This window comes from Rosa rugosa, chromosome 2 (genome assembly GCF_958449725.1).
Source record: "Rosa rugosa chromosome 2, drRosRugo1.1, whole genome shotgun sequence".
Lineage (NCBI taxonomy): Eukaryota > Viridiplantae > Streptophyta > Magnoliopsida > Rosales > Rosaceae > Rosa > Rosa rugosa.
This window is the reverse complement of record NC_084821.1, coordinates 11,749,403-11,887,704: the sequence shown is the minus strand read 5'-3', so window position 1 is coordinate 11,887,704 and position 138,302 is coordinate 11,749,403. Positions and strand designations below refer to the sequence as shown.

Here is a 138,302-nt window from a genome sequence, read left to right as displayed (position 1 = left end):
AGGAGGAACAAACCATCTCCTTACATCCCCATCAATTGCCAACACATCAATCCAACCACGCAAACCATTTCAAGTGTAAAAACAGATAATTTCCAAAACATGCAAGAGGCCTCATATAAAACATAATATAAGCAAGAAAAGCATAGATAGAGTTAAAGGCATCCCTTACCTGGAACTCAGCTTTCTCTTGCAGCACTTGGCCTCAATGCAACCTTGTAGCAACCACCACTTCACAAGATCCTACCAAGATATCGAGCCTAGATCAAATAAGCGACATAAACAACGATAAACAAGGCTAGCAATTCATTCTCAATACTCTCCGAAGAAAACCCCTCCTTTAATCTAATTTACTAACTAATAACCAGACCATTTGGGTTCCAAGAAGGAGTTGGTTTTTCAGGAAAAAGTGGTAAGAACACCTTTAAAAGACAAGTTGTTGAAAGCAGAAAACAGAGTTTTAAAGGAGTTGTCAAGGGTCACGGAAAATTGTTCAAAATACTAAAGGTAAATTCTTGAGAAAAAATTTGAAAGAAGGATGGCTTGACAACCAACTCAGTAATATTGAAATGGTTATTGAATTTCAAGTGAAGCCATTCGAAGAGTAAAGATTTTAAAGGCTAAAGTAAAACAATGTGCAGATTCTTTCCAGAAATATCAGCTTCTGTATACATATTTCAAAATTCCATAACTAATTCTAGAGAAATGATTTTGAAGTGATTCAAATTCTGAAACGTTCATTTTTGTGTCTACTATCTTTCTCTAGGAGGAGCTAGTCTCAAATTCTCAGCGGTTTAGCTCCAGTTTTGAAATAAATGCAACTGGGTCAGATTGTACTGAAAACTGAAAAACTGCAGAAAGTTGTTCTCTTGTTCAAAGCTCTTTTGGTACCCAATAAGGCTAGTTAAGTAGACTCTAAGACACCTACAGAATGTATCTAAAGCTTCTAAAGACCTAAAATTTCAGTCATCCTCTAATACTATAAGGGGAGGTCTTGTAGCTCAATAATATGATGTTTGGACAACCGTAAAACGAATAAACCCTTGGACCAAGCACGATTTTAATGTTCAAGGTATAACCATGGTCTAGCGTAATTCCAACACATCAGAATGAATGAGAAAATCAAAGTTAAAGCAACAAGGTACCAACAACAATAGTGACAAGTTGTAATCTGCAAGGATTCGTAACAACAACCAAATCAAACATAGTGTTAAGGAAAGCATGATACTCACCAAAGACCAACCAAAAAAGGTGAGTTTTCTTGAGGGCTTCAACTGGAAAGAGAGCTGAGGGAGTTTGATTTGATCGAGGCCAGTTGTAGGCCAAGAAGTTTACTCGATCTCGGACATGCAGAGTGAAACAGAAAGTTCTCAATATGTAGAAAAGTTGTTTGAACGTATTGAGCCTAAAAATTGAGGAAAAATATAGGAACTTGATAGTTCAATGATCTTACCAACTATTGGTATCAGTCTCAAACAAGATGTGGGGGATTCGGGTAGAGAAAGAGAAGGAATTCAAGCAGAAATCCGGAGCAGGTTCGCTTCTGAATAGCTCACACTTCGATTGGTTTATAGGTATCAAAACGACTCCAATAGAGCTGAAATTTGGAAACTAGATAGAAGAGACAGAGGCGAACAACTTTGATGAAGAAAGCATTTTGATCGGAGGTCCCGAGCTAGGCGTTTCGGGGCGCGCAATCAGACTAATATGCACAGGAACTAGAGGAAGGGTGAGAAGAGAAGGGTGAATGACAATCTCTGGCTTGGATACTCCCTTTTGAAGGCCTGGGATAATTTTCTAGGAGAGGTTGCCCTTTGCATGGTGGCAACGTGGAAGGGAGGAGCTGAACGAGGTTCTCCTTTTTCTCTGCCTAATTTTGACGTGAACAAGAAAAGAAGAAGGCTGGGCTTTGTGTGTGAGGTAGAAGGCTCAACTTGGGGCAATAAAAGGGTTTGAATCAGCCAAGTCATGTGATAGGAAAAATAGGTTTTAAACTTAAAATAATAGGGAGATAAAAGTAGAATTGATAAATACAAGAAAACTCAAAATTAAAATGTTGACAAGACTAAATAAGAATTTGGCTTTACCAAACTTGTATTTAGATAGAAAAATGGTAAGGTAAGTTTTGTCGGAATTTTGCTCAAGTTTGAAAAATATATTGAGTAAATAAATAGTATTTTTGAAACACGGATGGATGATTGATGAGTAAGCGTAGGGTAAGGAGAACAGAAATTCCACCAATTTTTAAAAAACAAGATAGAATGAGAAAATCGTAAATGCACGCGCAAGTAGATTTCAAAATTATGCAAGGATGCTATCATGAGCTACAAGAACCTTATTGGATTAAGGGAGATGTTCAGGTCAAAGGTCAACTAACTTATTGGGCTAGGTTCACTAGCATACCCGTTTGTTGGGTGTCCAAAGTAAATTATGGACCCTAACCTTAAGCTATTTTTGGGCCTAAGGCCCAAGCCCAAACTATTTCGAAAAGTCTTTAGCCAAACAAAGGTCGTGAAAAATTATCCCGTCCAAAAGTGACGTTCGGAATTTCACGGGGTCTACAAAAATTGGGCAGAAGGCCTAGAAGGGAAGAAAAAAGAAAACAAAAATGTTTTATTGTCTCCTAATAAAACATTTATTGGGGGGCAACAAAACATTTTTCAACATTTATTGCCCCCAATAAAAGTTTTGAATTGATGTAATCTCCTTATCTTTTTCTTTAATTACAATTTTATTTGTCTAATTTTAGGGAGATTAGTTCCATTTCCCGCAGTTGATAGGTTTATTGGGGGGCAATAAATCTCTCTGGCGACCTATGAAATCTCCGACGACCTCCAGCGAGATTCATAAACTTTAATTACCCTCAATAATGTCTATTTGGGGGCATTAAAGGTCTATTGGGTGGCAATAAACCTCTTCGGCGACCTATGAGATCTCCAACGACCTCTTTGGGGACCTCCGGCTAGGTTTTCAGAGAAGTCCGATGGCCGGCCGTCGGTGACCGAATTCCCGTGACCGGTGACGGGAGTCCGGCGAGGTGACCGGAGTCAAGCGACCAGTGACCGGAGTCTAGCGACCGGTGACGGGACACCGGCGAAGTCTCCTATGGCTTCTCTCTCTTCCATTTTCTCTCTCCATCTCTCTATGTAACAAAGGGGTGAGGGCAAAATAGTCTTATAAAAAAAATTAATTAATTGGGTATTAGGCAAGACCTTATTAGAGTCTTTATGGGTAAGTAGAAAAAAAAAATAAGTGGGTGGTGTAAAGAGAAAAAAAATCTCTAATTAGGGTAAATGGTTAAAAACCTTTTTAATTATTACTTGTCATCAATTTACAAGCAAGTAATTAAGCATATAAACATTATCCAAGCAGAAAAGCTTTATGATTAGTGAATAATTAAGCCAACATAGCGTCCCTCTCCTTCCAATTTGCCTATAGCGGAATAACAAATAACTTCATTTCATCCACAGTCAACACATCCAAAGCAAATTCAAGTAAAGAAGAAAATGAATTAAACATAAGATCAAAAGTGATGTAAAATTTAATATGGAAGCGATTAAGGAAGGTGATGCAATTCACATGTACGCAAGTGCAACTCTAACGGTGAATGGAACATATTAACAGTATGTAGCCAATTAGTTGTTTCCTTTCTAAGGTTCGAGAATCCCAAACCCCGGTATTGCAAGGAACAGAGACTAGAAACCCAGTTTAAATCTGAAACCGTACCCATGGGTTCATATACAAAGATGTTGTAAGATCAAGATGGCATATACCCAGGGAAACGATTAGCATCCTTGTTATTCTATTCTTCTTCTTCTTCTTTTCTTTTCATCGTGTACAGTTGATTTTGATTTTTCAAATTTTGATTTTTCAAATTTTGATTTTCCAAATTTTGATTTTGTTTTTACGTTTAATAAAGAAAAGTTTAATCTAATTATAATTTTAGATTTGAAATATGTAATGTCATGTCATTTCCACATCACTTGGTGTTGTGTTTGTTAGGAATTCGACCTAGAATTCCTCTTGCGGAAGCAGACAAGTGCAAAACAATATAGATAAACGATCGAGAAAACAAACACGAACTTGTTAACGAGGTTCAGCAAAGAACTTTGCCTACGTCCCCGGGCTGCTTGGGTTTCACTATAGAAGAAGAATACACGAACAAGAATACAAGAATCTCTCACAAGAAGTTCTCACCAACTCTCAAGACCTCACTTGCTCTCTCTATTTAATGCTTCAAAGACTTAATCTTCTACTACAACATATGCCCCTATTTATGGATATCTAACCAAACCCTATAAGACATTGGAAACCTATTCCCAATAGACATAGAAACCATTACCAAGTAGGATTATGTAAGCAGGTAGGAAACAATCAAAACTCCTCTTTGATCAAGGATTAACAAATCCTTATCCTATGTGGAATTGGATCCACACACCCAACAGTGTTGACATCATTTAAACAACAAATCTGAACCATTAAATATTTTAAAATCTAATGGCTTACAAGATGTGTAAAGATTTGTGTAAAATATAGTGTCTCATGATCAGAACTCATATAAGGGGGGTTCTAGTTGGACCTCTAAATTTGCTATTTGGACCTCTCCTACTTATTGGACCTCTAATTCACTTTTTTAAATACTTAAATAGCTAAGTGCACCTCCTTAATTTTACCAAAATATCCTTGAACAATTAAATTTATTCTTTAACAATCTTTTGTTTGTTTAAGGAAAACTGAATTGGGAGATAATTGAATCGTACTTTCATTGATAATAGGGGCCTCTTCATATAGAGGATTACAAGCATAGAGATAGAGTTGTACATGGAAACATAATCGTACATTGATTGGATATCTCCTAAGATTCTCCAAGAATATCTCTAATATAAACCCTATTTCAACTAGAGCAAGTAACCTCGAGTTTGGGCCAGACACATATTCTGGATTTACTTGAACACTCCCCCTTGTGTCGCCCAAACGTGGTGCTCCTCTCGTTGCCTCATTAAAAACTTTGCCGAGTAACAAAAACCCTGTGGGACAAAAATAACATCGGTCGAAGGGGAAAAAGAGCACAACACACCCTTCACATTTCGAGACCATACATGTAGACATCTCCCCCTGATGACTACGGTCATGGGAGTTCGGATAACTTCCACAAACGATGCTACCAACATGTTTCTCGAAAGTAGAATTTAGGCAATGACTTAGTGAACAAGTCTGCCACATTGTCCTCATATCAAACCTTCACTTTGATCTTGAGGAGAGTCTGTTGTTGCTGATTATGCTTGGTGTTGTCGTTTTTGATGTAGCCTTTGCTTCATTTGTTCAAAGCAAGCAGCATTATCCTAAATGCTCGTAGTCTCATCTGTGGTAGACTTCAAACCACAATTGTTTCGAACATGCGTAATTATGGATCCAACCCATATACATTCCCGAACCACTTCGTGAAGAGCAATAATCTCTGCATTGTTCGAAAATATAGCGACTAGGGTCTGTTCTGTAGACCGCCAAGATATCACGGTCTTTACCCATGGTGAACACTTAACCAATTTGGGAATGACCTTTGTGTGGGTCAGAGAGATACCCAACATCAGCAAAACGTTCCAAAACACATGTCGTTTTGGGATGGGGATAGTGGACGCAGGCCAGTGTTGGCGGCGTTCCTGGTGTGTGATGGGTCTGAATTCATCGTCTCTCTGTAGGGATAGAACAAGCTCATATCAATCGTACATCTCAAGTACTGAAAGATATCTTTTACACCAATCTAATGACGTCGCGTTGGCACAAAGCTATATCTAGCCAACAAGTTCACAACACATGAGATGTCCGGTCTTGTGCATTGAGATAAGTACAATAATGCGCCTATTGTACTTAAGTAAGGCACTTCTGCCTCTAGCACATCTTTGTCATCATCCTTTGGATGAAGAGGATCCTTTTCAGGATCAAGACTACGGACGATCATGGGGGTGCTTGAAGGCTTTGATCCTGTCAAAATGCCTAAGCATCTATCGACACGATGCTCAAGTTCCAAACCGAGACATAATCGTGTTCTCCCAAAATCCTTCATCTCAAACTCAGATTTCAAGTGTTCAACGGTTTCCCTTAACTCTTTAAGGGCTTTTAATGAAGATCATGTCCAACATGAACCGCGATAGAATCTGAAACTTGTTATGAAAACGCGCGGGCATATCTCTTCCCAATCAAGTAGTCACTTTAGTGAGCGCTTCAATCTCTTTGTAAAACGCGCTCCGTGGTCTAAAGCTACTTGACTTGGGTAAATGAAGTTCACCATGAACCTTCATGTATATTCCGTATCTAGATCCCCATAGAGATACGTAGTGACCACATTCGTAAGCTGCATAATCAGTTATTAAAAACTACCAAACTGACAGGGTAGTGGAGTGCACTGACATCGATTACGAGAGAATATGTCTCATTGTAGTCGATTCCAGGGCGTTTTGTGAGAAGCCTTGCGCCATAAGGCGAGATTGCCATCTCTTTTTCTCATCACACTTTCTAACGAATACCTATTAGTCAACAGGTTTTATGTTAGGAGGTGTTGACATCATTGGCTCAGAAACCTTCCTCTTCGTTAGAGAATCCAACTTAACCTGGATCGCATCTTTCCATTTAGGCCAAATTTCTCTACGTTGGCATTCATTCATCAATGGAGCGTGGTTCGATATCATCGGACTCAACAAACTCATGTACAACGAAATGCGCAACTACATCATCAATTATGATAGAGTTTCTATCCCACGTCTCATGTACACTAGTGTAATTTTCAAAGAGCTCTATATTCTCAAGTTTAGATTCTGACGTTGAGGAGTCCCCCAACGATAACCATAACCCGGAAGATACTCATGAGACGGATTTTGAGTCTTAATGATCAAAGGATTGGAATGTGCCAAAGTATCATTCGAACCCACGGGCCTCCCAAGCATCCTAGCTAGGGCCATGGCCTATAAGGTGGCGTTACGTCCTCTCGTAGGGACGTCCTTCCTTGCAGGCATATATGCAGCAAATGTGTGTGATCTAGTCACTTTAATAGGGATCGAGATGAGACATAGTGGGGACAGGCCACGACAATTCCTGTCGTTCCTGCTGAATATTCGTGTTCTTATCTCCCCCTAATGATGAGAAGATTGTCTCATCAAAGTGACATCAGTAAATCTAGCTGTAAGGAGATGGCCTAGCAAGGGCATTAAGTGGCGGACGATTGTTGAAGTCTCAAATCCAACGTAGTTGCCCATTCGTCTGTAAGGACCCATCATAGAGCATTGTGGCGGCACAATTGGCACATAAATGGCACACTCAAAGATGAGTAAGTACGATACTTATACTTAGTCACTAGTTGTAACGCAGAGGTAGATTGAGTGGCGGTGGGTCGTAGACGAATTAGCATACTTACATGCGATATTGCATCACCCCAAGCGGATATAAGGAGATTGGTACGCATTACCAATGTCCGGACTACCATCGTAGACATTTTCGCGAGACCATTTGGGTGTGTTCATGGGAATGTGATGTCCAACATCAGCCCCAATGTAATAACCATCGAAAGTCTTCGATGTAAACTCTCTAGCATCGTCAAGTCCAATTGACAGAATAGGATGATCCGAGGAGTGAGCCAGTTGTCATATGATATTTGCTAGGAGTGTAGCATAAGCAGCATTACAAGTGGACAATGGCACAACACGTGACCAGCGTGTTTGCGTGTCAACCAACATCATGAGATATTTAAACGTCCGCAAGTTGGTTGAACTAGTCCACAGAATCCCCACGGATTCTATGTAAGAACATAATGAGTATTTTCATATCCTTTGCATAGGACGGTCTCAGTCCTAACTTCCCTAAGGAACGGGCTTTGTAAAACGAGCGAGAGGCCTTAGAATGAACAAATGAGGATTTTGGTTGGGGTTAAGCGTCTGAAACGTTATTTGAAGCAAAGTTAGTGATTGTAACATCACCTGGGGCGTCATCACCATGATGTACGCTATCCATGGCGTCATGGATAAGGAATATGCTAGCCCTAGGCTGGTGGTGGACGGCGGCAGCTCAGAAGACAGCGGCGGCGGTCACACTTAGTCCGGGAATCAACTTTTGATGCATGTTTCGTTTCGCTCGAAAGAAAGGATGTCCATGTAAAGTCTTTAGTAGACGGATTATCATATCAGGACTAGGATGACCTATCCTGTCGTGACATAGCCAATATGTGTCTAAATCCAAGTGATCTTCTCTAATAACTTTTATTGGATTAATAGCTCGAAAAGTGACTAGAGTCCACTAGAGAGACACATAAACTTCTCTAAGATGCGCCTTTGCTCGCAATCATTAGAGGCATTGCAAAGGAACTTATTTTCGTTCTCTACATGCTTTTTCGCATGGAATCTGTTGGCTATTCATTGGTGCGATTTGCCTTAGGAGCGTAGAGAGTTTCTGTGACAGTAATCAAGGTGCCATTTGGCAAGGGAGAACTTGGGCTATTCCATGTCCTTGAATCAATACTGATGGCCCAGCCATCGTAGTCACAAAGTCATATGCTCATGAAAAATGGAGTCATAATGAAAAGAACTCAAAATTTTATTCATAAGCCAACGGAGTTACATCATTGTCTCTTTGACCAAAGAAAATCTAATCCAAAATGCTAGCTAATGCAAAACAATGGTAGTCGTCTAACTTCTTTCGGTAATTCCAAAATAAATGTGACCAGGTGAGTAGAGAGATGTCGGTGGAGCAAGGCTCGCTTAAGTACCACTAATCTCAGAACCTTCCTAGACATCACACTTACTTTGGATGAGCCTACTTTGAAGAAAGACTAAACCATTGGCATTTACTATAAAGTATATGGCAATTGCCTATTACATCTCTTGGAAAAATAAAGACTTAAACAGAATTGGCGATCTATTGATCCCAGCCAGATTTGTAGTCTTCAACCCTTCACTCTAGATCATCTTCATGATCTTCTTGTTCCACATAGTGAGCTTCTCTTGCTTCACAATATGCTTTGTAGGCGGTGGCAATTTCTTGACGAGCTCTACAAATGTGTGCCCAATGACCGGATTCTCCACATCTAGAACATACATCTCTTTGCTCAGACTCCATTGATTGAGGTGCTTTGAAAGCGTCATTTAGATGGCTCTTAGTGTTGGTAGCGCCACCAACATGGTCAGAGGCGTTACCTCCCTCTCTCTTTCCACGTTGACCTCTTCGGTTCCGTGTTCGCCTATTTTGGCAGTTACCTTCCCAAGTAGAGCGATTATCTGGACCAGAACGTCCAGAAGTATCCCTAAGATTAGGGTTTCGCTCTTGGCACCCTCTCTTAGGGGCGCGACTATAATTGGATTCCGGAATATGCTCTGTTTCCACAGATCTCGAATTATAATTCTTCACAAAGACGTTGTCATGCTTTTCAGCGACATTCATAGCTCCAATGAGCTCATGAAACCTTGTGATCCGTCCTGCAGTAACATCGATTCGATAGTTCTTAGCAACCATCAATGTAGAGACGGGGAAGGTAGAGAGAGTCTTCTCAATCAACATCGCATTTATGATCTCTTTACCACAGAATTCCATTAAAGATTTAATGTGAAGTGCTTCCGAGTTGTAGTTAAGAACTGACTTGAAATCACAGAAGTGGAGGCTATGCCATCTCACTTCTAGGTCAGGAAGTAGGGAGTCACGAACGTTGCCAAATCTTTCTTCGAGTGAGACCCACAGCCTTCTAGGGTCTTCTTCATTCATACACTCGTACTAGAACGAATCATCCATATGATGAATCATTAGGATGATGGCTTTCGCCTTATTTGCCTCTAAGGCTGCTCTATTTGCTTCCAAAGCTTGAGCTTGCTGAACAGTTAGCACGTCCTGGCTAGGCTCAAGAATCGTATCCAGGATTCCATAGGCCTTGAGATGCAGGCGGACATCACGAACCCACCTGTGATATCCAGAGCCAGTTGTTCCCAATGGAGCAAAGTCCAATTTGTTCAGGTTACTCATCCTGAAAGAGAACAAGAAATTAGGGTTAGTTTGGAAGCGAAAAAGGATACCACGAAAACAATAAAAATTTCTGAGCGTAATCGCTTCCAAGAAATTAGGAATTTCTGAGCGTAATCGCTTCCAAAAAATTCAATTCCAAGAGGTATTGGATTAGATCAAAACAATGACGTAACTGGTCTATCCATAAATTCTCTACAAACTCTAAGCTTGGAGATCTCAACAAGCTCCAAGCTTGGAGTGAGCACGAACCCCATAGTTCGGCTTAATTAGGTCTCCCTTATGATGAAGAAAGGGCGGTAGAAGAAGGGAGTTTGCAAGTCCCCGAGAAAAAGAAGAGAAATTGAATTAAAAAACTCTAAAAAAAAGGGAACTTTTAGAAGAAAAAAATACCTCGAAATAGGTCGCCCGAAAATTTGACCTGAAAAAAGTGCCCGGAAAAGTCGCCGGAAAGTTGACCGAAAATGGTCAGCCGGCGTTGACCTATGCTGACGTGGCGCTGGGATCCGGTTGCTGACGTGGCAGTGGGTCCTTGTGCTGACGTGGCAGCGGCGGTGGGTCAGTGGGCCGAGTTGACTCTGGGCTTCTGGCCTTGTTCCTTTCTCCTTCTGGGCTAGGCCTTCCTTTCTTCTTCTGGGCTGGGCCTTCCTTTCTTCTCTCTGGGCTGGGCCTTCCTTTCTTCTCTCTTTCTTCTTCTTTTCTGTCGGTTCAAAGTGCAGCCTGAACTTTTGGCCAGTTCGGAGATTAAATGGCCGGTTCCAGGAAAAGTTTTTCCGGTTCCCGGATTATGGGATTGAGACGCTGCTTTTGGAAAAATTTGGTAGTAATTGGAGGTCTGGAAGGTGGTGAACCGGTGGAATATTTGCTGCGGGTGGTTGGGAACTTCCAATGGCCGGTTCAATAGGTTTCCGGTCGGTTCTTGGGGTGGCGCCACCGGTTCTGGACTCCTGGTATTGAGGGCTTCAATATATGCTGCGGTGGTTGCTAGGATTTGAAGGCTACGATTTTAGGGTTTCAGGGTTAGTGTTTCGTGCTAATAACGTGTTTAAGGAAAACTGAATTGGGAGAGAATTGAATAGTACTTTCATTGATAATAAGGGCCTCTTTATATAGAGGATTACAAGCATAGAGATAGAGTTGTACATGGAAACATAATCGTACATTAAACATACTTTGAAAGTAAAAAGGAAAACGTCGTTAGTTTGTCGTGGGAGGTAAGAAGAGTTTTTTTTTTTCTTTTCTCTTTCTCTCTGTATCCTTATATATCTTTTTATATGAGTTGACAAAGTCCAATAACTATTGAAAAATGATGGAGGTCCATATACCAAATTTGGAGGTCCAACTAGAACCACCCCTCATATAATTGCATAGAGTAGAGTTAGCTAACTTAAGTAAAACTACTCAACAACTAAGATCATGATACAGTTTATTTCAACTGATGCATAAATTAAGCTTAGTCTAGTCAGAATTACTTAATTGAAAGAAAACAGATTATTTGATTGAAATCAAATAATAGTCCCCCTTATTTTCTTACACAAAAATATATTAAATAAAAAAAATTACATGTCTCGAAGAACTACGAGAGTCTACTCCTTTTATTTTTCTTTTCCAAGTTGTGAAAAAAAAAAATATTAAAACTCAAGCCATACGAGCTTGCGATGGGAAGTGGATTTGCTATCCTCAAAAATTATGTCCCGTGAATGATATACCGCCACATGTTTTCCCACTAAAAGAGACTTCACACCGTTAAAAACTATTTTTTTCCTTACAAGAAAAATTACAAAATGGTAAACCCTGCATGTTGCAGTAGGGCTGGGCACGGGCCGGGTCTGACTTAATTTTTAGTGGGCCCGGACTCGGCCCGTTTTTCCACAATCAGGGACCGGCCAGTTTCATTTCAGGCCGGGCTTCCGGGCTTTCGGGCCCAAATACCTGTATTTTACCTTTGCTTATGCCTATATATATCCATATCTACTTTGCTATATATCCAGATTTCATTCATATCAACCTGTTGAAGATTTGAATCAAAACACAATATCACGATCCAAAGTTCAAGCTGCAAATTCGAATATCCAGAACACATAATATCCAAATTCAAATATTCATCAAGAACAATTGAAGCTACAATTCAAATACGAAGTGTCCAAATTCAAATACAAATATCAAATTAAATAGATAGTCCTAATTCAGATACAACAATTTAGCAGCCATTTTTCCAGTCTTCTATCCAGCAGCAATGCAGCCATCCATCAATTGGCTTCCACAGTTTTCCCTACAATAGCCATCATAAATAGATTTAGATAACAAAGAACTATTCAAGCTGCAACTTTACTCAACTAGCACTACACACAGAACCTACTTCAATAACAAAGAACCATTCAAGAGCCAAAAGTTTACTCAACTAGGAGTACACACAGAACCTACTTCAATACCAATATTCAAGATTATCAACAACTCAATATACAAAAATACCAGAAACTGCAGATCTCTTAATATAGGAACAAATACTAGAAAGCAATGAACTGAACAAAAACCCAAATCCCAGTTTAGCTACAAACCAAATAAGCACAAATAGAGATCAAATTTATCAATAAACTGAGGAACCCATGAAGCTAAAACGAGATGGCAGACCTGAAGAACAACGGGCTCCTATTTTGGTGTCTCAGCCTCACAGCTATGGCGGAGGAGAGGGAGAAACTGAGAGACGGAGGCGGCCTCTGGTGCGATATGAACTCTCTCCGGTGAAGACGAAGACGAAGAGTCGAAGACAGTGCGAACTCAGACGAAGATTGGAAGATGAACTCGGTCGACAACGGAAGAGAGATAGCAGTCTCGGGCTCTCGGGCTTGTAGCTCTGCAGGTGAAATGGAGAGAGAGAGAGAGCTGCCCTGGGCGTCTCAGCGGCGGGGGTCTCGGCGTCTCAGCGGAGGAGAAGAAGGCGGCCTCTCGTTGCTATTAGGTTCAGATCGGGCTACACGAAGAAAATTAGAAATGAAGGCTGAGGAATGAGGATTAGGATTAGGTATTTGAGTGAAGAGTGCAATCCTATGTGTATGATCCTATGATAAAGATTTTGAGGCTTATATGAGGACCAATACTACATGAACATCTATCCTCTTTACTCTATGCCGGGCCTCTATGCCGGGCCTGACGGGCTTTGACAGCTTTGAGAGACAAGGCCCGGCCCGAACCGTTTGTTTGAAGGTCAAGGCCCGGGCCAAAACCGTTTGGTTAAAAAAAAATTAGGCCTGGCCCATTCGGGTCGGGCTTTGACTGGCCGGTCCGGATTTGCGGGTTTTCGGGCTTAAATGCCCAGCCCTATGTTGCAGCAACTCCTACTTTAGTACTCCTCCCAAAGAAAAAGGCCTTGAGGCTTCAGAATGTAAACAAAGTTTCTGCGGGCCTGGGCCTGGGCCTGGGCCTTATCATGTCAGGTAATAAAAGCCGTTTTAAGTAGAAAAATGTGGTTATGTATCAACTTGGACCGCCTTATCATGTCGGGTAATAAAAGCCGTTTTAAGTAGAAAAATGTGGTTATGTATCAACTTGGACCGCAGAAGACATAGTAACTCTAGGCACCCCAGTTATCTCTCTCCCACGTCATCCCACCACTCCCTCCCCAACCGTCAATAACGACCTTCGCTTCCCAACCCAACCGCTTCTTCCACTGATAGACCAATGCACCACCATCAATCAGCTCAAGCAAGTCCATTCCCAAATGCTCAAAACAGCCCTATTCTTCGACCCCTTATTCCGCTAGTAAGCTCATCACAGCTGCTGCTCTCTCTTCCTTCTCGAGCCTCGAGTATGCACGCCAAGTGAATGTACCAGCCCCGACCCGATTGAAAGCATTCTCGTATTTCTGCAGATGCTTTACGAGTGTGATGAGTGCCCCAATAAGTTTACTTTCCCTTTTTGTTGCTCAAGGCGCCTCGGAGCTCCGGGTTTCCAAGGTTGGGAGAGGTTTTCATGCCATGGTGATAAAAGCTGAGCTGGGTTCGGATGTTTACATTGTTAATTCGCTCATTCACTTTTATGGGTCGTGCGGGGATTTGGATTTGGCGCGTTTGGTGTTTTTGAAGACTTATAAGAAGGATGTTGTTACTTGGAATTCTGTTATCACGGCTTTTGCTCAGGGAATGGCCCTGAGGTGGCGTTGGAGTTGTTTAAGGAAATGGAGACGGAGAATATGAAGCCGAATGATGTGACCATGGTCTTGTCAACTTGCGCAAAGAAGGCGGATTTGGAGTTTGGGAGGTGGGTTTGTTTGAATGTTGAAAGGCATGGAGTTGAAGAGAACTTGACTTTGAATAATGCTATGCTGGATATGTATGTGAAATGCGGGAGTGTTGAAGATGCGGAGAGATTGTTTGGAAGGATGCCGGAGAAGGACGTTGTGTCGTGGACTACTATGCTTGATGGGTATGCTCGGATGGGGAAATATGATGAGGCTAGGCATGTTTTTGCTGCCATGCCTAGTCAGGATATTGCTGCGTGGAATGTGCTCATTTCGTCTTATGAACAGAATGGTAGGCCGAAAGAGGCTTTAGCTATCTTCCATGAGTTGCAGAAGAACAAGGGTCCCAAGCCTGATGAGGTTACTCTAGTTAGTACTCTGGCAGCGTGTGCTCAATTGGGAGCGATTGATCTTGGCGGCTGGATACATGTTTACGTAAAGAAGCAGGGAATGAAGTTGAATTGTCACCTCACAACCTCGCTTATCGACATGTATGCAAAATGCGGAAATCTAGAGAAGGCTCTTGAGGTTTTTAATTCAGTGGAGATAAGAGGCGTATTTGTCTGGAGCGCCATTATTGCTGCTTTGGCAATGCACGGTCAGGGGAGGGATGCATTGCACTTTTTCTCAAAAATGCTTGAGCCTAAGGTCACTACAACAAAACTGGTCTTTTACGACACACAATGTGTGCTGTAAAAGACAACTTTACGGCACAAAGAAGCGTGTCTAATAGTTCATTAATCTACCTTTACTCAAACAAAAGTTTAATGCATAGCCCACAGGGCACGTCCCCGAATACAAAACATTCTCTACCACACAGTTTCTATTTATAAATTCTAATTACAAAGAATCACTTGAAACTAACAAGCCAGACCTAACTCATCACTCTTGACTCTAAACAAAAACAAAGAAAAACCATCATACTTGAATAACGTCACCTAAAAACGATCCATCTACGCATCTAGGCATCCAATTTTTCAGACTAAACTAGGACCAAAGCTATGAAACAACATCCCTTAATAAATTCATATACATATTCGCAACCATCCCTGCAAGTGCATAATCACACAAGTGATATACAATGAAACATACCAAAGGCAGTAGGAATCTGGACGTCGAGCTCAGACATGAAAATTGGTTGATTCAGGCTTGCTTACCAGAATGCTCAGACCTAGAAAACTGAGAAGCAAATCGAATCCACAACTGACAATCAAGAAACACTAAAACTGAAATCGAATCCATATGAACAGATAATCCAAAACGAAAAAACGAATTGCTGAGATTGAAATTTAATTGAAATCGAAACCTTTAATAAAGGAGGTCGAGCTATGCACGAATCGCTGCGAGCGAGCTATGCATTTGAGGAAGGAAATGCTTGAATCGGACGCCGATCTTTCGGGGACGGAGAGAGGTTTCAGAGAGAGGTCGCTGGAAAAACAGAGAGGCAGTGAGGGAGATAATCCATGGACTCTGAGATGAAATCAATTTGATCTTGGAAGAAGGAAGATCGAATGCGTGGGCAGGTCCTGAGCTCAAGAACTTCATCTAGAGAGAGAGAGGGCTTTGCTTCGATATTCATCAGGAAAATACTAAAGAGGAGTAATATTTTCATTAAAAAAAAAAATTTAATATTTTATAACTCATTTACGGCATGCTAAAAAAGTAAGTCGTAAAATACTAGTAAAATAACCGATTTACGGCACACATATTGTGCACGCCGTTAATAGATAACTAAATTTACGGCACACATAAGATACACGCTGTGAATGACCCGAATAAAGACATTTCGATGACACACATAAAATGTGCGTCGTAAATGACAGTCTTTTACGGCGCACGTCAAATGTGCGCCGTAAAATGTGCGCCGTAAAAGACCAATTTTGTTGTAGTGGGTGAAGCCAAATGCTGTGACATTTACTAACATATTATGCGCGTGTAGCCACGCTGGATTGGTGGATGAGGGAAGAACATTTTTCTATCAAATGGAGCGAGTTTATGGAGTTGTGCGTGGAATAAAGCACTATGCCTGCATGGTTGACATTCTTGGTCGTTCAGGTAATATTTTGGAGGAAGCTGCAGAACCGATAGAGAAAATGCCAATTTCTCCCACTCCTTCTGTATGGGGGGCTCTGCTTGGGGCATGTACGCGCCATGGGAATGTTGCACACTTGCACTTGCTGAAAGGCTTATTGTAGCCATTTGCTCGACTTAGATCCCAGAAATCATGGAGCCTATGTACTCTTATCAAATATATATGCCAAAACAGGGAAATGGGAAGCAGTTTCTGGGTTAAGGAAGCTCATGCGAGATTCTGGAATAAAGAAAGAACCTGGGTGTAGCTCAATCGAAATCAACGGTAGTGTTCATGAGTTTCTAGTTGGTGATAATACCTATAATGCACTGACACGGGTACGGGGTGCGGGGTGCGATACGATACGATACGCGGATACGTTTTTTTTCAAAAAAACAGGGTACGATACGTTTTTTAAAATAATATATATATATATATATATATATATATTAATAAATATATTTAACAATAACCAATTTATGTAATGTTTTAGAGAAAGAGAATTGGACATATAAAGGATAATTGCTGGCAACCCGTAATTGATTCCAACCCCAACCCCACTCACTATAATTGATATGGATTCGGCTGTCATGCAGATCTGCATAATATGCAGATAGATTGTAGGCCGTTGATTTTCTCTCTCTTCTCATCGTGTGGCTCTCCTTACACCACCATATAATATATTTAATTCACCCAGCTAATCACTGACTGACACACAGATCTGCATGGTATGCAGATCTGTATGATAGAATTTTCCAATTGATATAAGATGATTTTTTCAATCTGGACATAATAGATTAATAGCCCAGAACAACCTTCAAGGCTTCAAGCATTCAACAAATCAACCCGGCCACACGGCCACACCGCTTCAACCTTCAAGCTTTCCAATCAGATCATATCCATCCCCGTCGTGAAGAAGCAACGCACAGAGAAAGACGCCGCGAAGAAGCAACGTACAGAGTCAGAGACGCGAAGAGAGAACTGAATCAACTGATCGAAGAGAGAACTGATCAACCTTCAAGGTTTCAATCTGAACATACCCACTAGCTGCGAAGTCGCGAATAAGCAACGAACAGAGAGTCAGAGACGCGAAGAGAGAACTGATCGAAGAGGAGTTGTGCGTATCCAAAATCAGGTCAAACCGTATTCAAGACGTATCAACAAAGTCAACCGATGCTACATAGTCAATGATACGTTTTGAGGGTCTTAGATACGCACCCAGTGCGTATCGTATCCGTATCCGTATCCGATACGGATACGATACACCATAGTCAGAATTTTGCCGTATCCATGCTTCATAGGATAATACTCATCCTTATATCCAAAGATATCTACTCAAAGTTGGATGAGATAGCAGGGAGATTGAAGTCAATCGGATATGTGCCAAACACCTACTGCAATTTGTTGAGGAAGAGGACATGAAGGAACAGGCTCTAATTCTTCATAGTGAAAAACTAGCGATTGCCTTTGGACTTATTAGCTCCAAGCCATCTCAACCAATTCGCGTTGTGAAGAATCTTCGTGTTTGTGGAGACTGCCACTCAGTTGCTAAGCTTATATCTAAGCTTTATAATTATAATAGGGAGATTTTTCTGAGAGATCGATATCGGTTTCATCATTTTAGAGAGGGGCATTGCTCGATCATGTTATGATTACTGGTGAAAATGGAAAGCTTCTGCTGCTCCCTAAATCTCGCTCCTACAAAAACATTAGATAAGTGTTCATCTTTTGTATATACATGTTCTGTTATGATGTGGAATCTGTTGAGTCGAACTTGTCGAGAATGGAAGATAACTAGGTCACCTTCGTTTATTTTCTCAATGAATGTGTATTTGGAATATTGCTGAAATTTTTACCTTCTATTATTATCTGTTTTTCTCTCTCTTTTTCCATGTTCCCTATGGTTCAAAGGATTTCTTTCTTGGGTTGAAATGGGTTGAAATGGGCATCCTCATAAAGCGGTTCGACTCAAAAGTTGTAAGAAATTCTTTTTCCTATTATTGTATCAGATCCAATCAAACAGTAGTAAAACCAAAACTGAAAATTCGCACTAAAACAGGGCTCAGATTTCTCATTTCAGTTGAGGGCACGAGAGCTTTTACCATGTTGCGTGCATGGTATAAATATAAAATAGTCCAACCTGATTCTGCCATGTGTTGAGTTTCCACCTGATGTCAGATCCGTACCCTTCTCATTTCTCATGCCTATATGCCTGTTATACATATAGCTTTGTTCATTTTATATCATTAGGACTCTCTCTCTTTCTGATACAACAGAGCCAAATGGAAGCCTTTGCAAGATCTTCCACGACGTTGTTTGCAAAGGCTAATACTAACAAGCGTCCATCGCCTGTAAAAGCTCTTCTGAGTCAATCTAGCATTTGCTTTGTAAGGGTTTGGAATTCAAATGCAAATGTTCATCATCATACTTCTTTGCCTAGGCACAAAGCTATTCGATCGGTTGCCTCATCTGAAACAAGGGTACTAAAATCCTCGAATTCTTTCATGCCATTCTCATTAGTTTGTTTCTTTGGCATTCTTGACTCGATGAACCAGGCTATTACGGGCGGTAGAAACACAAAATCACTCAAAACAGTTCCCCCGTGCAGTATTTCAGTATTTCAATCTTTTCAATCCAATGCTGCTTTCTTGATTTCTTTTACATAACATGTTAAAGTCCAATATGTTGTCAGGTATAAGACTCCACATATCTGTAAGTTTGTTTCAACCAGCTAAAACTTCAAACTAGTCATGGTGAAGGATAGAGAATTTAGCTAAACTGACTTGTATGTTCGATCATCTAATTTCTCTTCCCCAACTTGATCATCTGATTTAACTCTCTAAAACTCATGAGTAGGTGTTAAGGAACCCAGACTCAGCAGGAATTGGGATCGAACCAGCAGGTAAGTTTACTATATTACTTTGATCTTGTTAAGCTTTCAACAATCAGTTTCGATCTGCTTCTCAATATAAAGTCACTGTTACTTTCTGCTTCACAGCGCCATCAAAAACCGTTCATGTCCAATTCCAATTACACAAGAAGTGCCGCTTCGGTGATAATTTTCTCTTAGTAGGGAATGAACCTATCATTGGACAGTGGAACCCTTCAAGTGCTATACCCCTTAACTGGTCAGATGGAAACATTTGGACAGTTGACCTGGTAAGAACTTCAAAAGCATAGTATTAATAATTTGGAAGTTGTAAATTTGGTCAAAACAGACGTTAATCCTGTGAAGTCATAATGTCGTTTTCGAATTTGGATGGTTTCAAATAGGACATACCAATTGACAGAGCAATCCAGTTCAAGTTTATACTAAAGAAAAGCACAGGAGATCTGTTGTGGCAACCTGGTCCAGACCGAATTCTTCACACCTGGGATACCAACAGCACTATAACCATAGCCGAAGACTGGAAAAATGCGAAACTTCAGAAATTAACTGAAAAGAAAATCGTCAGTCAAAATGAGACGCTACTTACAAACCAGGCTGTGACTTTTTCAGACAAATTTGCCTCTGCAAATAGCATACCAACTTATAGCAACAAGAATGAGTTTGCTTTCAAAGAGAGGGCGTTTGGTTCTGAAATGGGAACTCTGCTTCAGGAAAGCCAAGCAGTTTGCATTGCAGATGATGGTGTTTGCATCATGACAAGACCAACATCCTTAGGAAGCATGGATGAAGATGAATACTGTGAAGTTGAATACTATGACGATGAATATTACGATGATGACTGTGAATATGAAGATAGATATGAAGACGAAGACATCATGTTTACTTATGAAGGAGGCCGTGTTCTCGTGCCTGGTTTAGTACAAGGGGTAACTGGAAAAACCATTGATATCAGTGCTGATGGCTCGATTGTGATTGATGCGAGAGGGGAACACAATTCCTAATCAATATGGTCACTCTTATTCTATATACTGCTTTTTCTTAGAAGAAACCCGCACAATTTTGTTTGTCACCACTCATTTGGAGACCGGAGAGCCTACTACTAGGTAAATGTAAACGGCTTTGAGTATTTGGCGTACAGCCTCTTTTTTATATGTAATCGCTCACCTCGAGCAAAATTTTGTTCTTTTTGCCTTTTAACTATATATACAGCAATTAATCAACTGCTAAACTTTAAAAGATTTGGTTGCATTGGAGTTTGTTTCTATTTTATGAGTGTGAATCTTGAAATTATAAGCGCGCGGATTGAAGCAAATCAGTTGCTAAAACAGTAAAATGGTATTGTTCTCTACAAGGTTGACTAACATTCAAATTCCCTAGGCCTTTCACTAATGTTCGTCTGACTAAGCTTTGTCAGAGCTGGAGAATCGTTTAGTACTCGATGCTTGTCCATCATCTTAGGCTCCTAGCCAATGCTTCTTACAGTTGGTTCAAACCAAGCTTGGAAAACCATGGTTTCTCCTGTAAATTTAACTTCACAGTTCTTTCTGAGAAAAAAATAGCACTGATATTCCATCACCATTATCAACAGATAGTGTAACGCCCCAAAACTTGTTGACGTCACAGCGCCGCGTATCTTACGAAGCTTAAGTATTGACAAAGTAATACTCGAACTTCCTAAGACGCGCAAGGCTAAAGATAACGAAACTAAGTTTTTGGGCAGCTGCAAACTTGATAATTGGGATCAACGTGTCTCAACCTTTGGTGAAAGAAAAGAAACAACATAAACTCAAGTGAAGTCTGATGTTAAATAAACTCGAGGTAGCTAAACTAAATAGACTTCAAAGAGGTTTGAAATCTGAGGCTTCACACTACAATTTGTGGAAAAATTTCAAGCAATGACAACAGCAAATAGGATTTATCCAACTGAAATAACAAGCTTAGCAAGAGTAGTTAGAAACTTGAAAATAGGAGATAGAAGGATGCAAATCTGGTTCGCATATTAGGGCTAAGAGACATGGCCTTTAATATATACATAGCTCAAAATAGATCACTGAGAGTGATTCAAAAGAAGACTAGCCTAGACATTTACATGAGGCAAAAGTGAGCCTTTCAACAAATTTACAACAAGCTGAGTTCATCTTTCCACAACAATAGTTTCAGCAAAATAAAGGCTCAAAACACCAAAGAACATCAGGGTTTCAAAATAGGATAAAAGACCTCAAAAGGCAGGAGTTGACAAGCAGCAAAATGCCAAAAGCCACCACTTCAGTTCTGCTCCCTTTCAACTTCGTGCACAGTACCTGAAATGAGTAGGGGTGAGCATCACTTACGTTCATATGCTCAGTAGGAAGTAACGCTAGCTAGGTTTGAAAACTAATTGAAAGTTGGTACCAATAAAATTTTAAGCAACAGTAGCAGGAAACTAAAGTTTGTATGAGAGTTTCCAGTGAAAAGTATGCATGAAGGGGTACCCACTTTTCTACAAACCGATGACCGGTCTTAATGCCAACTACTTACTTGCTAAAATAAATGTACAACCAACCAGCAAGAAGTAGCGAGAGTGGCCGTTTACGCCATACCACCTAGGAGTAACGCCACACCTCAAAGGATGTTAGACGTCCTCTAGTCCGTATAGCCCCTCCGGAGGTTTAGGGGATCGAAACCCAAGGTAGTCGCTTTGCTCCCTTCACTCTCAGGTCACCACATAAAAACAATACAATGTGTATGCACAAAAACATCGAAATCTTTTCAAGAAAAGCTCTAACTAGTGAAGACCCCCTACCTGGAATCCTTGATGTGTAACTCCCAGCAAGTACCACAGAACCACTCTTCAATTCACTTGAGTCCTTGATCCTATTATGAACATGTAAACCACCATCAGTCCTAATAACATTTCTCCCTTAGACTAAATCACTCAATTAGAGACTGAGCAATAGCTAGAGCTTCACCATGTGTGGGCTTATTCCAAAAAGAGAACATTGATCAGAATGTTCTGATCAAAATGCATAGAAAACACTGGTTTGTAGTTACTTTTGAACAAAGACAACCTTTTCTAAGCCTTTCGAACTGGAGTTAAGTTTCAAGGCATGCATTGCATGTCTAATCTAGCTTACTAAAGATCGAGGACAGAAAAATAAGTGTAAAGGTTCTCAAATCAATTGTTTGTAACAATAAGCTGCAAGTTTGAGAAAGTTTCAGAAAACTGGTAACGAGCAAGAAAATTTCACCAACAATTAGTCTTTCAGTGATTTCAAGCAAAACTTTCCAGATTTGAAGTAGACATGCAAAGCTACTATTTTGCAAAGTTTCATGCTAATCGAAGTTCAAATGAAGGGTCAAACAAGAATCTAAAATTGACAGAAACGCTGATTCTGCAGAAATCCTGAAATAGTGCAGTAACTTCAAAATAGCACAAGTATCTCATTTTTACTCCGTTTTTCTTGAAACCAAGCTCAAAATGATCATTGAAGAGTCTACTTTAAGCTGTCAAAAACTGAGAGTAAAACAAGGAGTATAGGTTTTTCGAAAATCACGGAATAGCCCACTGGTTCAGCTTGGGTGCTGTCTTTGAGGCATAACATCAAACACTTGGAGTGCAGTAATTGAACTTTGGTCTTTTCCAGTCCTATCCAACCTCATGGGTTTACCAAAACGTAATAATCAAAAGTGCATTCCATTACAACCTTGAATAGCTTTAAGAACTGGAATTTAACAGAAAGTAGAAGTTCTTACCAAAAGGAAAGAAAATTTCTGGTATTGAAGCAAAATAGAGAAGCTCAGTGGTTTGAAATCTCAAAGTCTTCCATTTGTTCTGTCATAGTGAAATACGTGAATTAGAGGAGGTATACATGACATGCAAGGCAATAGAAGACTTGGAGCTGCGAAATTGGAAAAGTGCAGAAGAAGGTTTGATCAACCCTTAGCTTCATACCTCCTAGCATGACGAGAAGCAAGACTTGGAGATAAAGTAGCTACTGATTTTCGACCTTAGATGAAAGTGAAGTAAGCAGATTCAAGTGTTTCAGAGCTTAAGAGAAGAGTGAGAGTGGAATGGAAAGAGAACAGAAGTAGCTTGGTTTTTGTTAACTGAGTGTTTGGCTGTAAAAGAGTCTAAGCAATGAATATATAGGTGACATTTTAAAAAAAAAACTAAATAAACATAGGCTAAAGGACTTTTGTTAATGAAATACGCTGAAAAGGTAAGAAATAAATTAAAAGCGGGAATTATTTGATTCCTAGTCGAAGTAAAAGAAATGGAAGAGCAGGACTATGACTCATTTATAAATTGGGATAGGTATTCATCAAGGCTAAGGAATGCTCACTCACTTTTGACTTAAGAGGTAACTCCCTAAGCTAGCTCCTAGAATTGAAGGCTCTCACAGATAGCACTGATGATTGAAATTTTTCACACAAATCCAACAGAAAAGCTATCAATCCTAGATACGCCCTCAACAATACACAGTTGGTAGACATCTGTTAAAATGTCCACGACAACCATGACAAATTAAGAATGAAGAACAGATATTATGCAGAGTTGCTTACTTGCATAAGCATTGCCTTTATCGCATGCATCATCACCCCGACTTCCTCGTCCTTTCGGGTAGGAATGACCAAAAAGTAGCAAGATAAGATATTCCACAAGCATTGATTGGCTTGGCCTTGGCATATCAAATGCAATATACAAACGAGAGAACAGATTAAAATGAAAAAGGACCATATCAGCAACAAATAAGGATACACCTCACACAATCTACCGGAAACAACTCTTTAACATTGCATAACAGGAAGCATTACAAACAAGACATGTGAAAATTGTTAAGGGCTTGAGTATATGTTTTACACCATTACTCCCTCATTTTGACCAATGTTAGAATCCCACCCATGAGTCACACGATATGTCTACCCTGTCACATGAATATTCTTCCATGTATCCGGTCCAGCTTTCAGTGATAATTGATTACTTCCTAATCTCCCTTTTGGCGAACTTCTCAGGACTTTGGAGGCACTTCATCATCATGATGCCTTCTCAATCTCTCTCCTTCCCTCCTATCCCGACTTGCTCGTGGCTGTGGCTCTAATTCGTCATGATTGGGTCGCCTTGATCTCTTTTCTTCCATCCTATCACGATCTTCCCTTATGTCATGAGCTTCCAAATCATCATCACGTCTTTTTGGTCTCCTATCTTCTCTTCTATCATATTCACTCCTGACATGATCTTCTCTAGACTTGGGCTCATATGCAGCATCATCACCACGCCTTCTGAGTCTCTTATCTTCTACAGACTTTAGCTTTGGTTCAAATTCATCGTCGCCTTGCCTTCTGGGTCTCCTATCTTCCCTTCTATCATGATGTTCTCTTGCCTTCGGCTGAAATTCATAATCATCATGTCTTCTTGGTCTCTTTTCTTCCCTCCTATCATAATCTTCTCTTGATCTTGGCTCCAACTCATCATCCTCACCACGTCTTCTTGATGTCCTCTTTTCTTCCTCCAAGGCCCTCCTGTCCGGTACTGTCTTGAACTTATCTTTAGTGCTGAAATCTTCTCGCACTCTAGGCTCTGGAACACGATTTGAGGGGATGGTGCCAGGTCTTTTGTCACTCTTTCTCGGACCATCATAGTTATCGTGTCCCCATTTCTTGTCCTCAGCACCCCACCCTGTGTTTGCAGCTCTCTGAATACATACAAAACAAAATCATCCATAAGCATCTAGATATGCAGAGAGAGATCAATTTATAGCAAAAAAGAAACATAACTCCTCATCAATCTTCATAAACTCTGATCTTGCATTCGCTCCAACCATGTAGAACATATATAATTAGTAACATACAGGAATCAAGCTCACTATCCCCCAATTGAGGGAAGCTAAAGACAGATAATTCAAAACTAAAATAAGCAGAAATCAATACTGACTTTAAATTCCATCAATCCTCAAAACACAAACATCAATAGACATTGCAAAAATAGTCATGCCCGAAAACTGAAAACAAAATCATGGCAATGGCAGCCTTACCTGTTCATTGTGAGAAAATCTACATCCAGCTCCACGAGTACATTCACCTCTCTGGAAAGCACGGCAAACACCTCGCTCCTCCCTCTTCCTCTGCTCCTCCTCTTCATCTTCCTCTTCTTTCTTCTTGTACTTATCCACATGATCAACCCTAATAGTCCGACCCACCACTTGGGCTCCGTTCAAATTATCCACAGCGAGATTGGTACTCCTCTGGTCCTCATACGCAACAAAGGCGAACCCTTTGGATTTCCCGGTCCCTTTATCGCGAACGAGGTTGACATCGACGACCTCTCCGTACCTGAAACCGAATCAAGATTAAAAATTGAAGACGAAGTTGCAATGAATTGGAATTAGGGTTAGGGTTAGGGGTTTACTGTGCGAAGATGGCGAGGAGATCGCCTTCGGTGAGATCAAAGGGAATGCCGCCGGCGTAAACGTAAGCGGAGTCTTTGTACTTGGCGTGCCATGAAGCGTCCTCTGAAATCCCTAATTGAGCTTCTCTCGCATTGATGTTCTGAATCCGCTTCACTAGGGTTAGTGGGTTCATCGCTTCGTCGCCAGAATTTTCAGCCCTCTCTCTCTCTCTCTCTCTCTCTCCGAGTTAAACCCTAATTTCTGCCAGCAAGAAAGAAAGAAAGACTTTGATGGGCCGGACCGGACCGGACCTGACCTTTTATTGGACGGTTCTTTTATAGCGGGTATTTTTGTAATAAACACACAAAGATTTTATTTTATTTTTTTCTTTTTTTTTTAATACGTAAGAGATCTTTAAGGAAAGGATTTGGATATTTCTACTACAAATGTTCACCGAGGGAAACAGCGATGTACTCGCTTGGTGTAAGGAGAAGAAGCTTGTACATCCATTCACTACTCCTTATAATAATTTTGCATTGGAGCATGATCGTCTTTCAATGATCGGAATTTGTAACAAGTTGGTATGCCTTGCTGATTTTCAGGTGTAGTTCTTGAGAGAGTATAATAGTATTAGAAAGTATGTGGTTTGCCTAGTGTTTTTCCGGACATTGTTGTTATTTTGCCTTTGACTTTGATTCATGTAACAATGACCATAAGGTGTGGTCCTTAACTAGAGGCTGACGGAAGAGTGGGTTTTTTTTTTTTTTTTTGGTCAATGATTGTATTAGAATATCCAAATGATTAAGCAAAATACAAGAGATATATAAGACTCCAACAAAAGAGGCACATAGGCCTAGATAATGAGGCACAAAGGCCCATAAGACATAAGATAAAGCCCACAATGAGCCTAACCCAGATACAAGACATGTGAACAAAGAAAAACTTGGAACCCTAAAAACCAAAATGAGATCCATTGCCACGAAATACTATTTGTCATTGGTTGAAAGGAAGCCACAACTGTAAAACCACATCGTGTCATCTCATCTACTTGTTGGAACACACGCGGGCTCAAGAACACCCAAGAGAAACAAAGTAACCATAAAGCAGGGTGTGATTGCCGAGGCAATCTTAACGTCCTCTTTAAAATGGACAAAAATCAACCAAAATGGGCAAAAGCTTGCATAGATGTGGTGGAGAAGTAAGTAGCTTGTCACGCCCCGATTTTCAAGCACAGTTAATAAACAAATAATCAAACCTAAATACTCCGGGAGTGATGGTTCAAACATCAATACAAAACACTAGAAAATTTTTCTTTAAATAACAGCAAATAAAGATGTCCAGAACCCACAATGTCAATACAGACTCATTTTTTAGAGTCATATATTACATTGCACTAAGTTTACAAATTAAACTGAATCAACAATCCAGTAAGTAAACGCACCACACTCACTACACAGCAGAAGACTAACATGTGCATACAACAGACATGTTTCTAACTCACGACTGCAATGACAAGGGACAACAGTTCCATCACGTTCACCCTAACTGTTAGCCAAATAGCTACCCTCAAGTATAAGGAGTACAAGTAATAGTATAGGGATTTAAGAAAGGTTGTCGAACCCACGAGGATTGGATTCCTCTCACTAGCTAGGGTGTGAACCTAAGGAGAGCTAGAATATACAAATGTACAATCACAAACCTAAATTTACAAGGAAATCTAGGCTTATGGTGAGTATGTGCATTGTGGTGATAGTGAAATTATTTGTTGGATAGAGTGGTGAACCAAATTAAAATAAATGATCAAATATAAACTAAACTAGTAAAATAATGGATGAAGTTAGGGGTTGGATTGTCTACCACTAACCTCCCTTGCAAGTATTGAAGTTCAAATACAAGTGATGTTATTCTAATTTTCCAATTACCCTCTTTGCATCCGGATAAGACTACAAAGGCTTAAATGATAGGAGCATTTTAATGCGACGTTTTAACTATTATTTCCCTATATTTTCTGCGTTATTTCCTTAATAAAACTCTGTTTAGGAAAGTTTCCATTCTTCGAGTGGGAAAGTTCCTTATTGTAGAAAGGTTCCATTTTTGTAGTTTCTATTTTCCATTTCTAGCAAGTTTCCATTTTAGTGAGGAAAGTTTCCATTTCTTGTTTTCAGAAAGTTTCTACTTGTATTAATAGTTCCTATTTTCAGGTTCTTGAAAATAAATGAGCTGAAATAAGCTCATAAATGGAAAGAAGGAGATGGCGTGAAAAATTAAAGAGGAAATCAAGCAGGAGGGAATCAAGGAAGAGTTTTTTAAAAAGGAAAATATATTTTCCTTGGGGATTAAATTTGCCGTGTAATACTTAAGGAGAAAAACAAGGTGACAACATGGGAATTAAAGATGATTGATTGAGGATTTCAAGGAGAGATTTTCTTGGGAGACTTTTATGGAAGGAAATATTGTTGGAGGAATAATTTGGTGTGATTGCCAACGTGAAAATTAGAAATAATCAAGGAGATGACGCCAAGAGAGATTCAAGGGAGAAATAAAAGGAAAGAGAAAAAGGTGGAGACCAAGAAAAGCTGAAAACGTGTCTAGGTGCATCCCTAAATTCCCTAAAGGAATATTAGCCGAAATTCATGAAGAAAATCAGAATAATTCCAAGGAAATTCGGCAATTAAATATTAGGGAGGTATTTTAGAGAATTTTGATTGGTTGGAACACATCACACGGATTACTTGGCATTCTATGATTGGGTGGACTACATCACAAAGCTTACTTGGCGAATTCTCATTGGTGGAAGCTATGTGGAAATTTCTGATTGCTTTGTGAACCCTAGCCGTGCTCCTATATATACCCACCTCTTTGACGTTGAAAAGGGTTCCACATCCCTTAGAAAAATTCAGAAAAATTATATTGTTGCCGTGAGCTTCTCTCATTTTCTCTCCATCCTCTAAAGCAAGCCACGGAGTTCAAGCAAGGCCGAAGGGAGAAGAAGGAGCCGTGACTATTCCTCCACCATCCACCATTGAAGACTTGCTTTCAAGCTTCAAGGATCACAACGAAAATCATCCATCCTCATCTTCCATCCACGGTGTAATTCGACCTCTACTTTGTAACCTTTGTTTGAATTTCGTTGGTTTGCTTTAGTTGACATTCATGATTGAACAAAGTTATTATTTCTGGAATTTTTATGATTAAATGAGAATTTTCAGATTCTATTATTGTAATTCGAGAGTTGCTTATGTGGGTTTGTTTAATTAAATTTGCGTTATAGATAACTTTTGTATTTTAATCTTATGTGGTTCGAAACACTTAGGGTTTTGATATGAATGGTGCTAGGTTTAAGAACATGAAATCGACTTTTCGTTTTGTGTAAACTTGAATCAAAGTAGTAAAGGTTTTGGACAAAGATCGAATTTAATTAACGAGGATTGCAATTAGGTGGACTTTTCCATACTAAGTTGTACACTTGAGTTGATAGCCTTTCTCTATGTGTAATGCGTTGAACATGACATGATTGACTAGCTTTCTAGGGTTTGATTGCATGTTTGATAGGATTAATCTAGGTGCTTTCGCTTAGATTAATTAGCATTGAAAAGTAAAAAATGGGAATTCGTTTGCTTTCGAATGGTTCACATGATCAACTCCTTTCTCATGACTTAGATGAACAATATTAGGGTTTGAATCGATTTTAATCATAAGCTTCAGTTTTAATCTTTGTTCTCTCATTCCATCTTTATGTTTATGTTTTTGCATTTTATTTGTTTTGTTAACTTAGTTTTATTTTCGAAAAAAACCAAAATCAAAAATCCCCCTTTTTGTGTAAAATGTTTATAGTTGTGAATATCTTTGTGAATATTATACTTTGTTTTAATTTTAATTCTTTATTTGTTTGACAATGACAGGTGTACCCTCAATCCCCGGAATAGAACGATCCCTATTTGCTTATACTACTAACGATATTTCAGGGTTAAATTATGCGCTTGCTTTAAGCGTGTCATTAAACTCCTTTAATGTTATTAATTCCAACCGGATAAGTCTAGAATTAACTACCTAAGAACAATTCATATTACCGGTTAAGTCTCAATTCATTGTTCCTAGATGCATAAAGCTTTGAGTTTAGATAATTATGCAAGCAAAACAATCCTAGATCTAGGTGATTTTAACTCACAACCTTCACATGCACATAGAGGATGCTATCATGCTATCAATGCTCAAGGTTAACTACTCCCTAAACATTTTTTCATGAGATGACAAACACAACACATTCAAATTAGTTAAGTTTGAATAAATGCGTTCACTTCTTGAATTAGCATATGAAGATGAAAATCACAAATAATATCAAATGTAAATTAAAACAACAATTCATACAAGTTTGGCTAGGGCTTTCAACCCTAGCCCCAACAAAGTAACTACTCACTCATAGTCATACAAATTGGCATCAAATCTATAAAGTAAATCAAGGTAAATTAAAGAGTTAAGGAAAGAATGAACTAGTTGAAGCTTGACAAATCAATGGCTAACTCCTTCTTGTTTTCCTCCTTCAATGCTCCTTGAATCCTCCTTGATGGTGGAATGGATGGATGATATGCTTCTTGATGGTGATGATAAATGGAATGGTGATGAAGATATGATGCACCTTTGGCCAATTTTGAGTGGTAGTGATGGAGTAATGGTGGTGGTGGTGGTAGTTGTGGGATATGGATATTATGGGTTTGGATTTTGGGAAGTGGAGATGGAGGTTTTATGAAGGAGATGAACAGAGAAAGAAGATGTAATGGGATGGAATGGGGTGATGTTGAGAGTGAGAAGAGAAGGTGTTTATATAGGGAAGAAAAAGAATAGTGAAATAAAAATAATGAAAGTGGTTTGTAAAATATGGAAAAGATGGAGTAATGATGAAATGAAAGCAAGGCATGAAGGTGCCGAAATATGGAAGTGATGATGATATATTAAAGATGATGGAGTAGAAAAATATATCCAAGGAAAAAGAGAAAAGCATCTAGCTTTCTTCATGTGGGTAGGAATATGTTGAACTGTTTTTTTAGGTCACTTTCTGCCTCTTTATTCCTTCAATTATTTCTCCACCAAGACTTCAGAATGGGCCTCCGATTTCTTCATATCAAATGTTCCTCTATGAGTGTAGATCATTGTGTCAAATTTTCAGAATTTATTTCCATGCCATTGGGCTGAAATCGCTGCTGGACTCCCTACAGGTCCAGTTTTCCAGTTTTGCTTCTGCATAAAATTGGGCTGACTGTTTGAAGGCCTTCCACTTCTATTTGGCTCTTGCACTCTTCATAAGAAATGTTTCTTAGGATGTCTAGAATGGATCTGGAAGGTTTCAGCTCATTTGAAGTTCATTTGGTCAGGTGGTCGCTCCTTCTTCCTTGCTTGGCTTGGTTTCTCCTAGCCGAAGTAGGAAAATGTGTAAAGTTGACATTTTTAGTGCATTTCCATTTTTCTCCATCATTTTCTAGCATGATAAGGAAAACATAATAAATATATATAAATAAACACAAAGGTTAAGCAAAAGTACAAGATTAGGGAAGTCAACATTAAATTTGGACTTTAGAACAAGTAATTTCCATGTTTTAGGGGACAAATATGTATATGAATTATGATCCAACACTAACCTGCAGGATAACCCCTATACCTTGGAATAGTGCACCGGGTTGAAACAACAAACCCGGTAAGCTTATGAAAGCTCGTGTGAGTAAACTCAAAACAACAAAGAAGAAGCACATGCTTAAATCATTTCAATCTAACAAAATCGTTATACAATTATCACAACAAAAACATCAAGTACATGCCCTACAATATCATGCTCACACACGTTAACTCAAAACTAAAACCCACATGCTCTAACTCTCAACTTAATGCACTTAATTTCACAAGGGTCCAACTAACGATCAAACTCAAGTAACATTTTAAAACGTTTAAAACTCCAATAATCCAAAATCATCCTCCATTTATCTCAACCGAATAATTGTCACCTCAGTGACCTTTCAAAACATCGAAATCTCAACAACCACTTCTTGAAAAATGTAAAGCACTTATAATTCAAAATCAAGTAAAAAGTAACCCCTGCATGTGAATTAGTTCAGGAGATCACATCAAAAGTACATCAAGCAAATCATAGTAATCCTTGCATATCGTTTAGTTCAGGAGATTACGTTAAAACCAATCAATTCAGAAAACAATAATCCCTACATATAATTTAATTCAGGAGATTACGAAAGAAAACAAGCAAGTCAATAATAGCAATAAACTAAAAATCAATACCATTCATCTACTAATAACACCAAACACCACATCAACAATCTCAAACATCAATCACTCAACAATAATCCATATCCTTTTCATAACAATCACCACATCAATTATCACTGTTTGGACCCAAAATGAACATTTTGGCCTGACAAGGCGTGTCTTGGAGAAATTGAGCCAATGTCAGTGGCTCAAGCTATATATTGTCGACAAGCTCGAAATATATATTTAGAGGCTAAATAAAGCCTACTATGGAAGTATGACAAGTCAACTTTAGCATATTTTCCTACTTCGGCTAGGAAAAACCGAGCTAGACAAGGAAGGAGGGGTGGCAGACTAACCAAATGAAATCAAAATGTGCTGAAACTTTCCAGATCCATTCTAGACAGCCCAAGGATCATTTCTTATGAAGAGTGCAAGAGCTTTTTTTGAGTGGAAGGCCTTCAAACAATCAGCCCAATTTTCTACAGAAGCAAAACTGGAAAACTGGACCTGTAAGAGGTCCAGCAGCATTTTCGGCCCAACCACATGGAAGAAAGCTCTGAAATTTGGTCAGCATGATCTAGATTCATAGTGGAACATTTTTTATGAAGACATCATAGCCAGAATCTGAATTTCTGATGGAGATATACATGAAGGAATAAAGGAGCCGAAAGTGCTTCCTTATCTCCCAAATTCATCATTCCTATTAGTGCTCCACCTCCATCTCCACCTCCCTTATCTCCCAAATTCATCATTCCTATTAGTGCTCCACCTACACCTCCACCTCCCTTATCTCCAATTAGTGCTCCACTTTCATTTGTTTAATGCCAAAGTAGTTGGCATGGTACCCTATAAATAGAGGTTACATTGAAACACAACACACACATTCACAACACAACAACAACATCTCTAAGATGATCTAAGTTCTCTCTAGAGCAAACCTCTCTAAGAGCAACTCCTCTCCTTCTCTTTCTTTTAGCGGTGATCACACTCCTAGTCCTAGTCTTCTCAGAAGCCGACTTTCAGTGCCACCAAACCCTCTGTCAACGTGCTTCGGTCCTAGTCTCCTCGGGAGCCGACGGTAGTGCCGCGACCACAACGGTTACAGAACCAGCCAAGCAAGGGTAACGCCCTAGCAACCCAGCCAAGCTAAAGTCACGCTTTAGCAAGATCTCAACATTTCCCGGTGATGTCGCTCTGCTCGATCTATAACATTGAGTATCGATTGTGTTAACAAGAAGAAACTTCAGCAAAGTCCTCACCACGAGGCAGAAAGAATCCCACGATGAGGTTGGTGCTCTCCTCGTCCACAATTGCTTGAAAGAAGTCAGGTCAAGGGACACCCCCGACGACCGCACCCGAACGGTGCTGGCACGCCCGCGCAGAAAAGAGACTGTTGACCAGCTGCAACAAAATTGGAGCCAAACATTTTGGCACGCCCGGTGGGACTACATCAGAGTCTTTTCTCTTGAAGACATTCAACCACCAGGCTTCAAAACAAACATTTTGGCACGCCCAGTGGGACAACTGTAGAAGTTTTTCTCTTGAAGACATTCAACCACCGGGCTTCAAAACAAACATTTTGGCACGCCCAGTGGGACAAGGTTAGAATTTTTTTTTCGTCATCATTGAGATGCCAGGGGAAAATCTTTACCAAAAGAAATTCCTAAAGTGAATTGATGGACAATGTTGCCACCATTGGCGATACCGCCATTAATGATGAGTTTATGCCTATTCCCATCCCAGAGGGGGCAAGCATTGATGAACAGCTCGCGATCATCATGGCCAACATCGAGAGGAATAAAGAAAAGCAAGCCAGGGACATGGCCATTTTGATCGAAAAAACAAAGCAGAGGTTTCGCGATTGGGACCTAGAAATTGAGCAGAACGCTCGAGAAGAGGTCATTTATGAGGCTGATTTGCCTATAGGTGGCAATCAACCTAATGGCCTCACTGGTGAATCACAGCCTTACATAGAGGCTACTTATGGAGAACGTCATCAACAAGATTGTTCTTCAGACAAGAAAATTGTCTCTGAACAAATATCTGATGTCTCCACTGATCAAGCTTTATATGTGGCTACTGATCAGATGCATGGGGGGCAAGATATGACCCATGATCATCCCTTTGATCAAGAGAAGTTGGCGACAGTTGGCGACAAAGCCGATCTTGGGACACCGTCATCTTCCAAATTACAATTGGAGATCATGTCTCGTCAACCAACAAAGATACTTGGGGGGCAAGAATACCCCTCTCACGAGCCAAATTCCTCCAAATTCTTCAACGAGAAGTATCTTTGTTCTTTTTCTACAAGCTCTCACAGGAGGGATTTTTACCTTACAAATTTTGATACATCGGAGCTTGGAATGAAGCATAGATGGCCTCCCCCGTGGTCTTCTAGAGGTTAGCCAAACATAGTGTTGCTAGCTTCTTTCTTTCTTTGCTTTTAATTTTTTGTTAATTTTTCATTTCTATTTTTCTTTTCATTAAAAAAAAAAAAAAAAAAAAAGAAGTTGAATTTGGTAAAGGGGTTGTGAATCATAACGGAATAGGTGAAGTCTCTTTTGTTAATATTGGCCTAAACTCCTTATTGGTGCCTAGTTCAGGTCCCTTAAGGTTAAGGGCGGCTTTTATTAACACTTGTTGAACTGTCTTCAGACTTATGACCTTTCTCATCTTAGTAAGTATAGCCTATGTGAAATGGTGTCTAGAAAGGGGACAACGTTCATGACAGGTTCTTGAATCCAGAAGTGCGTGCAAATGGACCTAAACCACTATGTGGGAGTAGCTCATGCCAAAATGGATTCTGCCTCTCTTGTTCGCCCTCCCCCACCTGGCCATTTCAGTAAGGTTGCCCAAAGGATTTGAAAGAAAATTTGTGTCTAGGCGACTATACTTGGGCCGCATGTCTAAACCTTGATTCACATTGTCTTATTGAATTCAACTACTTATAAAAAAAATAATAAAAAATAAATAAATAAATAAATAAATAAATAAATAAATTAGTGCAATCCATAATTACTGAGGAGTCAAAACACTGAGGGATTAATTTATTAGCCAGTGTCTTCGCTTATGCCTTTGTGGGAAATTCTAGTGTTCCTACACTCGCGAAGCCCATTCATGAAGGCCTGTTTTTGAGGCCCATAATCATTTCTTCGTTATGCCTAGCAACACTAGGGGGCAACACTATACAATACTATGCCCATTTAGCCTAACAAAAAAAAAAAATCATTAATACAACTCTTAAGGGGCAATTCTAAGGGTTCCTACACTTGCAAAGCTACTAAGCCGAGTCAGCGGCTCCAGAAACTTTTTCCAGCTTTGCCCTCGCAGGAAAGGCTGAGCTCAAGGGAAATGTGAGAGCCACCACCGTGACCGCCACCTCCATCGGAAGTAGTCTTCATGTTGCCAAAGATGTCCTCACCATGCATGGGAAACAGAGGAAGGGTTTCAATCTCCATGTTCATAGATCCATAATCGCCATAGTTCCCCATCTGCCCGTTAAAAGCAATCATCACACCAGCGGAAGAAGAAGCAGGTGCAGAAGATCCAAAGTTAATATATTGATCCTCATGTTTCCAATTGGTAACTTTGTCATCACCAACAAGCCCTGATCTTTGCATGGGCACATGAACATCCGAAGTGGACCTTTTCTTCTGCTTCTCTCGAGACCTTTGGTTCACGAACCAATAATAGACGTTCTTGAACTCGATCTTGCCGTACCATTTCAGCTGGAGACAGATCCTCTGAACCTGCTCTATAGTTGGGGACCTAACTCCCTTGTTGTAGAAAAGCTCATTGAGGATTCTTATATGATCTGTAGTGGGAGTCCACCTGCTCCGCCTACAAAGCATGTTAGCACTACTCCCGGCTGCTTTGTTGCTTCCTCCATCCTCGGTTGGTTGCTGGGTTTGTGGTTCCATTGGTGATGGATTGAGAGAATGCGAGAATTGAAGAATGGTGGTGACAAGTAATTAAGAAAGATTGCTGTTAGAAATATTGGAGTTGATAAAATGGTTTTGGGATTGGAGATTGTGGAGGAAGATATAGGCATGCAAATATCCACCCTTGGATGGACGGTTGAAAAGAAGAGTCAAACTAAGTGTCAGTAAAGCGTGATTAAAGTTGCCTTAAATCTCGGAAAAGAGGATTAATAGCATGTGGGGAAACCGAACGGTTTTTCGAGGAGGTAACTGTTCTATTCACAAGATTATTTTTTTCACGACCGTTGTTTTTCAACGAGTGATTAATGCCTTAAATCTCGGAAAAGAAGGGATTATTGACGTGTAAGGAGACCGAACAGTTTTCGAGGGGGCCTACAGAGATTGGCCCATGAAGCTCAATTTCAAGCAAAGTTCCTCCACGCGGAGATTCGCCGCAATAGCACTAGCTTCGGCCTGAGTGGCCCGTTCTCTGAGATGAGCCAGGTTGCGGCCCATTTCTTCAGAAGCAGCCAGAGGTTCATCGAGTTGGGCTTCTTCTGTAGCAATCGCGTTTTCAACAAAGGCTAAACCTGTATGGAGGTCCTCGATCCGAAGTTTGAAGTCGGACCTTTGGATTTGTAGTTCCCGCAGGCGGTTGGTTCGCTCATTTAAAATACCGCGAGAGATGTCCATTTCTCGAGAGAGGCTATTCAAAGCCTCTCGAGTGTCGTGAGCCTGGGCGTTCGCGGCCGGTTGACGTTGGCGGGCCTCACCAAATTCATTCAGCAGATCGTCAATGGCACTAAATTGCTGCAGGGTCAATGCCTTCTCCTGGCAAAGATACCTTAGGGCTTCCAAGACTCGCGAGAGGATGTCAGTCTCCAATACCTGAGGACCCAGATGTTCGTGAAGCACCATCTTAGCCTCATCCACAGCAGAAGGAGGAGTTACCTCTAACACCCACATCAATCTCTCGAATCTGGTAGGAGGCGGCGGAGGCGCCACAGGATCACGAACCACCAATGCAAAAGGGTGGACAACTTCCTCAGTTTCTTCATCTTCAATAGGTTGGTCTGTCCCTTCAGCTGCGGGAGAATCTGGAAACTCAACTCGCGGCTCACCATGGGCAAGTGGAGCAGATTCAAGCACAGGGCCCTCGGCTTCGACGGTTGTCTCATTTATTCGCAAGACTTGGGGGGCACCACCACCGTCAGTATCATTTTTCATCTCTTGGGCGACTGTCCGACCGATAGGACCCTCAGCGTTTGTAGCCACCTCCTCTGTACAAACAGAATCCTGGTTAGATTCAGAAATGTCAGAGAGTGGGGTTGGATCAAAAGGGAAATGGAAAGCATTGGCCAACAGTGGCTTACCTCTCGAGTTGTCGGGTCAATATCTGGTACGTGGTCACCAAGAGGAAGAGGCCTCACTTCATTCACCTCTTGGACCTTTAGTGCCGCGAGAATCTCTGTCGTCATCAGTTCCTCATAAGCGGCAGAATCCTCAGAGTGGCTTTCCACACTTTCATGCTCCGAGGAGTCGTCATCGGAGATCGTTATTAGAATGGTAGGACCTTGCAGATGCTCTGTAGATGTGGGAGACGGAAGAGGCGCCACGGGGTTAGTTGATGCTTGAACTAGCGAGAGAGTTGGTTTTTCTGCAGTGGCTGAGGGTCCAGCCTCGCTCAGGCGAGAGGGATTAGTGGTCCTTTGACGGACCTGTCAAAAGATACATAGTGAAGATCCTGCCCAGATTCTAAAATTTAAAAAGGATAAGACGGGGTCGGAGTTTACCAATCGCATTCCAAGAGGTTCGTCATCTTCAAAACTCTCTTCGACGAATTGAGCTCGATCGCGTTTGCAAGCAAAGACAGCAGTGGCCTGTACGAGAAAAGAGTCATAACTCAAAAAGGGGGGAAGTACCAAATATACAAGTTTGGGATCATTCTTAACTAAATTACCTCAGCAGGATCTTCATCATGCGAAGACTCTCCCTCAGAAGTCTCCTCTGCTATTGCCTTTTGTTTCCCCGCCTGAACAGAGGCTATCCTGCTCCAGGTAGTTTGCTGCAAAACACACTCAGGAATAAGAGCGGGAAAATCAACACAAGGAAAAAGAATGGTGAAGAAAGACAAAAACTTACTGTTGCCCTAGGCTCGTGGATTTGTATCCCTGGACGCAATGAGCGAGAAGGTAGAATAGGTCGCAGGGGTTGTGCTGCAAGGTTGGAGAAGCGCTCAAGAATCTTGCGGTCCTCCGGACCAGGACTACTCATGCCACGAAAGATCAGGACGAAGAGTTCGTCATGTGGCAGGTCCCAACAGTTCACGGACACTTCTTTCCACCAATCAGCATAATCATCGTAGACATCGTTGAGGGGGTACAGCGCTCTGACCCAAGGGGGAATCACTATCAAAGTAAACTGACTCTGAAAGGGGGCAGACCCAGGTGGGGCTAATCTCCGCCAAGAGGTGTAGTAATTGGCAGAATCAACCAGAGGCCAGGGTACCAACTGGGCCAACCCAAATTGGCGAGCAAAATGGTTAGGGGCATAGAGCTCATAACTTACGCGTTCAGTGGCAAGACGAATATCCAAGCAGGAGATGGCGCGACGAAAGGCCAGGAAGGCTCTTTCGCTATGATCCCGTCCACTGGGCAGAAAGCCATCATCAAGGGGAGGAGGGAATCGCCTAGAAAGGACTATTTTTGGGTCCGGCATCTCTCCCAGCAAGTACAAGTAAATAAAACACTCGGAGTAGGGTGGAGCTCGATACCTTACGTTGCGGCAAAGCCAGTTCCCCAAAAGGGAATCAACTGGAGGTTCCTTTGGAATATCACCGCGACGGAAGAGAGGGAAATAAATCTGCAGCCAAAAGGCAAGGATCCAGAAGGGGCCACTAATTTTGGTATCAAATGGGCGCATTACGGCTCTATAAAGGGAGCGATATAACGCACCCAATACAGGTTGCCCAAGGCCAACGCAAATACCATTGTAGAGAGCAGTGGCCAGAGAATTCCAAGGTCCAGTAGGTTTGTTAGAAGAAGTGCAAAAGATAAATTTGCAAAGCCAGAATTCCAGGAATGCGATACCTCCTGTATGGTCACGCCGGGTGCAGTAATATTCGCGCCAGGATGGGTAGGATCTGCTGTGATGCCCTCGACCAGCCATATCCATTCTCAAAGAAAATTGAGTGCCATCAAACTGACCATGCACATAGGGGTCAAAGTCAATGGGCAACCCCGTGATGGTAAGAACATCCAGCAGAGTTATGCTCATCTGCCCAAACCGGAAATCGAATGTATTGCTGGAGGTGTTCCAGAAGCAAAGAGCGGCAGCTAGCGGTGCAGGGCTAGTATTATTAGGAAGACAGAAGCATAGATCGATGGTTTGGGTGATACCCACCGCATCCCATCGGGCCAAATCTCTCGCTCGGTTCTCCTGATACCAAATATTTTCCTCGGGAGCGACGGTAGGCCAGTAGCCCACTTTCCTCCTTGGTCCCCAACTGCTAAAATCACCAGGCACCTGCCGAAGAGCCGCTATGGGACGGCGGATGGGAAGCCCATAATAGGCCATAGCATCATCTGGCAAACGATCGCGAGGTGTGGGACCCAGACTCACTTGACTATCACCGCCACCAAAGCCCATCAGTCGACTTCTCTCCTCTCCGTTCTGACTTCTACATCGAACACTCATGTTAGTTCGCCAGACGAATGCGGCTTTCTCAGTGATTTCATCTGCCTGATCGATAACGAATGGTTTCTTGGATGCCATTTCTAGGTCGCAAGGAATACTTCTCCAATACGCTTTGATTTATAGCTCAAATATGTTTGGAGATTAATTTATTAGCTGGGCCAGTGAGTGGCCCTAGTTGATAATTAATGAGTCATTATTCCATCTTGAGAATCGCATCTAAGGCGACAGTGAAGATACTTCTCCAATACGCTTTGATTTATAGCTCAAATATGTTTGGAGATTAATTTATTAGCTGGGCCAGTGAATGACCCTAGTTGATAATTAATGAGTCATTATTCCATCTTGAGAATCGCATCTAAGGCGACAGTGAAGATATTCCACCTTTTCCTATCACCGCAGGGCCAGCATAGTGGCCTGATGTTTTTTAAAACATGATTAAAACCGATGCGGTTTTAGATGCTAAAGTTGCAGCAAAATATGGTGGTTTCAATTGGTCACACGTCATGATGACGATAGCCATGATCCAATCATCCTCTTTGGCATAAGACTCGTGAAGGATTAAATGAAAGCAAACAGTTTGCTATTTTGCATCTTATTTCGCCAAGTACTATAGGCCTTGATCTAGCCAGGAAAGCGGCTCCAACACCTACATTTGAAAAAATCAACAGAGAGCCAGCAAACAAGGCAGATACTTGTTGCTATACACATGGCGAAGCTACCACCAAGGAAGAGAAGGATCCTCATTTGCGATCAAAAGCAGTCTCCTTCGCATGGGGGGCACGCTAAAGTTTTGATTGCCTACAACCTGCCCAAGTTTTGCCAGATCTATGGGGGGCAATAAAGTTGGCAAAGGAAGCGTCAGTTCATGACAAAGGCAATTCAATAGTGGCATTCAAGCTTTATGGCCTATTTAGAGGCCTATATGGAAACAGTCAAGCCAATACAAGTGGCTTTGGAGCAACATTATAAGAGGAGTGCTGATTCAAGACCTCTTTAGTCAAGACGAGGACCTTTGACTTCGAGGTCTGGGGGGCAATGTTTGGACCCAAAATGAACATTTTGGCCTGACAAGGCGTGTCTTGGAGAAATTGAGCCAATGTCAGTGGCTCAAGCTATATATTGTCGACAAGCTCGAAATATATATTTAGAGGCTAAATAAAGCCTACTATGGAAGTATGACAAGTCAACTTTAGCATATTTTCCTACTTCGGCTAGGAAAAACCGAGCTAGACAAGGAAGGAGGGGTGACAGACTAACCAAATGAAATCAAAATGTGCTGAAACTTTCCAGATCCATTCTAGACAGCCCAAGGATCATTTCTTATGAAGAGTGCAAGAGCTTTTTTTGAGTGGAAGGCCTTCAAACAATCAGCCCAATTTTCTACAGAAGCAAAACTGGAAAACTGGACCTGTAAGAGGTCCAGCAGCATTTTCGGCCCAACCACATGGAAGAAAGCTCTGAAATTTGGTCAGCATGATCTAGATTCATAGTGGAACATTTTTTATGAAGACATCATGGCCAGAATCTGAATTTCTGATGGAGATATACATGAAGGAATAAAGGAGCCGAAAGTGCTTCCTTATCTCCCAAATTCATCATTCCTATTAGTGCTCCACCTCCATCTCCACCTCCCTTATCTCCCAAATTCATCATTCCTATTAGTGCTCCACCTACACCTCCACCTCCCTTATCTCCAATTAGTGCTCCACTTTCATTTGTTTAATGCCAAAGTAGTTGGCATGGTACCCTATAAATAGAGGTTACATTGAAACACAACACACACATTCACAACACAACAACAACATCTCTAAGATGATCTAAGTTCTCTCTAGAGCAAACCTCTCTAAGAGCAACTCCTCTCCCTCTCTTTCTCTTTTTCTTAGCGGTGATCACACTCTTAGTCCTAGTCTTCTCAGAAGCCGACTTTCAGTGCCACCAAACCCTCTGTCAACGTGCTTCGGTCCTAGTCTCCTCGGGAGCCGACGGTAGTGCCGCGACCACAACGGTTACAGAACCAGCCAAGCAAGGGTAACGCCCTAGCAACCCAGCCAAGCTAAAGTCACGCTTTAGCAAGATCTCAACATTTCCCGGTGATGTCGCTCTGCTCGATCTACAATATTGAGTATCGATTGTGTTAACAAGAAGAAACTTCAGCAAAGTCCTCACCACGAGGCAGAAAGAATCCCACGACGAGGTTGGTGCTCTCCTCGTCTACAATCGCTTGATAGAAGTCAGGTCAAGGGACACCCCCGACGACCGCACCCGAACGGTGCTGGCACGCCCGCGCAAGAAAAGAGACTGTTGACCAGCTGCAACAAAATTGGAGCCAAACAATCACCACCTTGGTACTATTGTATAGATTATCACCACCTTGGTTATCGCCACTTTGGTACTACTGTATAGATTATCACCACATTGGTCACCACCTTAGCTATCATCACATGATATATAAATTCACCACTCTCAAAACAATATCGAAAACCTTTTCAAAATATTGTTTTCACATTTCAACATTTTCGCAAATCGTACATATTCATTTCAAAACTTAAATCTAACAACACCGTCATTTCCCTTTTTAAAATTCATTTATTTTCTTCAAAATCACCTCTCAACCCAATAGTGATAAAATCAAGCAAAACAATGTTTTTCACTTCACCAAACAATTCCAACTATATTTCACAATCTACTCAAACCGAAATCATTTGTAACAAATCCTTGTTTTTACTTACCCATGAACCGTTGATGATCTAGTTCGTATAATTTAAAACAAATATTTATTTTGCGACAGATCTGATTTTACAGCTAATAATTTATTCTACTAAATATCACTCAACTAATTTATCACCCAAAATATGTGAGATTTACTCGCCTCCATATTATGCTGCGTCTTCACACAAAAACCAAGATAAGCACAAAATCATCCAAACTCCGCTCACACAATTCCGACAATCACCTAATCACATCAAGATCACACTCAATACAACACAAAACACACAATCATTTTAAAGTTCGAAACATGTGAACTATAAACCGAAGAATACGTCAATTGAGACGAAACCCCATCGGAGACTACCTAAGGCCTCCAAAACACTTTCAGGATCAAACCGCACAAACAAGAGGACGATCCACGAGTCGGATCCTCACGGATCGAAAACCGAACGAACCGAAACTGTAATTAACCCAACTCAACCAAAACTCAAGCAAACACAAAAGTAAACATACCCACACGTTTGTATTGACAAATGGAGGCAAACGGAGCAAGGAACTGCCCTTGGAATGGCCAGACGTTCCTCCACATGCCTCCACAGGCGGCTGCATGTAAAGCCCACGTGCAACTGGGCCGACTTCAAAACCACGAAGATCAACACCACCCAACTTAGAGATCACAACACGAGGAATAACTTTCATAACTAGCATCGAGGCCGATTTAGACTAGATCGAGCCCGAAAAATCCTAACCGTTGAACTTCAAACCGTGATTTCTCACTCCACACTTCGAATTGATCTTCAAGACTTGTATGGTTGTGATCAGGAGGAGGAGAGCGTCACAAAATAACCGGTTTCAGCCGCCGCCGGTGCCGGAGGAGGAAGCTAGGTTCTGGTCAACGCCGCCTCTACTGCCGCCGTTCGATCCGCCATCTCCGGTGCATCTGGGTGCAAGCCACGGGCTGGGGGATGCAAAGAAGAAAGGTCTGAGTTGGTTAGAGGTGGTTTCACCGCCGGAGGACATCGGACGGCTGAGAAAAGGCTGGGTCGAGTCACCGGTTTCGCTGCCGGGTCGAGCTTTTTAGAGAGAAAAATCCGGAAGATTTCAAAAAATGGAAATCATGAAAATAAAATCCTAAAATTCTATTTATACTAAAATTTCCAAAAATGGAAATTACTTCTGCTGACCATAACTTCTTCATACGATCTCCGATTTTCGCGTAACTCGTATCGACGTGCTCTACGACTTTCGTGAAGGAAATTTTGGGAGAAACCTAACGAATAAAAGTCAACTCTTGGCCCCTCGAAAATAAAGCGTTTCGAGTAAATATTCATCCCAAATTCTTCTACTTCACCCTCGAACCAACTAATTGCACAACAATCAACAAAATAAATTCTGAAAGACACTCGAAAATTAATAACTAATTTCCGGGGTATTACATAGCTCTACTTGACAAAATGGTGCTTTGTATTAGGCTTAACTTCGTACGAGAAGAAACATTCTTTTATTGCAAGGTCTGATATGGATAGTGAACTATTTTGTGAGATAGTGATGCCCAAAACTTTAAGAAAAAAAAAATGGAGATTATTGTTTAAGTTTGAATGTTTAAGGTCTGATCAGGATAGTTCTAATTTTCACATGTGAGTCATGAAAGAATATGGTATAGCATAATCGCAGACCAAGTTTTTTAATATATATATAGCAGGTATTCCTTTATGCCATAAGCCATTTGGTTTTAAAAGGAATGGATAAGCAAAACGTATTCGGTCCACCGACGGTGAATGTTAAATGTTAACTAGTAGGTCAACAATGTCATGCCCTGATTTTCAAGCAAAATAATAAACAAGTTAAACAATCACAATTACTCCTAGCCTGATGGTTCAGACATCAACACAAAATACCTGAAAAAAAAAAAAAAAAAAATTAATGCAAGCAACCAACGATGTCATGAACCCACAATGTTACTACAGACTCATTCTTCAGAATTACATATTACATTACACTAAGTTTATAAGTTAAGTTCAAATGACAATTTAAGAAGTAAACACTCTCTACACTCACTACACAGCGGAAGGCTAACAAGTGCAAAACAACGCGATCGGATTTCCAACCTTACTGGGACAACAACAAGGAAGCCTCATCTATCAACCATGTACCCCGACCTGCAAGATAAACCCCTACACAATCGAATAGTGCACAGGGTTGCAACAAACAAACCCGCTAAGCTTATGAAACTCGTGTGAGTAAACTCAAAACAAACATACCAAAAAACACATGCTTAAGTCATCTCAATCTAAACAATTTGATAAGCATATATCACGACAACATCATCAAATTCACATCCTTCAATAACAGGTTTAAGTAAGCCAACTCGTGACTAACACCCACATGCTCTGACTCTCAACTCAACATTCGGTTAACAAAACTGTAACCAAAACAATTCCACCTCAAGTAATGTTAAAGGTAAACTCCATAATCAACACCACATATGATAGGACCTGCCCCATATTTCACCCTGAAACCCGAGGTGGCCCTGCGGGGCCCACCTTAGAATAACTCTACCTAAAATTTTGCAGCGTCACCCCTAAAAATGGACTACTCAAAACTTGTAGAAAAGACAATTACACTTCTAAACAATCCATCCTTATTTTCCTGGAGCCACCCTGCTCCTCAAATCACAACATCTCCCATTTCACAAGTACAAGTCTCAACATAATAACATCAATCCCACAGGTTATCAGAGCAATTTTAATACACAAGGTAAACAAGGAAAACAGAGATAAGATGAATATGTGGAAGCTGTGCTGTTGACTATACCTCGACTCCATGTATACCCGACCTCAACTAATCTGATATGCCAACCTAAGGGCTCAGGGGAAAGTATTGAAAAACACGTTAGTGTGAGTGGACAAAAATAAATAATCAAGATAATTTAAATAAGGTAACTTTAATACTTTCCCACATATTTAAACTTATAAAACCTCGATGCATGTAAGGTTTATAAAACATATTTCTTTGAACTCGAAATCTAGTGAAAACATACCAGCCCCGCTGGTTAAGAGTAAACATAAAGTATGGGGAAGATGGATATCACCATACAACAAAGGAGCCTCCCAGGCTAGGGTCGGAGCCTCCCAGGCTCTGTGCTCGACTGCAACTCACAAATACAAAGTAAGTGAGGAGGACGTCTATACAAAATACTCAACTGCAACCTACATGAGGAGGAGCCTAAATAAAGCAACCCAAGTATGGTGAAGAAAAACCTTTGAAAACTAGTAAATCCATAAAATCCATAAAGCAATGCGTATTTTCGTAGACAATACGTCTGGGGAAACATGTCAAAGATTTTGGAATTGGAGGGTATGAATTTGAAATTGATAAATAATTGTCTGGGGATTCTTTTGTAGACAATCTTGTTTTACTCGGTCAAGCAATGCGTATTCTAAGACAAGAAGAAAAATTAAAGAAACAATAAGTTGATTCTTTCTCATTCAGCATTATTATTTATCTTTGTGTGTTCCCCCTTAAGACTAATTTTGGTTGATCATTAGCTTTCTGAAAGACTATCTTGTTAATGACATTCCTACTAACAATAATGAAAGCATGCAGTTAGTGCATCACACCCAAACATTTTCCCTTTACCATCACGCAAGTAAATAATGCACAAACACAATTATAGATTTTTAATTACCATTTTCAAATGCAAAATCGAAACCTGATTGACAATTATATATGTCAATTACAAAAGAAGTTTCATTCGACGCAAATTGTAGCAAATAAGTAAGCATAACTTTTCAATATGAGGAATGATTTTAGTACTCTTTGACTAGATTAATTCCAGCACAATTTCTCAGATTCACATATGTTGGGCGGCTGGCCGGCTGCCACCATCCAGAGCACAGTTTCTATAAAAGAAAAAATGTCTTTTTCTTTTTTTGAATAATTAAAAACATTACAAAGAAGATCCTCTAGGGATTTTAGGCTACATAGTAACAGAATTGTTTCAACTTACTAACAGCCAATATATCAATTTCAAGCTGTGATCTTCAACAGTGGCCACCCTAACAAGTAACAACTATGAAGTTGAACTGTACCAAGAGCGGGAAACGCCGTCCAGACCACGCCCTCCTTTTTCAATCATCTTTTGTTTGTCTAACTTTGAAGCAATGGGCCCATGACATTAGCTGGCTACTAAAGCCAAGCACCGCATTTCTTTTTTCCTCTTTCCCTTTTATGAACAGAATGATGGCTTTACCAAACTCCTATGGACTAGTTAGTAGTAGTACACTTTCTTTATTCATTTTCCAACTTCTTTATTACATCGTCATTCTTAAAGGGTCAAAAGGATTAGGAATATACCACTACTGGGGTCTTCTGGGTTATGCTTCTTATCTGCAGATAGAATCAAACAGAACCCCATTTCTCTGATTCCTCCATAACTGCACAAAAAGGACTTAAGGTATGTGAGCTTTACTCACTCAATCTGCTTGACTGCTTTTCTTTACTTTTTATTTCCAGAAATTGATCAGATTTCATTGAATTGTTATAAAGGAGAATTCTTGTGGACTGTGAAGTACATGAAACACAATGTCTATCTATGCTAAAGATACAGATCCAGCATTCCAGGCTGCAGGAGCAAAGCTGTATCCTTTCAATGATTTTATTTCAGTGTCGCAATATAATCAACATCTCAACAAATTTCAATTTTTTTTTTCTTTTGTGTCAATGAAAAACTTAGATTGCAACTTATAACTAGATGGGGCAAGCTAGTGCCTCTGGAAAGATTTGCTCAACTTGTGAAAAGTTGGGAGCTTTTCTGATACTCAATATGAACCGTTTGTCATCATTCAGCAAAAGATAACTGGGAAATTTGAGATTCATTTTTTGGTCTACAATTGTTTTTGAATACTATTCATCAGTGTTCTATCTTTCTTGATGTCTCGTACATCCGGTGTTCAAATTCATTGCTGTTTCCTTATCCTTTATATGGTAGTGGCTTGGAAATTTGGTGTGTTGAGAACCAAAAATTGGTTTCTGTCCCGACACCTTCACATGGGAGATTCTATTCTGGGAGTGCATATCTAGTCCTGAGTGTAAGTTTATGGAAAAATCTACTGATTTCATTGCAATATCGTTGTTGTTTTTGTAGTAATACAGTGCGAACAAGTTTGACTAACTATTACCTGACAGTAATTATGTCTTCTGATATATACGATACTTCAAAAATTGAAATTTGGTAATATGTAATTTCATGACAGACATTTCTGCCAAAAAGTGGCCTTCCTCAGCATGACATACACTATTGGACTGGAAAGAATGCAAATAAGGTGTTCACTTTTCACCCTATCTTCTATTTTAGTTTGTAGCTAATTGTCATGCAAAATATTTTGTTACACATGACTTCTAGCAGCACAAACAATCTGGTGCAAGATCATTAGTAGAGCTAAAGCCTCTGAATCTCTAGGCAATTGTAAATTTAATCTCTTTTAGCATCAAAACTCAAGAGGGAATACCATATTGACAGGTGGACTCAGCATTGGCATCAGATAAAGCACTCGAACTAGATGCAGCCCTTGGGTCCTGCACTGTGCAGTATATGGAAATTCAAGGCCGGGAAACTCAAAAGTTTTTGTCATATTTCAAACCCTGTATTATACCCATTGAAGGAGTATATGCATCACAGCAAGACCACATAAAAAGAGAAACATATAAAGTCACCTTGTTAGCTTGCAAAGGAGACCATGTTGTTCATGTTAAAGAAGTAAGCCAGGCTTGAAATGAGTTGCTCACGTATTTATGTTCTGGATCCTATTATTAGTCTAATATGATATATAAACTTAACACAACTTTTATTTCAATTTCTACAAAAGCTATCAACTGTTGAGTTTCCAATACATTGAGATCATTGTATTTGTTGCTATTTTCTTACTAAATGCCTGTTACTAATTCTATTACTATCCCTGGCTAACTATTTGATCTGTATGGTCTGCATGTTCATCAGGTGCCTTTTTCTCGTTCATCGTTGAACCACAATGATGTATTCATACTTGATACTGCCTCAAAAATTTTCCTCTTTAGTGGGTGCAACTCTAGCATACAAGAAAGAGCAAAAGCTTTGGAGGTTGTCCAGTACATCAACGAGAATAAACATTGTGGAAACTGTGAGGTGGCAACTGTAGGTTCGAAATCTTCTAACCTCTCTCTCTTTCATTTAAGGAAACCTTACAGCAATTACTAATTGTTAAAGTGCTGCAGAGGATGGAAAATTGGTTGGCGATCCTGATGTGGGTGAATTCTGGAGCTTATTTGGTGGTTATGCTCCCATTCCCCAGGATTCACCTTCTCCTGTTCAGAAACAATCTGAAGCACCCTTTGTGAAACTTTCATGGTGAGCATGACTAATTTTGGAAACACCTTTAAGTTCTTCAGCTTTTCTCTTTCTCAGCACGCTTGTTCAAGTGAATGAGATTGAGGATGATAATGACTCATAATTTCTTTTCCCTCCTTTTTTTTTTTTTTTTTTTTTTTGATGTTCTTCTATTTACAGGATAATGACTCAGGGTAAATTAGGTCCATGCCAAACTGATTCATTAAGTAAAGAAATGCTTGAGACGAACAAATGCTATATGCTGGACTGTGATTCAGAAATTTTTGTTTGGATGGGAAGGCATACCTCAGTTACAGAAAGGAAAACATCAATCTCAGCCACAGAAGTAAGAATCACTTTTCTCCCACTGAGTGACTAGTAAAGAAAATATTCTGCTAAAAACTTCAGTGGTATGATTACTTAGGAATACATTACTTACATAAATGGAAAGCTTATAACTGAATCTCATGACATAGCCATGGGCATTGTTTTTTAAGCAACGATTGCATTACCCTTTTACAGGGATTCCTCAGAAACCAAGGCAGGTCAGCTGGTACTCATGTGACTTCCATAACTGAAGGGTTAGAAACTGCCAAGTTTAGGTCATATTTTGATAATTGGCCTCAAACAGTGGAGCTCAAGCTGTATGAAGAAGGTCGAGATAAAGTAGCAGGTTTAATTCCTTGACCAAATCCCAACTTTGTAACATGACATAGCAGTATAAGCACTAATGCTGTAGTCATAGCATTACATGTGTCAATATAATTTTATAACATGTACTTCCTTCCAGCAATGTTCAAGCACCAAGGTTATGAAGTGAAAGAGCTTCCTGATGAAGAAGATATCCAGCCATTTATAGATTGCAGAGGCACATTGAAAGTAGCTCCTTATCTGAAAATGTTATACTCATTTAAACTGTGTGTTAAGCTTGTGTTCCTTTATGCTAATGCAATCTATAACATTTCAGGTTTGGTGGGTAGATGGTGATAGACTGTCCCTTGTTCCAGCCTCAGAACAAAGAAAGCTTTTCAGTGGGGATTGCTACATTCTGCAATATACATATCTTGGCAATGAAAGGGATGAGAATCTATTTTATGCATGGCTTGGTGGTGGGAGTGTAATGGTGAGTTGGTAACCATGACTGTTATGACTGGTATAGGTTGTTGTAGCTTTGTGAGATTTATTCATAGTTCTATTCATGACTTCCTGGAGGGAAAAGAAGAAAATGAAAGACCATATAAATCACTACTTTACCTGGGAAAAGTTGTTTAAGTTCCGAGTTACTATGTATCTGAAGCAACTATCCAGCTTTTGGTAGCCTTTAGTGAACTTCAATTTTCTTCTTTAATTGTTATTTGTTTTGCATGCAGGAGGATAGAAGAGATACTATCTGTCATATGAATGCCATAGTTGAGTCAAGCAGGGGGAATCCTGTTGTGGTAAGTTCTGTTAAGATAGCTTGTTTAATACACAGTTTCCATGTTCATATAGTTGATTGAATTCTTCATTTAACTGCATCACTCATGCCAATTAGATTTCCCTGACTTATGTTTTCAGGCTCAGATTAAGGAGAACAAGGAACCATCTCAATTTTTTTCAATTTTACAGACATTAATTGTTTTTAAGGTTTACACCTCTCTATTTTTTTATTTTATTTTTCTTTTCCTAATCCAATATTGGTTTTGTTTCAAATTAATCTAATGTTGATAGTCTCTCATCTTCTGATATTGTTTGCTTTTCTTTTAGGGAGGTAGGAGTCAAAGATACAAGAAGTTTGTGGCAGAAAAGGGTATTGCAGATGAAACTTATGATGAAAGCAAGACAGCTCTTTTTCGTATTCAAGGGACGAGTCCTAACAACATGCAGGCCATCCAAGTTGATACAGTAAGCCTTTAATCTCTCTTGAGAGTTTATCTTATAATGAAAATTTCTGTAATTCCATTTTGTTTTAGCTTTTTACTAATGTACAATAGCTTCTAGTCAATGAAATTGTGTCTCTTGACTTCTGATCCTCCAGTATCTGAATTACATATGCCTGTATGATTTGAGTATAAAGTGGTACTGTTTCAGGTTTCGGGCTCTTTGAACTCTTCCTATTGTTACATCCTGCAAACTGGTACATCTGTTATCACTTGGATTGGGAATCTCTCGTCGAGCAGAGATCATGATCTTCTTGACAGAATGCTGGAGCTAATAAATGTGACTATTTCTTGAACTTTTACTCTATACCATAATCTCTTTCTATTGAAAATACTAAATATGGCATTTGCAGAAAATCAGTCTAAAAAAACAAAAATGAGAGGAATTAGTATTGCATGAAATATCTCAGTACTGCTCTCTTACTTAGACTTCACTCATAATCATAATGAAGTATTTATTTTCGCTTGGTGCCGATTAGCCAACATTGCAAGCCATATCAGTCAGGGAAGGGAGTGAATCTGATGTTTTCTGGAGTACACTTGGTGAAAAGGCAGAGTATGCAAGAGGAAAAGAAATAAAAGGATACATAGATGATCCACATTTGTTTATGTTGAGCGGAACTGAAGGTAACAAAAATTTCTAGTCTTCAAAATTTTTCTCTCGGAAGATAATGCAGCTTTTCCAAGTCATCATGCATGGTTTTACATGGCTGTATAATTCTGTCTACTGATGGGTTTGCTTCTTTTGCATCTTGATTGGAATTTCCCATTCAGGTGATTTCAAGGTACAGTTTTACCTACATTTGTGTAAGCATGCAGCTCAGTTGTTTTGCAAAATGACTAGTATATTTGCTGTACCTTGTTGTCGATATTTCCATCTAATGGTTTCGGCTATGCATTTGTTCATTAATATAATATATCAAATTCTATGGATGATTTGTCTTGTTTAGACTTGTTTGAACTTTACTTGATCTGAATCAATTTGAATATCTCAGGTGCAAGAGATATACAATTTCACACAGGATGATTTAAATACTGAAGACGTGTTAGTCCTCAACTGCCACATAGAGATATATGTCTGGATTGGAAGCCACTCAAATATTAAGTCAAAGCAACAAGCCCTTACTCTTGGCCTGGTAAGTACATTACACCTGAACTTCTCACTTCTTTGATTGACTGTTTCACAGATACTATAAGGATAACAATCTGTCACGTTTGTGATTCCAGTGACCTAAAGGCTTATAATCTATTACTGCATATTAATTTATCATTCAATCTCTGTGGTCTCATATTCACAATTATATTGTCGCTTTGCTGCACCTAGAAAAATTAATATCTGATCTTTCCAAAGAAACAGTACTGCCGTAATTCGATGCTAGTTCTGTAAATATATAAGTGCCATTCATACTTGATCGTGTTAAACTTTATATGTATTCTTATTTTCCTATAACTGTACGTCTGGCAGAAATTTCTTGAGACCGATGTACTTGTGGAAGGGCTATCTTTGGAAACTCCTATATATGTTGTTAGTGAAGGGCATGAACCACCATTTTTCACTCGTTTCTTTGAATGGGATCCCTCAAAATCAAATGTAAGATCACACCCCTACAAGGACATTTCATTATATATGTTAAAGATTCTCCATAGCATTGAAATTTCGTTGTTATTGATTAAATGAAGATAAAAATCAGGAACTTATGAGTTAAACATTTCTATTTCATCTGATCCACTAAACTTCTGTCTTTGTAGATGCATGGCAACTCATTTGAGCGGAAACTTGCGATTCTGAAAGGAAAACCACAACAGTTAGAAGTAAGTGACTTCACAATGTTCCTACAAATCTTTTGTATGACTTCGTTTGACTTTCATTTGTGTTATAATCTCTCTGCCAGTGTATTTTGTTTCTTACCCATTCCTAAATCATCTCTCATACAATATCTTCTGCACGTTATTGTACACAATACTCATGGGTCTTTGGTTGAATTACTCAGGCACCAATAAGAAACTCATGGAAAGCTTTATCCAGGGAGACGACCCCGGATAGTTTGAGAAGCAAGTCCATGAGTTCCAATGGCCGGAGAAGAAGTTTTTCTCCTGCACCTGGTGTTCCATTTCCAATCATAAAGTCCAGCTCAACTCCAATTGCTGGTGTTTCATTTCCAATCATAAAGTCCAGCTCAACTCCAATTGTCCGGAAACTCTTTAGAGGATCCTCTCTGAATGGTAGTCCTGGTAATAAAGCATCCCACAGTACCTATACCTATACTATTATTTGCAGTCAAACTTTTTTTTCATTTGTGTTGCAAAATTATGGGCGGAACATCTTTAATCATTGAACCTTTTTTCAGAAGTAACACTAAATGTCTTGAAACTTTCATTTCTTGTTTTTCAAGTACCTACCTCATTATTACATCTTCAATTTCTTTTGGCAGATGGGTCATTCGCATCTGCAGGTTCCCCAGAATCGGAGGAAAAGTTATCTAAAAATGCGGGTAACATTCAGGCTGATGGAACTGAGGATGACATAAATCTGTTAGTATATCCATACGAACGACTAACTGTCAATTCTAAAGACCCGGAAACCAGCATAGACATAACCAAAAGAGAGGTAACCGTTTCCAGATTCCATACACTTAAGGCATTCTATCTCAATTTAGTAAGCAATCACTAATCAGCTTCTCCTGGTGGATTTAGGCATATCTATCTGAAGAAGAGTTCAAAGTGAAATTTGGCATGACTAAACGAGACTTCTACAAGCTTCCCAAGTGGAAACAAAACAAGCAGAAGATGGCGCTTCATCTTTTCTAAGAGAAGCTAGCTCCATACCTCAACCAGATGCAATTTTATTTACTGAGATCCTCTGTGATAGAACCACAGGGAACATTACAAGCCAAATGTGTGTGATAATTGTTGAATCTTGTACACGCTATCCAATCCATGTCTAAATTTGTTGTCTTCGTAACCAAGTCATCATTGTGTCAAAACAACTAGGTATGCTTGATGTACTGATCCTCTATTTTGGGGCTTTCCCGTGGATCTTAGAATCAAGTGACTTCCAAAAAAGGAACAGAAGAAGTCAGAAGTTGGTATCTTTGTTCACCAAGGATGCAAGTGATGAGTTCATACTCCATTAATTTGTATAATTCAGGCGGATAGTAGCAAAATATTTATACATGATTTTTGGTTTTGGTGCAAGGTGACTTGATATGATTTCGGTAAGGGTGACACAAGATTATCATCATCATCGAAAATTTTGGACTTGGCTCGAGGATTACGTATCAAACAGGAGAATTAGACTTTAAAGGTACTTGTAGTAAAAGCTCATCCAATCACTTTTTTAAGCCAACGATTATAATCTACCTATCACCTTCAACCTTAAAGAACAAACTTTTAACTAGTGCAGGCTTGATGACTCAACTGAAAACAACAAACCTTTCCTCCCCTGGATACAAATGAAACGTCCTTCCAGTTACTTACTGAATTGTTTTTAATAGGAACTGAGTATGACAGCATAATATAATGAAAAAGTAAAATTCTACTGGAACATTAACATATCTGTCCATTAATAATAATTAAAACTGGTCTATCAATCAATACTTAAAATCAATTTTACAAAGACACCATTTTGAAGAGTCTTTTATTTTATGTTAAGTCTACTCCAATGACCTTTAGTAGTGTTCATCCAGCCAAAAACCTATGGATCCATTAATGCCACGTATGAATTTTGGGAGTAGTTCATTCTCCACTTTACGGCTTTGCGTGCTTTTCCAATCTTTATTAATAAAGAACCAAAAAAAAAAAAAAAGAGTAAAGAAAAACCTTTGAAACCTCTCTCCATCAATCTTGAATTCGGCCCTCCTCAAAAAAAAAAAAAAAAAAAAAAAAATCTTGAATTCGGCCGTTGAAAGAAGAAACCAAATCGCTACTCAACAAACGAAGCCTCCATCTCAGAAAGGCGTTATCTTTGATTCTCCCAAAGCATATACTCCTATACCATTTCCAACCTCTACAACTCTTTGTTCCTCATCTTCACCACCACTCAAAGCTTTTGGCTTTTTCTCTCTCTCTCTCTGGGTCACCGGACATGGCTTTCCGGCGACCTTCTTTCACCTCGGCTCTCTTCCTCTGCGTCCTGCTACTGTCCACCCATTCTTCTATTGCGCGCAAAACCCACAAAATCCGAGGACCCATCAAAACCGTCGTCGTTTTGGTCATGGAAAACCGCTCCTTTGACCATATCCTCGGCTGGCTCAAGTCGACCCGACCCGAAATCGACGGTTTAACCGGCAAAGAATCGAACCGGCTCTCCGTTTCCAACCCGAATTCCCCGAAAGTCCACGTCTCCAGCGACGCCGGCTTCATCGACTCCGATCCCGGCCACTCGTTCCAGGCGATCCGGGAACAGATATTCGGATCCCACCGGAGCTCCGGCAACCCGGCCCTGATGAACGGGTTCGCCCAGCAGGCCGAGTCCATGTCCCCGGGCATGGCCGCCACCGTCATGAGCGGCTTCAAACCGGAGGTCCTCCCCGCCTACACCGAGTTAGCCAACGAGTTCGCCGTCTTCGACCGGTGGTTCGCTTCCGTCCCGGCGTCGACCCAGCCGAACCGGTTCTACGTCCACTCCGCCACGTCACACGGCGCCACCAGCAACGTCCGGAAGGACCTAATCCACGGGTTCCCTCAGCGAACCATCTTCGACTCCCTGGACGAAAATGACCTCAGCTTCGGGATTTATTACCAGAACATCCCCGCCTCCCTGTTCTTCAAGAGCCTCAGGAAGCTGAAGCACGTGACCAAGTTCCACAGCTACGCCTTGAAGTTCAAGCTCCACGCCAAGCTCGGGAAGCTGCCCAACTACGCCGTCATCGAGCAGCGGTACTTCGACGTTAAGGAGATGCCGGCCAATGACGACCACCCGTCGCATGACGTGGCGAGAGGGCAGAGGTTCGTGAAGGAGGTGTACGAGACTCTGAGGAAGAGCCCGCAGTGGAAAGAAATGGCATTGCTGATTACTTATGATGAGCACGGTGGGTTTTACGACCATGTGCCTACGCCTATTTCGGGTGTTCCTAGTCCTGATGGGATTACCGGGCCTGACCCGTTTTACTTCCGGTTTGACCGGTTGGGGGTTCGGGTGCCTACCATTCTTGTCTCCCCCTGGATCGAAAAGGGTACCGGTGAGTTTCTCTTACTTGGTTTGTTCATTAAGTCTGTGGTCCAAGATGATGTGGATTATTCATTATGAGTCAAAGTGGTTTCGGATTTGATACTCTTGCCTATATGGATTTTAAGTCCTTGGTTGTTGTGCTTTGTTTACTATGTCATATTTCATTGTTTTGCTTTGTTTGTTTGTAGTTTTGAACTTTGATATCTGAAGTGATTTAAGTTTTGTCCTTAGTTAGAGGAAAATAGTTGAGTTAGGTTCGTATTTGGTAGCCTTTGGGGGTTGGTAGCGGTAGGGTATCAACTTTTGCGTCTTGAGTGAATTTTGCAATAGTATTTTCACTTGGCTTCTAGAGTTGGAGTTGATCTCTTTATGATATCTTGGGGAAACTGTGAGCTTTCTGTGCTGACTATACACCTAATAGTTTTCGCAACTGAGATTTGAGCTGTAGCAGTATAATGTTATGTGATGTCAATTTGGGTTCACATCACTTTTATTCATGGTTGTGTCTGTTTGAGTATTAAGAAATGTTTTCAATGTCCTGTTCATGGGAAGGGAGTCTTGGAGTCGTTATGGATTTGTAAGTTGTTACTGGGAAAGATTCTGTATCCCTTGTATAACAAGTTGTGAAGAGGGTTTTTGGTGTCTGCACTCTGTACAAGTCCTTGATGTTCAGGGTTCAATACAAAGCCTTTAAAGGGAAATTTTTACGTGATGCATTTAGCAAGCAGGGATTCGGTTGATGTGTATTTGAAACGGGGTTTTATGCATTTTAAATCAGTGAAAACCTCAACTGGTGGCCAAGCTAATGTTTACCTTGATATCATTCCCTGCCCTCATATAGTGTCCATAATCTCTTTCTGAGTGTTTTGGTTCAGACCTCACAACTGTACATGAACGAAGGTGTTGTATTATGTCTACACTATATGAATCTGTATATCTGCCCCTTTCTTCAATTAGAACTATACTGTGTGAAGTTCTATACCCTCTTTTTTGTGCCTTCTGAATGCTCATCATGTATATACTATATAGTATAAGCAATCAATTTCAGTGATTAATTTTTCATACTTACACTGTGTGACCCTAAAGGTATTATTAGGCCAAGTTTGGCTGTGTGGTTTATTGATTGACTTTTTACATTTTGTTGTAGTGATCCATGAGCCAACAGGGCCAACACCACATTCCCAGTTTGAGCATTCTTCTATTCCCGCAACTGTAAAGAAGCTTTTCAATTTAAAATCCAACTTCCTGACAAAGAGAGATGCATGGGCTGGTACTTTTGAGAATTACTTTTACCTCCGTGACACTCCTCGTGATGATTGTCCAGGTTTGCATTAAACCCTCTGATTATTTCGTTTGGATGATACGCCCCTTGCATTTTGCAAAGAGATGCATTTTATCATTGGACGAATGTTTTTTCTTTTCTTGCAATGTCATCCACTGTTAATGCTCCGGATCATTGTTACAGAAACTCTTCCAGAGGTGACGAAATCACTGAGGCCAGGGGGACCTAAAGAAGACATAAGCCTCTCAGAGTTTCAGGTTGAACTGATCCAACTTGCATCCCAGCTCAACGGTGATCATGTACTCAACACTTACCCCTATATCGGCGAAAGAATGAACGTGCGCGAAGCCAACAGTTATGCAGAGGATGCTGTCAAGAGGTTCCTGGAAGCTGGAAGAGCTGCTCTTAAAGCCGGAGCCAACGAGTCTGCAATTGTTATGATGAGACCATCTCTCACTAGCCGAGTTAAAATGCAAGATCATGGTTCGTACCTAGAATCCCAATGATTACCTTTCAAAGTTAGCTACTGTAATTAGGAGTAATCACTACATCTGTATAGAACCTAGTTATTGACTGTATGACAATGTTGAGCCTTCCACTACTATTATGGTTTATCAAGCTAGCCGGTTATATGGTACACAATCTTGAATGCTTTGTGTTGTCTATGGCACGTTATTGGTGGGTTATTAAATTATATTAAGAAACGTAATGTCATATAATTGCAGCAAATGGTATTAATGTATTCGGTGTTGACCCACCTTCCATAATATATGGTAGGTATAGAAGCAGAACTACAAGACCAATGGCAAAATCTTCTTCTCATCTTTCAAAATAAAAAAAAGGCTCATGGACAATATTTGATACCTGCACGGCTGCACTAACAAATAGGCCCTACTACGGAAATCAATCCCCCCCCCCCAACTCAAACCGATTATTGACAGCCAAGTTGGGGACCTATCAACAATTCATGCATACATAAAGCGACCCACAAATATGTATCTACCCTTCAAACTTGAAGTCTCATTGACACACAAATATCACAGGCTAGCTTATATGGTCCTTCTATCTTCAGACACTTCTCTTCACTTCATCATCACCCACCATTTCTAATCTAATTCATGGCGGCAACATGGGAAGAAAGCGTGACGAGCTCCATCAACACCATCTATCTCCTCTTCTCTGCCTACCTCGTCTTCGTCATGCAACTCGGGTTTGCCATGCTTTGCGCTGGTTCTGTTCGAGCCAAGAATGCCATGAACATAATGCTCACTAATGTTGTTGATGCCGTGGTAGGCAGCCTCTCTTTCTATCTATTTGGCTTTGCTTTCGCATTCGGAGAAGGCTCCAATTCCAATCCTTTCATTGGTACCAATTTCTTTGCTCTCAAGGACATTCCCAGCAGCTCAACTTATGACTACGACTTCTTCCTTTTCCAATGGGCATTTGCCATAGCTGTTGCTGGTATAACAAGTGGTTCCATAGCTGAGAGAACCCAATTTAGTGCGTACCTCATCTTCTCTTGCTTTCTCTCTGGGTTTGTGTACCCTGTGGTGGTTCACTGGGTTTGGTCATCAAGTGGTTGGCTCAATCCTAGTTCGACTAGTCTCTTGCTGTTTGGTTCTGGTTCTATCGACTTTGCTGGAAGTGGTGTGGTTCATTTGGTAGGTGGGATTGCTGGGTTTTGGGGCTCTTTCATAGAAGGCCCAAGAGTGGGCCGGTTCGATGCGTTCGGGAAGGCCATACAAATCCGAGGCCACAATGCGACCCTTGTGGTGCTCGGAACATTTCTGTTGTGGTTTGGATGGTTTGGGTTTAATCCGGGCTCTTTTGATAAGATTCTCGTGGCTTATCCGGACACAACCGATCAAGGGAATTGGACTGCAGTGGGCCGAACGGCAGTTGTTACGACATTAGCCGGGTCCACTGCCGGAATCATAACCCTCTTCGGCCGGCGGTTACTAGTGGGGCATTGGGATGCACTAGATGTTTGCAATGGAGTTCTTGGTGGGTTTGTTGCGATAACTTCCGGATGTGCGGTGGTCGAGCCATGGGCCGCAGTCGTTTGTGGATTCTTCGCCGCGTGGGTCTTAATTGGGCTGAATATCTTGGCCCTCAAGCTTCAATTTGACGACCCGCTAGAGGCAACCCAATTACACGGTGGGTGTGGCGCTTGGGGTCTGATATTTACAGGGTTGTTTGCAAAGGAGGAGTTTGTAGTCCAAGCCTTCGATTCGGGTGTGGTAGGTACATCACGGCCTTATGGACTGTTAATGGGTGGGGGTTGGGGTCTGCTCGGAGCCCAAGTGGTTGAGGCTTTGGCGATTGTTGGCTGGGTTAGCTTGACAATGGGTCCGCTATTTTACATCCTTCACAAGCTTAAAGTTCTGAGGATCTCTGTTGATGAGGAAATTGCAGGTCTTGATGTCTCTAGCCATGGAGGACAGGCCTACGTTCATACAGATGAGAACCAGCCTAGGTTTTATGCAGATTATGTTCGAATGCAAAATAATCAGTCTTGATCCAACAGTCATCAGGCAAGAACAGAGCTCTTTTCAAAAAACAGTACAAAGTTCCCAAAATATGTAAATTTGATTCATCCTTCTTAATTTCAATGCAATATTTGCATTTTCAAGTTATCATGACTAGCACGACGCATTTCTTAACCTAACACCCCCGCCCACATTCAAAACAAAATTCGATAGCAACCAAGATCCCAAGCAAAACAAGAACACAAACACCAGGTACTCTTGGAAACACATTATAAGGAAAGAACGGGAGATGCACCATCTTACAGAAACCATAAATTCTTAATCTTATATTTTAAACCCAATTTTGAAGCGAATCAAAATTATGGCCAAGTAAATTTACAATTCAAAGGTTTCGTGTTATAATCACAGCTGGGTTTGATATATACAAACAGTTCCAAAAGCTGTGCGTTAGCCTTACCGGACATGAGAATCATAGGGAAGATATACAGGATCTGGAACAACAAGAGGCAACTTATCAATGTACATAAATAATCTCTTGCGGTCCTCTCTTAAGATTGATGATAGATCGATAGCATCAGATTTTTCTGTGTAAATCCAAAGGTCGCCTGAATTTACTCTTTTAAGACTATCACGACAAAAGGGGCATGACTGAGACCGCCCACGCCTGAAGCAAGCAGAAAACAGAAGATCAGGTTCCACTCAGTAGCATATAATAGGACTGGCAAAAACATCTAATAAAATGGAAAACCAAAAACCAAATCATGCTTTTGCAAATGTAGCCTCAAGCAAGGCTCAGCACACAAAAAGATGTGGTATCCCAACCCCGGAACTTCCTCTCAAAAAAATAAATTCCCAAAACCATGATTTCCACAAAAAAAGTATGGACTATCAAGGTTTTTTTTTTTTTTGGCCAAAATCACATGCTCTCATTTTCTCACCAAAATCTTCACACCCCCAAATCATGATTTTTAAGCCATTCTCATACTGACGGACCTCAAAAATCTTGATCCGATTTTGTTTTACAATTTTCCAAAGTTGAAAACTATAAAGACAACCAAAAGAAAAGAGGCCAAAAAGCTTACCAATCTCGGTAACACTTCAAACACAATGAATGACTGCAGTTAGGCAATAAAGAAAACCAAAAGAAAAGAGGCCAATAAGCTTACCAATCTCGGTAACACTTCAAACACAATGAATGACTGCAGTTAGGCAATACAACTTTGCTGTTCAACTCCATGCAAATTCCACACTCTTCTTCTCTTTCCATGTCAATTTCAGAGAGCTTTCCTCTCTCCAACTCATCTTTCCTCCTGAACCTGACAGTACAAACCTCTTTTTGTTTCCTGTCCTCCATATCGGTGATGCCCTTTTGAAGTTGCAACAAAGAAGGAAATATCACCCCTGTCCGTGAATGGAAAAACATGTGAGCACAACACATATCAAGTTATAACAAAGTTTATCTACTGCAGATGAACTTCCAAATTTACAATGTCAAGCATTTGTGTAAAAATTACTACATTAGTAAAGTTATCTACATTGAACCTGACTCACCATAAAATTCTTTAACGCTGGCCCTCCTTTCGTAAATTGACATGGTGGTCTTTCCATCTGGATAAGTCTGCCAAAACACCACATTGCCACAGGCAAATAAGATGTCAAACCAAATTAGTACAATTAAGAAGGAGATGAAATGTAAATACATACACAGATGAAGAATTGAAAAACTGGCCTTCAAGATTACAAAAAAATGCCCAAGAAAAAGACCTTTGCAGAAAATTAACTGCTTGTTCGATAAAATTTTTGTAAAGAAAGAATGAGAGGGGAGGAAGATGAAAAAGATAATAGAGATAAAATTGATGTGATATAAAAACTCATTTTAGATTTTGATACATAAGCACATTCTATTTACTAGTTCACATCTCTCATCTCTTCAACTCTATCCTCTCTCATTAATTAGAGAAACAAGAGAACACAAAACAAAAAAACAAAAACAGTGTTCAGATAATCAATAAAATTCAATTAGATAAGAAACCATACCACATAAATAAGAATTCTAAGCAAGCCAAGGGCCCCAGCAAGCTGGCAATCCGTCCACTGAACAAGAAAGAGAAATAAATTCGCCACCGGACTGTAGGATAGTCTCATCTGAAGTCGTGCTCCATCTTTCTCCCTCGGATAATCTAAAGCCCTGAAAAACCAGAAGCAAGCAATGCATTTGATTAACAAACATTGACCAAAGATCATCTCACAGAGTCATATAAACCACACACAGTGAATAGAAGCCAGAGCATCAAGACATAGTAGAAATCGAGTTTCTGCACATTCCAAGTCTATATACAATGACGAATACTACCAGAGAGGTTCTTGAATTTCTCAAATTACATTGGGAAACCAATATGATGACTAACACACAAAATTATGCTACTGGATTAAAAGCATGTGATGGGGCCTCTGCAAATTGCAAAAAAGCAATGGGGCCATCTTTTTGTCCCAAATTATGAAAATTTCACACCACCTTTGCATATGAGTCCTCAATCACCAGTTTATTTGATACACATGCACAAACAGAGGGATTCAACAATTCTGAACTGAAGAACCATAGACTAACCACACTTTCAGTTATTTTGTTTTCCCAACAGATTCTGGGTCAGAACTAAATCATCCTTGACCCTTTTTTCTTTTCTAGGTCAGAACAAAACTAGATGATCCTAAGTTCCTAACCACCCATAAACTTCAAAACTCCCAAATTTCTTCTCAAAAACTCTGCAATTCCTCATACAAAAAATTTCCCAAATTCACTTGAAACACAGAGCAGAAACCCTAATTGAATAAAAAGGGGGAGACTTACAGAGTATTGGCGTGTTGGATATCTGCTTCGAGCGCCTTAAGAGAGTCCTTGTACGATTTTCCCATGGCCGGGTTTTTCCCCGGAAGTTTATTCCCATCCACCAAAAGAGAAAAAGCCAGAGAATTTGTAATGGTCAAACAAAACCCTAGATTAAAGTTGCAATCTTTATCCCTTCTCTGCTTTTTTTTTTTTTCAAAGCACCAGAACCAGAATTTGACAAAGAAGAAGAGAGCTCAGACCAATACTTAGTGCACTGTGTGTCTCCAACTTCTTATTAAAGAAAACCAAAATGGGCTTTTGGATCTTTTTAAATTCTTTTTATCACCTACCCCATTATGGATTGTGGTGGTGGAGTTATTCTCTGCTGCTCAAGACTTTGCTCCTTTCTATATACAGGACCAACTACTACCGTCCACGTGTAGTTCAGGGTCAATGATTTAGTGACGTGGCAGGTTTTGATTGGTGGGCGTAGTAAAACTTACTCTGAACCTAGTAAAGGAGCCAAAACCAGTAGGCGGAGAGAGCGGCCCCAAGTTTTGAAGAAAGCAAGGCCAGTTTGTGCTATTTAGTCCCCAAGTTTGCTACTATTGTCACTTTTGATCTCGTGGTTTTGATTTCGGTCATTTTGGTTTATACTAATATTGCATTTCTGTCCAAATCTATACTTTTTAGTCCAGTGAGAATGGCTCAGTGCCTATATATGTCCTGATTAAAGCTATTTTTACGATGGATGCTTTGATTTCTTCAGTCATTTAGACCAAAAGTTGCATGTGGGATTCCGCTCTTCATTCATCTTAATTTATTCGGCCTTTAGTGCTTAGTTTTTTTTGTCTTATGATAAAAAGAAGTACGTAAATCCTGATGAATTAGCAATTTGGCGTCTCACTCCAGTACATTGTCTCCTCATAACAATTCAAAGCAAAATAAAGAGTTTTTCTATTGGAACCTCCAAATTTACTCACTTGACCTCATTGCTTTTTACACCTCTTATTAAATTTTCAAATACTAAATTTACTCACTAAACCTCACTCAAGTTCCTAAAATAACCTGACTCATATAATTTGCAAACAAACCATCATTAATTACATACTCATTCCTTAACTAGATTATATAAATCTCTTATCCAATAAAAAAGAAAAACACAAGGTATTGGGCTTTATTCAAAAAAAAAATAATAATAATAATAATTTTTAATAAAAAACTAATTGTTTTTTTTTTTACTTTTTTTTTTCTCTTGTAGATGTGCAAAAAAAAAATGAAGAATAATTTTTCTTAATGTTTAATTATTTTCTCTATTTTTTGTACCTCATGATTAATTATTTAATAGTTTTTTAGATTTTCTTTTCACTGCTAGCTCTTTTTTTTTTTTTTTTTCAAATATAATAGATAGACTAGGATTTAGGTCATAATATGATTTCTTTTGTTATCCCTCACCAATATGCGTTCAACCTATATGATGATAGGAACTTTTATGTCACATGATCTTGATTATAGTTTTAATTCTTATTAAATATATATAAATGCGTTAATGAGTATGTAGTGAAATTGGAAAATAAAAATAGATAAGGAAAATAATAAAGAATGTAATATAATATTATTGAATTGGAAAGTATAGAGAAATTAAATATAATTTTTTTTGATATAATTATTGTCCTTAATAGTCATTTTATAAGAGGTTATATATGTTATTTAATAATTCATAATAGAGTGAGGTCAACTGAGCAGATTTGGAGGTCCCAATAGAAACACTCCAAAATTTCTCAAAACCGAAACTAGGGGACCAAAAATACAAAGTGACCGAAATTACAGGACCAAAGAAAAAAAAATTATGGCCAAAAGCCAATTGGTCCGGTGCAAAAGCCATTGATTAATTTTTAATTACCGTTTACTTTATTGACTGGCATAGAGTATCTTAATACCGTATGTTATTCAATTTGGGACAGAAAGTTCCTCAATCCTGCGATTAGTCCAATAAATTGGTTAACAAATAGCAGGGTTTTGGATAAGGGTGGATATGCATTACATCCTAGTCCTTGCTGGGCCATCTACAATAATTGGATAGATTCATATAATAATATGAATGCCACAATTGGACACAAGTCGCAGTGTCGCACAATAGATAAAGAAAAAGCTATATAAATATCACATGTCTCATCATAGGTAAAGAAAATTGGGATAAGAATAAGGTTTCTGAATCAGGTCTTAATTCTTATAACCAAGGATGGCATGGCAGACAATTATGTAGGTGCCAACTTCAGGCAAAGGGAATCAAAATACCTAACCAGAATAAAGGAATCAAATGGAAAGTCAATATCCAATTCCAATCCCTAATTTAGAGCCTGCTAGGCTGCTAGAGAATAAAACCACATTATTGTTCAATGATGCTGAAGCAGTCAACTAAGCAAGTCTTTTCCTTTCTTGACTAGAAGTTCTAGATCAGAGTGACTACTTTTCATACTATAAGTTTGATCATACAATTGCCTAACATAATCAGCATGCTCAGCTCAACAGTTCCATTCTTTTTTAAAGAAAAGGCATAAACCCAGAACAGAGTAGCAGACTACCTTGGAACAGAAGTATTCTTGCTCTTTTCACAAATCTGCATAAACCCAGAACAGAGTAGCAGACTACCTTGGAACAGAAGTATTCTTGACCATACTCCAGAAGCTTCATAATTGATTGAACATAAGCAGAGGCCTTGATCGACTAATAAGTAGACACGCACTGGATGACAATAAAACAACCTAAAGCAATCATCAAAGAACCTAAATGACGCAAAAGGCAAGGGTTATCCATATATTTCCTAGCAAAGATTAGCAATAAATCTGGGGATATCCCAAACTGCTCAAGTTAAAATATAGTCCTTATACTGAATAAAGAGTTTACGGATGTTCGTTTTGCAAACTGATGTGGAAGTCATAGGTACTGGGACATACTTTACCATCAAACAAAAATGCATGTGAATCGATTTCCCTTTAGGACATAGATAGTAAACACAAATGTACTGAAAAAGAGGAATAATTGCAATGTCATTTTCGTTGTCTCACCAGTTGAATAAAAAATACTTCTTCAGATATACTTATTGCCAGCAAATATGTACACAAATGTAATGATATAGAAAAAAAATGTGTCCAAAATTGGAGTGCAACAAGGGATTGACATTGTGTTTCAATAATGGACTTACAAACAGGATTGACAGAACATCCAAGGTTCCTAAAGGAGCAGCACTGCAGCAGTTTTGAATTTCCTAGCAGTACTGAATAAGATTTATCTCAAATGTTCGACTAACTTCAGACTGAATCTTTAAGCAATGCTAATAATTCAGGGGCTACTGTATCCTTCGACAATAAATCAACAATCAATTCCATAGTTGATGCATCTGCAGAGAAACCCCTCTCAAGCATTTCTTGAATAAGAACCATACCCCTTGATGTCTCATTGTTATTGATAAAACCTCGGATAATTGTGTTATAGGTACAATCATTCGGAGAACAGCCTTTTTGTTCCATTCCTTTAAGCAAATTTTCTGCTTCACTTAATAGGCCTCATTTGCAAAGTCCACTAATCATTATCGTATATGTCCTTACATCAGGCTGAACTCCTTGTGATGATAAACCACAGAAGACATCTTTTGCAGACTGAACTTCTCCAGCTTTGCACAAACCTTCAATAATGATATTGTAAATTACAATATTTAATTCCAACTTCTTGTCCTTCATCTCTCTAAGCAATTCTATTGCCTTGGAAAGTTTTTGGTTGCTACATAGGGCATCAAGTATAACAGTGTAAGTTTGAACATCAGGAAGTTGACCACAACCTTGCATCTGAGAGAACAGCTTTTCTGCTTCTTTTATTCTCCCCGCTTTGCCAAAACCATCGATAAGAGTGTTATAAGTAATGGTATTAGGAACAAGCTCCATAAGATGCATTTCCTGAAAAATATTCTTGGCCTCATCGATCTTTTTGTGCTTACAATACCCGTTTATCAATATGTTGCAACTCTGAACATTAACCATGGAGCCCTTGCTAATCATTAGATCAAAGACATTTTTGGCCTCGTCCATCTCTCCTCTCAAACAATAACCGTCCATAAGCGAATTGTATGTAACCAAATTAGGTTGAATCTGTCTTTGAATCATCATCTCAACCACACTTTTGGCTTCCATGACCATCCCCTCCTTACAAACACTACACCAAATATAGGCTTTAGAGACAGCCACAAAACGTCTCTAGAAATATATTAGTGACTAAAATACACTTAAATTTGTCTCTAATAGAAGGAGTGACAAATTAGACTTTCGTCCCTATAGGTTGCGTCTCTAAAACCTATTAGAGACACTTAGATAAAAAGTTCCGTCTCTATTACTTATTCACTGCCACATGGACAATAACTGTCAATGACAATTTAAGGTGTCTCTATTACTTTTAGAGACAGAAGAAATATTTTATTTAATATATTTTTTATTAGAATATTTGATATTATTAATAATAGAATCCATCTATTATTAACCACCAGTACACCAGTTCGATTGGCATTGGAAAGAAACAGTGAATCCATCTATAACTAACGACGTATATAAATTATATATATAAATTTTTTCTGGACAACAAAATATAATATAAATTTATTTCATGTTCAACAAATCTTTACTGATGCAACTTAAAATCAAGTCTACAAAATACTTGTTACTAAAAAAGTCACAAATTCATCTAGTCAAATGCCTATCTATTAGCATCTAATGATCAATAAGGGAAATAATAAAAGTCTATTGCTCAGATCCACGAGAGCTTTGATTTGATGAAGCTCTAAGCTGGTTCAACAAATCAGTTTCTTGGACACTTGTATCTCCCATAAGCAATCCAGTTAGTCCAGTGGTAGGATAAGCATGTTGAGGCTGATAAGGCATTTGAGGATAGATCTGCGGTTGAGGCCAGTACATTTGACGAGGATAAGAAGGCATCTGGAAGGATGGTTGCTGTAAAGGCTGAGAAGATTGTTGTGAAGGTGGATTAGATTGCTGGGATTGCATCATTTGCTTTAACATTGCCAATTCTTGTTGGGTTTGCAAGAGTCGTTCCTGAGTTTGAACTTGCTGCACCTGTGCTTGCTCTTGTTGTTGTTGGTACTTGGACTCTAACTCCATAAATTAATTGTGACTGCAAGTGAGCATAATGTCCTCCATGTGATCTGTGTGATGATGAGCTACCATCAATTTAAAGATAAGGCACCATATCAGGTATTACACCTAGTCCATAACCGCAAACTCTGTGACGTTTCTCAGGTCCCATCACTGCAACATATGCTCTTTCTCGCATCTCTGTAGTCTCATTACCTTCAACTGCTACAATTTCTGCCAACTTCTCTTGCATACCAGCCTATGAGAGAAAATACTTAACTTATTATGGGCTGGTTATATTTAGTGTGCAGCAGATTATGAAATATATAAACAAAGCTCACATGTGTCCGCTCAGCAACTTCATCAATCCAGGTTTTTTCTTTGTCATTCCGTGTATGCTTATCATAAAAAAAACTGAATAGGATCGGGCTCATGACCATGCTTCTTGAGCTAAACACGCAAAGCAGAAGGGAAATAATATCTAATCAAGTCTGATGCCATCATTTAAAACAATAAAGCAATATAATAGCATGTAAATAATATATTTCAGAAAATATTCAAACATATCATAACAAAAAATGCTCATTCCAAGGACACCACATCAATTTTGACCACAGTAACACACTAGAAAATGGGGTTCTAAACGTAAAAAAGTGCAAGAAAGACTAGCTTTAAAATACAGAAGTCAATGTTCTCTATAAAGTTCTAAAGGCAGTTAATGTGATACAATCTATAAAAGTTGATCGTCAGGTCAAAGTTTATATTAATGTTTTAGCTATTGTTAAGATTTTATTGCTACTCTATCATATCTATTTCCTGTTTGGCAATGAACATTACATTTGATGCTTATAAATTTTGGAAGCTCATGGTAAAGTTGTAGAAAAGACAGAACCATTGGTTCTTTAATCCCTACAATGTCCTTCCACTTGATCCTAATAGTGCAAATTAAGCAATTATGAGATAAGCAAAGGTAAAGTATTAATAATTATATATATAAAATTACCTCCAGGTTCAGTTATGACAGAAGGTTATCTATGCTTCAATGTTACTAATAAAAACAGTAGAGACAATTTTATTAATTCGTCTCTGGCATTCGTCTCTAAAGCCTATATTTGGTGTAGTGAAAGTGCATCAACCAAGACACTGAAGGTGTGTACATTTGGAAATATTCCTTGACTCACCATTTCATTCAACAACCTCGTAGCTTCTATTTCCACCAACCTATATTGCAAACACCTTTAATCAAAGAGGTGTAAGTAAAAACATCTGGAGCAATGCCTCTGGTAATCATTTCTGTGAAGAGGTTCAATGCTTGATCAACTAGTGTATCCTTACAAAAACTGTCAATGACGGTGTTATAGGTAAATATGTCAGGCTCGCATCCTCTTTCTTCCATGTTCCCAAGTAATTGAATAGCTGCCCTGTTGTTTCCAATCATGCAAAAGCCCTTTATTAGTGTGTTGAAAGTAAACACATCCGGCTGACAATGGCGTCCCTCCACCATTTTGCTGAAAACTCGCGCTGCGTCAGCCACTCTATTCTCTAGAACAAAGCCATGGTCTGACAGAGAATGGCTCAGTGCCTATATGTGTCCTGATTAAAGCCATCAACTGCTCTTACGACTCTTCCTTCTAGTAAAAGGAGTGCATCAAGGCAGAAGACCCGCAAGCGAAGAAGATTGTCAACATTAACATAGTTTTCTTGCGTTGCAAGATTAGATACAAGGCAACTCTTTTTGTACAACTGTCTTTGATTCATATTCTTTATGAAAGGAGATGGGAAACACTGACATTTCAGCTGTGATAAGCTTCTGGTATCCAATCCAACAGTGAAATTGTAGATAAACTTAGCAATGAGAGATTCTTATTTATACATGGTGAAATGTTGGCTCCCATTGCAGTTATGTTCATTTAAAATCTTTTACCATATTCCGAAACATAGTAAAATTTTGCGGTCCTTTTTAACCTAACAAACAGTATTGGATCTTAACGGATAGAGTGTCCACATCAAAATGAAGCAAATGTGATAAAGCTAGAAGCCCCAGAAAGAACGTGTGCTTTCTACACTCTTCCACATTGGAAACTAACACGTGTCAGCCATCTATAGCTACACGTACTCGGAGTTTGGCCGCCCATGCATATACTGATGGTCTATATCTTGCAGCCAAATCTTGCTTTTTTTGGGAGTATCTCAAGCTTGCCAATGGGTTTTCTCAGTAAAGTCTCCGAGCTCCGTGCTAGGGCTCGGAGTCATAAAAAGCTCAAGAAGAACAAGCAGCTACAGGTATGTAATATGACACTTCAGAGTGTTCATTTCAGCTTAGCATTGGTAGCAATCAGCAAGTGATATCGTGAACGATTGTTAACTGTTGATTGATTAAACAACTGCAAGTGATATTGTGATGATTTTCTTTTAGTTATCAGACTGTGGAGATAAAAGTGAAGATGGACTGCGAAGGTTGCGAGAGAAGAGTGAAGAAATCAGTGGAAGGCATGAAAGGAGTCACAAGTGTTGAAGTGGATCCCAAGCAAAGCAAGCTCACTGTTATTGGCTATGTGGACCCCAACAAGGTGTTGCATCGTGTCAGGCATCGAACGGGGAAGAAGGCGGATCTGTGGCCGTATGTACCATACGACGTCGTCGAGCATCCATGGGCTCCCGGGGCTTATGATAGGAAGGCACCACCTGGGTACGTGAGGAACGTGCTGAATGACCCTGACCCTCAGGCTTCTGCTCTCGCACGTGCCAACTCCACCGAGGTGAAGTATACGACGGCGTTTAGTGACGAAAATCCAAATGCTTGTGTGGTTATGTAGTCATGGTATAATATATTACTTCTTAGTTTTTACCTTCTTGCATTTGTAAATTTTTGGTTGTTGACCAAAGTAAAAATTGCTTTGTGTAAGTTTGTAACCATGAGTGTGGAAGGGTGAAAATTCTGACTTTTGTTGAGCTTTATGTTAAAACAAAATTATTAGGTTGTTTTTTTTTTTTTTTGAAAGGATTATTAGGTTGTTTTAATTCCTACCAGTATCAATTAATGAAGGTGTGTTAATTGGCAACGTGTGCAATTGTGGATGTAGTAACTTGGCCTTTTCCACTTGACCTTTTCCAGAAGGCCAAGTGGATGTAGTAACTTGGCCAGGAATTGACATGGTAAGTAACTTGGCCAAGAATTGACAGCGACATGCCCGTGACTTGAGGTTAACAGTAGCTTGACCAATTACATAGCCAGTGACATGGCCAGGAATTGACAGCGACATGGTTAGTGATTTTGTCGGTGATTTGAGGTTAACAGTCGTTTGGCCAGTTACATAGCCTATGACTTGACAGTGACATAGTCAGGAATTGATAGTGACATGGTCAGTGACGTGTATAACAATGACTTGGTAAGTGACTTTGTCAGTAACTTGACCAATGACATAGCCATTGACAGCGACATGGTTAGTGATTTTGTCGGTGATTTGAGGTTAACAGTCGTTTGGCCAGTTACATAGCCTATGACTTGACAGTGACATAGTCAGGAATTGATAGTGACATGGTCAGTGACGTGTATAACAATGACTTGGTAAGTGACTTTGTCAGTAACTTGACCAATGACATAGCCATTGACATGGCCAGTGACTTGAGATTAACAATGACTTGGCCAGTGACCTCATTAACTAGGGACTTGGCTCGACCAATGACTTCACTGCCCAGTGACTTCAGGTTAATAGTTACATATTATTAACACCACATATGCAATATTCATCAGATACATTTATTAACACCATATATATATATATCAATGCCTTAACGACAATCAATTTAGCTGAAATTTTGCAGAGATGATCTATATATGAGTACCTAAAAACAGAACGGTCGAGATGTGGATATGCGACCGAAAAGTGACCCTAAACTCCAACCTCGCACTTTAATTTCAGAGCGAGGTCTCGCTCTGGATAGGATCTGTATATATATATATATATATATATATATATATATATATATATATATATATATATATATATATATATTATTTTAGAAAACATATCCGAAATGTATCGTATCCTGTTTTTTTTAGAAAAAACGTATCCACGTATCGTATCGTATCGCATCCCGTACCCCGTACCCGTATCAGTGCATCATAGCGGCGCCGCCTTTCCACCTTGATGACGCTTTCACTGATATATTCAAGTTGATCACTGAAAGCGTCTATTACTTTCTGAGAAATGCTCTTGCATGCTTGCACTACATCGTATTTCCCATTGTAGCTCACTGCCACAATAAGTTGAAGTCTAAAGTGTGTTTTTTTTTTTCCTCTCTTCCTCTGCATCACTTACCAGTTTACTGGGGAGCTTTGACCAATCTCCAATGACTGATATTTGAGGGCCTTCCCTGTCATAACAAAATTATTGGTTGCCAGTATGAGTATTGCTGAATCGAGATTGAGTCCAACTAGATAAACATTCACAAATATCAAGCAAGTCACCACTCTCACATTTAGCACAAAATTTTTTTGATTTCTGGTCAGTTTTCGGAAAATATTTGTCAACTATTAACAACTTAACACCCATTACCAGGTATTTACAAATATACTTGCTCAAACCATTTCAAAGAAAAAAGTCTTCGCACAGGACAGAGAAAGCTAGGTAAAGAGAAGTCTAAAGAGTTAAAACTTGAAATACTGAAACAAGTCATGATTTATTAGCCAATTATTTATTTATTTTTTTTCCTTCTTCCAACCTTGAATAAAATCACGATTAGATTTAGGTTCAGTCTTTAATAATACTAATCTAATCCAATCTCGCTCGCCAACCAGGGCCTCGAGGGAACCTTATCATCTTTCTGTGCCTATATAAGTAACCAATAATGGCATAAAGCTACACACTCCCAATCTAAACCCAACAAACCTATACAGATTGATCGTCCCCAATTTGAGGTGGAAAATTAAATCATTTTCAGCATAGATGAGCACAAGTATGATACATTAGAACAAGCAGCAATATGTATCCAGGATCAAGAAATTTGAAGAGAGATGGGGTTAAGGGCTACCCGGCAAGACTATAGATTTCTGACTTAATCAACCCCTCAAACAAACTCATTAAAAAAAAGAAAAGAAAAAAAAATCACCCTAGTACATTTATACACACATTTAGATATATAATTGAAGTACAGAAGCAAGAAATCAAACAGATTCAGATTTTCTGTTATGGCTTAGCTTGCCCAAACACTTACAACTACTTCCCTATTCCTTAGAGAGGCGAAATGTTTTCCAACACTTTATAGGAAGCAATATCATCTTTTGAAGTAATGTTACTTACAACTACCTCCCTATTCCTTAGAAAGGTGAAATGTTTTCCACCGCTTAATAGGAAGCAAAATCATCTTTTGACTAAATAATAACGGCTTTATGCAACAAACACTCCAATTCCAAAAACTTTGAGATTGCACTTTCCCATCAAGAGGAAACTTCACTTTTCTATGTCAATGAGCAAAATGTATGATAAATTAAAAGCAGTACCAATTAACTTCAACAGTTTAAAGAAATGAGAAGGGAGGAGGGTACAACCAACACAGCTCCCCACAGATACAACTTGAAACATAGAAACTCAAATGCATTGTCATTGTCATTATCATTAACAACCAACCTTGGAACAAAGCCAATTATCATAAGAAAGCGCAAAATTGTTGAGAACCCTAACCTCCATTTCCAGCACAGATCATTGCTCAACAAGCTCTCTTTGAGCCCATCCAGATGCCTCATGACTCAACCTCACATCACCATCCATGATCACCGCCGTGAGCCCTGCATACAAGGCTGTGCAAATCAAGTAAATGTTCCATGGCAAAGCCTGATGGATTAGAAAACTCCACCACTTTCCTTTTGTCTTACCAGTTGAATGAGGATAACAGATAATGCGCTAAATATACTTACTGCCCCTGCAGTTAAATATGCCATCTTCATCTTGCCTAGATAAAACTTACAGGCACACTTTGTCAACAAGATATGCGGAAATATAAAAATACAGAGGTACAGAGCAGGAGCTATGCATTCTAAGTAAAAGTCGGCACAAGTTTACTTATATTTACAAAAGTCAACAAAAAATGCAAAATATACATTCTTCAGACCGCAAAAGGAATGAAAAATATATATCCTACAATTCTAAAGTTTAAATGACTACTGCTTCATCAACTTTGTCTTTGCTATCCTGCTGAGCTCAATATCTCAATAAAACAATGAAAGGCAATCAATCAACTTACGTCCACAGACCGCTAATCTGCTATTCATACCTCATAATTCGCATTGAAAATTGCACCATTTAAACTGGCAGCTTTTCATTTCACTCATATTCATAGAATCATAGGTAACAGATATAGCTAGTATATTTTAATAGAAATGGAACAACTAGTATATTTTAATAGAAACGGAACTTCCAATTTATATCAAATAAGATATGAAAAATACTAAAATGCTGAAATTTGGATCACAGATAGGAAATGACATTGTGTTACACACACACACATCTAAGGTCGCCAAAGGTACGTCAGTCTCAAATTAACTTTATAATGATTTGTTTAACAATGGCAACAAAGCTGGATCTACTATATCCTCAGACAATAAACCAGCTATCAATTCCACAGTTGATGCATCTGCAGAGAAACCTGACTCTACCATTTCTTGAATAAGTCTCATAGCCCTTGATGCGTCATTGTTATTTAACAACCCTCGGATAATGATGTTATAGGTCCAACCATCTGGAGAGCAGCCTTTCTCTCTCATTTCTCTCAGCAACTTATCTGCTTCATTTAATAAGCCCGCTTTACAAAATCCATGGATCATTGATTCATTATAGTGTACGTCCTCACATTAGGTTGTACTCCTTTCAATGACAAACCAGAGAAGACCTCTATGGCGGAATCCATTTTCCCAGCTTTGCACAAACCTTCAATAATAATACTGTAAATTACAATATTCAGTTCCAGCTTCTTGTCCTTCATCTCTTTAAGCAATTCTATTGCCTTAGAAAGTTGCTGGTTGCTACATAGGGCATCAAGTAAAACAGCATAAGTTTGAATATTTGGATGTTGGCCACAACCTTGCATCTGAGAGAACAGCTTTTCTGCTTTTTGTATTCGCCCCACTATGCAAAAACCATCAATAAGAGTGGTATAAGTAACAGTATCAGGAACAAGTTTCATATGACGCATTTCCTTGAAAATCTTGTAAGCCTTATCAATCTTTTTACCCTTGCAATATCCGTTTATCAATATGTTACAACTACAAACATTAATCATCGATCCCTTGCTAACCATTAGATCAAAGACATTTTTGGCCTCGTCCATTTCTCCTCGCAAACAGTAACCATCCATAAGGGAACTGTATGTAATTGTGTCAGGTTCGATTCCTCTTTGAATCATCATCTCAACCACAGTTTTGGCTTCCACGACCATCCCCTCCTTACAAAGTGCATCAACCAAGACATTGAAAGTGACTACATCGGGAAAGATGTTTTGACTCACCATTTCATTCAACAACCTTGTAGCTTCTTTCCACTGGCCGATATTGCAGACTCCTTGAATCAAAGAGTTGTAAGTAACAACGTCTGGAGCAATACCTCTACCATCATTTTCTGTGAAGAGGTTCAATGCTTCATCAACTAGTGTATCCTTACAGTGACTGTCGATGACGGTGTTATAGGTAACTATGTCAGGCTCGCATCCTCTTTCTTCCATCTTCCCAAGTAACTGAGTAGCTGCCCCGTTGTTTCCAATCATGCAAAAGCCCTTTATTAATGTGCTGAAAGTAAACACATCGTGTTGGAATTAAGTGGACTTAACATTATCTAAAAGCATTAAGTAAATAGAACAATTGATCTAGCTAAATAAATAACAAGAAATATGTGATTATAACTCTAATTCCAGTCACCTATCGAGATGTATATCTCTTGATAGGAGTAGGACTCTCATTGTTAATGACCTGATTAACATGAAGTGTTTGTGATAAGTTTAAGTCTCCTAAACTGATAAACATGAAGTAAAACAAGGACTCCTTATGGGATGAGTCCGAGGATAAGTTTTGGCCAATATATAAGGAGGAGAAAGTCCCTATGTTCAACACTGCATTTTGCATACATTCTCAGCCCCATTCTGAAGCATCTGGTGTTGAAACATAGAAGACTTTCTTCCATTGTGCAGCTACTCATTCGTGATCTCAGAAGATGTCTACCTCGATGAATGCTCTTGGACAAGCTGTGGCTGCAGGGATTGAAAGTGTCAATCCAGGTGATTACTCCTACCGGGACTAGGAAAGCTTCTGGTGTACTGCATAAATGTTTTTGTTCTTGTGCAGGTTGTGTGTGTTATGTGATTTGTGATATGATCTTGTGTGCATCATGTATTCTTTCAAATGGTATCAGAGCTTAGGAATTTCATAAAACACATATCATGCGTTTTTGTTTGTTTCAGAAAAAACATACTGTGAAAATTATTTTCTGGAAAATAAAATATATTTTCTATGTATGATAAAGCAGGCCTTAAGTGTAGTTAACCCGGTTTTAGTACTAATCCAATTCATTAAGTAAATAGGCCCAAACCCGAGTCCATAATTAATATATTAGTTAAAGAATATTACCGTTAGAATATAACGGTCACTTTTGCTTTAGGGATCGGATTGAGATAGGGCTCACTGAGATTGAATTCTCAGTTTTGGGGATTCAAGACCCCGTTTAGAATTTTTTTTTGGATCTTCAGAAAAAAGGGTTAAAATTGCTGCTTGTATCTTGTTTTTCAATTTTGCTTCCGCTAAACGATTGTTGCAGCGCTGTAGCAGAGGCCAAGGTATGTTTTCTGAGAAATCAGAACTTGCGTTTCAATTTCTGCATTATGGAAAGGGTTGTCATATGGATTACTGTTTAGCATATGGAAAGGGTTGTCATATTGCATATAAATATCATGTGTGGAATGTGGATTAAATCTGCGATTGTTGATAAATGTATGGATGTGATGTTTCTGATGCACAAATATGTCTATGCTTGATATCCTTGATAATCTTGTCTTCAGTTGAATATGATTTTGAAACTAACAAGAATTCAGTACAAATCTCCCAATATGTAATTTTTGGAATCTTGTTATGTTCTCGTATATGCAGAATATAGTTAATAAACTGTGAAAAATTAGGCAAAACACATTATTAACTTTTGATTTGTGAATTTCTGGTTACAGTTTGATCATGTTGCACAAAGCAATCCATCATTTTTCAGAGAAATTCTTAAAGATTAAACAAATTAACACTTGTGTTGCTATTTTTAAAATTACACTTATATTTTGTTCTTCCAAAGAAGATGTTCACTGTGTAATCTTGATTATGGTACAGCATCATGTATAAACACAAATACCTATATTGATTTTTTGAAACTTTTCTTATCTAAAGGTATGACTGTTTCAACTAATAACTGGTATATGTAGGATATAGCATGATGATTTAGAACCTTAAGAATGTTAAGTTTTATGCCACAGAGGCATTACTTGATATTACTGCAGCTTATGGGGTTATTGTTTGTGATTGTGTTTCTGTGATGTTTGCCTACTTTTGAACCTATGAATGAAACACATAAAATTAAAATACAGTCTTAACACACAGAAAATGAAATACTGCAGTAACTTACACGTTTTTTATTTTTCTTTTGTCTAGGACCTCTTGTTGTGACCTTAGGTCAGGTTGAGATGCTTAATGGGTGGAACTATAAGAAGTGGAGAAATCAGGTGGAATTTTATCTGTCCATGCATCAAAACATGGATCTTTGCCTCATAGAGGATCAGCCTTCTGAACTAGATTCTGAAAGTACCAATGAGGATAGGAGGCATTATAAGGAATGGTATAGCAGCAACAGGAAAGCCAAAAATGTAATTAGATGCACTATGTCAGACACAGTAAAAGGGTCTATAGTGGAGCCCGAGTTAGCCATGGACTTTCTGGAAGAAATTGCAGACAAATATAGAGAGAGTGACAAGGCTGAAGCAGCTAGGTTGTCTAGGAAGTTCAATGAACTAAGTTTCTCTGGGAAGGGCAGTGTGAGGGAGCACATTATGCAGCTAATTGACATTAACTCTAGGCTTAGAGACCTAGACATGGGAGTTAAAGATGAACAGGTGGTGCATGTGGCACTTCATTCTCTGCCAAACACCTACAGCAACCTGAGAACTTCATATAATGCCTTAGAGACCAAATGGAACCTGAACAAGCTAATCTCGATCTGTGTGGATGAGGAGGAAAGAATTAAGAGAGAGGGAGTACCAACCACTACAGTTAATCTGGTTGAGAAACCAAAGTGGAAAAAGCAGAATAAACTTAAGCCTAAGAAGACCACCATCACTAAAGTAGCTGGGAAACCTGCAGAAGCTAGAGCTGGAAAAGTCTTTAAGTATAAGTGCTATTTCTGTAAAAAGATAGGGCACATGAAGAGGGACTGCAGTGGCTTTAAAGCTTGGATGATCAAGAAGGGTGAGTCATTTCCTAATTCAGTCTTTTCTCTAGAAGTTAATTTTATAAATGTAGATTCACACACTTATTGGTTAGATTCAGGCTCACCTATTCATATTACCACCTCACTGCAGGGTATAACAAAGAGGAGGGCACCAAGGAAAAGTGAGCAGCAGGTCTGTGTGGGAAATGGAACAAGGGTAGCAGTTAAGGCTATTGGAACTCTGAAGATCGATTTAGGATTAGGCAAATTTATTTTTCTGGACAATGTTTATTATATTCCTTCTTTAAAAAGGAATCTTATTTCAGTAGGTCTTTTAGTTAGTATTGGATGCAAACTCATTATTGATTTTAGTGGAATAAAATTATTTCAGGGTTCTGAATACATTGGTTGTGGAATGTTTTCAAATAATTATTTGAGATTGGATTGTTCTGTTATTAAGCAGGAAATTCTATTGATTGAGAACAATGAAAACATGAATGCAGATAACAACATTACAGGTACTAAAAGAACTCTATTCAATAATAAGTCTGCAAAGCTATGGCACAGGAGACTAGGCCATATATCTAAAGAAAGACTTAAAACACTTGAGAAAAATAAGATTTTGCCTGCATTGGATTATACAGACTTGAATGATTGCATTGAATGTTTTAAAGGAAAATTGACTAACTGCAGAAAGAAAAAGGCCTTAAGAAGTCAAAATCTCTTAGAACTCATTCATACAGATATATGTGGTCCATTCAAATATAAAACACTCTGTGGAAATTTTTATTTCATCACATTTATAGACGACTTCTCCAGATACTGCTATATTTACTTGTTGTCAGAAAAATCACAAGCTCTTGATGCATTCAAAATATACAAAACTGAAGTTGAATTGCAACTTGAAAAGAAAATTAAAGTAGTGAGATCTGATAGAGGAGGAGAGTTCTATGGTAGACATACTGAAGCAGGCCAGCAAAAGGGACCTTTTGCACTTTATTTACAAGAAAATGGCATTAAGGCTCAGTATACAACTCCCTACAACCCTCAACAAAATGGAACAGCAGAAAGAAAAAATAGAACCTTGTTAAACATGGTGAGGAGTATGATGTGTACTTCAGGTCTGCCAAAATATTTATGGGGTGAGGCTCTTAAGACTGCAAATTACATTTGCAATAGATCACCTAGTAAATCTGTAGAAAAGACACCTTATGAGTTTTGGTGTGGAAAACAGCCAAGTTTGCATCACTGTCATGTTTGGGGATGCAAAGCTGAGGCTAAAACACCTAATGCCTTAACACAGAAGTTAGATCCAAAAACAGTGAGTTGCTATTTCATAGGATATTGTGAAAAATCCAAGGGATATAAATTTTATTCAGCTCATCACACAACCAGGACTTTTGAAACAAATCAAGCAAAGTTCTTAGATGAAGTGGTCTGTAATACAAGTTTTGAAGATTTATCTTCAGAATTTGAAGAAATTATAGATAATGAGACTTTAGAAATTTTTTTACCCTTAATACGTGAAGATGAAATGCAAACTGTTAGTTCAGAAAATGAAGTTGAAAATCAAAATTCAGTAGAACCAGTAGCCTTAGATGATCAAGCACCTGATATGGCTCAAAATATGCAATTAGAAAATGTTAACCCTCAGCTTAGGAGATCCCAGAGAGAAAGAAGACCAGTTTATGGAGAGGATAGTGATTATGCAGTTTACTTGCAAGAAATTGATGTCCTTGCAGAAGACAATGATCCATTGAGTTTTAAACATGCATTAGAAAGCAGTGAAGTTGAAGAATGGCAGAAAGCTATGGAAGCTGAGATTTCATCCATGAGTCAAAACAAAGTATGGGAGCTAGTTAAACCTGATCCAAACCAGAAAGCCATAGGATGCAAATGGGTGTTCAAGACAAAAAGGGATGTTAATGGTAACATAGAGAGGCATAAAGCTAGATTAGTAGCCAAGGGTTTCACACAAAAGGAAGGCATAGACTATACTGAAACTTTTTCTCCTGTATCCACAAAAGATTCATTTAGAATTATAATGGCTTTAGTGGCACATTATAATATGGAATTGCACCAAATGGATGTTAAAACAGCATTTTTAAATGGGGAATTAGATGAAGTCATTTATATGAAGCAGCCTGAGGGTTTTGTGAAATCAGGAAAAGAAAACCATGTATGCAGACTAAAGAAATCCATTTATGGACTTAAACAAGCTTCTAGGCAATGGTATAAGAAGTTTGACTCTGTGATTTCATCATTTGGTTTTACAGAAAATATAGTTGATGAATGTGTGTACATGAAAACAGTTGGAAATAATTTTATTTTTCTCATACTGTATGTGGATGATATTCTTTTGGCTAGCAGCAACATTAAGTTGCTTAAAGACACCAAAACTTTTCTGTCAAATAATTTTGACATGAAAGATTTAGGAGAAGCCTCTTATGTTCTGGGAATTGAAATCAAGAGAGACAGAGCACATGGTTTATTAGGCTTATCTCAACAAAACTACATTTTAAAAGTTTTAAAGAGATTTGGGATGGAAACTTGTGCATCAGGTGAAGCTCCTATGACAAAAGGAGACAAACTGTCAAAGAATAAAAATTCCAAAAATGGGGGGAAGATGTCTAATATGGATAGCAAGCCTTATGCTAGACTAATAGGCAGCCTCATGTATGCACAGGTCTGTACTCGACCTGATTTAGCTTTTGCAGTTGGAATTTTATCTAGATTTCAATCAAACCCTACTCAAGAACATTGGACTGCAGGAAAAAAGGTACTTAGATACTTGCAGAGGACCAAATCTCACATGTTGGTATATAGGCAAGTCAAACAGTTGGAACTAGTTGGCTATACTGACTCAGACTTTGCAGGAAATTATCCAGATTCAAAGAAATCAACATCTGGTTATGTGTTCATGCTTGCAGGAGGGGCTGTGGCATGGAAAACCATGAAACAGTCATTAGTCTCTACCTCCACTATGCAGGCTGAATTCATAGCCATTTATGAAGGAATGTGTGAAGGGTTATGGATTAAAAACTTTTTAATGCAGACCAATGTTTTAAGTTCGATTGTGTCAGATGCACTTAAGATTTACTGTGATAATGAAGCTGCAGTATTTTTTGGCAAGAACAGTAAGAGATCCAACAACTCCAAGCATATTGATTTGAAGTACTATAGTGTGAGAGAGAGAGTGAAGCATGGTGAAGTCACTGTTTTGAATATTGACACAGAATCTCAACTTGCAGATCCATTTACCAAGGCTTTATCAGTTGTGAATTTTAAGAGACATACTGAGAACATGGGAGTATTACCTGATTTGAGAGCTTGAGTTCAGTGGGAGTGTTGAGTCATTTTTTGAATTTTTATTTCTGTGTAGTAATTCCATCACAGGTTTTTTGAATTTTCAGATACTTGTATTTTGCATCTGCAATCTATCAATAAAATTGAGGTATTCCAGAAAGAAATTATTTCATTGATAGTTAACTTGTGTGAGGCATTTATTTTAGTTATTTCATTTTGAATATATGTGTGTTATCAAGTGAACTGCTATGCTTGCATAGACTTACAGTTACAGAAGGACGACTACAAGTTCACTGGTGTTTAGAGGTTGTTGTCAAGATTTTGTTTTATCAAAATCATTATGATGGACTGTGAGCAGAATGGCATTACAGGTAGATATACTTGCCATATAGCTCTCTTGTTATCACTTAAAGCTCATGTGAATACAGTAGCTGATGTTAGTGATTTTTAACCAATGTGTTTGTTCCAAACTTAGTTGGTTCTGAATTCTGCATTAGTTTATGTACTTGACCGAGCTGAATGAGATATGAGTTTTTACATGTTTCAAGTGCACACTTCAGTTGTTGTTTGATTCAAGTTATTAGCTGAATTGTTCTGCAAATAGACAATGTTAGTCCAAGTGGGAGAATGTTGGAATTAAGTGGACTTAACATTATCTAAAAGCATTAAGTAAATAGAACAATTGATCTAGCTAAATAAATAACAAGAAATATGTGATTATAACTCTAATTCCAGTCACCTATCGAGATGTATATCTCTTGATAGGAGTAGGACTCTCATTGTTAATGACCTGATTAACATGAAGTGTTTGTGATAAGTTTAAGTCTCCTAAACTGATAAACATGAAGTAAAACAAGGACTCCTTATGGGATGAGTCCGAGGATAAGTTTTGGCCAATATATAAGGAGGAGAAAGTCCCTATGTTCAACACTGCATTTTGCATACATTCTCAGCCCCATTCTGAAGCATCTGGTGTTGAAACATAGAAGACTTTCTTCCATTGTGCAGCTACTCATTCGTGATCTCAGAAGATGTCTACCTCGATGAATGCTCTTGGACAAGCTGTGGCTGCAGGGATTGAAAGTGTCAATCCAGGTGATTACTCCTACCGGGACTAGGAAAGCTTCTGGTGTACTGCATAAATGTTTTTGTTCTTGTGCAGGTTGTGTGTGTTATGTGATTTGTGATATGATCTTGTGTGCATCATGTATTCTTTCACATCGGGCTGACAATGACCTCCCCCCCACCATTTTGCTGAAAAGTCTTGCTGCCTCAGCCACTCTATTTTGGAGAACAAAGCCGTTGATCAGAGTGTTGAAGGTTGCAACATTTGGTTGAAGACCCGATTTGAAGAATTGGCCCAAGACAGACAAACTAAACCCCATTTGATCCAAATGGCAGTAGCAATTGATGACAATGGTTAGAGTATAAGTATCAGAAGCAATTCCGAGGAGACCCATTTGTCTAATCAAAGAGAGGACTGCTGAATAGTGTTTGAGTTTAGCAAGTTGGCCCAAGAGTTGATTGAAGCGGACAACACAAGGCAGAGGACGCGAGTGAAGCATTTCATCGAACACCTTCAGGGCATCCTCAACATTACTCACTCTGGGCTGGGTTTCTCTAGATGTGGGTGGTTGGCTTTGAGGATTTAGAATGAGTACTCTTGTGGTGCTGCAAGAAGAGTACGAAAAAGGCGTTGGGCGCATCATCATCTTCAGCATATCTCTGAGAGTCTCAGATTCAGCAGCCGGTTCCCTCTAGAAAGTTTTGTTGTTAATTCGACAAAAAAAGTTGCTGGCTTTGAGGCTTTGAGCTTTGTTCCTCTGAGGTATGAATATTTCTGGGAAAAATTGCTTTTCGTCCCCGTATTTTTGCCTCAATACCAACTTTGTCCATTTTTAAATTTTGTAACTTTAGAGAATCTCCCATTGTAACGGTCATTTTTCTTAAAAATTAAATTTAACTAGGCAATTTTTTACTTCTATTCCAGCAGTGCAAGTTATTTATAAGTAGTTAAATTGAGAGGGAAAAAAAAAAGTGAAATCAAATCAATGCCTCCGCAAACTTAGCTTTCCAAATCCAACTCAAGAGCTCAGACAAAGTAAAATTTAGTTGCTACATTTCGAACTGAAGGTTGTCCAAACCAAGGTAACTGCAATAGGAAACTGCAAGGAGCTTAGTTTTCAAGTTATTCTTGTTGTACCAAGGAAGTTCTGTTTCAACAATGGCAACAAAGTGGGATCTACTCTATCCTTAGACAATGAATCAACTATCAATTCCACAGTTGATGCATCTTCAGAGTAGATTAGACTTCCAAACTAGTGCTAAGGATTCCGTCATGTTATGGCAGATTCTGAAACACCCATGTCATTGTGTTTTGCTGATCATCAAGTTGGTGCACCTTCATCAGTGCATCCCATCCCTTGCTTGCCTACTACTCAACAACATCAAAGATGACTGCCCCTCGCTCCCTCTGTGACATGCATGCTTCTACTATCTACATACCTCTTTTGCTGCTACTGCTGCAACGAGAATAAGAAGAAGAAGAAGAGAAACCCCGAACTGAATTGCGCATCATCATCATCTTAATTTGCTAGAGAAAGGTTTCCCGATTCAATGATAGAATCTGTTGCTTGCTTTTGAGTCGGAAATATTATTTCAGTTTTGATGTCGTTTATCATTGAACTATTCTTCTTATTATTATTTTCTATAAATTAAAAAAACAGTAAAAATTTTAGGAGATAATTTAAAAAAACAGTAGAAATCTGCTCCACCATAATGCATCCACTGAAACTGGTGTAGCTTTTCATTGTTGCGCTTTCTTTCACTAAACTGAGTGCGTAAGACCTAGACAAGCAGATCAACTAAATGACTGCTCAGGTAATCTCATACACGGGGGTCTGCATAAGATGCTCCAAAATAAAGACAATCAGTTATCATGCTCTGTGTTTGAACCCAAAATAAATATTTTTTCCCTACATGGGGGACTCGAAGAGAACCGGGCCAATATCCGTGGCCCAAACGATTTATTTTCGATAAGCTCGGAAAATATTGTTTAGAGGCTAAATAAAGCCTACTTGGAGGCCAAGCAATTTTAAAGCAAATCTGGATATTAATCGATTTACTATTAATTATCAAATATTTGATAATTAATGATGATCTATTTGCTTGATTACCAAGGTTGAGCAGGAGGGAAGAATGCGGACGAGTCGGTTTGCTCGCGAAGATCAAGCTGGCTATACTTCTCTACCCATATTCAAGACCACCCCTGCAATTAAGGTCTTTGGTGGTTCAATTAAAGAAGGAGTCAAGGTGGGCCATTATCCTTCGCTACCAGCGGCATGCAAGCGAGCCATGCAAATATTCATATATTCCCATGCAATTAATGTGCAATGGCATATATGGAAGCATGCAATCATGCTTGATGGTGGTCAAAGAGGAATATTTATATATATATGATGTATGTATGGTGGCTCATGCATGGTTCAAGTAAGGAAGATTCCCCATGTAATTAAACATGGCGACGTGTTGTACTTCTCCACTTATATTCAAGAGTATTCATGCAATTAAATAGCATGGTGGGCCATCATTCACCAGCCAATCACATGCAAGCGAGCAAGTCTTCAATGCAATTAAGGTTTCATGAAGGTGGAGCAGTTTGACTCGCGACCAAGAGAAAGATTACATCCAGGACTCCAAGAGGCAATTAACTCTTGCCTATATTCTAGCGATGACAGAGGCAAATATCATTACTTATTGCCTACGATAGATATCAAAACTATTAAGAGTTTTGATTTGATTCAAGGCCAATAACTGTGGCCTAAAATATAGTATTGCATTCCTATTTGGAAGGAGAATCTGCAGCAGCCTATATATAGAGGCTAAAGACGATACAGAAAGATCTCTCTCTCAAATCAATCAATCCCGGCGATTACAAAGCCTCCCCGGAGCAAACCTTCAACCTTGTTGAAACCCGGTGACCGTGCGCCAGTCCTAGTCTCTCCAAGAGCCGACTGTCAGCATCACCAGACCAACCCGGCGACCGCACTTCCAGTCCCAGTCTCCCAGCGAGCCGACTGTGAGCGCAACCGCCACCGTTACTACCAGCGAAGCAAGGGTAACGCCCTCGCAACCCAGCGAAGCTAAAGTCACGCTTTAGCGCAACCCGTGCTTTCTCCAAACTTCCCAGTGATTGCTCTGCTTAGTCTACAACACTAAGTATCGATTCGGTGAACGCAAGAGACCACGACCAAAGTCCTTATCCGTAAGGCAAAAGTCCTTTTCCGAAAGGCTAGAGAAGAACCCTGTGACGAGGTTGGTGCTCTCCTCGTCCACAGCGCTTGAAGAAGAAGTCAGGTCAAGGGACTACCCCAACGACTGCACCCCGCGGTGCTGGCACGCCTGCGCAATCACTCTCTCAAAAGAGACAGTTTGCAAGCCAACTGGTTTTGGAGCCAAACACTCTGGATAATACATGACATAGCAATCTTCTGAAGAACTAAACAGGGGACCTAAGCAAGTAAGGGTTAGCTTAAAATGTACAAACTAAGATCAGATCTTATTGAATAAAGAATTTTGTGATGTTAATTACAAAATATTGTAAAGATTATAAGTATTGGCACCTCCTTTACCCTGAAACAAAAATCACACTAGTTTGTTTAATTGTAAAGCAACTATTCCGTTCAGGGTATCAGAATTATCCCACATCTGGACTGGAAAGAGAGAATAATTACACTGCTGATTTGTGTTTCTCTACCCAAATGAATGTGAAATACTGCTCCTGATATACTTCTTGACTCTGTAGTAAAATATGCAAGTTTTGTGCTATCTGCAAGGTGAATTGCCAAGCTAGAGTAAACTTAATACAAACCTTTGTTGCAAAAGCAGCTGCAATCACAACTAGTTAGATGAGTCGAAGATATGAAGAAATAATAGACTTAGAATGCATCATAAGATGATAAACGAGTTTACCAGGTCTTGTAAGAGACACTTCCTTAATAGCCTCTGCAGGTAACCTATGTAGAATTCTAGGAATTAATTTCACACAACTTGTAATAGATATTTACTTATTAGCCTCAAATGTAAGACAGTTCTTCAAATGGTAGTACTGCTAAGTTTGTTCTTCAAATGGTAGTACTGCTAAGTTTATCTGGCTAGATATGAGTAAAATACTAATGCATCTGCCAAGCTGGGTAGCTAGGGACATGACTACGTAAAATGCAAGAAGTCAGGATCACATACAAAATGACATTGTATTTTCAATTGATGGATTAATAAATAAAATATATAACACATCCAAAGTTAAGGTTCAAGGGTCATCAACTCATAACACTATTGCTCTACAGAAATTGCACCATATAACTAGCAGCTTATCAATTTAGCTAGAATTAGTCAATAGCAATAAGAGTTCCAAGTTATAATTTATCATGAATCTTTCAACAAGAGCAACAAAGCCGGATCTACTATATCCTTGGACAATAAACCAACTATCAATTCCATACTTGATGCATCTGCAGAGAAACCACACTCCACCATTTCTTGAATAAGTCCCATAGCCCATGATGTTTCATTGTTTTTCAACAACCCTCGGATGATGATGTTATAGGTCCAACCATCTGGAGAGCAGCCTTTGTCTCCCATTTCTCTCAGCAACTTTTCTGCTTCAGTTAATAAGCCCCCTTTACAAAATCCATGAATCATTATATTGTATGTCCTCACATTAGGCTGTATTCCTCTTGAAGACAAACCAGAGAAGACATCTATTGCAGAGTCCATTTTCCCAGCTTTGCACAAACCTTCAATGATAATATTGTAAACTACAATATTTAGTTCCAACTTCTTGCCTTCCATCTCTCTAAGTAATTCAATTGCCGTAGAAAGTTGTTGGTTATTACAGAGGCCATCAAGTATAACAGCATAAGTTTGAACACCTGGAAGTTGACCACAACCTTGCATCTCAGAGAACAACTTTTCTGCTTCTTGTAGTCTCCCTGCTTTACAAAAACCATCAACAAGAGTGTTGTAAGTAATGGTATCGGGAACAAGTCCCCTAAGAGGCATATCCTTGAAAATCTTGTAAGCCTGATCGATTTTTTTACCCTTACAATATCCGTTAATCAATATGGTACAACTCTGAACATTAACCATGGAGCCTTTGCTAACCATCAGATCGAAGATTTTTTTGGCCTCGTCCATTTCTCCTAGCAAACAGTAACCGTCCACAAGCAAATTGTAAGTAATGACATCAGGCTCAATATCTCTTTGAATCATCAATTGAACCACACTTTTGGCTTCTACAACCATCCCTTCCTTACGGAATGTATCAACCAGGACACTGAAGGTGAGGAGATTCGGAGAGATACCTTTACTCAACATTTCATCCAGCAGCCTTGTAGCTTCTTTCCACTCGCCTAGTTTGCAGACTCCTTGAATTAAAGAGGTGTAAGTAACAACGTCTGGAGCAATACCTCTGGTAATCATTTCTGTGAAGAGGTTCAATGCTTCATCAACTAGTGTATCCTTACAATGACTGTCGATTATGGTGTTAAAGGTAAATATGTCAGGCTCGCATCCTCTCTCTTCCATCTTCCCAAGTAATTGAATAGCTGCCCTGTTGTTTCCAATCATGCAAAAGCCCTTTATTAGTGTGTTGAAAGTAAACACATCCGGCTGACAATGACCTCCCTCCACCATTTTGCTGAAAAGTAGTACAGCCTCAGCCACTCTATTTTGGAGAACAAAGCCGTTGATCAGAGTGTTGAAGGTGGTGACATTTGGTTGACGACCCAATTTGAAGAATTGTGCCTAGACAGATAAGCTAAACCCCATATGATTCAAATGGCAATAGCAATTGATGATAATGCTGAGAGTATAGTCATCAGGCGCAATTCGACACAGAAGCATTTGTCTATTCAAAGAGATTACTGCAGAATAGTGTTCCAATTTGACAAGTTGACTCAATATCTGAGTGAAACGGACAACCGAAGGCAGAGGACGCCTTTGAAGCATTTCATCGAACACCTTCAAGGCATAGTCAAGGTAATTGATTTTGGGGTTTGAGGTCCCGAGCTCCTCTCTAGTTGTCTGAAGAAGAAAGGCGTTGATTAGAGTGGCGAAGGTGGTGACATCCGGTTGAAGGCCGAGTTTGAAGAAATGTGCCAAGACAGGTAAACTCAACGCAGCTTGTTTCAAATGACAGTAGCAATTTGCGATTATTCTGAGAGTACAAGCATCATGACCGATTCCAATCGCACCCATTTGTTTAAACAGAGGAATGACTGCCCAATAATGTTTTAATTAATTTGGCAATTTGAGCCAAGAATTGATTGAAGCAGACAACACAAGGCAGAGGACGCATGTGAAGCATCTCATGGAACACCTTCAAGGTATGCTCAATATTATTACTCACTCTAGGCTTTGAGGCTCGCAGGGTTTCACTTTCACTAGACTTGGTTGGGTTTGAGGGCTGAGAATGAACAAAGGCCGCCATGTAATTCTGGACTACAAGGGGACTTTTGCTCCTGCTGCAATGAGAATAAGAAGAAGAGAAACCCCGAACTGATTTGCGCATCATCTTAAGCATTTCTGATACCCAAATCGACAATGCCTGCAAGCTCGAATAGATTTGCTACGGAAAGCTTTGCCGATTCAACGGTACAATCTGGTGCACGCCCTTTGAATAAGCTCAGTTCCGTTTTAATAGATTTGTTTCCCACAAGTTCGTTTATCGTTGAACTCTTTTTTCTTTTTCATTTGGTAAGAAACGGTAGAAAAACCTCCCCGTGTGAGCGGGTTGAATTTTAAAAGAATTAATTAAAACATAAAGATAAACAAGTTTAGAGATATTTTAGGAGATAATTATGATATGCCCTTGTAATCTATCAATTTATTAATAAAAGAGGAAAAATTAGAAAATCATTGGAGGTGAGAAAAAGAAGGAAGAATTTTATAAATAGTCACTCAACTATAATTCATTCGGTATTTTGAGTTACTAGCAATAAGCAGTCTTCTTTGAGGCTCGCAGGCTTGTTCTTACTACTAGCAAGGCCATCCTGCTAGTAGCAAGAACAAGCCTGCCATATGGGGAGAAGAAGAAGAAGAGTACAGCGCCTGATGAGACCGGGAAGACAAAGAAGACTGCTTAGAAGGACAGTTTGAAAGTGCCTATTGTTGGTACAAGCTCCAACTCAAAAGGGAATGAGCTAGTTAATTATTAATTTCATTTTATGTTGGGTATGAGCCTATATGACTAATATGAGTTTGAACGAGCTTCTAAGAGTCTTTTATGACGTTTCTAGTATCTAGTTTGTACCACATTTTCGTGATTGGCAACAGAGCCGGCTTAGAGCAAGTGCAACATGAGCGACAGAACAGGGCCCCCAAATTTTGGAGCCCTACTTCAAGTTCTAAGAAGCTTTAACACATATAGAGAAGAGCCTCAACGCATAATCTAGTTGTTGTTCAGGTGGCACTGAACCTTTGTTTTTCCTCCTCTTTAGGAGTTCGATCCCCCCCCCCCCCCCCCCCCATTGCATGTCTCTTGCTTCAATTTTTTTTTTCTTTCCTTCTCCCCCTTACCTTTTTTTTTTTTTTTCCTTCTCCCCCTTCCCTTGCCATACTTTCCTGGATTTATTTTTTGGTGGATACTTGCTTCAATTTTTTTTTTCTTTCCTTCTCCCCCTTACCCTTTTTATTTTTTTCCTTCTCCTCCTTCCCTTGCCATACTTTCCTGGTTTTATTTTTTGGTGGATACTGCAGGGCCCATACTGTATTTATCTTTGATAATTCAATTGTAATGTTGCTTCTTTTAATGAAATTTTTGTAACAAGCTTTAGTCTGAATTTTTCTTTTCAAGAAGTGAAAAGGTAATATAAGATAAAAGATTTTTTTAATCTAAAAAATAATTTTGTATAATATTTTCTCTATATAACAAAAATTTTTAATGGCATATTCATACACGACCGCAAAAAGAGGGCCTCACTTTTTAATTTTGCACAGGGCCTCGAAAATTTTTGAGACGGCTCTGATTGGCAAGCTAAGATGGGTGGATACTCTTGTTAAGTGTTACATAATGTTATGAACATTTCTTATTCAGAGCTTGTCATTACTCATTAGTCATAACATCCTCTGAGGCTCTGACTCTGAGTTCGCCACGGTTCGGATGAGTAGATCAGGGTAAGGAAATTCAGTACAATTAGTTTCCTCCTTGATGATGCTTGCACTGATATATTCAAGTTGATCACTGAAGGCGTCTTTTACTTTCTGAGAAATGCTCTTGCATGCTTGCACTGCATCATATTTCCCACTGTAGCTCACTGCCACAATAAGTTGGAGTCTAAAGTGTTTTTTTTTTTCCTTCCTCTGCATCACTTATCAGTATATTGGGGAGCTTTGACCAATCTCCGATGACTGATATTTGAGTGCCTTCCCTGTCATAACAAAATTATTGGTTGACAGTATGAGTATTGCTGAATCGAGATTGAGTCCAACTAGATAAACATTCACAAATATCAAGCAAGTCACCACTCTCACATTGAGCACATAAATTTTTTGATTTCTGGTCAGTTTTCGGAAAATATTTGTCAACTATTAACAACTTAACACTCATTACCAGGTATTTACAAATATACTCGCTCGAACCATTTCAAAGAAAAAAGTCTTCGCACAGGACAGAGGAACTTACGTAAAGAGAAGTCTAAAGAGTTAAAACTTGAAATACTGAAACAAGTCATATCAGCCAATTTTTTGTTTTTTTTTCCAACCTTGAACAAAATCATGATTAGATTTAGGTTCAGTCCTTAATACTAATCTAATCCAATCTCGCTCACCAACCAGGGCCTCGAGGGACCTTATCGTCTTTCTGTGCTTATATAAGTAACCAATAATGGCATAAAGCTACAGACACTCCCAATCTAAACCCAACAAGCCTATACAGATTGATCGTCCCCAATTTGATGTGGAAAATTAAATCATTTTCAGCATAGATGAGCAGAAGTATGATACATTAGAACAAGCAGCAACTCATGCATCCAGGTTCAAGAAATTTGAAGATAGAAGGGGTCAAGGGCTACCTGGCAAGACTATTGATTTCTGACTTAATCAACCCCTCAAACAAACTCATAAAAAAATATATATATAAAAAAAAATCACCCTAGTACATTTATATACACATTTAGATATATAATTGAAGTACCAAAGCAAGAAATCAAACAGGTTCAGATTTTCTCCTGTGGCTTAGCTTTCCCAAACACTTACAACTACCTCCCTATTCCTTAGAGAGGTGAAATGTTTTCCAACGCTTTATAGGAAGCAATATTATCTTCTGAAGTAACGTTACTTACAATTATCTCCCTATTCCTTGGAAAGGCGAAATGTTTTCCACCGCTTAATAGGTCTTTCGACTAAATAATAACGGCTTTATGCACAAACACTCCAATTCAAAAACTTTGAGATTGCACTTTCCCATCAAGAGGAAACTTCACTTTTCTATGTAAATGAGCAAAATATATGATAAATTTAAAGAAATGAGAAGGGAGGAGGGTACAACCAACACAGCTCCCCACAGATATAACTTGAAACATAGAAACTCAAATGCATTGTCATTATCATTAACAACCAACCTTGGAACAAAGCCAATTATCATAAGAAAGCGCAAAATTGTTGAGAACCCTAACCTCCATTTCCAGCACAGATCATTGCTCAACAAGCTCTCTTTGAGCCCATCCAGATGCCTCATGACTCAACCTCACATCACCATCCATGATCACCGCCGAGAGCCCTGCAAACAAGGCTGTGCAAATCAAGTAAATGTTCCATGGCAAAGCCTGATGGATTAGAAAACTCCACCACTTTCCTTTTGTCTTACCAGTTGAATGAGGATATCAGATAATGCGCTAAATATACTTACTGCCCCTGCAGTTAAATATGCCATCTTCATCTTGCCTAGATAAAACTTACAGGCACACTTTGTCAACAAGATATGCGGAAATATAAAAATACAGAGGCACAGAGCAGGAGCTATGCATTCTAAGTGAAAGTTTACTTATGCGAACTATTTCTGTATGTGTCCAGGTATCATATCAAAGTCAACAAAAAATGCAAAATATACATTCTTCAGACCACAAAAAGAAAAAGAAAAAAAAAAATATATATATATATATATATATCCTACAATTCTAAAGTTTAAATGACTACTGCTTCATCAACTTTGTCTTTGCTATCCTGCTGAGCTCAATATCTCAATAAAACAATGAAAGGCAATCAATCACCTTATGTCCACAGACCGCTAATCTGCTATTCATACCTCATAATTCATATTGAAAATTGTACCATTTAAACTGGCAGCTTACAGTTTTCATTTCACTCATATTCATAGAATCATAGGTAACAGATAAAGCTAGTATATTTTAATAGAAATGGAACTTCCAATTTATATAAATAATGATATGACAATACTAAAGTGCTGAAATTTGGATCACAAATAGGAAATGACATTGTGTTTTCAAATGATGGAGAATCAAATATATATATATATATATATATATATACAACCTTGCTCAGGTGCGGATATCCGTACCTAAGCAAAATGTACAGATTTCCATATTTGACTCACTTTTCAATCATATTTTCACATCTTAACCGTTCAGTTTTTAGATCCTAATGTATAGATCATCTCTACAAATTTTCAGCCAAAGTGATGATCGTTAAGGCATCCAAAACTGCAATTTACATGAACGAACCGAATCTGTCGAACCGGAACCGTTCGTGTTTATAATGGTAAATTGCAGTTTTGGATGCCTTAACGATCATCAATTTGGCTGAAAATTTGCAGAAGTGATCTACTCATATATACCTAAAAACTGAACGGTTAAGATGTGAAAATGTGATCGAAAAGTTGGTCAAAACTGGAAATTCGTTCCTTAGCTTAGGAACGGACGTCTGCAGCCAAGAAGGGCTGTGTATATATATATATATATATAACACATCAAAGGTTGCCAAAGGTACATCAGCTTCAAAGTACCTTTTAAGGTTCTAATACTCAAATTAACTTTATAATGATTTGTTTAACAATGGCAACAAAGCTGGATCTACTATATCCTTAGACAATAAACCAGCTATCAATTCCATAGTTGATGCATCTGCAGAGAAACCTGACTCTACCATTTCTTGCATAAGTCTCGTAGCCCTTGATGTGTCATTGTTATTTAACAACCCTCGGATAATGATGTTATAGGTCCAACCATCTGGAGACCAGCCTTTCTCTCCCATTTCTCCCAGCAACTTATCTGCCTCATTTAATAAGCCCGCTTTACAAAATCCATGAATCATTATATTGTATATCCTCACATTAGGTTGTACTCCTTTCAATGACAAACCAGAGAAGACCTCTATGGCAGAATCCATTTTCCCAGCTTTGCACAAACCTTCAATAATAATACTGTAAATTACAATATTCAGTTCCAGCTTTTTGTCCTTCATCCCTCTAAGCAATTCTATTGCCTCAGAAAGTTGCTGGTTGCTACATAGGGCATCAAGTAAAACAGCATAAGTTTGAATATTTGGATGTTGGCCACAACCTTGCATCTGAGAGAACAGCTTTTCTGCTTCTTGTATTCTCCCCACTTTGCAAAAACCATCAATAAGAGTAGTATAAGTAATGGTATCAGGAACAAGTTTCATATGATGCATTTCCTTGAAAATCAAGTAAGCCTTATCGATCTTTTTACCCTTGCAATATCCGTTTATCAATATGTTACAACACTGAACATTAACCATGGAGCCCTTGCTAACCGTTAGATCAAAAACTTGTTTCGCCTTGTCCATCTCTCCTTGCAAACAGTAACCGTCCATGAGGGAACCATATGTAATCGTGTTAGGTTCAATTCCTCTTTGAATCATCATGTCAACCACACTTTTGGCTTCCACGACCATCCCCTCCTTACAAAGTGCGTCAACCAAGACATTGAAGGTGCGTACATTCGGAAATATACCTTGACTCACCATTTCATTCAACAACCTTGTAGCTTCTTTCCACTGACCTAGTTTGCAGACTCCTTGAATCAAAGAGTTGTAAGTGACAACGTCTGGAGCAATACCTCTACCAATCATTTGTGTGAAGAGGTTCAATGCTTGATCAACTAGTGTATCCTTACAATGACTGTCGATAATGGTGTTAAAGGTAAATATGTCAGGCTCGCATCCTCTTTCTTCCATCTTCCCAAGTAACTGAAAAGCTGCACTGTTGTTTCCAATCTTGCAAAAGCCCTTTATTAGTGTGTTGAAAGTAAACACATCCGGCTGACAATGACCTCCCCCGACCATTTTGCTGAAAAGTCTTGCTGCCTCAGCCACTCTATTTTGGAGAACAAAACCGTTGATCAGAGTGTTGAAGGTTGCAACATTTGGTTGAAGACCCGATTTGAAGAATTGGCCCAAGACAGACAAACTACACCCCATTTGATCCAAATGGCAGTAGCAATTGATGACAATGGTTAGAGTATAAGTATCAGAAGCAATTCCGATGAGACCCATTTGTCTATTCAAAGAGAGGACTGATGAATAGTGTTTCAGTTTGACAAGTTGAGCCAAGATCTGAGTGAAACGGACAACAGAAGGCAGAGGACGCGAGTGAAGCATTTCATCGAACACCTTCAGGGCATCCTCAACATTACTCACTCTGGGCTTTCCTAGCTGGCTTTCTCTAGATTTGGTTGGCTTTGGGGATTGAGAATGAAACAAAGCAACAAGAGGAGGAGTAGAGTGAAGAAAAGGCATACCCCTTGTTCTGCAACGAGAATAAGAAGAGGCACATGTCGGAATAATCTTCGGCATCTCTTAGAAGGTTACACTGACAATTTCACTGTTTTTTTTATGTTAAAGAGTCCCGTTTCGGCATTTTGGGACAATGCGATCCACAAAGGTTTTGGTACAATTGCCTTTCGATCCCTGTATTTTTGGCATTGCGATTTTGGTCCACATATTTATTATACGTTAATTTAGGTTACTGACGTCACCCACCTCTGAGACTACAACCTCAGCCCATTTCCTCCAAAATCTGATGCATTACTAATCATTGGTGTACATTCAACACTAGATGATGATTTTGTGTTCTTCGTAGCAATAGGCATGCAGTATCAATAAATTATGTACAGTTACAAAAAATCCTATAAATCTCGTCTACCATAACGTCTCTGCCTTTGCTGAAATGAAATCAAGGCCTCTGCAAACTCGGCCTTCCCAAAATCAGGCCAAAGAGCTGGTACGAAGAAAAGTTCTGTGTAGGCCAACTGCCATAACAAGAAGTTACTGACTCTAAGTTCGCCACCGGTTCGGATGAGTAGATCAGGGTAGGGAAACTCAGTACAATTAGTTTCCAGTTCCTGCTCGATGACGCTTTCATTGATATCTTCAACTTGAATGAGGCCGTCTTTTACCTTCTGAGAAATGCTTTTACATGCTTGCACTACATCATATTTCCCACTGTAGCTCACTGCTACAATAAGTTGGAGTCTAAAGTTGTCCTTTGTTTTCTCCTCTGCTTCACTTATCAGTTTCTGTAAAGAATCGGGGAGCTTTGACGAATCCCCAATGACTGATATTCGAATGCCTTCCCTGTCATAACAAAATCAGATGCTTTCCAATATGAGTATAGCAAAATCGAGATAGAGTACAGCTAGATAAATATGACAAAAATCAAGCACATTACCATGCTCACATACCACACCAGCAAGCCATACAATCAGAAAAACTAAAAACTTTGTCTATCCAATACCATCAACAATTAACAAATAACATCCAATACCACGCGATTGCAAATAGTGTCACCAGAACCAGTTCAAAGGAGAAATTATAGTACAGACCAGATAAAACTAGGTAAAGGGAAGTTTCAGAGTTAACACTTCAAATACTGAAACAAGTCAAGATTTATCATCCATTTTTGTCCAACCTTGCAACAATATCAAGTAGAATTAGGCTTCCTAGTTTGATCCAATCATTAATACTAATCTAAATCCAATCTTGCTCACGAACCAGGGGCTAAAGAAATCCTTTTCGGCATAGATAAGCAAAAATATGATACATTAAAACAAGTAACAATTCATGTATCCAGGTTAAAGAAATTTGAAGAGAGATGGGATCAAGTGCTACCTGGCAAGACTAATGATTTCTGACTTTATCAACCCCTCAAACAAACTCATCTAAAACTCAACCTCCATCTACGGCAAGACTATTGATTTCTGACTTTATCAACCCCTCAAACAAAGTCATCAAAAACTCAACCTCCATCTACAGTATTCACAAACCAAATCATTACACAGCTCCACATTAACACACACTTCAAAAAGAAAACATGACTTTTTTCTTGCTTTTGTGAAATACAGCAACTAAAAGCTACTTTTCTTTGTTTAAAATAACTGAACTTTGGCCGAACCCAATTATCAAGAGAAAACGCAAAAATGGTGGGAACCTAATGTACCCCATTTCCGGCTGAAGTCAATGAGCTCTCTCAGCACCTAAGCGCCCACCTCATGGCCTGACCCCTGATGGAAGCCCTCTCCTCCTCACCCACCTCACGTTACCATACATGATTACCGCCACGTGCCTCGGCATTGACTTGTGTTGGAGGCCTATTGGCAGTGGCTCTTTGTCTCCATGGACAGGGGCAAATCCATCATTTGAAAATGCTTTGACTTTGACCGCCCAAAACTGTAGTGGTTGCGGGAGGGTTGTGGTGTGAGTTGAAGAAGTGTGAAGTATGTAATTGGGGATGGATTGGTTGGGAGCATGGAGGTTTTGATGGGAAGAGAGCTAGGCAGTTAAACTGGATTGGAATAGGGAAGTGCAAGGGTATCATTATCCTGGTTGGGGATATGATTTAAGCCTTCCATTTGTTCTTCTGCTGCTTTGACAGTAGCTCAGCGATATAGAGAAACATGGAACTGGGAAAATTGAGTTGTGATATCATCAAGTAAATTACATTTATAGAGGAAGCAAGGCAGCTTCAGAAAAGATAAGGAGCTTTGGAAAGACCACCTCAATGGATCAAGAAATAATCCAGCTCTTCTAACAAACTAACTAATAGTTGGCGCCAATTTCCTAGTTTGATTCTTACTATTCAACAAAGATGAAACCAAATTTGTCTGACATGGTGACCTCTTGCGTCCCCCTCAAGCCAAGGGGAGTCGACCTCTTGTCTAATAAGGCCATATCTTTCTTAAGTAGTTAAATGAAGTACCGCAGAATGGTATAAAGCTACAAACACTCCAATCACAAAATTCCCTTTTCAGCATAATTGAGCAAAACCATGATGAAATTAAAACAAGTAGAAAATTTTAAGAGAGATGAGGTCAAGATTTTACCTGTCAAGATTGTTGATCTCTGACTTGATCACCCCCTCAAACAAACTCATCAAAAAATCAACCTCCATCTACACTATAACCAAACCAAGTCATTCCACAAAAACACACACACACAGACCAAAAAAAAAAAAAAAACAAAGTGCTTTTGTAAAAAGCAGAAACTAGAAAGCACTTTTCTTGGGTTTAAAGCACTGACCTTTGGGCGAACCCAGTTATCACACGAAAACGCGAAGACAGTGAGAACCCGAATCCCCCATTTCCGGCTGAGGTCAACGAACTCCCTCAGCGCCCGGGCACCCGCCTCGTGACCCGACCAGGACGGCAGCCCTCTCCGCCTGGCCCACCTCACGTTCCCGTCTGGCCCACCTCACGTTCCCGCCTGGCCCACCTCACGTTCCCGTCCTCTCCAGCGCCCGGGCAACGCCTCTTCTTCTCGGACGGGGGCAAATCCGTCATTTGGAAACTCCTTGACTTTGACCTCGTGCTGGAGCGAGGCCGAATCCGTTGCGGTTGCGGCAGAGTTGTGGAGTGAGCTGGAGACACGCAATTGGGGTTTGAAATGGATTGAGTGAGAGCTGAGCTGGATTGGAATAGGGAACCAGCGCAGGAATAGCATTATATATCCCCGGTCAGCGATACGATTCAAGCTTCGAAATTTTCCTGCTGGGACTGTAGCTTAGCACAGCTCTCACTTGCAGAGTTCATAGTTTGCAGGAGAGAGAGAGAGAGAGAGTTGGGACTGTTCCGAGTCGCGAATTCAAAAGCCATATGAGCACCACAATATCTTCCCGAAACAGATTCGGGTCGGGTTATTCTAATTGGGCCTGTTTCATGTTACCGGCCTTCTTTAGATATAGTGTTGATTGAAAAGAAAGTTAGATAAGTTGTAAATCAAGTTAGCTGTGTTGCTAGTGAATGTGATTGTTATGAACATCACTACTTGTGTACTGTAAACTCATTGATTCATAGTGGATTTATTTTCTCGTGTTGGCTACGTTACAAGTCACGCAGCGAAGTTTCCTCAGTGGAGAGGTTTACACTGTGTTACCAATTGTTGTGTTGGCTTTGAAGTGCATTTCTTATTCATAAAGCAATCAAAGTAGAGCTATATATAAATATCACCATAAACAGTTTGTTCTATCTGGTATTTTCAGGTTGGAAAGGAGGAAGTCAGTTATTGCTTATATTTTCTATTTGTCATTTCAATATAGTCATCATATTGCACCTAACTCATTTTCTTTGGTACTTCAACATCAAATGACTGCATTTTACCTTCTGCATTACTATTTTGAAAGTTCAGGTATTCTTACTTGGATAGGCTGGGTGTTATCTAATACTGTAATTGTTGTTTTCTGTTGTGCTGTTATTTCTGCAGGGTTTTCGCCTTCTGTTAACATCTTTTCCTTGTGACTCTTCTCTCACCAGCGTCTTCCTTAGGCAGCCAAAGAGCGAACAATGACCAAAGCAGGCTTTTCGCCTTTTAGTAACATCTTTTCTTTTTTACTCTTCTCTCACCAGCGTCTTCCTTAGGCAGCCAAAGAGCGAGCAATTACCAGATTCAGTTATCTAATGTAAGAGTCAGATGAAGCTTTTGAGTTTTGATACTGGAACTCAACAATTGTTATTTGCATAAAGCACCAGTTATAATCATGTGCTTCACAACACCAGTGACTGTGATTCTGTCATTGTATACGCATGTAAGCAAGTCTTCCTTTTATATTGTGCAGTATTTAAAATGTTGTGCGAGAATACTAAGTGCAATGTATTCTTAATTAAGTTGGATCTTCAAACCTACAAGATTCGATAAATGGTATCAGAGTTGGTTGTTCAACTGTATGACTAAGTACAACACATGACAACTGTAGAAGTGCACATCAACCTCAAATGTGGATGGGGAAGGATGCATAAACGAATTATCTGTGGTTAATTCTAGTTCAGTGCACGGTTCTCATGCTTATTGATTTCCTTTTTCATTTCTATATGTTGGCGGGTTGAGCATGCATTTAGCTGGTTTTGATATATAGAACATTTGCTTCTAGATGATGTCGCCTAACAGTATGATGTTCATGTCCTGTGATATTGCATAATGTTAGATGTTCAAATTTTAGGCTCTCTTTAGCCCTACATATACCCTAAAAATAATTAAATACAGAACCAAGTGACCACAAATCCATCGCATCTTCAGTAGCTATAATAGAAGCAATAGTCTGAGCAGGAAAATGTACTCAAGAACCTAACAAGTTAATCAGAAATCCAGGTCAGTCATTTTTTCATTCTGAAAATGATAGAGTTGACCAGCATATTAGGAGGTTTCCTTTTAATTCTAAAATCCAGGACTTCCATTTCCACGGGTTTGATCCCCACACAAATGGAATTTGGCCAAGGAGAGTCCACCAAGGACAAAATATATACAATCATGCACAACAGATGGAGAAAATTAAAGAGGATTTCTTGCCTTTCCTATGTAATCCTCTTTGCTTTAAAGTCTGCAGGTCACAGCAGGACCCTAAGTTTCAACCTAGTTAAGGAATCCCTTTCGAAAAGCTAAAATGGTGGACCATAACATGCAATGGCCGGCTCCTGCTTTCATGATTTACTTTTATTACTTTCAGCTGACCCTGTATTCTCTTGGAGTAGTCATGTGTTTTCTGTACCTTTGTACGTATAGCATTCTTGGAAGTTCAAAGCTCAGTCCCTACTTCGATTTTCTACGAACTCTATGATTTCATTTATTTTCGTCAATTTGTTCTACTTGTAGAAAGAAATTGCAATGTGCTTTGATCACCAAACCCAAACAATAACCAGTCTTGTATTTTAAGAGAAATCAGAAATCTACAATGCCACAAATTTCTTCTTCGTTAAGTAGTTGCCCTTTTGCACTCAAAAAAGAAAAAGCACTTCCCTTTTGAAAAGCTTAAAGTGGTGTGCCATGACATGGAGGATGGCTTTTCCAGACTCATATATGCTCTTCTTCTTGTATTGAGATTTGAGAGTGATTCAGAGCATATTGTAGCAAACAAAGTTTTATCACTGGGAGTGGCTCATCTCTGAAATACTACTACCTTGTAGCCTTTCTCTCCTAGGTTTCAGAACTCTAAGTACTGCCGCAGCCTGGAGAGTAGTAAAGTTTTCAATATTGGTAAGCTCCCAAAACAGAACAAGTTTTGTGTATGGTATTTCTCTATTTCTTTTGTTTAGAAAGACTCCATTCAGGAGTCCTAATTAATGTTTCTGTTTCTTTCTGGGTCAACATTCCGTATTTGCATGTGACATTTTAGGAGGTTTATTTTTTTCTTTGGCAAAGATTTTAGGAGGTGTAGTAGTTTTAGTTTAAGATTTTGGACCCTAAAAAACCATTAGTTTTTCCTGTTTGTTTCTTTATTGTGTTTTAGTCTTTATCTGATGTAAGAGCTTAACTTCAAGCTCGATCATCTTCAGCGCTTCAATTTAAGCAAGAAACAACATATATTCTTGTACCAATTGCTCATGGAGTTAATTTGTACCAGGAAACAATAACAAAGCTGAATTTACATCTTATCTTCCATGGGTCAAGGAGTATCAGATGCGAAGAATATCAGCTTGAAGGCATTAGTGGACAAGGGGAGAAACAGAGTTATCTTCGTAGAGGCAGATAATGATTTCATTGATGTTCTCTTCAGTTTTTTGACATTACCAATGGGAAAAATTGTCAGGCTTGCCCGCGACCATTCAACACCACTGGAAATAGGTTGCATGAACAAATTGTATCAGAGTATTGAGAAGCTTGATGTGCAGGTTTTCAGGTCCAATGCATGTAGAGACATGTTGTTGCTTCCGCACAGTGTAGCTAACTGTCATTGCAAGAACCTCAAATTGAAAATTACTGACGATGCTGAGCCAACACGGTTTCTCTGCTGTGGTTATAGTTCTCATTCCTCCTGGTTAAGTTATTATGCAACGGCTACTTGCCCTTCATGTGTACTGCCTTGCTACCGTCCCCATGCCATGAATTCTCAAGTAAATCTTTCAGTGGATGATTCTCAAGTTGGAGGGGTCTTTGTAAAAGAGGGAGCCAGGTTTATGATTACTGATGATTTACAAGTGATACCCCCATTAAGTGCAGCTAACATTTCCTTGTTTACCAAGCTTGGAGCCACGAATAGCAATACCACTGAGGAGCTAACTTTTAATATTGGAGTCGAGCAGGTAATTTTTTAGTATGCCTCAGTTTTTGTTAGTACTATACCTGTGCCATGGTTTCTAATGTAAAAGTATTTTCCAGGTTTTGAATTTGCTTGTGAGCTCATTTGTATCCAAAACGCCATTCACTGAAACTCTGCTGAAGCCTAATCCTGTACCAAAATTAGGTGGTGTGAATTTCAGTCAAGGAAAATGTATTGAATCTCAAGTTTCAGGGGCCTCGATAAATGAGGAAAAAGAAAACATCTCTGTCAAGCTCGTAGTGAGTAAATCAAAGAATGTGGTTTGCTACGCAGAAGTAGGAGAGGATTTTGTTAATTTGATCTTCAGTTTCTTGACTCTTCCACTTGGGTTTATATTAAAGCAGATGCTGGATTCCCCTTGGAAAGGATGTATTGATCAGTTGTGCAAGGGTGTCCTGGATTTTGATGTGAAATTTTTTAAGTCAAATTACCACAAGGAATTGCTATGCAATCCCAAACTTATTCCTGGGTTCAGCTATGAGAACAATCTTTTAGCAATTGAGGAGGCAGAATACTATATGTTTTTTGATCGTAAGTTGACTTCTGATAGATCCATTATCCCTTCTAACCTGTCATCTCAGGCAATTAAAGTTAAATTTTTGGACCCCAAATCCCACGGTGATAAAGATACAAGTGCTCAGGGATTCTTAAAAGAACCAGCAATTTTCATAGTAGCTGACAATTTGGATATAAGGCGAGTATCTCCAATCTTTCAACTGTCTATTCTTAATGATTTGAAGGTACATTTCACTGATATTGAGGATCGAACTGTGCATGTTGGAAAGAACGAGGTGAGTTTAATAAAATTTTCTTTACACTCTAATTTAAGCCATTAGCTAGGCTGATCAATTTATTATAAATTGTTGTCAACTTTGCAGGCTTTGAGTCTTTTGGTGGCTTCTGTTGTTTCTGACTCAGTTCTAACCAATGCTTTCCTACGGAAGCCACAGGAGCCATCAATTAAGCGAGAGCAATGAGGAGTGCTTAAGAAGAGGAGTTGCTTTTGTTGCTACTACATCTAATTAAGTATGCGTTTTGGTTTTTAAGAACAACTTCCATTTGTAGCGACCTGCATAGTCTGCATATTTGGGTGCGAACTCTTTGGTCATGTTTTCGTTGCGTAACTTTGTGTTGTAAGAATATGTATTTTGCTATTGTGTCAAGACTTGAGAGCTCTCTCTGCTTTCATTAGTACGTAAATATGAACTTGTACTGGCTATGATAACTTAAGACTTGTTAAGTTGTGTTCTAATCGTATCTAAGTACCTTTGTTTCTAGATGGTTCTTGATCAGCTAGCCATGATATGCTCAAAGAAGGAAATCTCTGTTCTTTTCAGTCACTTATATATGAGATGCAATTCACCTCACTCTCTAGAAATAGTGGTGTGGATTGTGTTGTGTTGATTGACTTGATTCACAACACAATATTTCTGACCTTAAAAATAGGATTTGATTCTCATGTACAAGATCAGTTTGCATCATTCTGACCTTTTAAATACGACTTGCTTCTCATGTACAGATCACATTACATCATCCTAAAACAACTTGGCCTTTTTAATTTGTTAAAATTTCCATCTCATTCACTTCCTCCAGTTATTTTGCTCGGTGTTGTTGTTGCAGGCTTTGCGTCTGTTGGCGGTGTCTTTTGTTGGTGATTCTGTTCTCACTGATGCCTTCAAAAGGCAGCCCCAAGTAAGAAATGAAGAAAGCTTGGTTATCTAATACAAAACAGAACCACCAACATGGATAATGTGTTTGCACTACCTTCACTGAGGGTTTGGCTTCGGCATGCTTATAGTTTAAGCCAAATGTTAGAGGGTTTGGCTTCGGCATGCTTATAGTTTAAGCCAAATGTTATCCGATGGTGTATTTAAAATGCATGCTTTCTACTGCTTAGCCAGTCACAACCAAGTATTTATCTCCGTGGACTTCACAACAAATATGCACACAAAATGTTTCTCTCTCTCAAGTCCTTAACCTCGATCACTTTCCGGAAACAAAGTTGGTGGCATATGACCAAGCATTGTTGTTAACAGGGTCAGCCAAGTGATCGGCGAGGTTTTCAATTGGTCCCTTTCCGGTGACAATTGGCTTGCACGAAAAATCCGAACTTAGAAAACATGGCCCATTCTTTAGCTCCTTTTTGAACTTGCTCATTTGTGTGTCTTGTCATGTCCTACCCAACCCAATCATGTTTTGAAGCACATGAGCATGTGAAGACTTGTAGCTTTAGTAGTTAAAAATGTTTTGGTCTTGATTTCCTTTCCTGTATTGACAATCTTTGCAATTTACCTTAAAAAAAAAAAAAAAAAAAAAAAAGGGCTTGCACAAAATCAATTCACCATTTCTTTTAACACGACTGTCTGTTCTACCTTAAGATTAAAACTGAAATGGGAAGTTCAAAATATTGAAGGTCTAAACATGATGACCATGGTTTTTTATTTTATTTTTTAATTAGTTGTTTTAGAAGTTAAACTTGTTTGACGAGTAGCATTCAGAATTCTGTTACTAGCACTTCTATAGTCGAATATTGTTCACACCCACACACACAAAAAGGAATAATGTAATTACCAAGGAACAAAAATAAATGTAATACCCCGAAAAATCCAAATTAATTTCCGTGGATTTTTAGAAATGATTTCACGATAGTGGGAGCGAGTACGAGGCTTGGAGAAGTTATGGAATTAGTTCGAACGATTAATTTTCGAAAACGAACGTTATTTAGGAGGTCTCAAAAAGTGACTTTTTATACATTGGGAATTTGGGAAAACTTCATTCATGAAAGTTGTAGAGCGCGTCGATACGAGTTCGTGGACATATGGAATGCGAAAATCGGAGTTCGTATGAGAAAGTTATAAGCGATTGAAAATCGGGAAAATTCTATAAATACAAAAAAAAGTTCCGGAAATTGCATTGGAGGACAGAAATTTCAGAAACCTATATTTTCTCCCCAATTCTCTCCCGAGCCCAGATTTGTTCCTCTCTCTTCCACCGGCCATATCTCCCTCCACAGACCTCCGATCGACTTGATTCCAAAAGTATTTTCATTCGCCTTGAAGTCAGTTAAAACTTCCTAGAAGACATCAAAGTGAGAAAAGAACCATGGAAGGTGCTAGGAGGCCGAGAAGCTGCACAGCTCGAGCTGGAATTCGCCCGATGCTGCTCTTCCTTCACCGGCCGATATCTCTCTCATCCAACCTCGAATCGAGTTGATTCCAAAAGGGATTTTGCTGGGCCTGAGCTATATTACAACTTTGTAGAAGACATCGAGGGGAAATAACCAACGTGGTAGCCGCTACAAGTCGAAGAACACGGTGCAGTCGAGCTGGAAATCACCTCCTTTCCCCACCGTCGTTCTCCCTCCTCCGGCCACCTTTTTCCGTGATTCTTGAGAGGATTCTGCACTTCTGAGGATGTAGATCATTTCCCCTAAGGTGGATTGCATCGATTTCATCTGTGGAGATCGAATTGGAACGAATTCAAAACTAGGGTTCTTCGGGTTTCAAACCTTATAAGGTAAAATTCTACTTTTTGGCTTATAATCTGACTTTGGTGTAGTTATGAAAGTTTCAATTCGAGTTAAGATGAAGAACTTTCGTGTTGGGAGTTTTGTCTAATTTTGACTTTGGATGGGTGGCGGTGCCGCCACTGTGATGGTGGTTTCCGGCGACCTCCGGCCACCCCAAGGACAGTTTCTGTCCATTTTTGTGTTCTACGTGTCGATACGATCGTTTGCATATATAATTCATAATTTTTGGATATCGTATGATTAAGTTATGAATTTTTAAGTTTCGATCGATTTCGATCGTTCGATTTGTGATCTGTGAAGATCAGACCGTCCGATGGACTTGTAGTTTTGTTATGTTGATCTTATGACTGTCCCAGTGGCTTTGTGTGGTCATGGGCGAAGATCCGACCGTTGGATCTTCGTATAATTGTGAAATAGTGATTCGGAAGGCGATTCGTGAGAATCTAACCGTCGGATTTTCGTATAATTTTGAGGAGATGTTTGTTAGAGTGATTCAAGAAGATCTGACCGTTGGATCTTCGTGATAATTTTGGAGGATGATCCTAAGGGCGATCCGTGAGGATCCGACCGTTGGATCATCATATAAATTCGATCTGGCCGTTGGATCATCATTAAATTAGAATCCGACCGTTGGATTTCCGTATATGTGTGGTTTATGAATGATTGCTAAGTTAAGATCGTATCTGACTAGGTGATTGACGGTTTGAGTTAGTGGACGATTGTGGATCGTATTTTGAGCGGAATTGAAGACGCAGCGGGATTATCGAGGTGAGTAAACCTCACGTGGTTCATATTACGAACCGAGTACTTTTAATTAATTTATTTTTTGTCGTCATTGTGTGAGCTATAGTTGGTATTAATGGGCATTCCTGTGTGAATGTCTATCTATATATATATTATTTATGTGAAATAATATGTATTGTTGAAATTGTGAGATATTATGTACTGTTATGGTTGTGTTGAGTTTATTGTTGAAAAGCAACAATATTGTGAGATGTATTAAATTTATTGTTGAGAAACAATAAATTGTTGATTTGTTGAGATATATTGATCTGTGGAGATCAATAGGTCACGGGGGTGACCATGGCATCTATTAGTGAACCACGCCCTTGTACCGGGTAGGTGGAAACTAATAGCATTAAATCGTGAACCACGCCCTCGCGCCGGGTAGGTGGAAACGATCAGTTAGAGCTCTAGTCTGTCTGCCAAATGTTGAGTGACCTTATGAGGGTAACGGGGAGTGACTCATAAGTGTATAATATTTATATATATATATATTTATATATATATGAGAGTGAGAAAGTGAAGTGGTTTTGTGGTGATCATTGTAATTGTGATGTTTCTACATTTCTATACTTGAGTTAAAGGAAATGTATTTTATTAAATCAACAGTTCTTCTTGTTTACTCATACTGGCTGTAAAAAGCTTACCGGGTTTTGTGTTGTTGCAACTCCCGGTACACTATTCAAATTGTGTAGCGGGTAATCCTACAGGACAGGAGAACCAGGACGGTGATCGTGCGGTTAGAGCAATTGTTAGAGTTTTACAGCAATTGTACGTTGTGAGGTGTGTTATGCTCATTTGAGCTTTACAATATTGCTTGTGAGAGTGAATTGTAATAATGAACTCGAAGTTTCGAGATTTGGATTTTGTAATTGTAATTATTCATGTTTCGGATTTGAATTTATTATTCAAAATTCGGGGCGTGACAATAAACTTATCAAATTATCAACACAAACATATCAAATTATTGATCCAATTGTTTACTTGTTACTATTTGGTAACAAAATTCGCAGTAACTAAACAAAAATTCCTTTCTTCAGATGCTTATAGTGTATTTTATTAAGGGTTTTTTGCACCAACAGTGCCTGGACACCTAGGGGACTGTCAAAATGATACCTGAACTTACAAAGTTATCAATGTGATACCTGGACTCATTTTTTCTTATCAGCGTCATACCTCCGCCTATTTTCCGTTACTGAGCCGTTAAAATGAAGCACGTGCAACGCACGTGACTTGATTTTTAAGGATAAAATTGTCTTCTTACACCATTAAAATTTTTTTTTTGAAAAAATAAACTGAGGATGCTTTCAGACCCAAAAAAAAAATGTTATTAAAAAAAAAAAACTGAGGATGTTTTGTTAATAAAAAAACAATTAATTAATATAATATTGTTTTATATTTTCATTTCGTTTGACTACCCCAAACCAAACACAGTACCCTCTTCATCTCTCCCTCGTCCAATAGCCGCAAAAATCTAAGCCCAGTTACTCCCTACAGAATTTGCAACTTCGGTTCCTTGCCATCCAAGCAAATAAACATCTATACATTTGCTGGAATGAAATGAAGGCCCCCAGAAACTGCAGCTTTCCCGAAATCAGGCCAAAGAAAAGTTCGGTTCGGTGCAGGCCAACATCCACACTCCACAAGTTGCCGACTCGATCTGAGTTTGCTTCTAGTTGTATTGGTAGCTCAGGGAAAATCACTCCAAGTTTGATTACAAGGAAGTATTACCTGTAATATTGAGGGCCAAAATTTCAAACACAAACTAACTAGGAATGAATAATAATTAATTGGCCATTTTCATTTGCCTTACCAGTTGAATGAGAATGAGAGATACTGCCACAGATGTGCTTATTATCCCTGCAGCTATAGATGCAGTCTCCATTTATATAAATAAGGATTGAGTACTGCACAGCAATACTAAAATTTAGAACGCAACAACGAAATGACAACGGGTTATCAAATGGAGGATTGATACATGCAAGGTAGTCAAAGGTGTAGCAGTCTTAAGTCTTCCTGTCATACTAAGAAAGTTCTGCTTCAAATCTTCAAATCAACTTTATCATGAACTTTTCAACAATGGCAACAAAGCGGGATCTACTCTATCCTCAGACAATAAATTAACTATCAATTCCACAGTTGATGCGTCTGCAGAGAAACCCCTCTCAACCATTTCTTGAATAAGTCCCATAGCCCTTGATGCCTCATTATTATTGATAAACCCCCGGATAATTGTGTTATAGATCCCCCCATCAGCAGAACAGCCTTTCTCTCCCATTTCTCTAAACAACTTTTCTGCTTCAACTAAGAGGCCACCATTACAAAGTCCCTTAATCATTATATTGTATGTCCTCACAACAGGCTGAACTCCTTTTGATGACAAACCAGAGAAGATCTCTATTGCAGATTCAATTTTCCCAGCTTTGCACAAACCTTCAATGATAATATTGTAAACCACAATATTTAGTTCCAACTTCTTGTCTTTAATCTCTCTAAGCAATTCTATTGCCTTAGGAAGTTGTTGATTGCTACATAGGCCATCAAGTATAATATTATAAGTTTGAAGATCTGGAAGTGGGCCACAACCTTGCATCTCAGAGAACAACTTTTCTGCCTCTTGTATTCTCCCTGCTTTGTAAAAACCATCGATAAGAGTGTTATAAGTAACGGTATCTGGAACAAGTCCCCTAAGATGCATTTCGTCGAAAACTTTTTTTGCCTCATGCATCTTTTTACGCTTACAATATCCGTTAATCAATATGCTACAACTTTGAACATTAACCATGTAGCCCTTGCTAACTATTAGATCAAAAACTTGTCTCGCCTTGTCCATTTCTCCTCGCAGACAGTAACCATCCATAAGGGAATTGTATGTAACCACATTAGGTTCAATTCCTCTTTGAATCATCATGTCAACCACAGTTTTGGCTTCCACGACCATCCCCTCCTTACAAAGTGCATCAACCAAGACACTGAAGGTGAAGACATCTGGAAAGATATTTTGACTCACCATTTCATTCAACAACCTTTTAGCTTCTTTCCACTTGCCTAGTTTGCAGACTCCGTCAATCAAAGAGTTGTAAGTAACAACGACTGGAGCAATACCTCTGCTAATCATTTCTGAGAAGACCTTCAAGGCTTCATCAACTAGTGTATCCTTACAAAGACTGTCGATTATGGTGCTATAGGCAACTATGTCAGGCTGGCATCCTCTTTCTTCCATCTTCCCAAGTAACTGAATAGCCACAGTGTTGTTTCCCATCACGCAAAAGCCCTTTATTAGTATGTTGAAAGTAACCCCATTGGGCTGAGAATGACCTCCCCCTACCATTTTGCTGAAAAGTCTTGCTGCCTCAGCCTCTCTATTTTGGAGAACAAAGCCGTTGATCAGAGTGTTGAAGGTGGTGACATTTGGTTGAAGACCCAATTTGAAGAATTGGCCCAAGACAGACAAACTAAAACCCATTTGGTTCAAATGACAGTAGCAATTGATGATAATGCTCAGGGTATAAACATCAGAAGCGATTCCTAGCAGACTCATTTTTCTATTCAAAGAGATGACTGCCGAATATTGTTTCAGTCTGGCAAGTTGGCCCAAGAGTTGATTGAAGCGGACAACAGAAGGCAGAGGGCGCGAGTGAAGCATTTCATCGAACACCTTCAAGGCATGCTCAACATTACTCACTCTGGGCTTTGAGGGCCGATTTCCTAGCTGGGTTTGTCTAGATTTGGCTGGGTTTGAGGATTGAAAATGAAGCAAAGCAACAAGACAAGTAGAGTGAAGCAACAGCATACCTCTTGTGCTGCTGCAATCAGAATAATAACAAGTCGCTCTGGGCATCATCTTCAGCACCTCCGGGACTCAATTAAACTATCTTTGGCTTGTGAAGAGCTCTCAAGTCTTCAACACAGTGTCAGTGTATCACCCAAAGTTGCTTGATTGCTGTTGGTTTAGTTTTTCCCAAGCTCTCGGACCTGATCGGTGTTCTTTGTTTCTCTTTCATCCAAAATCGGGTCGGGCTTTGGATTGGGCCTATGATCCAATTGGTATGGGCCGTCGTGTGGCATCACCACACACGTGCGAATGAACCCAGCGGCCGACAGTGGGACACGTCTTCTCCCGCCACGCCCTACTCCATAATTTCCGATATACCCTTTCTTTACATACACACTACCAACCATATCCTCCATTTCATTGCTCACACCAACGTCCAAAATCTCCCAACAATTCCCCTACCCCTCCAGGACAGTAACGTAAATTCACCTCGCTTCTCGCCTTTCGAAGTTAAGGGTCGGTCTTCCCGTCTCTTCGCCTCTCTCTCTCTCTCTCTGTTTCAGACTTTGCCACTGTTTCCTTCTCTGAAGTCGGGTTAGGCTTCTCAGTTTCTTTGATTTCCCAAAATGCCCCCGCGGACCAGAAGAATGCCATTTCCGGATGTGGTGATCGAGAGAGACACCGACTCCGAGCAAAGCTCATCGGAAGAAGAAGAAGAAGACGAACCGGCGGTGTTGGTGGAGAGCGAAAATGAAGAGAAAGCTGACGAGGCCAAGAAGAAAGGAAAAGCGCCCATTACTATTTCTCTCAAGAAAGTTTGCAAGGTCAAATCTTTTAACCCATTACCGTTTTCAATTTTACTCTCTCTTTCTTGGGTTTCTTGAATTTACCAAGTAAGGCCTCCGTTATTGATCAAGTTTTGATTTTTATTGGTGAGTTCATTTAGGTTTGTAAGAAGCCTGGACATGAAGCTGGATTTAAAGGAGCTACTTATATTGATTGCCCAATGAAACCTTGCTTTCTTTGCAAAATGCCTGGTAAATCTTCCACTTTTTTGAACTTCTTACTTATTTTACTGTGCAGTAGTGTTTTGTGCTGATTATCATTTACGGTCATTGAGTGTGAATTTTGGCTTCATGTATGGTCTTAATTTTGTGTTTTCTCTATGTGGTTTTGGGGATTAAAGGCCATACTACAGTGACATGCCCGCATCGAGTAGCTACCGAGTATGGGGTCATCCCAGCAAAACGTAAAAATACCCGAAATGGATTGGAATATGCGTTCGAACGACAGATTAGACCTCGGATTCCTCCGGTGAGCCTTTACTATCTGGTTGTGATTTGGTTAAAAACTTGTAGCACACACATTTTGTTTGCTTACAGAAAATTCAGTATCTTGATTTTTATATACGCCACATTGTCTTAAGTGGTATTGGAATGAAATGGGATGTTGGTAGCTAATGCCTGATATGGTGCCTTCTGATTGGTTTCTGCTTGCTAAATGATTACTATTATGTGGATCAGTTGAATTTTTGGTTTTTTTTTTTTTCCGGATTGCATTTATATCCGTGGTAGTAGGCATTCCTGGTTTCGATGGTATTAAATTGACAAATGTCAGAGATAGTAGTTTGTTTAAACTAATATCTTTATGCATTCCAGGATCCTTGTAGTGTTTCACAATTTATTTGTGTATATTCTTTTGCGAGATACTACTTTCTTGTCTTGTTTTGAGAAATCTATGTGTCAGAGTTTTGAAAATTTTGTAGTTTCTATATTGTTCTAGATCAAGCCAGCATATGTGATCCCTGATCAAGTAAGTTGTGCGGTTATCAGATATCATAGTAGACGGGTAACTTGCTTGGAATTCCATCCAACAAACAATAATATCCTTTTATCAGGAGATAAGGTAAGTTCTTTGCATAGTTTCTGTTGTGATTTAGGATTATATTTTTCAAGAGTGAGTGTTTGATGATGGTTAATCATGGTCTCTCTCTCTCTGCCCTTGTGTTTTTGGTTCACTTGAAAAGAAAGGACAGCTTGGAGTCTGGGATTTTCGCAAAGTATATGAGAAGGTTGTTTATGGAAATGTACACTCATGTATACTAAACAATATGAAGTGAGTATTGTTTTATTTGTTATGGATCTGGTTAGGTATAGTTATATGTGCATACATACATGACCCATTTTCTATGCACATACACATATCTAATTTGTGTTTACTTTATTGTTTCCCTTGCATTTTAAATCTTGTAGGTTTAGCCCTGCAAGTGATGGTACAGTATATGCTGCATCCTCAGATGGAACCGTTAGCTGCACTGATGTCGAGACTGGAATTGCATTGTCTCTGATGAATCTCAACCCTGATGGTTGGCAGGTACTCACAATCCTACTCCTTTTGTTCCTGTTAATGAATGGGTATCAAACAGGAGTTTTGTAATTTCCCTCCAATATTACTAAAGCTGTTTGGTCCTGTGTAATGGATCTATATCGGGTGCTCTTTTTGAAAAATATCAATTAATTAATCCAAACTGTGAGGAATGCCACCTTAGTTGCAGCAGTCTGTTTTCTTTTGTGGTTTATTGTCTAGTTTGTTGTCTAGCCTCTTGGTCAGTTTTATATCAGCATATATAACCAAAATATTCACGATGTTGAGTCTGATTGCTCGATTTGAATTTTTTTTTTTTGCATTAGTGTCGATCTTAGTGATTATTACATCGTATTTCGTCATGAAATATATGCATATAGCTTATGCTTGCTTTAGCAGAGAGTGAAGAGTAATCTATTTTTTCATCGAGTGTTTTAATTCAATGGTAGAGATTAAGTTGTTTTTGTTGATGTTTTTGAAGTAAGATCTTTTGGAGAAGTAGGTGTGGATGGGCCTCTGTTTCTGGGATTGCACTTCTTCCTCTATTGTTTAAGATTGTAAAGCAGTTGTAATTTTAGTGTTACGCTTAGATTAGGCTGGTTTGGTCGCAGTTGAGCCTTCTTGTTTCTGTTGTGTTTGTCTTCCCTAGTTTTATGTTCTGTCCTTGTCTGCTTTGTTTTCTGTACATGCATTTTAGGTTATAAAAATGTTTCTTAAAAAATAAATAAATAAAAAGATTATGTGATATGTTTCTAGGGTCCAAGCACCTGGAGAATGCTGTATGGCATGGATATCAATGCAGAGAAAGGTGCCGTGCTTGTTGCTGATAACTTTGGTTTCCTCTACTTGTAAGTGTTTTTATCTGAGACAGACATAGTCAGGAGGTAAAGAGGCAAGAAAGATGCATGTATAGAGTGAATTTTATAGTCAGGTGGTATAGGGAGCACTTTGCTACGTGTGTTTGCTATCTCCTGTTCCCTGTTAGAAGTTGTCATATTTTGTCCGGCTATCAGTTTCAGTTGAAGGACATACATTTTTTAATTTCTGGTTCTTTTTTTGCCTGTTTTATCTGAGGGTGGGTTATCTTAAGAGTTTGTGGTTTATGTTTTGATTCTTAAATTCCATGTCTCTTTGAGCTGCAAGAACACAAAACAATCTGCTGAGGTGCATATGAAACAGAGTGTTTTACTTGTATCTCAAATTAGAGAGTATGGGTAAGAAGTTTTGGGTCAGAATTACAATCTGCATGCATCAACTGTAGTCGATGCTCATGCTTTAGGAACTGAAGCATTAAGAAAAACCTCTCTCTCTTTTTTTGGTCAATAGAAAAACCTGCCTTAATCTAGGAAAGCAACAGTTTAGTTGGCTTCTTCATTTAAAATTCCTGAAAAAAAAAAACAATGTCTCTTGTTTAAGTTAAGGTCATAACAGGTCTTTTCACAGATAAAGCTTTCCATGTGTTTATGCTGCAGGCTTGTCAACCTTTCAGTCTGATCAGCTCGTTTCTTTAAAGAAAAATGTGCCTTGCCATGCAATCAACGCACTCAATTCTGCTTGATATATCTTTTCTTTGTTAATTTTTTTTTATTGGTATAGGGTTGATACTCGCTCAAATAACAGAACAGGGAAACCAATTTTGATCCATAAGAAAGGTAGCAAAGTTGTTGGACTTCACTGCAATCCTGTTCAACCAGACCTTCTCTTGAGTTGTGGAAATGATCATTTTGTAAGTTCCTTTGGATTGTTTATTTTGAATTATGTATTATCTGGCTTTTCTACTCTATAGTATAACATCTGTATGTGGGTCATGTCTGTTTTCTTCTAAAGGGTAAACTTTTTAGTTTATCTCGATCGTACTCAAATTTTGTAAGATGTTGTAACTATATGATATTGAATTATGTATTATTTTTTATTTGTTCTTCTCTACTCCATAGCCTAACATCTGTATGTTGGTCATGTCTGTGTTCTCCTGTAGGGTATACTTTTCCCTTTCTGCTTCTTAAATTTTCTAAGATATAGTAACCATCTACAATCATATGTGCCTGTAGATACACTTTTGGTGACCTTACTATAGATAAACTTTTGGTAACCGGCAATGGTTTCTACTCCTTAGGCTCGCATATGGGACATTCGTCGAATTGAAGATGGTTCCTCCATTTATGACCTTGCACACAGCCGTGTTGTTAACTCTGCGTATTTTTCTCCAGTATCTGGCAGTAAAATTCTTACCACTTCACAGGACAACCGTCTTTGTATATGGGATTCCATATTTGGCAGTATGGATTCCCCAAGCCGAGAGATTGTACACAGTCATGATTTTAATCGGTATCTGACTCCTTTCCGAGCCGAATGGGATCCAAAGGTGACATGTTTTGCTTGATGAACTTCTCTTTCCTTTCTTGTGTTTTCTTTGTCTCATTTGGAAATCTAATATGCTTTTTGGTTCAGGACCCGTCAGAGTCACTTGCAGTTATTGGTCGTTATATAAGTGAAAACTATAATGGAGCTGCTCTGCATCCCATTGATTTCATAGACATCAGTACAGGGCAACTAGTTGCTGAGATCATGGATCCAAACATTACTACAATCACTCCAGTGAACAAGCTACATCCACGTGATGATGTTTTGGCATCTGGTAGTTCAAGGTTTGGGACTTTGGGCACTTTCATGCTCACCATCTAATTTTACTACAGAAAATTGTCTTTTTGTTAAAATACTTTACCATACTTGGAATACTCTATATCATGATAATAATGTCTTCTTAACCATGTTATGTGCTCAGGTCACTTTTCATTTGGCGGCCAAAGGAAAAGTCTGAGCCTGTGGAACAGATGGATGTGGGGAAGATTTTTGTTTGCGACAGAGATGATAAAAAGAGAAGAAAACGGAAGTTTGGGGGTGAAAGTGATGATTCTGATGATGACAGGTCCATCCCCAAGAGCAAGAGGTTTAAGTCCCAAAAGAAATCTCAGTCCAAGTCAAGTCTATCTGTTAAGGTCAGACGCTGATCTAACCAAGGACTCTGACATCTAAGGTTCAGAGAAACTTCTGTGGTAGTTTTGAGGTTCTTTGGCTGCCAAACCTGTACAGAAAATCGAGTCCTCTCCCTTCTTTTATCACATTGGGCTAGAGCTTTTTGACATAGTATGACCAGTGCTCAAGTTCAACATCTGATTCCTTTTGTAAGCGCCTTTCGTGGTGCTTTTTAGGTTCTTTTGAATCTACCATGAGTTGAACTTGCCTAAACGGCCACTCGCGACCTTAACATTTTGCGTTGTATTATAGTTGAATGTAAGGTTGTATTGTACTGTGGATACCAAGGTTTGGACTGTAGTTTTATAATTTTTGACTGGCCTCCCTCAACTCTGTTACTGTAAGCGAGTCATCTGTACGTAGCAGGATAGCAATGCTTAATCAAGACAATACTACCAGAGGTCCTTTTGTTTTATGGTGATTGTTACGTGCTAAAGAAGCAATTCCAAAATTTTCTTCGGTTAACAAAATCAATATGCAATTCTTCTGAAAAAAAATATATATTTTTAGACCATGATTGGAGATTGCATAATACCTTTTTTTTATTATAAAAATAAAAGGACTAAATACTTGTTACTCCTCATACTTTTGTATGAAAAACAGTTTAGTCCAAAATTTTAAAATTAAACAGTTTAGTCCTTATTCTTTCTAATTCTCACACAACAGGTCCTAAAATGACTATTATACCCCTCATTATTTATTTTTTTTGTGCCTCTCTCTCTACACACACACACACACACGCACGCACACATATATATATGTGTGTGTGTATAGAGAGAGAGAGAGAATGAGATATATATACACACACACACACACACACACTATATTTATATATATGTAGAGAGAGAGAGAGAAAAGAGAAAAAAATAAAAAGTGAGGGGTATAATAGTCATTTTAGGACCTGTTGTGTGAGAATTAGAAAGACTAAGGACTAAACTGTTGAATTTAAAAAATTTGGACTAAACTGTTTTTCATGCAAAAGTACGAGGAGTAACGAGTATTTAATCCAAAATAAAATTACAAAGAAGATCCTTGTATATCTTATACAATATTTTGTCAAATAACATTATTTTAGGAAATTATTAAACTAAACAAGATTATGATCATAATTGTATCCCAGTGATGCAAGTTTACAAGCAAGCATGTTTCTACATTTAAACGATGAGTACTTGAGTAGGATTCCAATGTTGCACAATTCATTCATGAATAGGTAAGTTGGTCGGTGGTACTAGATAACGAAGTATTAACTAAGCCATTCTTCCATTGCATAAGGACATTCTCTGAAAATATGATGCATTGTTTCAGAGTTGGCATGACAGAAATGACACATGTCCTGAAAATTTGTGAATCTAGCTGGTCTACTTTTTAGTGAAATTTTGAGTTTATGAGCAGTTTAAGCTTCCAGAAAAATTGGACAAATGGGTAGGTAGATACTTAGCCTGCATACAATGGCGGAACTAAATGTGGGACAGAGATTGACAAAAAAAAAAAAAATTGTCTAGCCATAGTAACAATATTAGAAATGGTTTGTTTCGTACAAGGAAAAGTGGAAATAATATGACTTGGCATTGCTGACACCGCAGAGTTTATTAAGACTAATTTTCCAACTCACGATAACAAATTTGATTTCCATCCTGAAAGTCCTTTTATATTTTTGGTTAAGCAATTCCCAAGTATTAAACCGAGTCATTTTGTATACCAAGATATCTCCTAAGACGACATTTATGAGGAATACCTAAGATATTGACCAAGTAATCTCGATTATGTCTAGGCACTGGGATTACTTTTTGCCCAGACGCAACTTCAAAGTCAGAGAGTATATATCGTATATATCTAATTTTATGAGCTATATATTAAGTAACAGGAAATGACAATTAAGAGTGGAATTAGGTTCTTTTGAATCTATCATGATCGAGTTGTGGTGCAGTCAGTTGTGGACGATTTCCAACTGCATGTAAACGAGTGAGGGTACAGTCTCGTGTGCATACATCGATGGTTGGAAATTGCCTAGACGACCTTTGAGACTTGCGTTGTAGTATGGTGGCATGTAAGGTTGTAATAATGTATTTGGACTGTAATTTTAAAATTTGAGACTTGCCACCCTCAACTCTATTACTATAAATGAGTCATCTGTACATATTTGGAGAGCAATAGCTTATTTAAGGTAATAATGCTTGTTTCAATGTGATTTTTACGTGCTAATTGAAGAAGCTGAAATATTCTTCGGTTAAGTTAACAAAACCAATACGCAACAACTACTAGTTAACTCACTCTCTTCTCAAAAAAAGAAGAAGTTTTAAGCCATGATCAGAGATCGTGTATGCTTTTGTTTTTCTTTAATCACAAAAATAAAATTACAAAGAAGATCGTCGTGTGATCTTATACGTACAATAATTTATCAAACAACATTAATTCATACAAAGTCCGTAGAAAATGATTAAATCAAACTTGATTTTGATCATAAATATTGTATCTTAGCGATGCAAGTTTATCTACAAGCATATTTCTATATTTAATGATGGGTAAGTATGTTGTACTAGATAACAAAGTATTAACTAAACCATTCCATATTTTCATTGCATAAGGACATTCTCTAAAAATATGATGCATTGTTTCAGAGTTGACATGAGTGGAATGACACAAGCCTTGAAAATTTGTGAATCCTAGCTGGTCTACTTTTAGTGAACATTCTATTTTGTAGAAACCAAGTAAAAATTTTAAGTTTAGGAGGTAGTTTAAGTTTCCAAATAAATTGGACAAATAGGTAGGTAGATATAGACCTGTAAAATGGACCAGGTTTATAGTGGATTGACCTAAATCCAAATTCATTTAGTAATGAAAAAATTCAACCTGACCCGATCCGTTAACCCGGCGGATCATTAATAGTTCAATTCAAATCCTTATCCAGTGGATTAAGGGATACTTGATCCATTAATCTGATCCGTTTTATATTCTTAATTTTTAAATAATAATATTTTATATACCGATATCTCCTAGTTCTACATCATAAATGTATACCTAAGAGATTGGCCAAGTGATCTTTCTTATGTACGTCTAGGCATTGAATGGGAAAGAAAATTGTAGAATTATGATCTAATGATATCTTGTATACCAAGATATCTCCCAAGACTACATTTGTATTAAGATATTCGCCAAGTGATCTTTCTTACATATGTCTAGGCACTCAATGAGAAAAATAAATAAATTGTAGATTTAGGATAGTTTTTTTTTTTGAATAATCGAGCCAGTAGGGCGAATATATATTCATCACAAGCCAGAATAGGCCATTACATACCCTTCCGCTGCCATCTATAGACAAACAAGAAGATAGTGGTAGTACCCACAATGGTACATAGAAAATAGACCCACTCATTGTACAAGGAGTACGTAGACATAGCGGGAATTCCCCTTTGGTACTACGCCGGAGGCGCTAGAGAGATCCGGCCCTCCCAACCTAACTCTTTAGCCAATAAACCTAGCTGCCTAGAGACCTCAATTGGTGTACACCTAGATCCACTGAGAATTAAGCCGACAAGACCAGACCAAATGCAAAGACTAAATGCACAAAAGTGCCTAGAGTGTCCCTGAAACCGGAACAATATTGTAATTTAGACAAAAACTAAATAACATAGTGTTGGGCCAAGGCCAAAACCCTAGCCCAAATTCGAAGCCCAGCTGCATCCAAAGAGAGCCCAAACTCCAGGTCCAGCAGGTTGCTGCAGCAAGCCCAAAACCTAGATCCAACGCACAGTGATTGTGTAGCACTTCCACCGTAACCAGCTGCGCCGACCACGTCCTTGCCGGCTGGAAACCCAGTGTCCCACACCTGCCTACGGCGCCGCGCAATCCTACAGCCACCATGTCGACGCCGGATCGGCCAAAACACCTCGCCACCGCATAGCCCAGGGGAACCGCACCGCCGCTCAGTCCAATCGACCCACGCCGTCGTCGCTAGATCTGCAGATTCCACGCCGCCGCTCAGGCCATCCTCGCACAACCCAACCACCATACATAGAACCTACATCTGATGCTCACCAACCAAACATCCATCGTCCCCTAGAGCCGAAGCCATTCTCTGGAACAAACCGAGCGACGTAGCTATCAAGACCCGTCCGGCAGCGACTCATCAGCGGCAAGGCAGGCCCATACCGATTCCGAACGCCACCGGACGAGCAGATTTCTCAAAACCCTAGACCAAGGGATGCCCGGGTTTTTTGGAGCTCCAGAAGAGAGTTTTTTACATTTTATAATATATACACTCGTAGATTTAGGATAGTTAACTGCCAAAAAAGCAGCAAAAACAACTTCAAAATCAGTTGGCTATCGCCTTCTTTCAAATAAAAAAAAAAACAACTTCAAAATCAGAAAATAATAAATATTAAATTTTATCATATTAAATCCCCGTTTGGTTCTGAAATGCTTATCCGCACCCATCTAGATATGCTGCCCCGTTTGATTAATCATGTGGATATAATCTTATGAAAATTGCATCCAATAATCACGAATTTGAGACGCATCAATAGGATTAACTATTAAGTAAGCTCTATTTACGAGTTTACTAGCTTAGGACGTTTAATAAATATTTCGAATATTACCAAAACATCCCTGTCTGTCTATTTCTACAATTTACATCACGTGTCACATTCTTAGTTTCTTACATGCGTGTTCTTTCTTTCACTTTGCTCTCTTCCTCCTCCAGCAACTAGGTTTGCCGGTCTTCGATCGCAGATCGCATCACCAAAAAAAATAAAACGAGATGAAATATTCAAACAAACTACATGAAAGTTGAATTTCGAAAGAAAGAAGAAGAAAAAGTGGCATTCAAACTGAAAAAGGCTTTAGAAAGACCCAATCGATGGATTTGCTGGGCAATAATATACCCAGAAACTCGACAACACAGATGGAACCTCACAAATTCAGATATGGGAATGAAATCAAGGAGAACCGTCCTAGTTTCATTGGTAAATAGCATGGTCAGTTCTTCTTGGAAAACCACACAAAAATTCCCAATCCCCACTTATTTGACCACAAAAATAATAACCGTACCCAGAACTTCATAAAAACTCAAGGATCCAAAACTTAATCAAGTATACAACGTTTACAAGATTTAGAGAAAGCATATAATCAAATAAACCAATTTCAGTTCCTCTTGTGTGAACGCAATTGAAAATTGAGAAAGAAAATTTTCTCAAGAAACAAGAAGAAATAATTAACGCTTAGGAACTAAGCTTAAATCGTCATCCCACCAATTTCAGTTCTTCTATAGAAATTGATCATTTTGCAGTATGGAATTTTTAATGTTTGATACAGTTTCAAAATACGAAATGAGAGACTAGAAGCTTTGCTGATATTGTAGTACTGTTTTGTGGTTCTTCTACTTTAGGCATTTAGCGAGTGATGAAGAACTGAAAATCATATTTTCTGCAAGGAAAAAAAAAAAATCGGTATCATGTCCAATTTTGTCATTCATGTAGAAATTCTTTTAAGAGGAAGTTTACCAAACATCATTACATTGATTTTATTAATTACAGCACTTTTGATATATAATTGAAAATGCAACTTACCAAATTTTGGCATTTCGAAACTACAACAAAACCAAATTATTGGACCTAAATATATGATTTTTTTGGTAACTTTACACCAATTTCAGTTCTTCGGCCACATGTCATGACTATTTGAAGACCCTCCATCTCATGCCTTGCAAGCTTATTTAGATGATATGATCATGCCTTGCAACTTGCAAGCTTATTTAGATGATATGAACTTTGTTGGTAGAGTTATTAGGAAGTCCAGAATTAGACCAGTTGTTAGGTCTTCTAGTTAATTTTTTTTTTTTTTTTTTGTGTGCGTGTTATTTGTGCTTGCCTTTTTGGCTCCTTGTAACCACCAAAAAAATAAATAAATAATAGCTTGTTTAAATTCGCGAGGGTTTAGCTCACAAAAGAAAAGGAAAAAAAAAAATCGCTGAAATGACAATTAAGCCCATCGGTGTCTGTAAGAATTATATGATCCGTGCATGGAGCCCCAAAATTCTCTCATATTCCGTTAGCCTTTTCAGTTCGAGCCAAACTCTCTCCACACAGAGAGTAAGCAAATTGGTTTCTTCCAGCACACGAGTTATAATAATCACACAGTCCTCGTGTTTGCTCTCAAAATCGATCTCTGTTACTCTCAGAGAGAGAGAGAGAAGAGAGAAGAGAGAGCTAGAGCTAGTTTCAATTTTCCGATTCAGTTCTCTGTAACAATGGCGGCGTCGAACGGGAGCGAGTACTTCGAATTGGGAATCGAGGGGCCGAACGAGACGTTCGCTCGGCCGTCGAACGCCGAGTCGGTGGCGGAGGACGAGGAGGAGCTGATGTGGGCGGCGATCAAGCGGCTGCCGTCGCAGAAGCAGTCGAGCACCGCCATTCTCAAGTCCGACAAGTCGGAGACCATCGACGTCCGGAAACTCGATCGCCACAACCGCGAGCTCGTTGTCAGCAAAGCCCTCGCCACTAACGATCAGGACAACTACCGTCTCCTCTGCGCCATTAAAGAACGCCTTGACAGGTACGCCTACGTCACTGTCTACGTCACCGACTCCTCTCTGACTCTCTCTCTCTCTCGGTTCTTGATTTACAGCTGCATGTCATAATTGCCGGTTCGATTAATTTAGCTTGATTTTCGTTTTTGATTTTGCCAGTAATGATACAACTACTCCGAATTTTCCGAGCTCTTATTAATAGCCCTAGCAATAAACAGCATGATTCTTTTTCTGTTTCCTTTTTTGATTTATGTAATTTTGTTCGAGTTTGATTTATTTATTGAACGTTCTTTCAATTTGGTAAAAAAATGAATCTGCATGCATGGGCCGTACAGATTCGAACCTTTTCGTATATCTACTATGGAATCGACGGTCTAGAATCACCTCCAGAATTTTTTCTTTTTGGGAATAATAATAAGTTAGAAAGCAGATTCAGTAATCGAGTAGTGTTAAACAGTTGTCATTGAACAATTTAGGATCATAAATTGAAATTAATATATATTATTTTTGGATTACAATAAGAGAAGTCTGATCATTAGCATCCTTCAGTTTCTGGATATCCAGTAAATGAAATCTGATCAATTTTTCACGGAAATATTACCAAATCGACTAATTAAGTAAATTCAGTGAGTAGTGTAATTTAGGATCATAAGTTGACATTATTTTCAGATTATAGATATACAATAAATGAAGTCTGATCAATCTATTATTGTTTTCTTTCTAATTCTGTGTTTTTTTTCTTCCTCTTTTTGGCTTAAAGAGTGGGATTGGAGGTTCGAAAAGTGGAAGTGCGGTACGAGAACCTGAATATTGTGGCAGACGTTCAAACAGGATCAAGAGCTTTGCCTACTCTCATCAACTATACTCGTGATGGTATAGAGGTACATATATAGTCATGAGTTTCCTGAATCAATCTAAACCAGCTACTTAAAAGCAGATTTGAATTATATTTGTTTTATATCTAATAATAAATGTCTGATTATATCCTATACTTGATGCAGGGGTTTTTAACTAGTTGTAGGATTTTTAAACCCAAGAGACGGTCTTTAACGATTTTGAACAACGTCAGCGGTGTTATCAAACCCGGAAGGTAATGATCAATAGGTTGTTCATTTTAATTTGATCAGCTCACTGGAAGTGCTTCCATTAATTTGGAAATGAAATTAATTTCTATTGAAATGCTGGTCTTCCGTAATAGTTAATTGACCTGCATGCTGCATATATGAAAGGAAATGGAGACATTGGAAAGTAAAAAAGCAGAGGCCCATTGTATTTATTGAGATCATGCATCGATAGATATAGCTAGTTACCAAATATGGATAGTATTTGGTGCAAAAGTAATTAACCCTATTACTTTTACTCTTCAACTGCATAAGTACAACTTACTGATAGCAAACATGTAATGTATAATCCTAGATGAGTTGGTGCTATGTTGAAGAAATTCATTACTTTCACGTGTAATGTAACCATAATATCAGCATAGAGGTGCACTTTGATATTAATGTTTCTTCTTTTCCTTTTGTAGGATGACTTTGCTTTTAGGACCCCCAAGTTCTGGCAAATCCACTTTGCTCACGACTCTTGCAGGAAAACTGGACTCCAGCTTAAAGGTTAGTAGTTGGTGAATATCGTTCACAAGCATATATATCACTTTTTTGTGTGTGTGCACGCGTGTGTTCCCAATTCATAGCTATTTAGTCATTTTCTGCTTAACTAGGCACCCATCTCAATTTGTCATCAATGATTTCAGGATTGAATGTCTCGTTTGGTTAACAAAAATCAATCACAATATGACAAACGGGAATAATTAAGAATAACAATGCAAATTCTTGTTGTCGCAGGGTAGACTAGTTTACACATTAACTAACAGTTAGAATTATAGTCGACAAAATAGGTCAATCTTACTTGCACTCCTCATACTTCTTAAGAATTTGCAATTGAAAGTAACAAAAATTGTGATGGACTACTTTCAATGTATATATCTCTCTTTAGTATTTCACGTCATATGCATTAGAGGTTCTAAAAGTTTAAAGTTGGAAGGAGGCTTAGTCTATAGTTGACTTTGAGCTAACAAATAATATTTTATACTTACCACTGGGTCTAACAATGCATATTATTAACATTTTGGTATTTTCTCTCAGAAAAGTGGTAGCATTACCTACAATGGGCATAAGATTGATGAGTTCTGCGTTCAAAGAACTGCTGCCTACATAAGCCAAACAGATAATCATATTGCAGAACTCACCGTGAGAGAAACCTTAGACTTTGCAGCTAGATGTCAAGGTGCAAGCGAAGGTTTTGCAGCGTACATGAAAAATCTGGTCAAGTTAGAGAAGGAAAAAGACATAAGGCCAGATCCAGTAATTGATGCATTCATGAAGGCATCATCTGTTGGTGGTAAAAAGCACAGTATTACAACAGATTATGTTCTCAAATTGCTTGGTCTTGATGTTTGTTCAGAGACAATTGTTGGAAACGACATGTTAAGAGGGGTTTCTGGGGGACAAAGGAAAAGGGTTACTACAGGTGAAATGGCAGTTGGACCAAGAAAAACCCTGTTTATGGATGAAATATCTACTGGATTGGATAGTTCTACTACATACCAAATTGTAAAATGTATTGGGAATTTTGTTCATCACATGGAAGCTACAGTACTAATGGCTCTGCTTCAGCCTGCACCTGAGACATTTGAATTGTTTGATGATTTAGTGCTACTATCTGAAGGCTACGTGGTTTATCAAGGTCCTCGAGCAGAAGTGTTGGAGTTCTTCGAGTCATTAGGCTTCAAACTACCACCACGAAAGGGTGTTGCAGATTTTCTTCAAGAGGTACATCAATAACAGCCAGCACTTCAATACTTGGAAAGTTTCCTTATTAAACTAGTGCTATTTTGTGTTATTCATTCTCCTACTCTAAATTCTAAACCCCATCTTACTATTAAAATTCTAGTACGTATAATTGAGTGAACACATTGGAGGAACAAAACTAATAAGCCTAGCATTATTGATCTATAATAACTTTGTTCAAGCACGTTTCCCTCAAGGTACAGGTAGCTAACCTTTTTTACTTTATTGCCAGGTAACGTCTAAAAAAGATCAAGCTCAGTACTGGGCTGATCGTTCGAAACCATACGCATACATTTCTGTTTCAGAAATTGCAGAAGCCTTTAAGAAGTCCAGGTTTGGAAGGTCTGTGGATGACACTCTCTCTGCTCCATATGATAAATCTAGCAGTCTTCCTGCGGCTTTGCCAAAAACTAAATATGCAACCTCAAAATGGGAGCTTTGTAAAGCATGCTTTTCACGAGAACTACTGTTGATCAGCAGGCATAGGTTTCTTTACACATTTAGGACCTGCCAGGTATATGCTTAATTTACTCGGTCCCTCAAGTGTTATTTTCATTTTCAAATGTATAATTCTTTTCATTTTTAATCTGTATGTCATATGTTTTGAAGGTTGCATTTGTTGGGGCTGTGACATGTACAATGTTTTCTAGATTGAAATTACACCCGACAGATGAAATAAATGGCAACCTTTATCTTTCTTGCTTGTTCTTTGGGTTGGTGCACATGATGTTTAATGGGTTTTCCGAGCTACCTCTTATGATATCTCGGCTTCCAGTCTTTTACAAGCAAAGAGACAATCACTTTCATCCTGCATGGGCATGGTCTGTTGTTAGTTTGCTTCTGCGCATACCTTACTCTATTATCGAAGCTGTTGTATGGTCTTGTGTCGTATACTACTCGGTTGGATTTGCCCCTGGTGCTGGGAGATTTTTCCGTTTCATGTTTTTGCTGTTCTCTGTGCACCAAATGGCTTTGGGTCTCTTCCGGACAATGGCATCTCTTGCAAGAGATATGGTCATTGCCAATACATTTGGATCAGCTGCACTAATTATTATATTTTCTTTTGGTGGATTCATCATTCCCAAAGGTACTAAAATCTTTTGCTTGGTTAGAAGATTGGTTATTATTAGTAATTTGCCTTGTTATATGTCTGGTAACTGACCTACCTGCCTTTTCTTTTTCAGAGAGCATTAAGCCATGGTGGGAATGGGCCTTTTGGATATCACCACTATCATATGGACAACGTGCTCTTTCTGTCAATGAATTTATGGCTGTAAGGTGGATCAAGGTATGCTTATGTCAATTTTGAGTCAAATGATCAAAATGCTAATTACTTCCTTATTTTGTTCATGAGATGTGAATTCATTGTTTAACGCTTTGGGAACTTTGCAGATATCTCCTCTAACTAACAGAACAATTGGGCAAAGTGTTCTCCAAGAACACAACTTACCAAATGGTGATTACTGGTATTGGATTGGAGTTGGTGCTCTGTTAGCTTATGCATTGCTTTTCAATTGCATAGTGACTCTGACCTTGATGTACCTAAATCGTGAGTTTGAAAGAAATTTGTGTGTTTGTATCTCCAGTTAATGCATTCAGTTTATAAATTAAACATATATATTGTTTTGTGTTCATGTTTTATTTGTATATCATCTCTAACAATGTTGTTCATCACATGTTCTTCACAGCACTAAGGAAAAATCAGACAGTGCTTCCACTTGATGACACACAAGAGAGTCCTGCTGCAGATGGTCAGTCTCAACTCCACCATCCACCTCATGTTTTCATATATTTAGATATTTAGGAGGTCCAGTCGATTTGTAATAGTTACAATACGCTGATTATGCAGGGGGTAAATATAAGACCGAGTCTATCCCAAAATCAACTGGAGATAACGGCCCAAGAAAGGGAATGATCTTACCATTTCAGCCATTAACAATGACTTTCCACAATGTTAACTACTCTGTTGACATGCCAAAGGTGTGCATCCTTTCAGCTTTACTTTCTTTTAGCTAATGAGACCTAGTTTGTAGCCCTTCAAGTTTATGTAGTATATATTTTAGGTAAAGCAAACGGGCATCTTTAATATTTGTAGGAAATGAAGTCACAAGGTATACCAGAATCGAAGTTGAAACTCTTGTCGGAGGTGAGTGGAGTATTCTCACCAGGTGTTCTTACAGCTTTAGTTGGGTCTAGTGGAGCTGGAAAGACCACTTTGATGGACGTCCTTGCTGGTAGGAAAACTGGTGGATACATAGAAGGAGATATCAAGATATCTGGTTACCCGAAAGAGCAACGTACTTTTGCAAGAATAGCAGGATATGTTGAGCAAAATGACATACATTCTCCTCAACTTACAGTTGAAGAGTCTCTATGGTTTTCTTCTGCTCTTCGCCTTCCGAAGGAAGTCAGCACAGAGAAAAGACTTGTGAGTTGGTGCATGCGACTTATGATATTTATATTTGTTTTTCTTTCCCTCTTTGTTCCAATTTATTTTTTACATAACCTTACTATGTTAACATTGCAGGAGTTTGTCGAAGAAGTAATGAAACTAGTAGAGCTTGATACTCTAAGGCATGCTTTGGTTGGTTTGCCAGGCAGTTCAGGCTTATCAACAGAGCAAAGAAAACGCTTAACAATTTCTGTTGAGCTTGTTGCCAACCCTTCAATTATCTTTATGGATGAACCCACATCTGGACTTGATGCAAGGGCAGCAGCCATTGTGATGAGGACTGTTCGTAATACAGTTGATACAGGAAGAACGGTGGTCTGCACTATACATCAACCAAGTATTGACATATTTGAGGCATTTGATGAGGTACCGTTGGATTATTATCTTACAGTTTTAAATATGATGTTCGGTCCACTTTTAAATATGATCTTCATCTGAATTTCTGATTAATTTGATCCACAGCTTCTTCTTATGAAACGAGGGGGGCAAGTTATTTATGGAGGAAACCTAGGCCAGCACTCGCAGACAATGATAAACTACTTTCAGGTAAAAATTTCATTTGTTCCTTAATACACAATCTAATAGGTTCACTACTATATCAAATTGGAATAATATGTAGTGTTTCTTTGAGTGTGTCCTCATTACTGTTTTCTTCTGCAGGAGATCAATGGAATCACTCCAATTCCAAGCGGGTACAATCCAGCAACCTGGATGCTGGAGGTAACCACACCGGCTTGTGAACAGAGAATTGGGGAAGACTTCGCTAGCATATACAGAAAATCAGAGCAGTACAGGTACCTTAGTTTGATGTTATGGCAATATCTACAGTGAGCAAGACCTCTGTTGCTTCTGTCTACTTCGTTCTCTGTTCTTACTAGCAGCAATTGGTTCTTACAAGTATCATGTTATGCTATTTCTTGTATAACCATCTTCACATTCTTGCTTTAGGGAGGTGGAAGAGTCCATCAAGCAGTTTAGCACTCCTCCAGCTGACTCAAAACCATTAGAGTTTGCTTCCACGTATTCACAAAACACATTGGCTCAATTTTGGACCTGCTTATGGAAACAAAATCTTGTGTATTGGAGAAGTCCACAATATAATGCCATGAGGTTAATCTTTACTACGCTTGCTGCATTGATATTCGGTTCAGCATTTTGGGATGTTGGTTCAAAAAGGGACTCAATTCAATCATTGATGATGGTTATGGGAGCTCTTTATTCTGCTTGCCTGTTTCTTGGGGTCAATAACGCTTCTTCAGTTCAGCCAATTGTTTCAATTGAGAGGACAGTATTTTATCGAGAGAAGGCAGCTGGAATGTATTCTCCTTTCGCTTATGCAGCGGCCCAGGTAAGTCCCTTTACAGTACTGAGTATTAAGATTAATTATCAAATTGTATTTCTGGAAAGCAAGAGTATATATATTTATATATTTTCTTTGCCTTCTATTGCCATGCAGGGCCTTATAGAGATCCCATACATTGCTGTACAGACAATAGTATACGGGGTGATCACATACTTCATGGTCAATTTTGAAAGGACAATCAGTAAGTTTTCTAATTCTTCCATTGGAATTGAACTCTTTGTTAACCATGGTATCATCGTCACTAATATTTCTTTCCTTGTTGCAGCAAAATTCTTGCTCTATATTCTGTTCATGTTCCTCACATTCACCTACTTCACCCTTTATGGCATGGCGGCTGTTGGTCTCACTCCCTCTCAACACCTGGCAGCTGTCATCTCTTCTGCATTTTACTCATTGTGGAATCTCCTCTCCGGTTTCCTCATCCCCAAACCAGTTAGTAACATATCCTTTTTCCATAAAATAATATGTCCTGCTATATTATCTTACCTACATTGATCTTGGCACGTTTTCTTACAGCTTAAGCGTTTGGGATTCAGTTTGTGTAACACTTAAAACCTTTGTTCATTAATTAACCAACTCTTGCTTGTTGTGTCGTTTCAGAACATCCCGCCATGGTGGATATGGTTTTACTACATCACCCCAGTTGCATGGACACTTCGAGGTATTATCACTTCCCAACTTGGTGATGTGGAGACCATTCTTGTCGGACCTGCGTTTAAGGGCACTGTGAAAGAATACTTGGAAGTCAGCCTTGGCTATGGCCCTGGAATGATTGGAGTTTCAGTAGCTGTGCTACTGGGTTTCAACGTCCTTTTCTTCAGTATCTTTGCCTTCTCCATCAAATTTCTTAACTTCCAGAGAAGATAGACGGGTGAAGGTTCAGTGTATATCAGTGCTTCATGACATCATTCTTCTACAAGAGGCCCAAGTCATCAGAAAGAGGCAAAAGTACTAGCATGAATGAATTGCTGGAACAACTCAAAGCTCAAGTGGCAGAGGGTCTTCAATCTGCCCAGCCATAGAAATAAGCATTCTTATGCACTAGTATTATAATCAGCAAATTAATCACACAATCGTATCCTTCTCTAGCTCCTTACAAGAATTCTTGAGGATAGTTGCAAATATTTTTTGGATGCATTATACAATGAAATGAATGAATTAATGAACTTTAGTTATGTTATATCAATGTAACTAAGGAAGCATGGTAAAGATGACTGTCAATTGTGTATCCTGCTATGAAAACTCACTATCCCTGGTAATAGATTCACACCAAGCATACCTTGTATAGTTGTATCTAATTAATTTGGGAGTTTCATTACAGTTTTGATGCAAAGAAAGTGAAGAAGGAAAAGAGATGTTGCATACATTTCCGAATATCTCTCTCCCTCCCTCCCTCTCCCCCCCCCCCCCCCCCCCCATATGTGTGTGTGTGTTCTGAGATCCATTCTTCTCTTTCATTGACATTCACAGTTGAGAGAGATCCAGAACAAGAAATGTGCCCTATAATCACTTGGACTTTCCCTATTCACTTGGTACTGACCACAGGCCAGAGCCCAGAGATTTAGTCACAGAATAAGGCATATTTCTTGTCATCAACCATGACGAACTTCCAAAACACAAGGTTTCTTTTGTAGTAAAGTTTCGAAGGCACATGTGTCATACAACAGATGAGGGGTCTCTGTGGTTTTCTTCTGTTCTTTTCCTTCTGAAGGAAGTCAGCATAGAGAAAAGACTTGTAACTGCTGGATATGACTTATGTTACTCATTCTTTTTAATTTTCCTCATTTTTCCAGTTAACATAATTTTACCATGTTTACATTGCAGGAACTTGTGAAAGAGGTGATGAAACTAGTAGAGCTTGATAGCTGAAGGAATGCTTTGGTTATTGGTTTTGCAGGAAAGTTCATGTTTATCAACAGAGCAAAGATGAGTGCTCATAGTTGCTGGCGAGCTTGTTGCCATCCTTCAATTATCTTTATCGGATTAACATGAACTTGCATCTGGCTCGTTGCCCTTTTCATAAGGACTGTTCGTAATACTGTTGATAGTTGATACAGGAGAACAAGTTTGGGAGCCTTTCCCATAGGCAGAAATATGCTAGTTGTGGTACAAACTCAAGTTTTTCAGTTGCCTTCTTAATTACGCTCATGGTGACAAGTCAACATAGCTCATATGATGGCTTAGATTTATGGCTCTCATTACCAGAGCTCTTCATGATAGTTACAGTGTATTGAGATCCTATTTATGTAACCATGAACTTTAGCAATGTAGCAAGGGAAGCATACTAAATAATAAAATCACTAGACTGCCATGGATAAACTGCATGTCGAAATTGAGTTATACTGTGAGGCTTATACTTCAGTTATCACTCTTCATGTAATCTAATGTAGACAAATTTTAATGGACCTCCTCATTTGCTTACCAATCATCATAACTGTTTTCTATATGAAAAAGATAACTACTGTATCCTCGCTTTGAATAAGGATCCTGCAGTTTTTGGTAATGAGCCACTGAACCCCACTATAACCAAATGTTTTCTATAGTGTTTGGTGTTTAGCTAAATACGGTGTTTAGAGTGTTTGTTGCCTATCAAACCTTGCAAGAACCACTTAAAAATGAGAATTCAGTAGACACCCACCGAACCCTATGATTTGCATTTGGTAGCCAAACATTCAAATATTGCTATATTCATCTTACAAATGAAGATAAAGTCAGAATATTTTGACAGAAAACAGATTATGGGGAGTCTACTGATCGAGCATGTGGCCAGCCAGTGGTGAACCTTGTGAAGATGAGAAGTTTGGTAGAAAAAAATAAAATAAAAAATAAAAAAATTTGTTGGGGGGGATGATAATGCATAAAAAACAATGAATAAATAGACAATGCAGCCCCCCAGTTAAACACAAAAATATGCCAAGTTTTGGCTGAAAAAGGAAACACCCCAAGACAAGATGAGTGAAAACAGGAGAGAATTGAGAAGAAAACAATGCATCTGTATTATTCCATTAACCAAAAACACCTGTGTGATCATAAAATAAGCAACCAAGAAGAGGGCAGTCAACAGAAAACCATGTACAGGGCACAGCATTGCTCTAGTTTATGGTGCTCCACATTCCCCAAACTTAAAATCAATCTAAACCAAGTCAAAACCATGCTTAATTTAAGGTATTAGTTTCTCATCTCTCATACAATCTATCCAATACATAATTGCATCCACTGTCTTGTACCTTACAGTAAAACCAAGTCCATCAACTTTTTCTCGAGTCCCCAAAATCTTAACCGGGCAGCGAAACAGAACATCCAAGAAATCCCAATTGGCCAAATTGTCCATCTCAGTTTCAACCAGCCCTTTTTCTGCTACAATTTGTTCCCACACTTGTTGCTTGTCAGCCATGGCTTTTGAATACCAGAAGTCCTCAGAAAATGTGTGTTCTTCTGATACTTGTACTCCAAGCTTTTCTGCAACAGCTTTCCAGATCTCCTTCCATGTAAAACTTGGACCGTTGATCGCATTAAACAAATTGCTATGATCATCCAAATCAACATTTGTGGCTGCCCAAATGTGTTGATCAGCTACTAGCCTTGCATCTGAGCCATCAATACAAGTCTCTTCCCAACACTTTTTTGTCCCTCCAAACACAAAAGGGAGATTTAAATGCTTACAAATAGTCCCATAAACACATAAACTACCCATAAAATTGTACAAAGTCCTAGAAGAACTACCGATTAACAAACCAGGCCTATGCACAGACCAGCCTATCTGACCATGTAGCCTCTCCTTGAGCAAGTCTTCAAGAACATAGTAAAAGTTGTAGCTTGGATTTACTCGCGGAGACTCCTCATTGTAGTATCGAGCTTCTTTAGTTTCATCAAAAGGGCCTTGCAGTGACACATAATGCTTCATCCCAGTCTGAAGAGAAACATGCCTCAATGCCATGGCACCAGGAAGTATAGCATCCAATGCATTGGACATCATGGCTCTGTTTTGGTCACAGCACTCAATGCTATCCAATTGGTACTGGCTTGCCCAAGTGACCCAAAAGACATGAGTCACATCTTGTAACAATGGGAGTCTTTTCTGGGTTTCCAATGGGTTTAGCAAATCACATTGGATGAAATGGAAGTTTGAAGAACTTTGATCAATGGGTATGATCTGATGATCAGGAGCTCGAGCTATACCATAAACCTTCCATTTGGGGGTTGATATTAGCTTTCTGGCAAGTACCTTCCCAACTAACCCAGTTACCCCAAAAATGGCTGCAACATTGTCAATGGCAGCAGCCTCTGGTTTTTTAGTTTCTTCAGCTGCCATTGACATAGAACTGGGTACTCTGCCTCAAGTTTATAGGCACAATTCCAAGCTTGCATTTTAAGATAGTATATGCTTCAGTTGAATTATTATAAAATGCTAGTTGTAATCAAAACATGCAACATACTGATTAATTTAATGACTTCTCTTTTGTTAACCCTATGTTCTGGTTTATATTAAATCATTGGGGATGCTGTTCATTGCGGCGTCAAAGACTATTACATGGCAAGTGAGCCGGCAATATGTGACCGTGGCCGTTATACTGCTGGCTTCACAGCTACAACAAAGTTTAAAATATGTTATTGAGCCGTTTTATGATCCAGCTCTTCTTTCAAAAGACATTATTGACTCATACTGTACCAGTTAAGATTTTGGATACTAGTAATTGTCTAACATGTTATAAGAGCAAGGACAACCAAGTCTCGAGTTAGAAACTCGTGATTGCTACACGATTCCCAGTTAAATAACCAATTAGTTCTCATAAATGAAACGTGACAAAGAAGCTCCGAGAAGTTTTCTTTATACATCCTACCTTAAGATTCTCCAACTTCAAAGCATTTCATCGAACAACTTGTCGAAAAGAATATCCGCAGAAGGTATATCCCAAATCACAACCACACATTATATATATATATATATATATATATATATATATATATATATATATATATATATATATATATATATATATATATGGGGTTATAATTAGTTGGTGCTACGTACTAATGCACAGTTTGGTGGTGGCACAAGAAAAACATATAAACTAGAAATACTTCAGAGTTCTGTTCTTGGTTAGGAAGCAATCTCCAGACTTTCTTTAAGTGGTAGTGAAGTTAGAACATGCACAACAAACTATGGGGATGCATAATGTGAATAGTTTTTTTTATACATGCTATGGGAATGATGCCATTTACAATTTGTCAAACCTTTGACAGTTCATAATCCATATTCAAACAAAGAAAGTTGAACTCCGATCAAGAGAGTTGTTTATTTCCATTAAATTATTTCAATCACAATATAAAAATCAAAAAGACATGATTGCATTTCCTCTGCTCAAATCAAATACACAAATTTAATGAAAAATTAAACCAGTTTGCCACCAGTTTCTAGCAGAATGAAGCAAAATCAACCTTATTACAGAGACATGAGAGAGCAGAAGTTATATACAGGCATCTTCAGATAGAACTTCCAGTAATTACTTCATGTCCAGCCTTAGAGTCCACGGCTTGTTGAGAACACACTAAAACCCATCTCTACTTTAACCAAAATGGAATCATGAGCATTTTTTTAGCAAATGGAGGAATAGGAAGTGACCAATAAATCTCTTAAGCACCATTCTTTATTTGGGATAACTTGCCAATCAAGCAAACAAGACTCCGGCATAATAGTTGGAAGATAATTCAAGTACATTACCCAAATTGCTACCATTTGAATCATCTACAAGTAATCCATGACATGAAATTAGTAAGAAATAATAGCAAGCTTAATTATAGTTCATCTCAGTACTTTAGAATTTAGGCTAGTGACTTACTCATGGGAGTTTTGTCAACAAAAAAGCAAGCAGCAATAATAATGTAGCAGAGGAAAAGAATGACTCCTTTCATATAATGTGAAGTTCCATCCTGAAAATTAATAACAGAAGAATGTTTTCATTTCTAATGTTAATTAAAAAGTGAAATTGAAAAACGGTATATTTAGATTAGGAGAAAGACCTGCAATGTAAAGGCTGTGATGATTATTGTGAAAGCAAGTGAACCAGTTTCAAGGAGACTAAAGTCAAGATCCATTTCAATCCCCATTATCCAAGCAACAATCACACTTAAAGGGACCTGAAATTTTATAGGTAGTTAGGTTTTTGTATGACTAATTTGAAGAATTTTAGATTACTCAATGTGCCTCGTTTTACTTGACAATTGGTTCTTACCACAAACATGGAGATTTGAGACGCAGAACCTAAAGAAACACCCAAAGATATGTCCTGCATTGAATTAAAAGAAAATGGACAATTTAGTCTAAAGTGAAATTATATGATTCAAAAGACTATCATAGTGACAATCTCCTTGTGTAATTATCATACCAACTTGTTCTTGAGAGCAAATATGATTGATCCAGCATGTTCTGCTGCATTTCCCACAATTGGTAGCAAAATAATGCTGATAAAGGTCACAGAAATGCCCCAAGAGTTTGATGCAGCCTAATCGAGGAAGAATGCATATCATCATCAGTTGAGTACTTATTGTTGACTAATGCTTTGAAAGAACTTTAACAAGAAAACTCTTCAAATTAAGATATTTAGTACGACTGTAATTAGGTCTATATATACCTCAATTGTACCCACGACATACTCAGACAAGAGCGCTATGATAACTGTCATACCAGCCAGCCAACCGAATGCACTCCAACATCCAATCACTGCTTTCTCTTCTTCTTCATCATCTTCCTGTTCATTGCACTGAAACAAATTACTCACTGGCCAAAAAGGTGTATCATTAAAAACTATGATTTTCCAAATCCTCTGTCCCAAAAGATTTGGCCTCAAGACAACTGGGACATGACTATTTTATCGTTCATTCATGTGAAAGAAATGTTCATCTAATTGTATTTTTGCTTATGTTATGTTCATTCACCGTCCCATGCCAATAAGAGAAAATCCAGCTAACTATAAATTGTCTTCATTTTATTCTAAATTTTCTCATATGAAGCAAGACAAAAGTTTCAAGCTGCAGGCAGGGGCAGTCATATAACCCCTAGCCTCCTTCTCATATTTATCATACTCCGGCCTTTTCACATGATAAGCCAATCTTGAGGGGTTGCCCCTTGTCCAATCTAAGACTCTCATACAACTTGATATCGATGGCAAAGGATTTGTTTAGGGTTTAGACAAACGCCGCCCTTTGGCCGGAAAGAATGATTCCGATAGCAAGGGATTAGGACACTACAAATGGCTAAGTTGCTCAAGTAAAACTATTACAATCCACACATGCATGCAATGAGTTAATGACAAACTTAGCTAGAGGCATATGCCTTAAAACGACACAAGATGAAAGTTTAATTAACAACAAACAATAAAAGCACATGAATGAATTTTGAACGAGTGATTGTATATAGTTATGTTTCAAATTCATTATATCTAGTTCACTTAGTTTCATCATGTTACAGAATTCCTTTGTTTAAACTCATTTCATCCAAATTGTTCCTTAATTTTGTTTTAGTACTCTTTACATAGGGCATAGTACTGTTAATCACCTCTTGTGATTCAAACACTTGGCGGTGTGTTTTCAACTGGAAGAAGATATAAGCAACATATGCAATAAGCATAAAAATGCTGCTTGCTCTTGACAATTCAAGAGTGGAGGTGGCATAGGAATTGCTAACTCCTGAGGCATATCTGAACAAAAGTGGCAACATGTGACATAGTAACCCCAGCAGTAACAGTAGTGAATTCACATCAGCCTGTTTCTGAAAAATAGATAACAAAATAAATCTTATCAATTGGTCTGTTACTAAACTAACTATGTTAGGTATGGTATATATAAAACTATAAAATATTTTATTTTCTTAATTAGTTTTCTTACTCTATCATATCTTTGTTCTTTTTTGATGTTGGCCAGGCCTCCACAAAGTAGAGAGGTGCCAAGAACAAGGAGGAGGTTTGAGAGAATGGAACCCAATAAGGAGTACTTGACAACATCTATTTTGTTCTCATGAAGAGCAAATAGTGCTATTATCATCTCTGTTGCATTTCCACACGTTGCATTAAGAAGTCCCCCAACTAGCAATTAAAAGCAAATGATCGAAGCCCAATTATATATACCATTCACAAAAATGTTTATATATATAGAAAAAATATTCATTCTAATTTAGACGAAAGATTGCACCTGTTGGACCGGTGAAGTATGCGATTTGTCTAAGAAAACAAAAGAAGAGAAAAAAAAATGTTAGAGTTCTAATTCTTGTAAAATCAAATTAAAACCTATCAAAAGAGTCGCACAACTGTTATGATCAATCCACTGCTATTTGTTTTTCGATCACTGGCGTTCTAAGACTGTCAATGAGTTTATTTGTTTTTTTTTTTAATTTGTTTTTCGTATATTTCTTTTGTGCATTTTTGTAGCACAAATGGGAGGAAATCGATCGATTTCAAAGAAACCAATCTCTAATTTTCTAAAGATCATCCTTGATTTCAGATTGAAACAATATGAGGGCTCAAATTCTTTGATTCCACAACCAAAATCCCTTCAAATTTCGATTGTATCCTGTATTTCTCCTTTCTTTTCTTTTCTTTTCTTTTGTGTAATACTGTGCGAGTTGTGCTGGATTAAGAATGACTACTAATAATTAGGTAACAAGCTTACTCGGTGAGGAAGCTGACACGTTCGGCCAGTGGAGTGAGTCCCAACAAACTCAAAGCAAAAACCCAAGGCTGCATGGCACAATAAGAATGATCAAAACCCAAATTAGGATCATCATCAAATATCAACAATTAATCAACAAAAATCAAGAAACATCTAAAAATAAAAACAACAATACTATAGAGCTACCAAATAATTTTGGTGATCACTTACTCTTCCGAAGTGGTAAAAATCAGCAGCAATCGCGAGTGGAATGGCCGGAAAAAGTACGGCGAGCTTGGTGCCAAGGATCACCTCTTGCAAATTGTTTAGAAAATTTCTGAGCATTTGGAAGCGTACATTAGAAACAAGAATCGGGTCGGACTTTTTGCGTACCATGGAGGATGACAGGTTTTGAGGCGTCTTCCCAACACTCCATTGCTCCTTATTCTCACCATTTATATTATTCGTGCCGTTTACTAAACCCTTGTGATCGTCGTCGATTGCATTCTCAATGTTGTTGATGATGAAATCCTCTTGTGATCCCATAATGTCTCTGAAAAATATGGGAGGGTTTCGACAACGAATTGTTGTGTGTATGAGATATGAACTTGATCGAGGTTCTCTCTGGGTGTCAATAGAGAATGTATGAGGTTATATATATGAATGTGGAAATGGGTTTTTCATTTTAAGAGATTAACGGACGGAAGCTAGGGTGAAGCCTAGAGAGGCAACTTCCTGGAATTTTCACGCGGTTTTGTTGGTTTGCTGCATGAGCTACACGTAGCTATAAGGTTTCTCAAACCCTGAAGTCCCAGGTGGTAGCGGCGTCAAAGATGGCAGAAAATATATGAGCAGCTTAGTTCATTGGGTCATAAGAAACTATATTATTTTCTCTCTTTAAGAAAGAAAGAGAAAGCGAAAAAAAAATGTGAAGCAGAAAATAAAAATGATATTAAGCATGAGCTATAATTAACTTTGGAACACCCGGGGAATTAAGATAGAAACTGAAAAATCCATTAAAGGGATCATTATATATGTGTTGTATGTTTTTCCTCAATTGCATGTGATTATGATTAAGCATGTTAGGCATTAACTAACGGTTCAAATACATGCTGTCCAGTTTTGAAAATAACTAGTTGATACATGCTGTCCAACTTTGAAAATAACTAGTTGGCACCTAGCTTATAGCTGTGAATGTTAATGTGTTTTTCACCTGCTTCAAGCACCATGTGTATTGTACTTTTCACCTAAATTGATCAACTCATACATTTCTTTGCGTCTCGGCTAAGATCAAGGAGATGTACTTAGTGCAATAAAAGTCTTTGCAAATATTACTTGGAATCGATGGATTGGAAATTGCACAT

General features: G+C 38.8%; 17 protein-coding genes, 2 long non-coding RNA genes and 2 pseudogenes across 22 annotated transcripts; 10 read left to right on the top strand and 11 right to left on the bottom strand.

Annotated features, from left to right (window-relative positions):
• Positions 1 to 13,417: 13,417 nt before the first annotated feature.
• LOC133730356 (pentatricopeptide repeat-containing protein At2g29760, chloroplastic-like) lies at positions 13,418 to 18,120 on the top strand (annotated as a pseudogene).
• LOC133728207 (uncharacterized) lies at positions 15,022 to 15,803 on the bottom strand. Its single transcript, XR_009855684.1, has 2 exons — positions 15,534 to 15,803; positions 15,022 to 15,430 (listed from the first exon to the last, which is right to left on the bottom strand). It is a non-coding gene; the product is annotated as an uncharacterized LOC133728207 (long non-coding RNA).
• Positions 18,121 to 18,304: 184 nt separating the features above from the next.
• LOC133728206 (phosphoglucan, water dikinase, chloroplastic-like) lies at positions 18,305 to 20,436 on the top strand. The gene is made up of 4 exons (XM_062155613.1): positions 18,305 to 18,778; positions 19,155 to 19,200; positions 19,297 to 19,457; positions 19,572 to 20,436. Exons 1-4 carry the CDS (start codon positions 18,470 to 18,472, stop codon positions 20,187 to 20,189), a joined length of 1,134 nt encoding a protein of 377 aa, XP_062011597.1. The 5' UTR covers positions 18,305 to 18,469; the 3' UTR covers positions 20,190 to 20,436.
• A 726-nt stretch (positions 20,437 to 21,162) lies between these two features.
• LOC133732618 (zinc finger CCCH domain-containing protein 25) lies at positions 21,163 to 25,862 on the bottom strand. The gene is made up of 6 exons (XM_062160203.1): positions 25,574 to 25,862; positions 25,200 to 25,497; positions 23,731 to 24,860; positions 22,921 to 22,999; positions 21,971 to 22,041; positions 21,163 to 21,488 (listed from the first exon to the last, which is right to left on the bottom strand). The coding sequence occupies exons 1-3, from the start codon at positions 25,744 to 25,746 to the stop codon at positions 24,177 to 24,179; spliced, it is 1,155 nt and encodes a 384-aa protein (XP_062016187.1). The 5' UTR covers positions 25,747 to 25,862; the 3' UTR covers positions 21,163 to 21,488; positions 21,971 to 22,041; positions 22,921 to 22,999; positions 23,731 to 24,176.
• Positions 25,863 to 46,415: 20,553 nt separating this feature from the next.
• LOC133731583 (villin-1) lies at positions 46,416 to 53,608 on the top strand. Its single transcript, XM_062158955.1, has 23 exons — positions 46,416 to 46,586; positions 46,679 to 46,770; positions 47,121 to 47,220; positions 47,386 to 47,454; positions 47,652 to 47,888; positions 48,129 to 48,306; positions 48,383 to 48,515; positions 48,675 to 48,840; positions 49,017 to 49,167; positions 49,285 to 49,373; positions 49,462 to 49,617; positions 49,865 to 49,933; positions 50,052 to 50,120; positions 50,241 to 50,378; positions 50,565 to 50,693; positions 50,893 to 51,040; positions 51,188 to 51,198; positions 51,409 to 51,549; positions 51,879 to 52,004; positions 52,163 to 52,225; positions 52,405 to 52,645; positions 52,846 to 53,021; positions 53,108 to 53,608. The coding sequence occupies exons 2-23, from the start codon at positions 46,715 to 46,717 to the stop codon at positions 53,219 to 53,221; spliced, it is 2,760 nt and encodes a 919-aa protein (XP_062014939.1). The 5' UTR covers positions 46,416 to 46,586; positions 46,679 to 46,714; the 3' UTR covers positions 53,222 to 53,608.
• A 677-nt stretch (positions 53,609 to 54,285) lies between these two features.
• On the top strand, positions 54,286 to 57,507 carry LOC133731584 (non-specific phospholipase C1). Its single transcript, XM_062158956.1, has 3 exons — positions 54,286 to 55,593; positions 56,731 to 56,907; positions 57,049 to 57,507. Exons 1-3 carry the CDS (start codon positions 54,498 to 54,500, stop codon positions 57,369 to 57,371), a joined length of 1,596 nt encoding a protein of 531 aa, XP_062014940.1. The 5' UTR covers positions 54,286 to 54,497; the 3' UTR covers positions 57,372 to 57,507.
• Positions 57,508 to 57,714: 207 nt separating this feature from the next.
• LOC133731585 (ammonium transporter 1 member 3-like) lies at positions 57,715 to 59,501 on the top strand. Its single transcript, XM_062158957.1, has one exon. The coding sequence runs from the start codon at positions 57,984 to 57,986 to the stop codon at positions 59,382 to 59,384; it is 1,401 nt and encodes a 466-aa protein (XP_062014941.1). The 5' UTR covers positions 57,715 to 57,983; the 3' UTR covers positions 59,385 to 59,501.
• Positions 59,502 to 59,653: 152 nt separating this feature from the next.
• Positions 59,654 to 62,490, bottom strand: LOC133731586 (E3 ubiquitin-protein ligase AIRP2-like). Its single transcript, XM_062158958.1, has 5 exons — positions 62,203 to 62,490; positions 61,392 to 61,542; positions 60,906 to 60,972; positions 60,521 to 60,755; positions 59,654 to 60,018 (listed from the first exon to the last, which is right to left on the bottom strand). The coding sequence occupies exons 1-5, from the start codon at positions 62,265 to 62,267 to the stop codon at positions 59,808 to 59,810; spliced, it is 729 nt and encodes a 242-aa protein (XP_062014942.1). The 5' UTR covers positions 62,268 to 62,490; the 3' UTR covers positions 59,654 to 59,807.
• Positions 62,491 to 65,296: 2,806 nt separating this feature from the next.
• On the bottom strand, positions 65,297 to 66,382 carry LOC133733771 (pentatricopeptide repeat-containing protein At1g62680, mitochondrial-like). Its single transcript, XM_062161410.1, has one exon. It carries the CDS (start codon positions 66,372 to 66,374, stop codon positions 65,748 to 65,750), a length of 627 nt encoding a protein of 208 aa, XP_062017394.1. The 5' UTR covers positions 66,375 to 66,382; the 3' UTR covers positions 65,297 to 65,747.
• Positions 66,383 to 69,443: 3,061 nt separating this feature from the next.
• LOC133733772 (heavy metal-associated isoprenylated plant protein 27-like) lies at positions 69,444 to 70,303 on the top strand. 2 transcript variants are annotated; one of them, XM_062161411.1, is made up of 2 exons: positions 69,444 to 69,602; positions 69,743 to 70,303. In XM_062161411.1, exons 1-2 carry the CDS (start codon positions 69,453 to 69,455, stop codon positions 70,133 to 70,135), a joined length of 543 nt encoding a protein of 180 aa, XP_062017395.1. In that variant the 5' UTR covers positions 69,444 to 69,452; the 3' UTR covers positions 70,136 to 70,303. The 2 variants fall into 2 exon arrangements, with proteins under 2 accessions (XP_062017395.1, XP_062017396.1); XM_062161412.1 differs by having other exon boundaries at positions 69,463 to 69,602; positions 69,736 to 70,303.
• Positions 70,304 to 73,863: 3,560 nt separating this feature from the next.
• Positions 73,864 to 75,077, bottom strand: LOC133730355 (pentatricopeptide repeat-containing protein At3g22470, mitochondrial-like). Its single transcript, XM_062157965.1, has 2 exons — positions 74,198 to 75,077; positions 73,864 to 74,099 (listed from the first exon to the last, which is right to left on the bottom strand). Exons 1-2 carry the CDS (start codon positions 75,075 to 75,077, stop codon positions 73,864 to 73,866), a joined length of 1,116 nt encoding a protein of 371 aa, XP_062013949.1.
• An 11,259-nt stretch (positions 75,078 to 86,336) lies between these two features.
• On the bottom strand, positions 86,337 to 88,319 carry LOC133733770 (putative pentatricopeptide repeat-containing protein At1g12700, mitochondrial; annotated as a pseudogene).
• Positions 88,320 to 93,086: 4,767 nt separating this feature from the next.
• LOC133734167 (pentatricopeptide repeat-containing protein At1g12300, mitochondrial-like) lies at positions 93,087 to 95,019 on the bottom strand. Its single transcript, XM_062161804.1, has one exon. It carries the CDS (start codon positions 94,898 to 94,900, stop codon positions 93,119 to 93,121), a length of 1,782 nt encoding a protein of 593 aa, XP_062017788.1. The 5' UTR covers positions 94,901 to 95,019; the 3' UTR covers positions 93,087 to 93,118.
• A 92-nt stretch (positions 95,020 to 95,111) lies between these two features.
• Positions 95,112 to 98,501, bottom strand: LOC133730354 (dehydrodolichyl diphosphate synthase 2). Its single transcript, XM_062157964.1, has 4 exons — positions 98,474 to 98,501; positions 97,622 to 97,782; positions 97,426 to 97,493; positions 95,112 to 95,680 (listed from the first exon to the last, which is right to left on the bottom strand). Exons 1-4 carry the CDS (start codon positions 98,499 to 98,501, stop codon positions 95,233 to 95,235), a joined length of 705 nt encoding a protein of 234 aa, XP_062013948.1. The 3' UTR covers positions 95,112 to 95,232.
• Positions 98,502 to 100,402: 1,901 nt separating this feature from the next.
• On the top strand, positions 100,403 to 103,394 carry LOC133733974 (uncharacterized). Of its 2 annotated transcripts, XM_062161636.1 has the most exons (5): positions 100,403 to 100,564; positions 100,932 to 101,610; positions 101,687 to 102,418; positions 102,506 to 102,653; positions 103,248 to 103,394. In XM_062161636.1, the coding sequence occupies exons 2-4, from the start codon at positions 100,969 to 100,971 to the stop codon at positions 102,602 to 102,604; spliced, it is 1,473 nt and encodes a 490-aa protein (XP_062017620.1). In that variant the 5' UTR covers positions 100,403 to 100,564; positions 100,932 to 100,968; the 3' UTR covers positions 102,605 to 102,653; positions 103,248 to 103,394. The 2 variants fall into 2 exon arrangements, with proteins under 2 accessions (XP_062017620.1, XP_062017619.1); XM_062161635.1 differs by lacking the exon at positions 103,248 to 103,394 and having other exon boundaries at positions 102,506 to 102,904.
• Positions 103,395 to 104,555: 1,161 nt separating this feature from the next.
• Positions 104,556 to 106,877, top strand: LOC133729493 (uncharacterized). The gene is made up of 3 exons (XR_009856390.1): positions 104,556 to 105,143; positions 105,848 to 105,924; positions 106,635 to 106,877. It is a non-coding gene; the product is annotated as an uncharacterized LOC133729493 (long non-coding RNA).
• A 485-nt stretch (positions 106,878 to 107,362) lies between these two features.
• Positions 107,363 to 109,931, bottom strand: LOC133732044 (putative pentatricopeptide repeat-containing protein At1g12700, mitochondrial). Its single transcript, XM_062159500.1, has 2 exons — positions 107,753 to 109,931; positions 107,363 to 107,670 (listed from the first exon to the last, which is right to left on the bottom strand). The coding sequence occupies exon 1, from the start codon at positions 109,781 to 109,783 to the stop codon at positions 108,002 to 108,004; it is 1,782 nt and encodes a 593-aa protein (XP_062015484.1). The 5' UTR covers positions 109,784 to 109,931; the 3' UTR covers positions 107,363 to 107,670; positions 107,753 to 108,001.
• A 209-nt stretch (positions 109,932 to 110,140) lies between these two features.
• Positions 110,141 to 115,526, top strand: LOC133732045 (protein DAMAGED DNA-BINDING 2). The gene is made up of 11 exons (XM_062159501.1): positions 110,141 to 110,538; positions 110,661 to 110,751; positions 110,901 to 111,028; positions 111,497 to 111,619; positions 111,741 to 111,829; positions 111,967 to 112,087; positions 112,835 to 112,926; positions 113,675 to 113,804; positions 114,192 to 114,440; positions 114,527 to 114,723; positions 114,861 to 115,526. Exons 1-11 carry the CDS (start codon positions 110,341 to 110,343, stop codon positions 115,084 to 115,086), a joined length of 1,644 nt encoding a protein of 547 aa, XP_062015485.1. The 5' UTR covers positions 110,141 to 110,340; the 3' UTR covers positions 115,087 to 115,526.
• A 5,684-nt stretch (positions 115,527 to 121,210) lies between these two features.
• Positions 121,211 to 129,569, top strand: LOC133728007 (ABC transporter G family member 31-like). 2 transcript variants are annotated; one of them, XM_062155431.1, is made up of 19 exons: positions 121,213 to 121,660; positions 122,395 to 122,515; positions 122,636 to 122,724; positions 123,160 to 123,244; positions 123,776 to 124,462; positions 124,713 to 124,994; positions 125,090 to 125,567; positions 125,665 to 125,768; positions 125,873 to 126,029; positions 126,169 to 126,231; positions 126,330 to 126,460; positions 126,576 to 126,908; positions 127,008 to 127,298; positions 127,395 to 127,478; positions 127,593 to 127,726; positions 127,881 to 128,280; positions 128,389 to 128,476; positions 128,561 to 128,727; positions 128,896 to 129,569. In XM_062155431.1, exons 1-19 carry the CDS (start codon positions 121,356 to 121,358, stop codon positions 129,160 to 129,162), a joined length of 4,266 nt encoding a protein of 1,421 aa, XP_062011415.1. In that variant the 5' UTR covers positions 121,213 to 121,355; the 3' UTR covers positions 129,163 to 129,569. The 2 variants fall into 2 exon arrangements, with proteins under 2 accessions (XP_062011414.1, XP_062011415.1); XM_062155430.1 differs by having other exon boundaries at positions 121,211 to 121,660; positions 127,881 to 128,727.
• A 1,794-nt stretch (positions 129,570 to 131,363) lies between these two features.
• LOC133727917 ((S)-8-oxocitronellyl enol synthase CYC2) lies at positions 131,364 to 132,607 on the bottom strand. Its single transcript, XM_062155324.1, has one exon. The coding sequence runs from the start codon at positions 132,605 to 132,607 to the stop codon at positions 131,456 to 131,458; it is 1,152 nt and encodes a 383-aa protein (XP_062011308.1). The 3' UTR covers positions 131,364 to 131,455.
• Positions 132,608 to 133,562: 955 nt separating this feature from the next.
• Positions 133,563 to 137,579, bottom strand: LOC133734424 (vacuolar cation/proton exchanger 3-like). The gene is made up of 11 exons (XM_062162083.1): positions 137,170 to 137,579; positions 136,960 to 137,027; positions 136,483 to 136,511; positions 136,180 to 136,376; positions 135,851 to 136,063; positions 134,928 to 135,044; positions 134,682 to 134,798; positions 134,529 to 134,582; positions 134,317 to 134,433; positions 134,136 to 134,226; positions 133,563 to 134,041 (listed from the first exon to the last, which is right to left on the bottom strand). The coding sequence occupies exons 1-11, from the start codon at positions 137,482 to 137,484 to the stop codon at positions 133,965 to 133,967; spliced, it is 1,395 nt and encodes a 464-aa protein (XP_062018067.1). The 5' UTR covers positions 137,485 to 137,579; the 3' UTR covers positions 133,563 to 133,964.
• Positions 137,580 to 138,302: the final 723 nt, after the last annotated feature.

What these genes read in the sequence shown, in the direction of transcription:
- LOC133732045 (XM_062159501.1), top strand. Translation starts at nt 110,341, where the DNA reads ATGCCCCCGCGGACCAGAAGAATGCCATTTCCGGATGTGGTGATCGAG. An exon ending in TCCTTTTATCAGGAGATAAG is followed by an intron (nt 111,620 to 111,740) that starts GTAAGTTCTTTG and finishes TCACTTGAAAAG; the next exon opens with AAAGGACAGCTTGGAGTCTG. An exon ending in TTGGCATCTGGTAGTTCAAG is followed by an intron (nt 114,724 to 114,860) that starts GTTTGGGACTTT and finishes TTATGTGCTCAG; the next exon opens with GTCACTTTTCATTTGGCGGC.
- LOC133730355 (XM_062157965.1), bottom strand. Translation starts at nt 75,077, where the DNA reads ATGATTGGAAACAACGGGGCAGCTACTCAGTTACTTGGGAAGATGGAA. An exon ending in CGCCATAGAGGTCTTCTCTG is followed by an intron (nt 74,100 to 74,197) that starts GTTTGTCATTGA and finishes TAAATGAAGCAG; the next exon opens with ATAAGTTGCTGAGAGAAATG.
- LOC133733974 (XM_062161636.1), top strand. Translation starts at nt 100,969, where the DNA reads ATGGGTCAAGGAGTATCAGATGCGAAGAATATCAGCTTGAAGGCATTA. An exon ending in TTAATATTGGAGTCGAGCAG is followed by an intron (nt 101,611 to 101,686) that starts GTAATTTTTTAG and finishes AGTATTTTCCAG; the next exon opens with GTTTTGAATTTGCTTGTGAG. An exon ending in TGCATGTTGGAAAGAACGAG is followed by an intron (nt 102,419 to 102,505) that starts GTGAGTTTAATA and finishes TCAACTTTGCAG; the next exon opens with GCTTTGAGTCTTTTGGTGGC.
- LOC133731586 (XM_062158958.1), bottom strand. Translation starts at nt 62,267, where the DNA reads ATGGGAAAATCGTACAAGGACTCTCTTAAGGCGCTCGAAGCAGATATC. An exon ending in ATCCAACACGCCAATACTCT is followed by an intron (nt 61,543 to 62,202) that starts GTAAGTCTCCCC and finishes CTGGTTTTTCAG; the next exon opens with GGCTTTAGATTATCCGAGGG. An exon ending in CAGCGTTAAAGAATTTTATG is followed by an intron (nt 60,756 to 60,905) that starts GTGAGTCAGGTT and finishes ATTCACGGACAG; the next exon opens with GGGTGATATTTCCTTCTTTG.
- LOC133728007 (XM_062155430.1), top strand. Translation starts at nt 121,356, where the DNA reads ATGGCGGCGTCGAACGGGAGCGAGTACTTCGAATTGGGAATCGAGGGG. An exon ending in TGGATTCATCATTCCCAAAG is followed by an intron (nt 125,568 to 125,664) that starts GTACTAAAATCT and finishes TTTCTTTTTCAG; the next exon opens with AGAGCATTAAGCCATGGTGG. An exon ending in TATTTGAGGCATTTGATGAG is followed by an intron (nt 127,299 to 127,394) that starts GTACCGTTGGAT and finishes TTTGATCCACAG; the next exon opens with CTTCTTCTTATGAAACGAGG.
- LOC133731585 (XM_062158957.1), top strand. Translation starts at nt 57,984, where the DNA reads ATGGCGGCAACATGGGAAGAAAGCGTGACGAGCTCCATCAACACCATC.
- LOC133731583 (XM_062158955.1), top strand. Translation starts at nt 46,715, where the DNA reads ATGTCTATCTATGCTAAAGATACAGATCCAGCATTCCAGGCTGCAGGA. An exon ending in CTGGAAAGAATGCAAATAAG is followed by an intron (nt 47,455 to 47,651) that starts GTGTTCACTTTT and finishes CCATATTGACAG; the next exon opens with GTGGACTCAGCATTGGCATC. An exon ending in GGGATCCCTCAAAATCAAAT is followed by an intron (nt 52,005 to 52,162) that starts GTAAGATCACAC and finishes CTGTCTTTGTAG; the next exon opens with ATGCATGGCAACTCATTTGA.
- LOC133734167 (XM_062161804.1), bottom strand. Translation starts at nt 94,900, where the DNA reads ATGCCGAAGATTATTCCGACATGTGCCTCTTCTTATTCTCGTTGCAGA.
- LOC133728206 (XM_062155613.1), top strand. Translation starts at nt 18,470, where the DNA reads ATGTCAGATCCGTACCCTTCTCATTTCTCATGCCTATATGCCTGTTAT. An exon ending in AATTGGGATCGAACCAGCAG is followed by an intron (nt 19,201 to 19,296) that starts GTAAGTTTACTA and finishes TCTGCTTCACAG; the next exon opens with CGCCATCAAAAACCGTTCAT. An exon ending in ACATTTGGACAGTTGACCTG is followed by an intron (nt 19,458 to 19,571) that starts GTAAGAACTTCA and finishes GGTTTCAAATAG; the next exon opens with GACATACCAATTGACAGAGC.
- LOC133732044 (XM_062159500.1), bottom strand. Translation starts at nt 109,783, where the DNA reads ATGATGCCCAGAGCGACTTGTTATTATTCTGATTGCAGCAGCACAAGA.
- LOC133733772 (XM_062161411.1), top strand. Translation starts at nt 69,453, where the DNA reads ATGCATATACTGATGGTCTATATCTTGCAGCCAAATCTTGCTTTTTTT. An exon ending in AGAAGAACAAGCAGCTACAG is followed by an intron (nt 69,603 to 69,742) that starts GTATGTAATATG and finishes TTTAGTTATCAG; the next exon opens with ACTGTGGAGATAAAAGTGAA.
- LOC133733771 (XM_062161410.1), bottom strand. Translation starts at nt 66,374, where the DNA reads ATGGTCATGGAAGCCAAAAGTGTGGTTGAGATGATGATTCAAAGACAG.
- LOC133731584 (XM_062158956.1), top strand. Translation starts at nt 54,498, where the DNA reads ATGGCTTTCCGGCGACCTTCTTTCACCTCGGCTCTCTTCCTCTGCGTC. An exon ending in CTGGATCGAAAAGGGTACCG is followed by an intron (nt 55,594 to 56,730) that starts GTGAGTTTCTCT and finishes ATTTTGTTGTAG; the next exon opens with TGATCCATGAGCCAACAGGG. An exon ending in TCCTCGTGATGATTGTCCAG is followed by an intron (nt 56,908 to 57,048) that starts GTTTGCATTAAA and finishes TCATTGTTACAG; the next exon opens with AAACTCTTCCAGAGGTGACG.
- LOC133727917 (XM_062155324.1), bottom strand. Translation starts at nt 132,607, where the DNA reads ATGGCAGCTGAAGAAACTAAAAAACCAGAGGCTGCTGCCATTGACAAT.
- LOC133730354 (XM_062157964.1), bottom strand. Translation starts at nt 98,501, where the DNA reads ATGCACTTCAAAGCCAACACAACAATTG. An exon ending in ATAACTGGGTTCGCCCAAAG is followed by an intron (nt 97,494 to 97,621) that starts GTCAGTGCTTTA and finishes GTTATAGTGTAG; the next exon opens with ATGGAGGTTGATTTTTTGAT. An exon ending in GAGATCAACAATCTTGACAG is followed by an intron (nt 95,681 to 97,425) that starts GTAAAATCTTGA and finishes TTGTTATGACAG; the next exon opens with GGAAGGCATTCGAATATCAG.
- LOC133732618 (XM_062160203.1), bottom strand. Translation starts at nt 25,746, where the DNA reads ATGAACCCACTAACCCTAGTGAAGCGGATTCAGAACATCAATGCGAGA. An exon ending in CTCCTCGCCATCTTCGCACA is followed by an intron (nt 25,498 to 25,573) that starts GTAAACCCCTAA and finishes ATTCGGTTTCAG; the next exon opens with GTACGGAGAGGTCGTCGATG. An exon ending in GATTTTCTCACAATGAACAG is followed by an intron (nt 24,861 to 25,199) that starts GTAAGGCTGCCA and finishes GTATGTATTCAG; the next exon opens with AGAGCTGCAAACACAGGGTG.
- LOC133734424 (XM_062162083.1), bottom strand. Translation starts at nt 137,484, where the DNA reads ATGGGATCACAAGAGGATTTCATCATCAACAACATTGAGAATGCAATC. An exon ending in ATGTCGTGGGTACAATTGAG is followed by an intron (nt 134,799 to 134,927) that starts GTATATATAGAC and finishes TTCCTCGATTAG; the next exon opens with GCTGCATCAAACTCTTGGGG. An exon ending in CTCAAATCTCCATGTTTGTG is followed by an intron (nt 134,434 to 134,528) that starts GTAAGAACCAAT and finishes ATAAAATTTCAG; the next exon opens with GTCCCTTTAAGTGTGATTGT.